We start from the raw sequence: 130,438 nt of genomic DNA, 5'->3' as shown, positions 1-130,438 counted from the left end.
CTTAAAAACGCTCCAGACCGACCTAAAGTCGATGAAAATCAGAGCCGTTTTTCATTGGTTTTGGAGCAGCAGTGGGGAGAAAAACGAATGACATTATATGTTTTCAACTCGTCATAAATATTTTTCTGAAAGACACACATACACCAAAGTTGGCATAGTTGGAGTCGAAGGATGGCTGACGCTCACGGTGAAAGAATTTTTTGAATAACTCATACGGTTTTTGCTCAGCAGTCGTTTGTTCGGAGGACATTTTAAGCACCAGAAAGCTGGGTGAGAGGGACCTGCTGCAGCTAGCTCAATTAAAAGATCAGGTGTGAGAAAACGTTTTGTCTTTTTCTTTCTCTTCCCATTCAGGTTGTAGATGACCTACAGCCATGAAAGTTACTCCAATTGAAGACAAGATATAGCTGTCGCTTAGATAAAAATAATTTTTCAGATATCATTTATGGTTTTTACTCAGCAGTCGTTTGTTCGGAGGGGTGCTTTAGCAGCTTAAAGGTGAGTGAGAGTGTGATTCTGCAGTTAAAACAAAGGGAGGAGCAGGTGGGATTAGCCATTTTGTTTGTGCTTCGTTTTGGGTTGTGAAAGACCTACAGACATGAAAGTTACCCCAGTCTGAGACAAAGGATAGATGTTGCTTTCACTGAAAGAATTTCTCAAATACCTTTTACGGTTTTTTCTCAGCAGTCGTTTGTTTGGAGGGTAAGCACCTGGAAGCTAGCTGACAGTTAGCTTCTGCAGCAGCCTGCTGCAGTGAAGCAGGCTGTCGTTTTTTTTAAGATAAAACATTTTGTTCTTGCCTCACGGCCACATATTTGGAGCTACAGTCACCATTTTTGGTCAGTTTGTAGGCTGAAACCTCTGGACTCACACAATGTCTTCGGAATTACGGTAGGATTAATACTTTTCCTTAAAAACCCTCCAGACCGACCTAAAGTCGATGACAATCAGAGCATTTTTCCATTGGTTTTGGAGCAGCAGTGGGGAGAAAAACGAATGACATTATGTGTTTTCAACTCGTCATAAATATTGTTCTGAATGACACACATACACCAAAGTTGGCATAGTTGGAGTCGAAGGATTGCTGATGCTCACGGTGAAGAAATTTTTTGAATAACTCATACGGTTTTTGCTCAGCAGTCGTTTGTTCGGAGCTGTTCCTCCCATTCAAAAAAGCCTGAGAGCGAAGGAACGATAGTGCTGCGCTTTTCTCTCTGTCACTGACAGGCTCGTTAAGCGTTGTCAAGGTAACCGTGCTTCAAAGAGATTTTACCTCTGCTGTTTTAAACAGCACATATTAATCTAATGGAGGGTGAAAGCACTGATTTAACATTGGGAAATGGATACTATATGACTGCTGTCCATGACACTTCCCTTGCCACTCAACACTGATAGACTTTCAAAATAAGACTCCAGGGACCCTACAAAATAAAAGCCTCTATATTTTTTACATATATTTATTGCCCTATATGGCTCAACATTATGACCCAAACTCAACCCCATTTTAGAGAATAGACTCTAGGAGACTGTTTAAAACACACCCTATGGCAAATTTCAAAATAAAAGCCTCCCATTTCCTCTTCATCTACTGCCCTAATAACATGGAAAAAAGAGTGATTTAACGATTGGAAAGTCATCAACTATCATTGCTGGGTCTGAACATTTTCTCTAAACACAACTGCTGTTGGACTTTCAAAATAAGACTCCAGGGACCCTACAAAATAAAAGCCTCTAGATTATACTAATGCAATAATTGATGCAAATGGCTCAACATTATGACCCAAACTCTTCCAGGTTGTTTTTATTAGACTCTAGTGACCTTTTCAAAACACACCCCAGAGCAAATTTCACAATAAAAGTCTCCCATTTACTCTGTAATACAGCAGCTATTCACCTAATAACATGGAAAACCAGTGATTTAACATTTGGAAATGGATTCTATATCACTGCTGGGCATGACCCATCTTTTGATGCACACCCCATGTTTAAGACTTTCAAAATAACACTACAGGGACTCTACAGAAAAAAAAGCCTCTTCCTTATAAAACACTCTTTACATTCTGGAATTTTGGGGTTTTTTATAGCCATTTTTTTAAATTTTTTTAATTGGAAATTACTATTTTTCCCCCTTTTTTTTTCTAAACCCCCCCCCCCCCCGCCCCCCCCCCAAACCCTCCCTTTTTTTCCAAATTTTTTTCTTAAAAAAGGCATTTTGCGGGCGGACCCCGGGCCTTTGGGTTTAAAATTTAAACATGCAATGGCTTTTAAAAAAGGGGGGCCCGGAGCCCCCCAAAAGGTTTTTTTTAAACACACTGCAAGGGGGCTTTTTAAAAGGGAAGGCAGAGCCCCCCAATGGGAATTTAAACCTGAAATTTGGCTCTGGGAAAGGCGGGCGGGCCCGCCTTTGGGTTTTTTTTTCATCGTTTAAAGGGCCCCTAGCAGGCGGGCGGGGGCCCGGGCCAAAACCTGCGCTTTCCCCCATGGGGTTTCAATATGGACAACCATTTTACCCTTGTTCTTTCTTATTTTGGCACGTCTTTTTCCCCAATTTTTCAGCAAAAATTGGCACACAGCTCTCTTTGCCCATGACCTAGCCATCTTTCCTTCCCTCAGCAGCCCTCAAAGGCGCAAGCAGTTGGTCTGGGGAGCCCCAATGTCACTTGCCAGGGCCGTATTGGCCCAGTTACCCAGACGGGCAGTGGGGGGCCCCCCTCAAAATTTCTTTAGAAATTTTCTAGTTATAGATAGATGTAATTGTAAACTGTAATGTAATTTGTAATGTAATCTTTTGCCACTGTCTTGGCCAGGACTCCCTTGAAAAGGAGATTCTTAATCTCAATGGGACTTTTCCTGGTTAAATAAAGGCATAAATAAAAATAAAAAAAAGGAGCTCGACTTCAGAAGAGATCATCTCCCAGTTGAAAGAGCTTCAGGGGTTCAGTGGTGTGTGGAGTCTGACACTCTGAAGTTTAGAATCATTATTCAAGAAGAGGAGCTCTTTAATTGGTGACTTCAATATATGATCCACTTGGGATTCTATCACCAATAATCCTTTCTGTGAAGCAGACTCTGCAAGAGCTATGCAGAACAAAGCATGCTTGGGATGAGAACATGCCAGAGACTCTTTCTTTGCAATGGGAAAAGTGGATGACAACATTGCAACACTCAGCAGGGATTCAGGTGAACAGTTGTTTGAAACCAGATAGCTTTTGTCAGACCATATCAGCGCATTTCCACCTCTTTGCAGACGCTAGTGAGAAGGGATATGGTACAGTCACCTACTTGGTCTCCAGAAACAAAGAAAACCAGCTACACGGTGCCTTTGTTTTTGGAAAAGCAAGGGTCATGCCACTAAAACCAGTTACCATTCCTTGTCTTGAGCTCACAGCTGCTGTTGTAGCAGCAAGAATGGACATGGTTATAAGAGAAGAACTTGATCTTATCCTGGAAGATTTTGTCTTGTGGACTGACAGCACTTCAGTTCTTTAGTATCTAAAAAAAATCAGAAATCACTATACTTCAAGAAGGAAAAACGGATGCCAAAGGGTAGCAGTGCTTATCAGCTGTCACCTGTCCTGCACAATGGCATGTGCAGAGTTGGTGGCAGGTTTGAATAAATTTGCAGAGAAAACCTCGAACATCCTACAATCTTAACCCAAGATATGTACTTCAAGTCTCTTATTCTCACATCAGTGCATGAAGATCTTGGACACAGCGGCAGAAATCATGTTATATCAAAAGTACGACAGCAGTACTGGGTATGAAGAGCACATTCGGCCATCCGGACGATTCTGTCAAGATGTGTGAGCTGCAGATGGCAGCATGGAAAACCAGGAGGTCAGATCATGGCAGACTTACCCAGTGAAAGGCTGGTTCCTGATGAACCACCGTTTACAAATGTTGGAATGGACTATTATGGTTCTTTTGCAATTAAAAGAGGTCAGACCATGATAAAGAAATATGGTGCAGTTTTCACCTGTTTAGCAATGAGAGCTGCTATTGAATTAGCAGGTTCTGTGGACACAAGCTCCTGTATTCATGCATTGTGCAGATTCATTGCTCGCAGAGGGCAGGTCAAGCTGATCCGCTCTGACACAAAACAAACCTAGTGAGTGCAGAGTGTGAACTGGGAGAAGCATTGCAAGATTTGAATGATACAAAGATTCAAAACACCTTGGCAGCAAAAGGCATCCCTTGGTCGTTCAATCCCCCAGCAACATCACATTTTGGTGGGATTTGGGAGCCGCAGATATGGACAATAAGGAAGGTCCTCAACTCAGTTCTGAAGCAGCAAACGGTTGATAAGGAAGGGCTGCAAACATTGCTTTGTGAGGTTGAAGCTATTTTGAATAGCCGTCCCATTACAAAGGTATCCAATGATCTAAATGACTGGGATGCTTTAATGTCAAATCACCTGCTGTTGATGAAAGCCAAAACCCCATTATCACCAGGCATCTTTGACCAAAATGAAAATTACTCAAGATGCAGGTGGAGGCAAATTCAGCACCTGAGTGACTTATTTTTGCAACGCCGGATGAAGGAATATCTGCTGGCTTTACAACAGAAGCAGAAATGTTGTTGTCCACAACATAATATCGTTGAAGGTGATATTGTCCTCATCATTGATGACACAGCCCCTAACAATTCATAGATTTTGAGTTGGGTCATCGAAATAGTAAAGGACAGCATCGGAGATGTTAGTCAGGCAAAGGTGAAGACAAGCACAAGTTTTCTTCTTCAACCTATTTCTAGCATGCTGCTTGAGGCTGACATTTAGCTATTTTCACATGTCAACATAAAGACAGCGGTAAAGGCTTGTCTCCATTGGTCAGTCAAGTGCTAGGACCTCTGACTTCCCTTTTTTTATTTTTATTTTTTGCAGATATAAGTTGGAAAGATGTCCATGAAGCTGAATTTATTATATGGACTTTGCTTTACTTGTTCTTTAAGAAATTGTAATTATATGGCTCTAAAGACATTTGAAATAATTGTTTTGTTGTTCACAAGAACAATTATGGGCCAGGGTGTTATAGCCATATAGAAATTATGTTTATTCTCTACATTACATCTGATTATAATTTAGTTATTAAAATATACAGTTTATTTTATTGATCATTTGTTTATATTTTGTGGTTATGTTATGTCACTTAATTGGGTCCCTTTTAATGTCCTGTGTTGAAGTTAAGGTTTTGCTTTAGGGGTGCGCATGGCAGCGCTTTAGAAGTTTTAATAGAGCAGGACGAGCAAATGTTTTCTGACCGTTAAGGTTATTTGTAAGTTCGACTGTCATTACGGATTTATTAGATGTCACAGACCATCTCTTTCTTTTTCTTTTTCTTTTTTTGGAAAACACTGAATTTCGTAAACTGAAGTGGATTTTTTTGTTTTGCTTTGCTTCAGTTCTTAAGAAAAATAAATTTAGCCACTAAAAAGAGGATATGTTGATAAAACTAAGATGTGCATGCACCAGCCTGTTATGTCTGCTTCGACCGTGTTCCCCTTTCCTACTTCCTCTATTTTATATTGTTTTTTGGAACGTTTTTCTATCAGTGAATACCGTATCTGATATTCTGAAAATATGCACATAGAGGAAGCCAACTTCTGGGACTATAGTATTGAGTTTCCTCCTACTTTTGGAACTTTTTTGATGCCACAATGGAGGATCCCTTTGTCCTCGATTGCTGCAACCATCGGTTGTCATGGGAAATGCTTAAGATTACTCGTAAGCAATAAGACAGAGGAGATTGCAGCTTTAACCCGCTTCCTGGGGAGGTACAGAGACTTGAGTATCATGTGCTTCTCGGAGACGTGTTTAGATGGTTTTGTCCTGGACAAAGTGGTTTCCCTGGACGGCGTTAAAGTCATCCACGCAGACAGGACTTTAGTGGAGAGTGGAAAATAGAGAGGAGCAGGGCTGGCAATGTTTGTGAATGAGAGATGGTGCAAAGTGGCTCATGTTTACGCAAAGGAACAGATATGCTCTCCGGAGGTGAAGCTACTCACGGTGAGCATGAGACCGTACTATCTTTCAAGAGAGTTTGGGAGTTTTTAGCGTACTCTGTGTTTACATCCCCCTCTCCACAGACATCACTGCTGCGTGCGAGCGGATCCACTGCGCAGTCACCAGGCATCAGACACAGCACCCCCACCCTCTCCTGCTAAAAACTGGAGACTTCAATCGAGCCTTCCTCCGTTCCGCCCTTCCTATGCTCACCCGCTATATCACATGCAAAACAAGGGACAATAAAACCTTGCCCCTTTTTTATGCAAGCTTTAAAGATGCCTACACCTCTGCCCCCCACTAGGACGCTCAGATCATAAAATTGTCTACCTGCTCCCCCACGACATACCAGTGGTGAGAATGACAATAGTGCAGAAGAGGTCAGTGAAAGTTTGGTCAGATGAGGCCACTGAGAAACTAAGATATTGTTTCAGAACCACAGATTGGAGCATGTTCCAAAGCTTTCATGGTGATTACATCAACAGCCTGACTGACTGTATCACTGTCTACATGACCTTCTGTGTGTAAAGCATGGTGCCCACATGATGACTACAGAGCTTCCCTAAAAACCATCCCTGTTTAACTCCTGAGCTGAAAGTCCTTCCAAACCAGAAAAAAGGGCTTTATGCTCAGGGGACAGAAGAGCAGCATAGAGCTCAGTAAGAGCTCCAGTGGGGGATCAGGGCGGCAAAGAAAGACTATCAGAGGAAAATAGAGAAACAGCTCGCACAAAACAATGTCAGAGATGTGTGGAGGGATCTCAAGAACATCTCCGGCTTTGGGCAGAGGACCACCCCCAGCAGGGAAGCAGACATTGACACCATATTTGTAGATGAGGTAAACAGATTTTTTATGGTTTGAGCCCCCTGACACCAGCCCCCTCACTGTCCTCAACTATCAACAAGTCTCCAACCCCCAGGCCACCAGAGACCTACCCTCCCTAGCTATATATATATAAATATCCACCCTGTGCAATAACCTTGTATAATAATCCTACTATAAAAAACTTTTTCTCCCTTTGGCACCTTCTTCTTCTGTTTTTGACTATTTCAGGTGATGTAACGAGTACATTTCTCCAATGTGAGATCAATAAATTCAATCAATAAATCAATCAATCAATCAATAAGAGCAGAACATAGAGAGGGTCTACAACAAGAGGTAGCCAAACCCAAAACCTCCCATTACTGTCAGTCAATATGCAAGTTATGTTTATGTAATCAAGTGAATCCAAGAACAACAGGGACCTAAGGTGAATCAATTATCAAAAAAAGATAATTGTTCAACAAGTTTACCACACACCACAAGTGCAACTGGTTTAGTGACCAGGGAAGACTGATTTATTTGATGGCCATCCAAGGCTATTACCTTTTGGGAATCCGGTGATGGAAGAAGCCTTATTTCCAGTTGCCTGGACATTTCACATTGAATGACAAAAGCCAGAGACTGTGGTGATCACCTTTCAACAGTTCAGGGGGTGACAGACATGGCTCCTGACCTAATTGTATGACAGCATGCCTGATTTGTGCTGAGAAATGAAATTGTCCACGCTAGAACACCACTGCCTAAAAAAAGTTTATTAAGAAAAACTGATCTGCAGTGAACAGTGAGGCAGGAACCTCTGCAGGAAGAGAACACAGGTTGGTGACCATGTCAATCTGGCGGTGGATGATTATGAATAGTGGTGCACCCATACCAGTATCGTGCAGGGCCCCGATACAGCACTAAAATGGTGGTATCAGTATTGGCGAGTACCGACAAATTGGGTACCAATACCATTTTGAGAGCCGAAAGTTTATTCAACTATTGTCACCCATTCTAGGTAGGCAGAAAAAAGTTCTACAGACAAAGAAAGGCAGGATAATCCAGAGGGTAAAGCCTAAGCCGGTGTCGAGGAGATGTCAACAGTTCGAATAATCTGGCACTGATGACTGTGCGAAGGCAGGTTCAATAGAGGCCAGAGCAGGTGGAACAGATAAACGGTAATGAGAAACTGGGCAGAGCAAGGCAGCTGAATGAAATTAGTAATTAGGCCAGTCATCAGTGCCAAGATCATGACACCTTATATCCTGCATTTCTACTGCGGTTATAGTGAGACGTAAATCAGTAGGACAAGCGGTGTCCAACTAGCAATGAAGGGAAATTCAGTCCCCTAGGAATGACTTTGTTTGCTCAAAACTATGCTTTAATAATCATAGAGATTTGGCCCCAAAGCTCCAGTGGCACATGGACAGATTATAATGTTCCACCTTAGTTAAATCAATCTCTGTGGACACCTATGATTGGCTCCCTTTACTATTAGGGGTCTTTGACCTGTGGCTTGGTCTGGTAGGGTACTAGGGCTGATTTGGAGCATGTCTGGGACTCTAGAGTCAGGAGGCTTCCCAGGGGAGGGTTGCTTGGAAGGCAATAAGTAGACTTGCTTCTGCAAGGGAAACATTGGGCGCCCTGGGGTGGGCTTCTGGAAGCTGGTCTTTAGGGGTTCTGCCTCATGGGTTACTGGTCTGGCGGTGTCACGGCATGGAGTCTTTCACACTTCTGTTCCTTCCACTACTTGAGGTTGGTCATGTTTTTAATGGGGTTTCTGACTCTCTTTGGGCTCCCTGGCTCCCAGACCTCTGGGAGCCAGGGAGCCCAAAGAGATGACCAGCCACCAGCGGGGACGATGCCATGGCCCAATGAGACTCTGGCACTATGACCTCTGGGATCTGCCCCCCTAAGGACTGGGCCCCCTTGGGTTTTGGCAGCCTCATTTGTCGAGCTCAGAGTGCTCTCCTCTGTCCTTTTTTGCCAGTGATCTGGGGCGCCTCTGGACAATGGGGCTTGTATTACTTATTTTTCTGTCCTGGGTCCTGTAGGACTTGTCAGGGGTGGCCCAAACCTGCTATTAAACATAAATTTCTTCTGAAGAAGCTTTGTGAGTCCTTTATACATACGCATTGTCATGCATACATACCACAGGAGTTTGGTTCCAGGTGTTTACAGATACACACCAATGGAAGCAGACTTCTATGACTTACTGCATATCTTCTGTTTTGTCTATTTTTGCTGTTTTATTTTATTTTCTCTCTTTTCATGTACTCTTTTCTGTCTCGATTGACCTCTCCCTGTCCACTTAGTTCTTATCCTATCTTTCTCACATCCCTTTCCTTCTCTGTTGTATTTGATTTTATTCCCTAAATAATTTTCAATAATATTTAATGTTTTTGTAAACTGAAGCCTCGTGGAAACAGTCATAATGGTCTGCTTGTGAAAACAAAGCTTTTGGGCTATTGGCTAGGTCTGTCACATCTATTCCTAGAGCTATGTTGTTGAAACAGGGCACACACATCAAAAATTTAAATGTTCCACCTTTGTAGAATAACACATTGAAGTGAAATCTGCCATCTACCTGTCCTTGACGTTACGGGCATGTCTCTGACCTATCTAATGGTCTCTAGCTTGTCTATGACGTCTTGGAGAGCAGAAACTGTATTATACCATATCCTTCAACAAATCTCACCACCCGCTTCAACGGCTATATTTAGTCATGACAAACAGGAAGTGGTGGAGAGCCGACAGAAAACCTGGATGTGATATTAACTTACTGCTGCTTCTCTGACTCTGAGGTTTGACCCAAACACATGATAAAAGCTGCGCTTCTTTAGGGAAGTCTGAACAGTACCCTCCCCATAAAGTCGCAGCATCAGCTGTTTAGTGAGTTCAGACTTGATGGGACAGCATTGCAGATGATGCTAACACTAGGATAATCTTGATGTTAACATCAGGAAAAAGGGAGATACTGGGAGGAGGAGCTAGTTTCACTGCAGGACTTTACCTCATCTGTTTGGTGTTGATCTCCATAAAAGGTCAGCTTTGAGTAGAAACATCTTCCTACTGCAGTGAAGTTACTGCAGGGCATGACAATCCTTGAGGTTACAGAGTTACAACACATTGGTTAGTCCCAACCCATCATCATCATCATCATCATCATCATCACGCCCACATAGCAGCAGAAGCTAAGACTAACACTGATGCTTAGGGCATAGTGGGAGGAGCTGTGAGTAGAGATCAGGAGCTTCAACAGTTAAACTGTTTGTCCACAGGTCCAGTAACACATCATCCTAAAAGTTTATCAGCTTTTGTTTGGTTCCTAACATTGTTTCTGAAGTTTTGGTTTGGAATTAAAGATCCACCTCAAAGAAGGATTTGAAACCTATACATCAATCTTTTTACTGTTTTTTTCTTTAGAGGCTTTCTTTAATCTTCTCCCACAGGTTGTTCAGAGTGTTTGCTAGTTTAATGCTCCCCTCCTCCATGAATCAGCCTCACATTTGTTTATCAAACCTTCACATTCAGAATGAAAACAACGGCATACATGGGAGTTAAACAAGTGGCAGAGAAAAATAATGTTTATGTTTTATACTCAATTGTTTTCAAAAAAGGAATGGGGGAATGCACATAAATTATTATTTACACAAATTTAATTAGATGCAACTGTATGTGAGATTTTAGCCTTGGGAAGGTTGATGATACTCAATACTGTAGTATTCAGATAAATTTAAGACATTATTGGCACCTTTAACAGCTGACAGTCGAAAGAGCTGAACTTATAATAGACTTTTCTTTTAATTGTCCTTGGCATGAACATTGAATCAAATCATCGACCTAATCAGGATCCTTGGAAAGCAGATGTTCTCTCCTTCCTCTTTAAAGCAGCAGATAGCTTAACTGTACCGCAATAAAAGCATTTTTCCAACACAAACAAACCATATAAACAGATGAAACACAGTCAAAACATGTGAATAAGGCATAAGTGGAGAGACTAATTAACAAAAACAGTTAAACAACCACAATTAATGCATACTAGGAAATAAAGTAGTGAAAGGGAACCTAAGGTGTTACACATCCTTCTATAAATTGATCTTACACTTCTGTAATCACCCTGATATCTATCAGACAGATTCCTGTTTTACTATTTTCTATTAATCTCTTTAAAATCATGTGCTCAGCATCATAAAATAAGGCGATCACAAATGGACCTCTTGTAGGCATTGCTCAACGTCACAAATGCTCACAGGTTTCCAAGCTTCCCAGCCACAGTTTAAATGGTGTTGTCATGGTGCCTTACAGCGGCATGTACAGTCTTTTTAAAGTGCAGGGTCAGAAAGAAAAAAAAGTGTATATCAATAGTGTTTCCTCACTACTGTAGAGAGCAGCTTAGCACATGTTTTAATCACCTTATCACGCTTTGTGGCTCCAGAGAGAGCACTTTAGCATGCATTTTCAGCATTTGCACCCCACACTGGTGCACGTCACTGGTGCCTTAATAGAGTTACTGCTTAAATTCCTCTCTTTTACCTGGAATATAAAAGCACTATGGTCATTTTTGACTATATGTAGGGGATGCTAGGTTAGGAAGCATCTTTATAGGTCTAACTGATGTTTGTTGGTAAAAAAAAATGGCCTCTCTCTTTCTTTAATTTTTTGATAATGTTACCCCCTACAGAAAAGATTCTAAGCTGGTAAAAACAGTTCATTGTCTTCAGAGAACTGCTCACAGCTTGAACTTCATTTTCAGGTGTTTTCAGATATACATCAGCATGGAAACTTGGAGACAGCTGTATGAAGGTGGCACCACGGATGCTTCTTAAGGGTTATCTAGTTCTAGCTGGTTTTTCCTTAAGGATCTCTATAGAGTGAACTCTGAGAGCACAGCAGGCTGGGGCTGTTACCAGGCAGTTTTGTTTGCACAGAGGAAAGAAAATCTGTAAGCAGAGAAAACAAACCTTAGAGCACAGGTTTCATCATTGCAGAAGAAGTCAAAGAGGGATGCATTAAACTTGAGGATAGAAACATACCTTGAGAAGCAGAGCAGATAGTTTTGACTAAGAGCAGATTAAATATAGATTTATTTATTTATTTCAGACATATAACTATATAATAAAGTCAGTATATGTCCATATAACATAAATTAAAACAGTCTGAAAAAAGGGTGTATTGGCAGAAGCAAGAAGCTGATAATGTCCACCCTCCAAAGCCAATTTATATTGGACTAGAAAGCAAAAGACAAAAAAAGATAACAGATGCCTACCGTTTATAATACATACCAAAGTATGATTTTAGGAAAAATTATTATTCTACAATAATAACATCTTTTTTAGGAAAAAGAAAGAAAAAAAAGGTAGTGCACCCAATATCTTACTGCTCTGAATTACATTCACATGTTTCATAATTTTTTCTATTGTATTATTCTTAAATATTATAAAAAAATATTAAAGGGAAGTGGCGGCCTAGTGGTTAGGGCATAGGACTTTGAATTCTGAGATTGGGAGTTTGATCCCCCACTCCCCCAGACTGCCACTCTGGGTCACGGAGCAAGAACCTTAACCCCACACTGCTCCCCGGGTGCCGCACAATGGCAGCCCACTGCTCCCCAAGGGGATGGGCTAAATGCAAAGAAGTAATTTCCCTCTGGGATTATTAGAGTATAACAAATCAAAATATGTTTTTAAACCTTGTTAATGTACAATCTTTTAGCTCCTGATCTAATTTGTTCCATACATCAACCCTAACAAAAAAAAAATACAATGTTGTTTTACATTTGTTCTTGTTTTTGGTTTTCTGAACATATTATACTTGCTGAGATCATAAGCACTGTCCCGGATCAAAAACAGACTCTCAATATGTACTGGCAACAAATTATTTTTTACTTTTTACATAAATTGAGCGGTCTTAAAGTCAACCAAGTCTTTAAATTGTAAGGTTTTTAAATGTACAAAAGGTTGGTTTGTGTGCTCTCTATAATCTGCTTTATTTACAATTCGAATAACTCTCTTTAATTCTTAGACAATAAATATACAAGGCGTCATATACTCCTATCTGTGAAAACTTCTGTTCTTCAGCTTGCAATGTTTGCATTCAACAATAAAGCATCTTGGATGAGTCCACTGAAAGACTTTGAGTTTCTTACATTGGTTGAAATGTGATGGGTGGGGATGGACAGTGGGGCCATCTGCAGCACCTGCAAATCTAAACGAATCGGCTAAGGAGTCATCTAATCACACCATCTACTAGACACGTCCTTTTTATGATCTCAGGCCATGTCCGACTGGGAGGACAAATCCAGAAAGTTCTACAGGAACTAGATATCCCTTCTATGTATCCCTTTCCTAAGTCAGAAGCTGTGAATTTAGCTTTAAATGAAAACTAAATTCACAGTGGGATGTCTGACCCTCTGGATGCTGCACATCAGTTGTGTACAGAGTGTAATCTGAGACTAGGAGTATTAAGGCTGTTGAGTGAAGCTGTGTTTGACTCGTCCTGAAGGGTTCACTCCAGGATATCTCCTTCCACATGAGCTGAGGTGAAGGCTGCAAGCTGTGAGATCAGAGCGGTCTCCTGTGTTTGTGTTCCGGGTGGGTTTGTTTTCGGATCTGGGTGCTGGGATCCATCTGGGATCAGCTCTTAAAGCTGTTATCTCAACTGTGTGTGAGACTCTTACCATCTGATCCCATGTTATCTCTGAGGAAAACACAGCAAATAAGAAATGGGGCAGTTTTCCACAAAAGAGATGCAGCTTTAGTGTCGTATTATTTATGAAAGACCATACACAAACAAAATAAATAAATAAAAAAGAACCAGCAACATAGAGGGAATTTGTCTGTTTGGGGTTTTTTACTGTTATATTCTTGATAACGTGTCATGAAAAACTGCTGTTTTTTCTCTGTTTGGGAACCACAAGATTAGGAAACAGGTGTTTTGTTCCATCAGAGGCCTCACTGGGGAAACTGGGTAGAAGAGTTGGTACAAAAAAACACAAACATGCGAAGGTCTGAATTATCCATCAGCAGAGAAGAGCCGGTAATAGCTGAACAAAATTTAAAAAAAAGGTATTAATAGTGAAAGTCAAAGTCAGGATCAAAATCCAAAGCGGAGAGGGTCATAGTCTCTGGTTATGTTTGCTGAAGAACTGAAGCTGCAGCGGTATTTGCATCAGACATTTTAGACTCAGGCTGGCCAATTAAATCTGTACAACAGCCGAAATATATCTTAAAGACCTTGACCATTTAAAAAAATAAAACCTCTCATGTTCCTTCAACCAAATAAGTATCTGCTATTTTTTGAAGGTCATAAAAACTGCTTTTTGTGTTATTAATGCAACTAATACAACGAAATGGATAAAGAGATCTTAATTTGGTGGTGGAAGAACAAAAGGGAGAACTCATTTGTATCCAAACCAGTTATGTCACTTTAAATTTCTTTCCATACAATCTTTTTTTTTTTTTTTTTTTTTTTTTTACTGTTTCTGAAATACTGTTTACCACAGATGTTTCTCCCTCATACCTCATCAAAAATAGTTAAGGCTTCTGAGCTATTTTCTATATTTATGCTGCTATAGCCTTAGGCTGCTGGAGGACATGGGGACCATTTTTTTCATCATTCTGCTTCATTCTTGCTTTACTCTAACATTCTGCAGTATTTCTTAGTTCCGTCCCTAACTTTATGTTCTCTCTGATTTTCGTAGCTTCAGGTCATTGATTCCATCCTGGAGAGAAATGTCAACTGGGCTGCGGCCATCAGCTTATAGAAGTTAGAGCTGGACTTGTTTTACAGTGTAGTCCTGTTTCTCTCCTAGACATAGCTATGAGCTCAGCTTCTACTGTGACTAACTGTATAGACTATCTTTCTTTGACATAAAAAAATGGCTGAGCTTGTCTGCTTAAGTGCTTCTTTCTTGGTCAGATCCACCTGCAGAACTAATTAACAGTTGCCTTTTCTATGTCTGCTTCTGTCGCCTTGAACCCCAGCTGGTCTTGTCAGAAGGCTGCTCTCAGTGAGCCTGGTTGTTGGAGGTCTCTTCCTTTTACAAGGGAGTTTTTTTCTCTCCAAACTCGATGCATGAGTGCTCTAATTTATGAAGATTCAATAAAATAATGCAAGCGATTATTATCGTCACAACCTCATCAAAAAGGAGCATGTCCTACAAATGAATGGCTTAATGCAATTACCCAGGTTTCCTAAGTAGAAACTTTTTAACACTGATTGAATGATCTGATTGAATTTTCTCTGTAAAAAGCATTGAGATCACTATTGTTGTGAATTGACACAAAATAAATAAACTAGTTGATGTTTCTTAGTCTGGCTATATGTATTAAATGAATGTATAAAAACAATCTAATTAAGTCACATGACACACAGCAGTATTTGTTGAGTCAGGTTATTAATCTTCCTGGTTCTTCATTTTTTGGGAAACAAAAAACAGGCAGCTGGTGTTTCAGCAGTCTTGTATTAATTCATGTTTGAATAAAAAAAAATCTCTCAACACTTGGCTTCCTTATTAAACCCTTTGCTCTACATTCTGTGGGAACCAAACTGATAAGCAGAATAAATGTGGCAGTTTGGTATTTTCCCAACTAATCCTCTTTTTCTCCTTCCTCTGATCATATCGGAGCATGACAGAGGCTCTCACATGTTCCTGAAGCTCGGTCACATGTTGTCCAGCCTGTCCTCCTTCAGGTGCTTCTGTGAGGCATTCAGGTGCTCACTTGCTTCAGCAACGCAAGCAGCTTCTAAAACATTAAGGCTAAAAAGATTAACCACAATGCCTTCTTTATTTTATTATATAAACAGAAATCTGTCCTATTTCTGTTGAAAAACATTAAAACACTTTTGTTTTACTGTAAAAAAAAAAAAAAAAAAAAATTATCTCATATATTGTAAAATGAAACAAACTATTTTTAAGTGCTATTTTTAATTTTTTAAAATACTAAATCAATTTCTTCGAAACGTTGTTGATTTGATAATATATTATTATATAAGTGGCTTCACAACAATAAAAAAATTATACAGATATGTGTCAATAATGATTATGTGTAGAAAATCAGTGTAATACAATTTTTTTCCCCCTCAAATTTTTGTAAAAAAACCTCCCTGAGCTTCTGCTGCAAAAATAGAATGGGTTCCTAACAGCTTCTGGATCATAAAAAATATAGAAGATACGGCACTGGAGTGTGGATTTAAACATTTATTGGCCAATAAACTAATCCAGTATATCCATAAACCTTGACGATAACACCGTTTCTGGCACAGTAAAAACATCTCATATCAGTTTACAGATAAAACAAGTGTAAAGATGTTAAAACAGCGGAAATAACCTCTTTGTTCATTCAGGCTTCAAAAATATGGAACAGATGTCAGAAAAATCTGCAGGACTAGAGTCTGTTTGGAGCCGAAAATAACCACCATAGAGACCCTGAACATTCATGGACAGGTTTTATATAGAAGCTAGATGAAGGTTCTATCCTAGGGAGATACAGGTAGGAAGTCTTACCTTCTTCAGCCACAGGTCCCAAACATTTTAACTTAAACAAAGTCAGGCCTTGCAAACCAATTTTAATGGACCTCAGATACCCTTCATACCACTAATTAATAACTGGCATCTCCTCCTTTTTATTTACAATATTTATATCCTAAAATGAAAGGAAGGGGTGAGCAATCGATTCATTCTCAAATACTTAAGTTGCTTCCCAATATAAATAATATTTTCTTTGTTAGGAACATTGAAGTGACCATGATAAATAGCTTGCTTTTATCATTATCATTTTAAAATCAACATCATATATACAGTGCTCTAGTTAAGGGGGGAATGAAGGGGGTGGCATCCCTTTCATAAAAAAATCTTTAATATAATCCCCCTTCTTTAATAACCATTCCCCCATACCATCCCCTGTGACATTTTATTACTGAATGTGTAAGATGTGTACTATATATATTAAAAATAATGGCAGTAATATCGCCCTTTCAAAATTTGGCTGGCTGTGGGCTTACGAGTAGCCTGACCAAAGTAAATAAAATAAAGAAGTGTCCAACCATGACTATGAAGCTGATTACAGTGGAAAATTAGTCCCTAATTATGTAGGGGCAGTGATAGCCATGCCAGTCAAGGGAATGACTGCAATTCTACTGTAAGGTGCCTTGGTCAAGGTCAATGACCGACGTACCTGACATGTAACAACCATACCATACGTAGAATATATGAATTTAGGCTATGTATGCTTCCAAAAAAGGAAACACCATCCCCCTTTTTTTTCTCTCAACATATACATACAGTATATATATATATATATATATATATATATATATATATATATATATATATATATATATATATATATATATATATATATATATATATATATATATATATATATATATATATATATCTCAACATCCCTTCTCTGATATCCTAAAACTTGGGCTTTAGTTTGTTGTGTGCCTGAATGTATGAAATATCCAAATCTAAAATAAAAGACCTTCATAATCATAAATAAGTTTTGAAATATTGTTTTTATTTAATCAGAGGATCGTTTAAGTGACTTTTTGCTGCTTGAGCTCAACAAGTTCAGATGCTGACTGAGTAGTCCTAATATAAAACATTCTTTTTCCTTTTGTAGGTTTCTTCCTCAGTCATAAAGGACGTCAGTGTTGGTTGACAGCGATGATTTGCAGCTCACACTCATACATCCTTTGAAGTGGGGGAGTCTCAGATATCCGGTAGTCCGCGAAGGCGCCATAGAGCTCATTCATTGCTGAGCGAAGCGGACAGAACTCAGACACCTCGCCGCAACGAGACGCGTCTAGAAGGGCTTTAAAGTGATCGTTTCGTCCGCAGTAAGTGGATTTAATATATTTGAACCTCGTTTTAGTTGATTTTTAGGGCCTCTCGGAGCTGCCGCAGTCCTCTCCACCCGGCAGGCTGAGGATTCAGCGCTGCAGTTTCCTGGTTTTACCGCCTTTGTGCACACGGCACCGCACTAGACCGGTGCGGAGCGCACAAAACCAACGTGTTTCTGTTTACCTCCAGTGTTTGAACGGCTCTGGGGTGAAACACAGACACGCGTGGACGCTGAACTCGGTGTTTATCTCAGATCCATGGTCAGTTTTGACCAGCCGACCGAAGTCCGGACTGTGAGGCACCATGAGGCCTGATTCCGGGCCGCGGCCACCTGGAACATCCCCTCATTCAGCATCCACCGATGTAACTATGTTTTTTATTCATAGTTTGTTGGTTAAACTGTTAAACTACCGTTTATTTAAAACAATTATTTGATTTATAAACTCCGATTCTCTCTAATTATTAGTATTAATGACTGATTTCACTCTAAAATAATGTATTCAGTCTTTTTGGATTCCAAGCCGAACTCTGTTCTAAAAACCGAACATTTAAAGATATCTTTGTCATAGAGATGGAGGAAGCTGTACTTTTTCATCACGGTATTTATGAGAACCTGTACTTAAATTCGGCTCATCTTCCGCCAAACCACAGAGTCAGAATTTCTCCTGAGCTCGTCTCATCTGCATCGTCCATCTGTCTTCTCCACCAGATTAACTGATGCTCAGAGCTTCCTGCAATGGGATTTAAGGAATAAGTAGTGTTTTTATAGTAATCTTTATCCTTAATTACCCCGACATGTGGCTCTTATTGTGTGATTCGTTCAGTTTATAACCGTCAGATCTGCAACTGCTGTTATATCAGATTATAGCAGCTTTTAATTCAAATAACTATGATTTATCAACACTAACACATTTCTCGAGTCTACATTTCCCACCTGATCGGTGTTGATTTATCTAAAAAAAGCTGCAGAAAAATCCATAATGGGTGTAAATGGAGCACAGCAGAAGCATATAAGTCCCCTTTGTCCTTAGTCAGCCCTGTTTCACTTCCTTCCTCTGAAAAATGTGCTTTTTAAAGGTTACAGGATGATCTTATTGGGGGATTTCTGGCTCTGATATATCTACACAGACTCAGTGACTCTGAAGAGGCTGATGCCCCCACTTCCTATATTTAGGAAATGTTAGAATAACTCAGCAGGTAGTTTCATCATGTGCATACTGTAGTTCAGCTCATCTGACTTGTTTTTCTGCAGAACCATTTTGGTTTGTACAGTCATCTAATAGCAGCCAATCCTGTTGTCTTTACCAATCTGTGGCGGGTTTTCAATGTGATTCATTCAAACTGATCTCCTTAGAACATTTTTGTAATGGTAGATGCAAATTTTATGCATATTTTCTGCAACTTTTTGAGTAGTTTATTATTATTTTTCTCTCCTTTCCTCTGAGCCTTCTATTTCTCTTTCATTTAGACCAACTTCATCTTCTGAATGCAGATCTATTGTTCCACCCCATAGCTGTGTATCGGGGTGGGATTTCATGAAGGGAGTCTGTTGTTATGACTTCCTGCTGTGACCTTTGGATAAGTTAACTTTGTTTTCCTTTCATTTTGCAGAGCATGTGTTCAGGGACAGAGACTGAACTGAAACAAGGCTAACACAAATCTGTTCCCTGCGGTTAAATGATGCAGACTTGATGTTTTGTCTCAGCAGAGATGATGAAGGACCAGATGGGTGCAGCCATCCTGGCTGTGATGTTTTCCTTTGCACTGTGCTGCGTTTGGGCTGCTTCAGAATGCTCCCCGTCCACCACGGAGGCTCCCGGCGGCTCCCGCTCCCTGTCGGCTGCTATCGACACCCAGAGAGCGGAGGAGAGCAGGAGGCAACACCTGGAGGCGCTGTTCCAGAGGTGAGCTGGAAGGGTTGATAATGGGGAAAGAAAGCAAGAACAGGTTGATTATTGCTTTACACGCTGTAGAGAAGTGAAAACATTCGTTTAGCTACTAACTTAACTTAAATTTCTTCTTTTTTTTTGAGATCTTGGATCTCTATGAGACTACCTATTTAAATTAATAATAAATAAAAAAAAACCTGCTCAGCATGTGATAAAGTTCTGCAGAGGCCCACCAAAGAACCATCATTTGATTCAATTGTGTTAGGCCCCGTCCACGCGAAGTCAAAACAAACATGAATGTTGGGCATGCGCAGTAATATTTATACAACAACCAAACCGGAAAACCAGAAAATGGCCCTGCGGGTCCATTTTCGTGGTTCAGTCAAATTCAGGTGCTGAACTATGTTGTCTATATTGCTCTGTTCTTCCTGGAGATATTCCAGAAGAAGATTCTGTTGTAAGCCCGACAGCAGGGTGAGCAGCATGAGCAGCAACCATTCAACACAGTACGGCACCATTGTTGTTGTGATACTGTGTCGCGCATGCGTGTTTAGAGGCGACGCTATGACGCATGCGTGTAAGAAAAAAAATGGGGTTAGAGCGTAAAGATGGAACCACGAAAACGGCGTTTCAGAATCTTCCCACTCTGAAGGCTGAATAAAAAAAAGATTGTTTACAGACCCCCGAAACGCCGGCTTCGTATGGATGAGAGGCTGGTTTGGTGAAAAATTAGTGCGTTTAGGCCAGGGTTTGGCTTCGTGTGGACGGGGCCTTAAACCAGGAAAAGAACTAGAGCCTAGAATTTGGATGGTTGATATTTATTGGTGCTCGATTAATAAACTGAATTGTTTCTATTTACTATCAGAGACCGGCTCAGCTGGGCTCTATCTCGGGTATCCGAGCAGAAGAGGATGTTTTATTTTGTGTTCTTCCTTAGTAGACCAAACATGAACGGGTGGATCGTCTTCCTTTCACCTCATCACATGATGCAACTCTTTGCGTTTGTCGCTTTAACTAAAACACCACCAATTGTCGTTAAGACTGAGCAGAACCATAGTCGTGTTCTTCAAATGGAAAACCCGACCTGAGCAATGGGAGGAGGATTCTGTTCTTCCTCTTGGTGCTTTAACTCTGACTTTTTTTTGGCCCAAACAGATACGGAGAGAACGGCACCATCTCTCTGGAAGGTCTGAAGCGTCTCTTAAGAAGCGTCGGTCTGGATCGGATCAGAAACATCATGGTGAAGCATCAGGAACAAGCAGGCGACCACCATCATCATCATCAATTTGGCCATCATCAACACCACCATCATCATCACCATGTCCATAAAGCTAACCACAGGAACCAGACTGCTAGTCAGAACAGAACTGGGAGTTCTGACCTGCAGCTAATTAAACCCAGTATGGCGGCGGGTCAGGAGGTCAGAACCACAGCTGGAAACGGCGCCGGTGTGTCGGTTAAAACGAAGAAGAGAAGCTTGGATGGAGCGAGTCCACCTGGAGACGGAGGCGCCGCCATGATGGCGCTGAAAGAGGGGTCGGCGGAGACGAATCGAGATGATCATGAACACCACCATGGCGACCACGATCACCACGGCGACCACGATCACCATGACCACCACGATCACCATGACCACCACGATCACCATGACCACCACGATCACCATGGTGACCACGATCACCACGGCGACCACGGCCACCACAGCGACCATGGCGACCACGACCACCATGATGATCACGATGACCATCTGCAGAACCGCAGCATGGACAGTGAAGAGGTACGTCTCCGTCTCCCGATGCTGCCTCTGTTAACAGGGATGGTCTGTGACATTTAATGGTCCCAAAAAATGCAGGAAAACTGGAATCTGTCCTCTGATGGAGACCAGCTGATCTGTGATGATTTTCATTTGACCGTAGGCGCTCCTCTGAGGAATACGTCTAAATCTTTGACCAGTAGACGTCAGTGTTGGTTTGGAGGCAGCTGTGAGGCGCCTCAGTCAGCCGCGCCGCCGCGTCAAACGCTGCTGAATCCAACAGAACTATCTCATCTCCGCAGCCAACCATAACCCTTCCTCTTGTAATGAATTATTCTGATGATTGGTTATTTAAACATTGAGGAAAATATCTGCAGATTAACACCTTAAGTTAATTTGATAAGTTGCATAAAGGCATGATTTATACATTTAGAATGTATAAATGAGTTTTTTAGAAGAAAATCCAGAGTTTATTGCTTTCAGCTCTATAGTAGATCTTGTCATTAGTTAACCCTTTATGGAGCAAAAGAAGAATCTGCAGATAAAAACAAGAAGATCGACATAACGAAAGCTTCAGAGCAGCTCTGCAAGGAATAAAGTTAAAAACATCAAATTTACAAGTTTTTCCAGCTTCAGAAGGCAGATTGTTCTCCAAATAATCTAGAACTCCAATAGTTGCACTGTCTGTGGTGGGTTTTGTAATTTTTCTCAGTTTTTTCATCACAGCTTCTGTCCCTGATATTTGTTGGCAGTTTGTTGGTTTGTTTCTGGGCTGAAAATGCTCCGTGCTTTGATTTCTTTATCTGTCTGTATGTTTTCATGTGAGCTGCCAGTCAGCTGATTCAGGGGAAAGAATTAGTTTTCTATCTTTATCACTAATTTCACCTCCTGTTGACTAAAAAAAAAAAAAATCTTAAACACGTTTTAGGCTTTTCAGGCTGCAGCAGCTGAAGACGTAGACGCCTAAAAGCATTTAGGGATGGATTTTAAATCAAAAACATTAGAATCTGTGATTTCTGCAGGTTTATGTTCAGGTTTTCTTCTGGGAGAACTTGACTGAGGCTCAACATTAGGTTTCAGAACCAGTCTGATTTTCCATGTTTCCTCCTGCAGTGTTTGAACGCCTCAGGTCTGCTCTTCTCCCACGGAATGTCACAAGAAGGGGGCGTCGCCCTCAGAGACTTTGCATACTTGTGCCCCGCCCTGCTAAACCAGATCGACAGTGGGGCGTGCCTCCTGCACGGAGACGTCTCCCAGCATGACCACAAAGGTAAGAACCAGACTCACTGATGCAGAAAGATCCTTCTGATGTTCATCGGCGGCGGCGATGGCCTGCTGAGGAAGCTGTACGAACCTGAAAGCCTTAAAAAGGCGCTGCTGCAGGACCAGTATGCCCGTCACTCTCAGCCGTGGTATCACCCTGATACCACGACTGTTTTCACAATAAACGCCTTTGTGTTTGTTACTCCTGATTAACTGGTTCCCTCCTCTTCATGACTAATCACTTCTTAAGCACTTCCTGCTTCTCAAAATATATATTTTATTGGACAAATATGACTTAATAGATTTATTTTATCTCTTTTTTTTTATTTCAGTTTTCAGTCTAGTATCAACAGCTGCAGGTGAGCTCCTTCTGACATCACCGTTTGGATTGTTTTTATAAAAAATGATGTACAAATTTAGATGGTGCAGAATGATGCAGATGCAAAAAATAAAAAGATTAAGAAAAACAAATTGAAGAAAGTGAGATGAAGGGAAATGAAGCAGGTAATGAAATGAGTGTGAACATTTCCAGTTTAATGTTTAAACGTATCTGTTATTTACTCAGCAGCTAAAGACTCTAAAACCCAAAACAGTACCGTAATTGCTTCGGCTCAGTCATTCCTGCAAGTTAAAAAGCCAATTCATCCCTGTGAGATCGGGTTCTATGACTTCCTCATGAAATGATTGGTTATAGGAACTGCTCACCCCTCTCACTACAACGCCATCCTGCTGCTCAAAACACTCCAACCGCCTCCTCCTCCCCAAGACTCAGCTAAGCACCATGGGCGACCGGACCTTCTGCTCTGCCGCTCCTCGGACCTGAATGCCCTCCCTGATCACCTGAAGGAACCACAGACTACCCAGACTTTTTAAAAAAAAGATTAAAAACATTTATTTTAAGCAGAACGTACGACTTTTAACCTGTATTTTACAACGATGTTAAGTTTTAAATTTTTTGCTTTTACCTTTCTATGAAGATTTTACCTGTAGCATAAAAAAAAAAAAAAAAGTAAAAAAACAATCCACTGGACTTTGTTTCCAAATTCTGAAGATGTTTCCCTTCCCATCCAGGAAGATTTATCAATTCAAAATGTCTGGACTAGAGTTCAGTTCGAGGTTTTATACAGTAACCCAACAAAACTTTGTTTTTGTTTAGAAAACATGCAAATTGAAACAGAGGAAGGGGTCCAGCCTGCAATACCCCTTTGGTCCCCACAGCAATCATCCTCCTCAGTTTGCAGGAGTGACTCATCAACACCTTCCTCTTTAGATACTTTATTATCATCTGCTTGTATGGTTAGCAGAAGGTTAAGCTGTTTTAGAGCTGGATTTCAATTAGAATATCCTCAGGTGTGCTTTGTTTTGATAAGTCTCTTCAAAGTAAAACAAGAGTTTTAGTTGCGCCTATAGTGAATAAAAACCTGATTTTTAGAATATTGATGTTGAGTTTTAAAGGAAGGATGCAGAAATGCTGTGGTCAGAATAAGCTGCTGTATCAGAGGATATTAAAGGAAAGTTGAGTGGAAGGAAAAAGTGTGTTAGTAAATAAGCGGCGGTGGGCTGCAGGATCGAATATGGTGAAGCAAAGCTGCACACACACCAAAGAGAGAAATCCGTTCCTCGTGTCAGCTACGCTTGATCCATAGGTTAAGAAGACAGGTGCAGGGCTGTGGTTCAGTGGTCATAAGTCCTTTTCTATTGACATTTTAAAGAAAATGTTGAGTTTTTATTTTTCGTTTCAGCAGGAAAGTGGAAGAAAAGCCGTTCCTCAAAGAGCCGAGGCAGATCATTGCAGCTTTGTCTCACCGTGACCTACTGTGATGTTTGTTTTTCAGGGCATAAACACCATAAACATTCTCACAATCACCATGGAGATCACAACCACGCCACAAATAACCAGAGCGACAATGCTGCCGGAGACAACAGCAAACACATCGCAACAGGTAGGATCAGTTCAGATTAGGGATGCACGATATTGGGATTTTGGCCGATAACCGATATGCCGATATTTTAAAACTCATGTAGCCGATAACCGATATCAATACTGATGTTAAAGCTGGACAAAAATAAGTAGTCATTGAAAATAGCAGTTTTGTTATTCATTTCTGACACTTTGAAAAATAATATACTCATATTTTCATATGCTGATATCAAATTGATTTTTAAAAATGCGGTATCGATCTATTTTACTTTCAAAATCTCGTGAAATTTCATCGTTCTGTTACAAACTCTCATGATATCTTGCAAATTCTTGTGAGATTTTGTTAGTAAAATAGATCGATATCGCGTCAATATATCAACATATAAAAATATGGCAAAATTTCAATTACATATAGCAATATTTCATTAGTAAAAGAGATTGATATGGTGTTTTTAAATGGCAATATATCAGCATATGAAGATATTGTGATATTTTAATGTATCAATATTTTTCCCTCATCTTTAGAAGTCTTTAAGTCTGTAAAAAAAAAAAAAGTTTTTGAGGAAGAAGTAGTAGTAATTATTTTTTTTTTTAGACTTTAGAAACTCAGAAGCTGATCAAATATCGGGTTAAATATCGGCGGGGTGGCCGATGTCCGATATTCAGATTTAAGGCCGATAGGGGGCCGATTATATCGTGCATCCCTAGTTCAGATCGCTTTATTGGTAGAGATTTTACTGATGGTTATGTCTTTAAATGTCTAAATGTCTTTAATGCGATGATTGCTGATAGAACAGAACTTAGCAGATGTTTCTTTATTCTACCTGCATAATCTAAATTCCTGAACAGTCAATAAAAAAAAATGTTTTTAGTTGCCTCCAATAAACAACTTTTTTCAAATAGAATTAACCAGTCCTCATCAGTTGTATTAATGTAATGTACTATACTTATAACTGTATATAATAACTAAAATCCTGCTAATGGAGAGTGTGTTTTGTTATATTAGTAATAAATTGAATTAAGGGTTAATTTTCGGGGGTTTAGTTTCAGCTAAGCTTTGGTTTGTTGCAGCGTGGGTCGGCGGCTTCGTCTCCATCACCATCATCAGTATGCTGTCGCTGCTCGGCGTCGTCCTCATCCCGCTCATGAACAAAGTTTTCTTCAAGTTCCTCCTCAGCTTCCTGGTGGCCCTGGCTGTGGGGACACTGAGTGGAGACGCCTTCCTGCACCTTATACCTCATGTGAGTCCATGTGGAGGATGGTGACCAGCCACACTTTGGTCGCACTCTCTGGTTTAATTAACCACCTTGATATACAGGGAACATAAAGTCTACCAAGTTGAGTAAATGTCTTTTTTCTAGACATGCCTGATATCTGAGATCTTTTCCAAAATTTTAGACTAATTGTGTCAGAATAACGTTTTTTGTTGTTGTTTGTTTCTACGTGTTTGAAAAAAGTTAGAAAACAATCCACTGGACTTTGCTACCAAGTTTGAAGACATTTTGCTTCTCATCAACGAAGCTTTTTCATTTCAAAAATTTAGAATTTTAATTTTTGAATTGAAAAAAAAATCTTTGAATTTTAAATGGAAAGAGCTTCCTGGATGGGAAGCGAAACATCTTCCAACTTGGAAACAAAGTCCAGGAGATTGTTTTTTAATTGCTGAAAGAAATAAAACATTCATCATAAGAAGTTAGAAAATAAAACATCTCAATTTTCAGCTGTTTTATTTATTTAGCTTTGCAAAGATTGGCAGGATTTTGATTTTGTTTATGTTTTATTAATATGTTATTATATAAAGAAGCCTGGCTTTGCAGGCACCTGATTATATCTTAGGCATTTGACTGTATTGGTAGGTTTTTAGATGAGACCTTATTAATTTTATTCCCCAAATCATTTTCATAAATTTTTTTAAAATTCTTCTCTTCAGTCTCAGGGAAGCCATCACCACCACCACCATGAGGAACCGGGTATGGACCTTGGAGAGCATCACATCCATGAAGAAAACGGGGAAGACCTTGATGGGATGTGGAAAGGCCTGGCTGCTCTGGGAGGCGTCTACTTCATGTTCCTGATTGAACACTTCCTGACGCTGGGAAAAATGTACAAAGACAAGAAGCAGAAGGTTAGAATTAGATAAACGGCTCATTAACTCGAGGTTCGGTCACATGATGTCTGCATAATCTAAGGCAGGACTGGGCGATATGAAGAAAATCTAATATCACCATATATTTGGGCTATGTCACGATACACAATATATATCACAATATGATTAAATCACATTCAAAAACAAAAGAGTGCATAAAATTGCACTGATATACTCATTCAAACCTTTGGTTTCAAATTAAAAACATTTTATTTTAACCAGCTCAAAGCTGTTCATTAATAATACAGCCACATTATGTCTTTCAGTGCCAGTATTAGACCTTTAATAAGATCCAAGCAACAAACCAGGAAACTAAGCAGAAACACACGATACTAAATCCATCCATCCTTTTTCTCTCATGCTGAGAGTCGCGAGGGGTTCCAGCTGTCTATGGCGAGAGGCGGGGTCCAGCCTGGACAGGTCGCCAGTCCATCGCAGGGCAACACAGAGACGAACAGGACAAACAACCATTCACACACACACACCTAAGGAGAATTTAGAGACGCAAATGAACCTAACAGTCATGTTTTGGACTGTGGGAGGAAGCCAGAGTACCCAGAGAGAACCCACACATGCACGGGGAGAATGCAATACTAAATAAAGAGCAAAATAAAAAAGGGCTCTTGAAAAAAGAAATTGACCTAAAATTACAAAAACAAAAGGAAATACTGTCCAAATATTAGTGCGTTATTAGAGCATCTCTAAACTATTTACACTGATCTATACGTGCTGGGAATTTTAAAGGAGCACAAAAAGTGGTAATTTGAGAAAATCGCCAAGTTAACAAAACGCCTGCGAACCTCTGAACAATACCACATCACAGGTATTGAAGGAACTCACAGATGCTATTTATTACGATTTTAGATTCTCTATCTATTAATTTTTGTCTTATATGAGGTTGCTTTTCAAACAACGAAGCCAACGTCGTCGGCTTCACAGCCGAATATGAGAATATTCAAAGCAGAACATTTTAATCGGTGTGCGGGGAGACGGCGGCATGCAGACGTCACAACATTCTTCATTTTGCAGCGGATTACTTTTTAGTAGGGATGGGACGATTTATAAAAACCGTCAGAACCGTTCGGTTCGGTTCGCGTGTGTTTCGTTCGGTTCATGCGCTGCTCCTTTTTCTCATAGGGGAAGCGTTTACGCTCCAGAGCAGAAGGTGGCGGTACTGCGACCAAAGCCAACCACCAGTAGTAAAGAAGAAGAAGAAGCGAAGCAGCTTAGCCGGGTGTAGCAGGGAAAAAAATCAGTTGTTGTGGAGAATTGTATGGGTATGGCAAGTGGGAAAGAACAGGCGTTGGAAGACGCGCCAGCAGCACTTTATAGGTCTGCTGTATGGGACCGCTTTGCATTTAGAGGGACCTACGATGACGGCGGAAAGAAAGTTGTGGATAAAAGTGCAACAGTGTGCAAGCATTGTGCAACACGTTTTGTTTACGCTAACAGCAACATGACCAACATGTCATGCTAACCCCGAAATCCCACATACTCCGTCAGCGCTCCGCCCCGCTGCGCTCCAGACCGGCTGCTCAAAGCAAAGCCTACAGCCTCCACTGTGGCTCCCGTCCGCTCCCCTCTGAGTCCCTTGGAGATGGTAGAGAGCATGCGCGACATGATTAAATTCAAAACAGCAAAACATGCGGAAATGATCCAGGGTTTCCGCGGATCTTTTAAACTAATTAGAATCCATTATTTTTGGGGGGATTTTTTCATTAATTCCATCAATTTTTATGGGATTTCGGTGTAACAATCAACATATACCGAACCGAACCGAAAACCGTGACCAGAAACCGTAAATCGAACCGAACCGTGGACTTTGTGAACCGTTCCACCCCTACTTTTTAGGTGATAGAATAAGTTACTGCTGTCGCCATATTTCACTGTGTGGCGCACAGAAAATAATCCTGTTTGGAGGACAGGTCTATGATGCATTCAAAGTGTGTGGGAAAAATAAAACTCAGTGAAATAGGCTTAATGTCGTCCGACGAATTTGTACTCTATGGTTGCGATTGTCATTTTAAATATCGTGCGTGGGGAAAACCTGACATACATCGAGTATATTTGATATATCACCCGTCCGTAATCTAAGGCTGTTTTTATTACCATCATCTAGACTCTCAATGCCAGTGATAATTGTTAATGCTAATTCATTTCCTGCAGCAGGAGGAGCAAGAAGAAACTTTGACAGTAGAACTGCCATTTAGATGGATTAAATCAAACTTTTATCCATTATCTAATTAAATGATCTTTGTAATTAGGAATCAGTTTACATTTAAAAGAAATACATTAACTTTGTGAAATCATGAAATGTGCTCGTTCAGAGTTTGCCGTTGAACAAGGAGGATTTCTCCTTCTTCTTCCTCTATGAAACCGAACAATATTTTATGTCTACATATCCAGAAGAAATGGGACCAGAATGATAAATCGGATCCGGAGAAGCAGCCCGCTCTGGTGGCCAGCGAGCTGAAGCCAACTGAAGGTGAGAGGCGACAGCAAAAAGAAAAACATCAACTGAGTTCATCTCAAAACTCCAGCCCTGACGCCAACGCTGCAGACGTCTCAGTTTTGTCCCTCCTTGTGTTTTCCGCCTTCAGACGTGGAGACGAACGGCGCCAGCACGTTTGCCGACCACTCCAATGACGTGGCGGAGGAGGAGCAGGTGATGCTGACGCCACAGGTGTCCGTTGTCTCGCCGCAGAGCTACGGCAGACCCTCGGGGGACGCCGCCTACTCGGCGGAGGACTGCGAGAACAAATGCCACTCCCACTTCCATGACACGGTGGGCCAGGCGGACAGCATGCACCACCACCATCATGACTACCACCACATCCTGCATCACCACCATTCCCAGAACCACCACCCACACAGCCACTCCCACTCCTACTCAGAGCAGCACTTCCAGCAGGCCGGCGTGGCCACGCTCGCCTGGATGGTCATCATGGGAGATGGGCTGCACAACTTCAGCGACGGCCTCGCCATCGGTGAGAAGCCACTGCAGATCCGGCTTAAAACCGTCTCAGTTTTGGACACTTCTAATGCAGTTGTTGTGTTTTTGCAGGAGCTGCTTTTACTGAGAGTCTATCCAGCGGCCTCAGTACGTCGGTGGCCGTTTTCTGCCATGAGCTGCCTCATGAGTTGGGTAAGACCTCCATCGTTGCGCTGGTTACCAGGAGAGGCAGCACAGTTTACGGCCTAAATTTAAAGAGGCTTTTCTAATTGTTCCTGAACATAGAAAACTCCCCAAAACATATTTTTTTCATTTTAAAATTCAAATAAAAATGTTACAAATTCGCATTTTTTATTTTATTTTTTTCACAAACGTTTAGCTTGCAGAAAACCTTTCCTAACAGACAGCCGAGCAAAGTCCTATAAAGCAGAATTGATTTTCAGTAAGTTAAGATTAGGGCTGAACAATTTTTTGCCAAAAAACAAAATTGCGATTATTTTAAAACAATAATGCAATTTTATTGCGATTTTTCCTTTGCACTAAGCGGAAGCTTGTAAATGTTTGGCTCTAGGGTTTCAGTGTTTTCCTGACCTGAACGCTTGTCTGTCCAGAGAGTCCATTGTTTCTGAACGTTATTGTAACCTTTGTGTGAAAAAGTTCTTACTACTATTATCATGCATGGACCTCCCCTTCTGTGTGGCAGCAGACCCACTTTAAGTTCATTAGCGCCACCTAAAGGGCTGGAGGGAGAAACTCAGTCTCATACCCTTGTTAGATTTGATATGTACGCGTAATGGTTCCCAGGAATTAGCCAAACTTGACAGCATACTGAAGGGGGGATTCTTGATTCTTTAATTAAGCTATGTTGGAGCAGAGATGCGTGTAAAAACTGCAGTACAGTAGATCTTTAGGGACTGGATTTAGATCAGAGGTCTCTATCTGATCTAAACTGTCTGGCTTCATCCCAAAGATTTCAGTCTGTTGATTTCAAGTTTCACAGTTTGTGATGTTAATATTTATGGATCTGGGATTTGTTTAGTATTTATTTTGATATTATCGTAATTTCCGTACTACAGAGCGCACCTCACAAATAAAAAAAAACAAATAAAAAATGGAAACACGCATGTATAAGCGGGCTTTAAGCTGCTATTACGGTGTCTCCCACCAAACCTGTAGGGGGAGCTCTATATATAGCCCCTGTAGTCGGGACGAGGAAGGAAGGTGGCTAACTCCTGTTAGCTTGTTGGCTCGCAGCTGTAAGAGCTTCAACTGATGGGGCTTCGTCAGCTCTTTATTTCAGCTCTGCAGACGTTTACCCCAGTCTCTTTATTAGTTTAGCAGATTTATTGCAGCAAATAAATGTGAAAATGTGTGAATTCAGGACATTTGTTCTCTGTAGTTCCTGCTGCTTGCTTCTTCTTGTGCTAAATTTCCAATTTTGACTCCCTTCTCTGGCGTTTAGAAAGAGTCAACAGAAAAGCTGCAGCTTCTTATAAGCTGCATGGTTCAAAGAGTGGGGGAAAGTAGCGGCTTATAGTCCGGGAAGTACGGTACATGCTTCATCCTCATCGTGTTTCCTGCGTCGTAAAGTATACAGGAGGTAACGTGGGGCAATCAGCCTCTCACAACCTCCCAATCAGGAATCGTGAGGTCAGGAGAAAATCTAATTAAAATTCAGTCGGCTGTTGTGAGATGTTTGTGAACAAATCCTGCAGTTGAAGCAGAGCTACCAGCCGATTTACCACCTCGAGCACTGCGCATGTGCAAACAAAGGAGTTCTTCTTCCAGTCTTCGAGTCAGACCAGCGCCGTCTCTTGGCGCTCAGTCGAGCGGGTGGTTTTTGGATGTGCAGTGTGGGCATGTAGATCGCATCAGAGCGTCGGGTCGCACAGTGTGAGAACGTACATCGAGAGCTGTGAAGTTTTAAACCCGACGGTTTCGTCGTACAGTCTGAGTTGTAGCTGCGTGCCATGATTGAAAATATCGCACAGTTTATCCCCGGCTTTAGTCTCAGTCTGAACACACAAAGCACTGAGGGTGCCGTGAAACATTTGATTTACTTCCAGGATGCAGTTTAGAGTTTAATGTCAAACACTAGTTCCAGTGTTTCTGACCCAGAGGCAGAGCAGGGATGGTCGTCTGATTAGAGATTTCTGCAGCAGTTTTCTGTCGTCCCTTTATCCATGTGTGGAAACCAATTCCCAGTTGCATTGTTTTATTTTTATTTCTTTTTTTACCTGGCTGAGCCGATTTAAAACGTTTGGCTGCTTTTTATCCTTTATTTAGTCCAGACTTTGGCTTCGAAGGGAAATCAGCTGCTTTATTTTACCTGCAGCTGTGGAAATATTGCGTGAAGTATAAACTCATCTGTGATCTTCAGTCTTCCATCTGTTGATGCAAAGTGACATAGAACAAGCTGAAGGAGTGGAGCTACCTTCATGTTCATAGTTTTATTTTCTCTCCTGAAAGTGTCGGTAGATGAAAATGTTGCTGTTTTCTGTCTGACGATCTCTGTTCTGTTTCCAGGGGACTTTGCGGTGCTCCTGAAGGCGGGCATGACGGTAAAGCAGGCCATCCTTTACAACGCGCTGTCGGCCATGATGGCGTACCTCGGCATGGTGACGGGCATTTTAATCGGACACTACGCTGAAAACATCTGCATGTGGATCTTTGCCCTCACAGCCGGCCTCTTCATGTATGTGGCTCTGGTGGACATGGTGAGTTGGACCCACTGAGGAACGGAACCCAAGGTCATCAGTGGAGGGTTCTTCCTCTGAGAAGCTGCTCAATCAGCTGCTGAGTCAACACAACTGCCTCATGGCGCCCTCTTGTGGCTGACTACTGAGTCTTCCTGCATACTGTTAAAACATATGAGCTCATAAGTCTTTGATATGAATTTATGTAAAAATCAAGAAATTTAATTGATGGGTTTCAGAAGCGTGATTCATGAAGCATTCTACCTGACGACGGCCATATTAAGTAGCGAACACTCAGCTTAGCACTATGGCGCGGCCCTCTGACCAGAACAGATCCTTCTTCTTTAAATCCCTGTTAGCTTAAACTATACAGAGAGAAAATTTGTTCTTGGATTTTTTTCAGCACTTTCCAACTGACAGTCTTATTTCATCTGATATTCGTTCTGCTGATCTTTATGTAAACGGCTAAATGCAACGATAATGTCTGCAGTTAAATCTTTAGATCTTAATATCAAATGCATTTCTTTCAAATCAGTGTAATCTAATCGGTTAATTTTCTGAAGAAAAAAAATTGCACAAGAGATTAAGTCCAGTTGGCAACAGCCTAAGCTAGCTCTCCCGACTTGTTTTGAAATTCAGCTGATAAGAACACTGGAAAGATGGCTACTTGCAGTCTGCGTCCATTCGGCCTTTCTGATCGCTGACGGCCATCTCTGACCATCGTTGATTCTCTTTTGGTTAGAGAAATATATCAGCCGCATTTTTTATTGTCACATCCAACAGACAGACTGCATCTTTTAAGCTTAGGTGACCAGAGCAGGTTTGGTTCGAACATCTGTGAGGTCAGCTCCAAGGCGTCAAGAAGGTAAACGGTTGCACAAGGATCGGTTCGCCTCAAGCTTCACATGATGATCAGATGCACCTCTTCAAGCAGGAGCTTCATCTGATTCATGGGAAGACATCAGCAGAGGAGGATTCTGGGAAGGATTATTAGCCAGTTTCCAAACTGTGAGAAGATAATTGCTTGATGGAGAAAAAAACATTATTCACTAGTGAAAACATTTAGGTGAGCTGCCGATGCCCTGCAGGGTGGATGTTGCAACAGATTCAAAGTTCAGAGCAGAAAATGATCCACCATAATAAACCCAAGAGTTTCACTTCAGGTTCTACAGGCTTCCTCTAGCATTTTAAAGGCTTTGATAGCATAACTGGATCAACTTTCTACCGATGCGCCTAAATCACATTTAACACCACAGTTTACTCATTCTCCTGTTTTCTGTTGTAAACTGCTGCTTATTCAAACGACATTAACTAGTACATGATTAACAGAGTCTTGTTGACATAATAATCCTTGTTTGAAGCCTAGTTCTGCTAGAGAGCAGAAAAAAGGTCCTTAAAGTGCTTCACTGAGCAGAAAAAGAAGTTTAAAACATCTATAGAAATATAAATGATTTAACATCTAATGACTCAGTGTGTTATGGATGATAGTTAGGGTTTTTTTTTTTAATAACTGTTTCTTTATAAAACTACGACTGCAGATGAAAATATTACAGGATATCCTTTTCGGGATTTTCCTTTTTTTGTTTTAGGATCTCGACTGGGAGACTTCCAGAGATGCTCAGTTTTTTTTTTTTCCCTTCAAACTGCTGGTCTGTTGGTCCAAGTTCAGATTTTAATAAATGACGTCATTCCTGCTTTCATCTCTGGCAGTAGAGGTTGGGTTTGTTTCAGTGTCAGAGGTTTGATCGATAACATCTGGGCACCGTGCAGCCGCTGGACCATGACCTCCAGAGTTTCATAAAATCCAAATATGAGGCCATTGATCTGAAAGCTGCAGCTTGGTCCAAACAGACTCTAGTTGTATTCCTTCAGAAAAATGGTTCTCATCACATCATCAGTGTTTGAAATATTTGGTCCTCAAAACCTGGAGTGCAGTAATGAGGCTGTAGACAAGCTTCTGCAAACTAATGAACATAAGCAATTTAAACCATCTCACCTCTAGGGGTCGCCCTTACTCCATCAGGCTCAAACTAACAATATCAGCTCTATAAGCGTTGAGAACAAGAATCTTTATGCTGCTTTAATATTTAGCCTGTCGGACAGAGTCTCACCACATCAGTCCTGAGAAATGAGAGAAGAGAAGACAGCTTGCAGTTTTTTTTATATCCCTTTATATTTACAGATCTAAATTTTTATGTAATGGTAACTCAGCTGCACACTGGAAAAAGGATCCAGAAATTAGTCAGCATTTCTTAAATTAAGTGTATTGTCCCTCAATATAAGTATATAAATAAGATGATTTGCCAATGGAATTAGTATTTTTACTCTTAAAAAAATATAAATTAATAATGTGCCGTTGAAATATACGATGCAATTGTTTTATTATTTTAAATGTAAAATGTCTTTCCATTGTCAAAGTGTCTCATATACTTCCTCAATTCAAGAACAAATGCACTTATTTTAGAAAAAAAATGATTCCTGATTCCTTTTATGTGTAGATGTTTGTCTGCTCATCAAAGGGCTCAGTTTCCTAAACAGCATTCAGTTGTTCAGGTTTGCAGAGTCCTGGACCAGAGCGTTAGCTCTCCTGAACCGAATGTGGGCTCCCATGCATTCAAGTCTTCCCAGAATCACCTGATTATTCCTTCCCTTTGAACATATTTTAATGGTTCCCTAATGTCCAGGAGTTACTTGTTCCCTTCAGGTGGAATGATTCCAGTCTGCTTTGATTTGACCGTCTCTTTCCCCCTTTCCTTCAGGTGGAATGATTCCAGTCTGCTTTGATTTGACCGTCTCTTTCCCCCTTTCCTTCAGGTGGAATGATTCCAGTCTGCTTTGATTTGACCGTCTCTTTCCCCCTTTCCTTCAGGTGGAATGATTCCAGTCTGCTTTGATTTGACCGTCTCTTTCCCCCTTTCCTTCAGGTGGAATGATTCCAGTCTGCTTTGATTTGACCGTCTCTTTCCCCCTTTCCTTCAGGTGGAATGATTCCAGTCTGCTTTGATTTGACCGTCTCTTTCCCCCTTTCCTTCAGGTGGAATGATTCCAGTCTGCTTTGATTTGACCGTCTCTTTCCCCCTTTCCTTCAGGTGGAATGATTCCAGTCTGCTTTGATTTGACCGTCTCTTTCCCCCTTTCCTTCAGGTGCCAGAGATGCTGCACAACAACGCCGGAGACCACGGCTTCAGCCACTGCGGCTTCTTCCTGCTGCAGAACGCCGGCATCCTACTGGGCTTCTGCATCATGCTGCTCATCGCTCTGTTCGAGCATAAAATCCAGCTGGATCTGGGTTACTGATGGGGAACTGTCCCGTTCCTCCTGAAGGCTCTGTCCGTGCTTTTGTTTACATACTCCAGTCATCATAGTGTTTTAGTTTACTTAGTTGTATCGTTTAGATGAAAGGCAACGGCATGCAGGAAGCTGTCTCATGCTGCTGTTAATAGAGATCAGTTCAGATGTTGCTGCTGGAGATGAGGTCTGAATTCGAGGCTTCAGGAGTCGTTCTTTCCTCCAGGTGGAGATTAGATCTCAGCACCAAGTCTGGGAGTTTGTTTTGAGTCAGTTTTTACTATTATCCGTTCCTTGTAGTGGTTCTATCTTTCTTTTTTTGCAAGTTAGTTTAGTTTTTTTTACATACATGCATATCTATTTTTTGTACATTTTAATTAATACAATCGGACCAGTGTTACAAAGGTACAACTTTCTAGACCGCAGTTCCTTCAAATTCTGCTTTTCTGTATAAAATCCTTCAGGAAGCTTGTGGTGCAGCTGGTTAACAGTGAGTCAGGCCCTGATTGGGCTCAAGGATGCTGGTCAAACTGAGTTTAGGTCAATCAACGAAGCTGTTTGTAGCTCAGAAAATGATTTAAATGAAACTTAAAGCGATAGAATTACCAACTCAGATGAGCTACAGAATAAACATCCAGGGTTTACTTTAAGGCAGCAGGAGGTTCCTGCAAAAACTGACGTTGTTTTTAGAGTTCAAATGTTTATTTCCTCTTTAACAAGAGATTTAAATGGAACATCGGGCCAATTTTTACGCCTCCTTTTAATCTCTGTTACTAGAAATCAGTAAAAATGTAAAGACAGTTTAATTCTGCTGCTGCATCCTAAAATATTCTTTTCAAGAGTAACAAAGAAAGTGGTGTTTATTTATTTCGTTCATTAATATGTGTCGAAAATGCTGGTAAAAGTCCCCCCCCCCCCCCCCCCCCCCCAAAAGCATGTTAAGTTGAATGTAAAAACTGAAGTCTTTCCTGAATGGTTGATGTTATTCTTCCAGTTAAAACACTTTAATCATTTAGTCGCTCTGAGTTCTACATGTAGGAGAATTTTGATCTCAAAGCAGGAAGGAAAAACCCAGACTTCAATCACAATCTATTTATCAAACCTTTGCCATCCCAGATATGTTTAATTTATTTTCTTCTCATTGGTTTATTTTTGTGGTTAAATTTATTTAGTTTTTTTTTTTTTGTTTGTTTGGTATTTTTGTTTTGGTAAAATGAAATGCACAGACTTAAATATTTTCAGTCTTTATTATTAAATTATTTGTGTTTTGGAGGAATGCAGACCAGATAAGAAAAGTTCAGCCATTTTGTTTCTATGTTTTCAGACTGATGATGGCAGCTCTTTGAAAACGAAGGGTTTTCCTTGTAATATTTCCTGCTCTTCAGGATAAAGAGCAGCTGAAGAAACAGATTTTCACAGATTTTACTTTGATTGATCCAATTCTTAGGTCAAGGTTTCCTCACAGGTGGTTCAGCTGGACTCCACTGTGGTTCCAACATGTACAGTATTAAATGGGGTGTAAATACTTGGATGTTAAGTTGGTAGATGTATTTGTGATGTTTGCGTAAGTCTGCATTACATTTCTTTTGACACAAACACAACCGGAGCTGGTACTGAAATCTTTGAGAAGTGATTAGAAGATGTGGAAAACTTAAAATAATTAAAGTCCATTAAAGACAATCATGTTTTTGAGGCTTCTTTTTGTTTGTTTAATAAGCTGATGATGTACAGTGTGGCCAATAAGGTAGTCCACTATCCACTGGGAAAGTTGGGCTACTCCTTTCACGTTAGAAGACCAGGCAGGGTGTTTAATGTACTGGAGATCTAACAGAACGTGATCCTCACAAAGTTCCCCGGCTAAGTCAGTTCTGGAGATAAAATTTGTGCCAATCTGATGCCAAGCTGGTAAACTCACGGCAGTGGACCCAATGTAGAGTCCATCTGAATTTGCAACACAACACTTAAACCAGAGTGGAAGTGTGTTGACAGTCACCATGATGAGTGTTGTCTGAATAGGGCTGGCAGTAAGGAAGGAGGTAGGAAGATGAGGAAACATCCTACGTTCCTAAACGCTGCTTAGGGGCTAAATAGCTTTATAATCTTTTATGTGGCAAGAGCTGTTGGCACAGTCTAATGGACTTTAACAAAAATGTCATTTGTGCCAATATAGATATAGGAAATTGGTCCAATATCAGCCAAAACATAAATATCAGAATAAATCAGCTTGCTTTGAAAATCCCAGCTATAAGTAAGCAAATAGAAACACTCTGCTTTTATCCACTTGTTTAAAGTTTCTGTAACCCATTAGTTAATATATAGCTGTGACAGTTGTTTTCATAGCTAATTTTTACTATCGTTCTTTCTGTTTAATATTTTTATTGATGTTTGCATACAAGAATAACAAAGGTTTTTACATGATACATAGGTGTCAGCCTTAAACGTGTGTGTATACGCCTTTGGATGTTAAACAGCGTTCTCAGGAACAGAAAAAATTAACATGACGAATGACTTACCTAAATAATTATAAAAAAAGAAGAGGGGAACAAGGAGAGTGAGAGGAAAAAAACAATGGGGTGTGGGTGAAGGGGGGTTGCATAACTTAAAAAAGTCCATGAACGTCTGGAATAACTAATTTTCTTGACTTTTAAAAGAGACGTAACCTCTTAAATCCACCGTGTACTGGAGGGAGCAGTCATGGATTTCCAATTCAGGAGGTGGCTTTTACTGAGGTGAAAGCTATCACCTGCAATTCTTTAGTAGAATATAAAGCATATCCAAAGAAAGTTGAGTCAAACCTTGAACTGAAGCTTATTCCTGATATTTTGAATTGAAAAGGCTTCCTGGATGGGAAGCAAAACGTCTTAAAAGTTGGAAACAAAGTCCAGGGGATTGTTATTCAGTTTTTTTTTTTTTTGGGATGACTGTGACCTTGATGACTGAGAACCTTCACAAGCAATATAAAGTACAGTCATCCAGAAGACCAAAAATAACATGTAGTGAGATGTGAATAGCATTGAAGTAAACTTGCCAAAAGTTTTAGAGAGCTGGACAGGAGTAAAACATGCGTCAGATTGCAGGATGTGTTTCCACATCTGTCGCAGAGGTCTACCATATCTGGAAAGATGTGTGCCAGCCTAGTCTTCGAATAGTATCATCTAAATACAACTTTAGTCTGTATTAAGGTCAGGCGGGAACATAGAAATTCTGTGAATGGCCTTAAGCGCCGATTCCCACCAGTCTTCATCAAAGACCAACCCCAACTCCCTTGTTTGATGGTTAGATAATGATCATAAGATTGGATAGAACTGTAAACCTTTGAGATTAAAGATCTTTGTGAGGGATTGAATTGAAGGAGCTCACCCTATGGCTGCTTAGTGGGAGGTGAGGAAAGTTGGCAAATAAAGACTGCACAATTCCTCACCTGGAAACAATCTAAAGAGACGGGAAGCTGAAAGGATGAATTCAGCAGCTGGGTCTGCGAAAGAGCAAAAAATCCCTACCCTATAAAATCCTCAAAACTTTTGAGTCCCTAATGCTATAAGGAGAAAGTTGGATCAGTAAATGTAGGAGCATTACATTTAAAATGTTTCCTAAACTTTCCCTATTTTAAGTGTGGCGTTTACCACAGGGTTGCAGGTCAGACCAGAGGGGTTAGCTGCCATCGGGTCGGTCAATAGAGCAAGGAGAGAAACTGAGGAGCATGACTGCCTTTCCAGCTGAAACCAGAGTTCATTAGCTGACTTGGACCAGAGTATAATTTAGGTTAGTAGTAGAATTGACAATTCGGCATTCCATAGAACTTATAATTCTGAAGTATATTTCTTTTAACTCTAGGTGTTTTGCCATTCCACAAAAAAGAAGAAATAACAGAATCTACAATTTAAAAACAAAACTGTATGCCAAAAATATAGGTACACATTGAAAAAGCAATAAAAATTTTGGCAGGGCACTCATCTTGATTGTATTTATTATTTCCAATCAAGGAGAAAGGGAGGGAACCCATTTTTGAAAATCCGTCCTTATCTCGGCTGAAAGAGGAGAAAAATTTTCATAATAAAGAGAATTGAAAGACCTGGGTACGTTAACCCCAAGGTACCTAAATCCAGAAGGACTCAAACTGAACATTAACTTTATTCAATTCAGTTTATTTATATAGCGCCAAATGACAGCACATGTCATCTCAAGGCACCTTACAGTTCAACCAGATCATACAGTCAAATTGATTCAAAGTTTTCTATCTAAGGAAAACCAGTTGATTGCATCGACTCAATGACTCGAAGGCAATCCCTCACACTAAGCATGCTTGTAGCGACAGTTAGGAGGAAAAACTCCCTTTTAACAGGAAGAAACCTCCAGCAGAACCAGGCTCAGTGTGAGCGGCCATCTGCTGAGGCCGACTGGGGTTCAAGGAGACAGAAGCAGAGATACAAAAAGCAGCTGTAAAAGGCGGCCCCGTCCAGGAAACACGCAGCCAGGCAGACGAGCTCCAAGGCAGCTCCCATGTCAGAGGATGAAGAGAGCACATCCAGCCAATCACAGTCAGAGAAACAGGACTACACTGGCAAAAAGGCAGATCTCCAACATCTATAAACAAAGGTATTGATGGAAGCAGCACAGCTGACATTTCTCACCAGGATGGAGTCACAGCCAAACAGGAACAGATGAGGCAAAGCTACTCTGAGAAAAAGCAGAGAGAGCAGAACGTTAAAGATTGAACTAACAGATTCTGCAGATTGGGAGAATAGAGAGAGAATGAAGCAGAGTGATGAAATAGGAGTCCCTATGTCCTCCAGAAGTCTAAGCCTAGTTCATGTTGTATTATTTGATGGCAGGGGTGGGAACATTTGCATTTCTCTTGCAAGTTCTGCGCCATCAATGTATTGCTGGCTGTCCCCAGTCAGAGCAGCACATAGAGTTTGAAACTTCTGAAACAACTCTTTTTCTTCGAAGGTTGGGAAATTAAGGAGCACACCAAGCATTCACTTCTCCAAGATTCCAAAATCTCTCTGCAAGTGAAGAGATGACTACATTACCCATTACCCATCACCTTTGATACTGTCTGTGCATCGAAAATCCAGTGTAACTCTGAGGGAATCTCTTGTTTTCCTCAGCAAGTCGACAGCTACTCCAAGCTGCATGAAAGGTGACTGGATCAGTTTACTGACATGCTGGATTTTGCTGAGAAAATCATACCATATAGCTGTGCAAATGCAAAAGCAAAAGGATACAATCTCCTCAGCTAAAGACTTGGCTTCAACTCGCACCACAGGGTCTGTAGTTTTTATTTGCACAGCCTGATACCTTACTGCCTCAATACTTTGGATCCTGCTTTCCCATCTTGTCTCAGTCCATGATTTCAGGGTGATTTTCACATATATTAAAAGAATATCCCACCTTTGGATGGAGGCTTAGAAGAGCTTGAATAATTTTGTCAAATGCTCAAAGTAGCCAAGGGCATCTGGTGAGGTTTTTGCAGCATCAGCTTCTACCAGATTTAAAGCGTGGACACCACATGGGACATAAAAAGCTTTTTTTTTATCCTTCATTATGGCACTGTTGTCATAGGAATAGCCTCTGCAGTCCTCAAATGGGATGTTAAGTTCCTCTAGCCTTTTCAGGATTAGAGATGACAGATGTTCTCCAGTTAACTGCCCTGCCACCAGAAAGCCTAAGAAATTATCTTTTACTTGAGGAATGTCTTCTTGTGACACTATCCTGACTATGAAAGACAGCTGTTCCTTATTACTTAGATCAGGGGTGCAGTCTAAAATTATGGCCAAGATAAAGTACATGACTGCAACATTCACTTGCCATCCTACTGACTTGCTGCTTCATCACTGGATCAAATCTGGCCAAGAGCATCACCTCTATGAGAAAAAGTCCATTGTCTGGTTTGTTTAGTGCTTCTGAGGAACCCCAAAACCCATGTTTCTTTCAGCTACGGACTGAATTATTTGCCACCAATCGCTGTAGAATGTCATACTACCTTTTTCTCTCAGCTTCAGAGTTTACAATCATCTGGACAAGCCGGCAAGCACTTTGAGAATCACCTTCGATTTCTCCAGGGCCTTCAACACCATCTGCCCGGCTCTACTGGGTTAGAAATTACTGCGATGCAGGTGAAGGCCCCCATCTTGTCTTGGATTGTTGATTACCTGACAGGCACACCACAGTATGTATGCCTACAGAACTATGGAAAACTATAAACTATAAATAGTATTTTGACTGACTAGTACCACCTGGAAAAAAGGTAAGATATTCGTAAATGCAATTAACCTTTTAAGACCTGCTTAATAGATATAATATACCGTATTTTCACGACCATAAGGCGCACCGTACTAAAAGGCGCACTCTCAGTTATGTGTCGCATTTCTGTATTTAACACACACATAAGGCGCACCGGACTATAGGGCGCGTTTTTTATATACAGGTACATGTCCTCTACTACGTTTAAATACCTCTACTGCGTATTTAAAAATACAGCGGGGGCAAAACTAAGTATGACTGTGCTTTATTCATGTATTTATTACAAAGTATTAATCAAACCTGGGAGCTGGCCGTGAGACAGACACATCGCAGATGACAGAGCTGTGATCAATTCTAAATTAAATTAAACTCCTGAAACCTGCCGACGGAATATGTTCGCTTTTATTACCGGTATCCTGGTGCCTGCAGTTTAAATTATTTAGATGAAAAACACCTGCCAGCCGCCGCGGTGAACCCGGAGGCTGCCCGGCCTAGAGGCTGCTGTTGAAGGGATTTCTACTGTCGGTGCACCGCTGGTATGTGGGGTCTGAGCGCCTCCGACAGAAATAGTATAGGCAGGATAATAATCTGGATGAACTGACTGCAATTATTAAGTTTTCAGGTGGACTTTCTCACTTAAAAACATATTAAAACTACTTTATTCCCACTGATCACAGCAAATATAGCTGCAAGATTTAGATTATTTAGATGAAAAAACACCTGCCAGCCACCGCGCTGAAGAGGAGGAGACCCGCCCAGAGGCTGCTGTTGAATTACGTTTTCAGGTAGAAAAATAGAGCCGGAGCAAAACTGAGTATGATTGTGCTTTATTCATGTATTTATTACAAAGTATTAATCAAACCCATCAAAGTCATCATCCTCTGTTTCTGAATTAAACAGCTGCGCTAAATCAGACATGCCAGTTTCCCCTTCTTCGCTGTCAGAGTCACTTTCCGTGCAGCGCGGCTCCTCAGAAATAATGCCTGCTTTTGCGAAAGCTTGAACAACAGAGCCAGCAGACACGTTAGTCCAAGCATCTACAATCCATCCGCAAACGGTGGCGTAACTTGCCCGGCGCTGCCTTCCACTTATCGTGAAACTGTGGTCTCCGTCTGTCATCCATCGCTCCCACGCCGCTCGCAGCCTTACTTTGAACGGCCGGTTCACACCGATGTCGAGCGGTTGAAGTTCCTTTGTCAGACCTCCCGGGATAACAGCGAGCACAGCGTTCATTTGATTCACCTTTTTTTTCACATCGGCTGTGAGATGGGCACGCAGCGATGGTGATGCGTGGAAAAAATTACCTGGTCTCCTCACATACACCTGCCTCAGCCACGCTTTCATCATCTCCTCATCCATCCAGCCTTTTTCATCTGCGTTAATATCATATGTCATCAGAGCGATGTGTCTGTCTCGCTGTCAGCTCCCAGATCAGCTTCTCTGATTGGTTGATGCGGCGCGTCCAGCAGCAAAACTTCAATTTTTCCATCTCGAGCAGCAGCAGCGCGTTGGCAGATGCTTAAACGCTCCCGACGTGCTGCGCCTGCTGCTCAAAACGCGCTGCGGACCTTTTGCTGCGCCTATACGCGCGTCAACCATTGACTTTGCATGTAAACTCGCTGCTTCTGCTGCACCTGCTGGGTCCGGTTCACACCGATGTTGAGCGGTTGAACAGCGAGCACAGCGTTAATTTGTTTCACCATGTTTTTCACATCAGCTGTGAGATGGGCACGCATGGAGTTACATATTAACAGCGATGGTGAGGGGTGGAAAAAAAACACCTGGTCTCTTTACATTCAGCCACTCTTTCATCATCTCCTCAATGAGGTGGTCTCAAAAGTCGCAGTTACAACCCATATAGGGCGCACCGCACCAAAGGGCGCACCGCACATTTTGAGGGGAAAAAAAGACGTTTACGTGCGCCTTATAGTCGTGAAAATACGGTATTAGCTTCACATTAGCCCAAGGGTGGCAGGAATTGGAATGAATTAGGCTCACTGATGTTAAAACTAACCAATAGCGCTAGCTATGTATTGATTAGTATATTATGCTAAAGGCTAAAGCAATTATTAATCATTGTTCTGCAACCGCAAAATAGCATTGTCATCATCTTTAGTGTAACATTACCTCAGACTTAGAGTTAGACAACCATGTATACAAAACAACATTTCCTTTTATACAGCTTTCATTACTTTTCCATTCCTTAAAGTGCTACAGAGATCAAATGTAAACAGTGTGGAAGAAAAAACATGGTGCAACAAAATGAACTGATATGGAAGTTCAGAGCATTAAATATACACTACCATTCAAAAGTTTGGGGTCACATTGAAATGTCCTTATTTTTGAAGGAAAAGCAATGTACTTTTCAATGAAGATAACTTTAAACTAGTCTTAACTTTAAAGAAATAGACTCTATACATTGCTAATGTGGTAAATGACTATTCTAGCTGCAAATGTTTGTTTTTTGGTGCAATATCTATATAGGTGTATAGAGGCCCATTTCCAGCAAGTATCACTCCATTGTTCTAATGGTACAATGTGTTTGCTCATTGGCTCAGAAGGCTAATTGATGATTAGAAAACTCTTGCACAATCATGTTCACACATCTGAAAACAGTTTAGCTCGTTACAGAAGCTACAAAACTGACCTTCCTTTGAGCAGATTGAGTTTCTGGAGCATCACATTTGTGGCGTCAATTGAACGCTCAAAATGGCCAGAAAAAGAGAACTTTCATCTGAAACTCTACAGTCTATTCTTGTTCTTAGAAATGAATGCTATTCCATGCGAGAAATTGCTAAGAAATTGAAGATTTTCTACAACAGTGTATACTGCTCTCTTCAGAGGATAGCACAAACAGGCTCTAACCAGAGTAGAAAAAGAAGTGGGAGGCCGTGTTGCACAACTGAGCAAGAAGATAAGTACAAAAGAGTCTCTAGTTTGAGAAACAGATGCCTCACAGGTCCCCAACTGGCATCTTTATTAAATAGTACCCGCAAAACACCAGTGTCAACATCTACAGTGAAGAGGTGGGTGCGGGATTCTGGGCTTCAGGGCAGAGTGGAAAGAAAAAGCCATATCTGAGACTGGCCAATAAAAGAAAAAGATTAAGATGGGCAAAAGAACACAGACATTGGAAAGAGGAAGACTGGAAAAAAGTGTTGCTGACTGATTAATCCAAGTTTGAGGTGTTTGGATCACAAAGAAGAACGTTTGTGAGACGCAGAACAAATGAAAAGATGCTGGAAGAAAGCCTGATGCCATCTGTTAAGCATAGTGGAGGAAATGTGATGGTCTGGGGTTGCTTTGGTGCTGGTAAGGTGGGAGATTTGTACAGGGTAAAAGGGATTCTGAATAAGGAAGGCTATCACTCCATTTTGCAACGCCATGCCATAACCAGTGGACAGCGCTTGATTGGAGCCAATTCCATCCTACAACAGGACAATGACCCTAAACACATCTCCAAATTGTGCAAGAACTATTTAGAGCAGAAGCAGGCAGCTGGTATTCTATTGGTAATGGTATCATCAATGACCCCTCACACTAGGGTGGACATTTCTTTAGTACCAAAAAGGACATTGTGGGGCATATCAATCAATTACTAAGGTGTACATAAGAATTGGGTAAAGTCACATTTATAGTAAAATTTGTAGTAGTTTAAAGAGGATGCTTGTGTAGCTGAATAAAAAACATATTAAAGAAGTGTAAAAAAATAATTGGTTCCTACATTTGTATTTATTTAATACGTTGTGGTGTTTAAAAAGTGACCACCGAGATGAATCTTTAAAGTGCAGAATACCACAAAGCATAACATGTGTGAACTTAAACGTTAAACAAATCTTTTTAACAAGAAACATTCATAATAAAATAGCCTAATATTTTTTTAAACAACAAAAGAGATTGTAGAAAACACATTCAACTGCTCTAAAAGTATAGGTTTATTTTTAGGAGCCTCAGTCTTTTGGGAACTTATCTTAAGTGTCTGTGTGTGCAGCAGGCCTGTCTTTATGGTCATCCCTTTAGCTATGGACGAATCCCTGAAATCCACTTTCACGTCAGAGTCTACACTTCCGTAGGACTGGTGATGTTTTAAAGTATAGTCCACCTTGCAGCTCTGCACAAGTTATTTTAGCATCCAGGGGCGACAAAACTTAATGTAAAAGCCAACATTGAAGAGTTCGCTGCACGTTTATTACTTTTATGTTAATCCGTATTTGCACGCCGTTCAATTGCAGCTTTTTCTCGACTGCTTACACCCACATCGCATCGACAAAGTGGTAGAAACCATGGAACGAATCTCCACTGCCTTTGGTCATTGTTGTGATTTTATGTTCTTTTCTATTCCCAGCCCGCTGGAAATTTATGTTTCTGATACTTTAAGATGTTTATTGCCCTCCCCTGTAGGGGTGGTAAAATATCTTATTTAATCAGATATTATTTCAGCTGTTATATACTGTTTATGACACACAGTCCTACTAACTGTGTGTTAGAACAATAGATGAAAGATGGATTCGAGCACTAATCCTGGTCAAACAGTTAATTCTGCACATACATGGAATAAATTCACCACAACTTCTGTTCAAAATATAAGAGTTTATTAACAAAAATCATTCAGCTCCAAGTCAAACGTATTTCAGTTTAACACTCTCAACTAAGACTAGTAAAAAAAGTATGATCATGGCATATGGCACAACATCATAAATTCACGCTTTTGTCCATTCTGGGTTAAACGACATCCTGGTTTTGACAAGACGCTAACTTTAATACTTAGCATCAGTAATTCTGATCCTTGTTTACTTTTGTAACCAATGACAAGCAGATCTTTATCTGACACGCCGCCACTCTTAGCCAATCATCTGTTAGATCAGATAGTGAGGCCTTTTTGATGATTGGATATTTTGATGCAGCCCAGCAAAAAAAAAATATATATATATCTGCTCTACAAGTCTAGTGCCTCATAAAGGAGGACAAATACACGTCTGGCTGGATGTGGCGCCGGACACCGGACAGTGCAATGAAAACCTGGACTGTCCGCCCTAAAGCCGGACATCTGGCCACCCTTCCTCACACCCCCACCATGGACAGTTCTCCCTGCTGCGCCCTTTGAAGAGGCATCACACTGATAACACAATCCCACATTCTGCACATTTGCACCATATTTCCATATCAATGTGCTTCTTCCACCATGTTTTTTTCTCCATCATTGCTGCACTCTGTGCATACAAAACGACAATAAAAGCTGTCTAAACCTAGAAATATCTTAGCCAGGGGTGATGCTGAGAAAATACGCCATTCTACTCTGTTATATCATTGATCTGAGTGTACCTTATATATACAGTATATCTCTGTGAAGCCTTTCTTACAACAGCAGATAAAGCAGTAGAAGAGGAAGTTTGTTTCAAACAACAGAACGAAAACATGGCAAGATGGCTACAACAATATATTACATGTTGGAGATTACTTGCCGAACTCTGTCTACTGAATAGGTTTAATAAAAGAGCCTGTTTTGCCAACAACCACAAAAAAAGTGTGATATTACATGCATCCATCAGGGTTGCCATGGGGCCAGTGGCTACTTTATCTGCAGCAGTCTACAGGCAAGTGTCAGGGCGCACCCTGGACAGTTCGCCAGTCTGCTGCAGGGCAACACAGAGACATAAAACCATACACACATAAACTCGTACCCAAGGAAAATTTAGAGACACCAATTAACCTGACAGTTATGGTTTTGGACTTTTGGGGGAAGCTTGAGTACAGTACCTGGAGAGAGCTCACTCATGCACTGGGAGAACATGCAAAATGCATTTAGAAAGAACATAGACTAGGAATCAAACCCATGTCACTCTTGCCACAAAGCAACAGCACTACACAAGGCACAATTGTGCTGCCCCTGATACACTATATTGCCAAAAGTATTTGCTCACCTGCCTTGACTCACATATGAGCTTAAGTGACATCCCGTTCCTAATCCATAGGGTTCAATATGACGTCGGTCCACCCTTTGCAGCTAGAACAGCTTCAACTCTTCTGGGAAGGCTGTCCACAAGGTTTAGGAGTGTGTTTATGGGAATTTTTGACCATTCTTCCAGAAGCGCATTTGTGAGGTCGCACACTGATGTTGGACGAGAAGGCCTGGCTCTCAGTCTCCGCTCTAATTCATCCCAAAGGTGTTCTATCGGGTTGAGGTCAGGACTCTGTGCAGGCCAGTCAAGTTCATCCACACCAGACTCTGTCATCCATGTCTTTATGGACCTTGCTTTGTGCACTGGTGCACAGTCATGTTGGAAGAGGAAGGGGCCAGCTCCAAACTGTTCCCACAAAGTTGGGAGCATGGAATTGTCCAAAATGTCTTGGTATGCTGAAGCATTCAGAGTTCCTTTCACTGGAACTAAGGGGCCAAGCCCAGCTCCTGAAAAACAACCCCACACCATAATCCCCCCTCCACCAAACTTTACACTTGGCACAATGCAGTCAGACAAGTACCGTTCTCCTGGCAACCGCCAAACCCAGACCCGTCCATCAGATTGCCAGATGGAGAAGCGCGATTCGTCACTCCAGAGAACGCGTCTCCACTGCTCTAGAGTCCAGTGGCGGCGTGCTTTACACCACCGCATCCGACGCTTTGCATTGCACTTGGTGATGTATGGCTTGGATGCAGCTGCTCGACCATGGAAACCCATTCCATGAAGCTCTCTGCGCACTGTTCTTGAGCTAATCTGAAGGCCACATGAAGTTTGGAGGTCTGTAGTGATTGACTCTGCAGAAAGTTGGCGACCTCTTCGCACTATGCGCTTCAGCATCCGCTGACCCCGCTCCGTCAGTTTACGTGGCCTACCACTTCGTGGCTGAGTTGCTGTCGTTCCCAAACACTTCCATTTTCTTATAATACAGCTGACAGTTGACTGTGGAATATTTAGGAGCGAGGAAATTTCACGACTGGATTTGTTGCACAGGTGGCATCCTATCACAGTTCCACGCTGGAATTCACTGAGCTCCTGAGAGCGACCCATTCTTTCACAAATGTTTGTAAAAACAGTCTGCATGCCTAGGTGCTTGAATTTATACACCTGTGGCCATGGAAGTGATTGGAACACCTGATTCCAATAATTTGGATGGGTGAGCAAATACTTTTGGCAATATAGTGTATTAAATATACATTAAAATGCAGAGAGATTTCGATGAAAGAAAGAATATTTAAATGCTGTTCTTTACCTCTTTATTAAATATGTATATTCAAAGTAATTTTTCACACGTAAGTGAAAGAATTAAAGCAATCACAATCCATCAAGAAATAGGAACATTATTTTCAAATATCTTAAATCCAATATGGATACATCAGTGATTGGCAGTTTGCTTAGTATTCAGAAATGCATCAAAGAATGATTTATTGAATAAGAAATAAGTAATGTTCATAATATGTAATAATAATTTGAGAAAAGTAACTTCATGATACATTCAAAAGATATAATTAAAACTTACATTAGACCCATTTTCTTAATTATCTGTTACCTGTTCATTAACCCTTGCATATCCGAGTTTTTTTTTTTACCCTAAGGTTGATATCGTGTTAAGAATTTGTGTTGGTTTCAGGTAAATGGTAACGTGGTGTTAACTATGATCCTTTTAATCAACCAAAGGCAGAAACAACCTTTAAATCATATCAGAGTATTATGGACTAAAATAAAAACACCTTCACCATATTTTTATGTGTGTTTGCTATCTTGACAATGAGTCTATTTGAAGGTTTGGAGGCATAAAGTAAAGAGAAGAAGATGCTCTAAAAGGGAAAATGGAGAGTAGGAAACTGAAACCCCACTGGTTGTCATGCTGGAGGGGGTTGTGGTGGTATTGGTGCTGCTGTCATTGACAGTCACAGCAGGAGACAAGAATTGTCCCAGTGTACGAGTCAGGAAGGACTCAAAGCGGTCCAGTTTTTCAAAGACCATCATAGGCTCGGCTCGTTTACTTCTGTTGGAGGTGCTTGGAGGTGTTAGCACAACTACCTGGAACCAAGAGCCATCCTGCTTACACATGAGCGGACCACCAGAGTCAGTCTAAAACAGAGAGAAGATTATTATCTGCTACAGATTCAGACATTAAGACAGACTGAGCAAGGAGGAATGAATCATATAAGAAAATGCAGTAAGTCTAAGTTACCAAGTTTGATGACTAACAGAAAAAAACATTAGGTTTTTTATCCTCACAATCATAAACTTTAGATCTCAAAAGTAAGACCTGTACACCAACAAAAAGGGTTTTGGAATCTAGTTTTCATATTTCAGATTTATCTTCAACAACATTTATTATTTTCTTTCTAGGCTTCTGTCAGCTTCAAGGTCCAACTTTGCTCTTGCATATGTTAAAAACATGTCACTTATCTAACTAAAGTGCATAAGTGTCTCATGCCTGGACCTAGGCAAGGTTGAGCTGAGGTAGGGGGGATTTTCAGAGTGACTAGCCCTATGTAATCAATGATAAGAATTCTTTTTTTTTTTTTATGTAAAATGAATTACTGAAGTAAATGTAAGCTAAAATGATGCATGAAATGTTCAGCAAAATTACACCATAAAAATAATTCAAATGGTGTCCTGTTTGTTATTTATTTTTTATTTTATTGAAATCATGCTAAGTTTAAGGAGGACCAACTCTGCCATATTTTAAAATAAATACAGATATAAATAAATGCTCAATAAATATATAGGCATACAATTAATTGCCCCTAAAGCACAACAGCCAGGGCTAACAGCAGCCCGTCTGCAGCAGCCCTCTCAGCATGTCGGACCACTGGCTATGATGGCGATTTTTTTGTTTTATTTGGGAAAATGTTCATTTGATTTGTGTGTATCTGACTGTGTTCATTATTCTTCCCTGCCTAAATACAAAAATTCAGAATTTATTATCTAGAATTTATTAATACCAGGAGGTGAAAAGCAGCTTCAGACGGGCCAAGCGTGTGGTGACGTCATTAATGCAGTTTTGTTCCAATTTACCCATATTTACGCTGCATGCTCCCGTTCTCCCAGTGTCCATACTTTCCTGTGTTCTTCTCAAGAACATGCTTTGTGAGAACAGGAGTCTGTACTCACACTCTTGTGAATTAAGAAACGGCCAGTGACTTCAGACTCTGCTCTCCTCCTGTAGATTCGACCGATGCAGTAAAATGCTAACCAACCAGAAGTTGACCCTCTAAGACACACCCCTTACTCATTTACATAATGAGGCAGAAATGCAGAAAGAAATGTAAAAACGACACTCAGAAATAAATAGCATGAAAGAAATAAATAGGGAAAATATACAAAGGAAGAATAAAAGAGACAAAAAGTATTATTACTTGCACATAAATAACTACTTTAAAAAATAAGTAATAAATAAATAAGGTTTAAGATTATAATGATGATAAATAAATAAGGTAATTATTACTAAGTTGAATAAATAAAGAAGCTAATTAAAAGAGATCTATTTATGTCTCACTGTATGATATTTTCAGGAATCCAGTTTTTGTAGGTTGTTTTTGTGTTTCCTTTTCTCCTCCACCAGGTGGTGCCCCGTTCTCATTGGGCCTCCCTGCACACCTGCTGCTCGTTGGACCAATGAGTCAGCCAAATTCTGGAATAACCCACACCGACAGGATTCTGGAAAGAACGCCTTTTTCTGGAAACGTGAGTCCCGTTTCATTCTTTGTTTTTGCAAATCGTCGTTCAAGTTTCCCACGGAACCTAAACTAAACTGTGAACTTCCCTTCTCTCTTCCAGTTCTGGTTCACCAGCTCTCTGAGCCACCCTGGATCCAACGCATTGTGCTTTCAATAAACCTGTTAAACTTTTACTCTGGTTCTCTGAGTGGTTTTCTGCATGTGGGTCAGATCCCTTAAGACAACATGACAAATATAATGTCTACCTTTATTTGTTTACTGTATTTTGGGGGGCTATTAATTGTATGCTTATTCATTTATTGAGCATCTTTTTCTGTATTTATTTTTAAATATGGCAGAGTTGGTCCTCAATAAAGTTTGACTGTAAACCCCTAATTCAGCAATATGCAAAACCAAAAAGTGGGTGAGAAATATTGGCATGTGTACCTTCTCCATGGTGAATGATTGTGTGCAGATGCTGTCAGATGATGATGAATCCCCACAATCAAGTACTGTTGTCTCTAATTGCTGCAGAGCTTGTTCATCTAATGGTCAGGAAATAAATAAACTTTCATTACTGGTACACTGTCCTAAGTTGCAATATTCCTGATTTATCATTGTGTAAATATTAACAATGCTCTCAGCCTTTGTGTATTAGTCTCACCTTCTCCTCTTTCAGAGCTCCAGCCAGCAGCCCAACAAGCTGACCCTACTGGGAAAGTTCTTCCATTGTCCAAGCAGATTGGCTGGATGTAGTCGTTCAGGGGGGGTGGGGATGACAGCTTTAGCACTGCGATGTTGCTTCCAGTCAGGTTGCTCATAGTGATATTTATCACATTCAGTGACACCTCAAATTTGTTAGATCCGTTCTGCTTCAGACGACCCAACATGACTGTCCACTCAGAAGCCTCATTCGAGCTGAAGAATAGAAGAAGGACTAAATAAAAGCTAAAAGTGTATTTAAGCATATTTCCAGCTTAAAATTATTATCTAGTTCGAGGCACACGGTGTATCTTTTGGCCACTAGGGGCACTTGACCTGTTAATGCCCTTATTTTGCTCTACTAAACATCTGTCATCTGCGAGAAGACAGGTAGGGCAGATTTAAGATCGTTTATTAAAAAAAGGAAAAATTCAAAAAAACAAAGAAAGAAAACATGTGGAGTTTCTTTAAGGCCTCTGGAAAAGAAGGGAGCATGAGGCACACTGCAACAGAGGGAGTTTAATGGGAGTATGTGTACAATGAGAACAACAGCACTAAAGGCTTACTGCGTGAGACGTGAACGATCCACGGGGGGGATGAGAGGGGCTGAGGAGGTCCATAGGGGGGAAATGCAGGTGGTGGCAGTAGGGAAGGTGGCTACCAAGCGGGAGGAGGCTGGTCGGTAGAAAGTTAGTCGGGGCTGGACCGATTCAGCCTGCGGAGTGGTGGCAAGTGACAGTGACCTGGGCGTCGCGCTGACTAAGCACATGTGTAACGGATGAATCTCTGAGAGGCTGCAGAGCGGACCAGAGGCTGATCGGTTCGGCAGAGATCTGTGACTCGCGGACGGTGTTCGGAAGTAGGATTTAGAGCCAAACAACCACGATTGGCTGACAGGAGAAAAACAACGACTACGCCGGCACAGAAACCACCACAGCACCCTGTCAACATTGAAAATAATAACAGATATATGACTGTATACAAGTCTTAACTTACAAGAAAAGAGAATGGGTTTCAAACCTGGCTTCTTCTTTTAGCCTGTGCCAACGAATAAACTCCTTTTAATGACTGGCTCGTTTTTTCTCAGGCACAATCCCTCTCATGTTTTCTCTCTTAAGCCTCCTCAGAAGGTTTAAACTTTTTTTCTTATCTTAAGCCATAAACAGTTTTAGAGCAGGCAGAAAAATAGTAGAGCAAAAGCTTCAGCTCCATGACCACATAAGAGCCTGCAGCCATAAAGCGATACGTTCTTCCAGGTTATATGACCTGGCTAAAGAAGGTCCGTCATCTCCCAACTTACATAGTCGGTATTTCAAAAGGGGAGCCCCGCTTGTAGCATTGATAGTGTCAAGCGCTGTTAATTGGTCTGAGGAATGATTTACAATAACTCATAGGCATCAAGTCTTTAAGGCCACAAAGTCTGTGATTTGCCTTAAGTTAATATTACTTATGGAAACCTGTCATCCTCAGCTTTAACTTACTCTGAGAAGCAGTCAGCATTGGTCAGCACAGAGTTCTCAGACACTAGCGTCCCTCCACAGACATGCTGGCCATTTCTCTGCAAGCTCGCCATCCATGGCCACTCGCCAGCTGACGTCACTGAAACACCTCCCAAAATACGAGAACCCAGTGGGGCTTGTCCACAGACTACAGCTGTAAGAAAATCGAAAGGAAGGGGGAAATTTTTGACTAATAATTTACAGAGACGCATTTCAGTAAAACACATTAACTTTACAATGCAAAGCGATAATTTCTGCACACAAATGTCACAAGTGGCCATAAAATACCTACTTGCTTTCTGTTTTCTATGGCTACAGTAGTCTCTATTTGATAGTAAACAGGATATAAAGCATTAAGAGATGGAGACGATGAGCGTTTTAAAGCTGACGTTGCAGCAAAAAGGACCCCCATGGGCGTAGGTTTGCATAGGGACCATAGGGACATGTCCCTACCAAAATTTTGAACCAACCTAAATGTCCCTACCAATAATTGGATGTGAGCAACATGTTTATAATTTACAGCAGTAGTTGTTGCAGCACAGGCTTCTTTTTCTCTCACAGCTCCTCTGCCTGGTCTCTCCTGTCCCTTTCATGTAGCAGCGCATGGAACTGTGCTGCGCTGTTTAACTCAACTCTCATTGGTTGGTCTGCCTTAAGTTCCGCCTTCTCTCCCTCTGATTGGCTGTTTCCTAGTCAGCCTGTGCTTGGAGCACAACATTGAAAATTTATTCACACTAGAATGCTGCGGTTACTACAATTAATATTAGGCTACAAAACTAGTCCCAATAAAAAAAATGAATATCATGTACACTAAAAAAACAAAAACCTTTTTTTTTTCTTTTATAAAACGAAATATTCTGAGTCAGCCAGGAGTTCTGAAGACTGCTGGAAAAATGGGCAAATAAAGGCTGTAAGCATCAACATTTCTGATTCTTAGCCACAGCCACCTAAAAAAGAAAATGTGAGGGTTTCTTTTTTACCGATATTTAGTTAATATTACTGTTTTCATTTTTTTGTTTTTATTTTTACAATTTTGATATAATAACTGATCTAAGTGGGTTGCTCTGTGGGGAAAGGCACATTTTACATTTATATTACTGTATGTTTTAAAGTCTCTATTCTCCAGTTAATGATGAATTACATACTAAATTAGTTGACAGTTTTTGAAATAATAAATTAATATGATTCATTTTTTTCAGTCCCAGATGAAATACATGAAATGGGCTACACAGAGTAACTACAGCCCAGATGTTCAACTTTTATAGTGAAGTTAATATTTTAATGAATGTATTATTTTGCTTGATACAGAGAGAGAATAGTAGGTACAAATATTAGAGTGGGGTTTAACTCTGCACAATTCTATATCTTCAAAAGAAAATACTGTATTTACCTTCTCTCTTAGTCGTTCAAATGAAACCATTTTCAAAGTGGAAAACAGTCCTAATTCCACATTCATCAGAGCCGGTGATACTTCAAACATTGATAAACAGCATCTAATGAGTGTAGAGCTTATAACATTGTTATTATGGAGCAAAATGTTTTTCTCTTTTAACAATGAATTCCTCTTATCAGTACGGATGCTCACATTGAGCATAAAAAAGGACATGCATATTGCATAGCACCAATGACACCAGGCCAATAGTGTCCCTACCAAAGTTCAAATCAAACCTACGCCCTTGAGGACCCCATATGTGGATTGTGTATTCTAATTTCTTTTACTCAAATCCCAAGCTTAACAAAATAATTCCTCTTTGCTTTGGATACGCCATCCTGGAAGACATTTACACCAAAGTGAACTACTCAATGACAAACTCTTTGAAGCTTAAACACATTCACATCAGGGTGATTACCAGTAACGGTACATCTTGTAGATAGAACTGTAGTTGGTGGTCCAGCAGTATGTGTTGAGTTTAATATGGTATAAACTTTTCTTAATTAAATTGAGTTTTACTTGTTATCCTTTTTGTATGTGCTTTTGTGTCTGAGCTAAAAAAAAACATTATTACCTTGAAATGTATGAAACTAATATTGAGGCTGGTTCTCATGGCTTGTTTGATATTTTCCCTGCCCTGCCCTTTCTGACAGTCTTGCTGCCCTTAAGATAATCTTAAGGTAGGATGATATTCCAACCCTCTTTGCTTTTGGAGAACTTGTTGTCTGCTTGGAACATTTCAACCAGTCCAATAGCAAATAAGATAAATACAACAAGATGGAAGTTTTGGCCTGATATCTAAGGTTGTGTGGTGCTGTAAAAGCTCAGACAAGGACACAAGCTGCTGAGTTAATTTAATTTATTATTCCTGCCAGAGAAGCAGTCTGGGGTAAAGCGTCTGGCTCAAGGACCCTTAGTGGCCACCTGTGGGGCTCAAACTCAGAACCTCAGAATTCAAAGATCTATGCAAAAACCATAGGCTTTTGATCATTTGTTTTATTAATTATTTATAACTGAATAGCCAAAGGTTCGTTAAAGAAGACTATCAAAATTAAAACAAGTGAAACTAAAATGTTTACATTTGTGGAGTTTTTTTTTTTTTTATCTTAAATGCAAAATATCTATCATTTTTACAATCTTGGTATAATTGCTGGTCTAAGTGTGTTGCTCTGGCAGCTAAAGGCGTGTTTTCAAGTCCCTATACTCCAGTTAAGTATTAATTGATTACCAAATTAGTTAACGGTTATTTCAATAATCGATTAATCACGATGAATCCGATGAATTGTTTTTGTACAAGAGATGTCCCTTCTGGCATCTGTGTTTTACCTAATGACAGCTGTTCCTGTTCCGTGTGTTGTACTTGGAAGGCAACTGTATAACAGACAGTGTTAAATTTATACTGTAATTCGCGGAGTCTCATAGATTTCGAAGATTACCCTACATTTTGAAAACCTTGTTGTAGAAACCAGTAATATCTGTTAGTTACAGATAGACACTCACCAGCTTTAGACAGTAGCTCAAAAGGTACCATTGATTTCTTGCTACCTTAATGCTCCATTATATTCATAACCAGTATTTTAGAATAGAGTTCAACTTTATTGTCATTATATTGCCACTAATACAAAACAACGAAATTCACTCTCTGCATTTAACCCATCCCCTAGGGGTGCAGTGGGATGCCCTTGTGTGGCACTCAGGGAGCAGTCTGGGGTCAAGGGTCTTGCTCAGGGTCAGAGTGGCAGTCCATTGGAGTGTGTGGGTATGGAACTCAGAACCTACGAGACCTAAGCGCAGTGTTCTAACCACTAGGCCGTTATTCCATGTTGTAAACACAGTTTTTTTTTCTTTACACAATTTTTGGAAATAGGTACTTACGTTTAGGTTTAGTTGGTGTTAGTGTTGTTGGTGGGGTTGTACAGGAAAAGCTGAGGTCACTATCAGTCCCTTCAGATGTGAAGGTAATGAAGCCTGGCTGGTTGATGCGGATCAAACTGTTGATCCAGGTCTCATACTGGGATACTCTGGCATAGACTCCTGGGAATTCTGGCCTAGCACACCCAATTCCAAAACTTACAATTCCTGCTTGAATCCAGCGGTCACCCTGTTTGCTCACCATCGGACCTCCTGAATCCCCCTTGAAGATCAGAAACATTTAAGTTTTGATTAAACTGGAACTATTTTCTTCAGACAAAACCAGACAGAAGTAAAAAGATGATCACCTGACAGGAATCCTTCCCTCCCTCCGTTAACCCAGCACACATCATGTTTTCAGTGATCCTGCTCTCCCCATAGTTACACTTGCACTGTCTGTTTCCAACAACCGGCACTGTCACCTCCATCAGATTTTTAGGAGATGGTAGAGGAACTGTAGACAAACATAGAGATTTGATAAAGACATTTTTTTCGACTTTTGGAGGTAAATAGCTGAGTCATTGTAACCACAAAAAAAAAAAAACAAAAAAAAAAACAAGCTGAAATGGGAAGTAACCGGCCTTTCGTTCAGTTTTTATGAAGACACATAATTTTTTTGCCTGACATTAGAGCAATCTGTAGCTAGCCTGCTAATGTTTTGGCACAATGCTTTTCAGACGCAAATCAAAACCTGTTTTTTATTAGTCTTCTGTGTGTAAGGTATTTCACTTGTGGTAAGTGGGCTTATGTAATTAATTTGGACTGAGTTTCAGGACCAAATTGTATTTGCTTGAAGGCAGAAACTGCAATCCCTTCCTTGTCTGATTGTGTGGTGGTTTTTAGAAGACCCAAACCCAGAGATGGAAGCTGAGGTGGTTTCTTGCAGATCTTATGAAAAAACGTAATAATACAAAATACAAACTCCAGAATTGATCAACAACGACAATTCAAGAACCAATAAACAACCCTAGGAGACACAAGGGAAGAATAAACCAAAAGAATGATGTGGATCCAGCAAAGAGTAACTGAACAGGAAGCGTATATATATGGGAGACAGAAACAATGGGAGTGTTGGGATCCTCAGGCTTGCCCACCAGAGGGCGCCGAGGATCCTCTTCTGCTCTCTTTGTTTTTCCCTTAGGTTTGGAGTTACTGTGGGGATCTGGAGATTACCCTCTGTCTCCAGCAGGATGCGCTGTGGGTCTTCTGGAGCTGGAACTTTCCTGCACACCTGTTCCTAATCCCCTCATTAGAAGACCTCTCCTTTATAAGCTCCTGCCTGACCTTGATCCCACGCCGCAGTGTTGATCTTAGTTGGTTAGCTTCCTGAACCTTCTGCTATAGACTGAGTCTTGGTTGTTCCTAGGTTGAGACCAGATTCTAATCTCTCCTTTTCTGTGCCTCTCAGGAATCCTGTCTCCTCGTGAAGCTCTGGATGAGCTTAAACCCCAGTCTCTTCGTGAAAGCTCAGGATGAGCTTAACCTCCTGTCTCCTTGTGAAGCTCCTGTCTCTTCGTGAAAGCTCTGGATGAGCTTAACCTCCTGTCTCCTTGTGAAGCTCCTGTCTCTTCGTGAAAGCTCTGGATGAGCTTAACCTCCTGTCTCCTTGTGAAGCTCTGGGAGAGCACCCTCACCGGAACCCTGTCTCTGGTCTGCAGCTCTGGGAGAGCTGTGTCACAGGAAACCAGTCTCAAGTCAGAAGCTCTTGGAAAGCCCAACCTGCTAACCCGCCCTGTTGAGCCAACCCGAGGATCTCTACGTGGTTTGAACTTGAAGACTTCTTTGAGGAGTTTCCCTAGAGGTTCCCATGTGGACTATCCCCTGTTGTTCTCTGTTATCCAGCCATCCCCCGCTCCTTGCACAGACTCCAGCGAACCAGCCCCAGACCCATTTCAGTCCCAGTGTTAAACTTTGTGATTTTGGACTTTATTAAACATTTTGAACTTTTCCCCTGCCTCCTCCGTGTGTGTTCTGCATCTTGGGCTTGCCTCCGTTAACCCATCATGACAGGGAGGACTAATTAGCTGAGAGGGAGCAGGTGTAACTAGAAGGAGCTAAAGGAAAGGAGACTGGCAAAGGGGGGCAACAGAGAGTAACTTAAATAATTGAACACTTCTTAAAAATAACACAAAATGGGAAAGAAACTAATGATCAAGAAAACACAGAACATAACTAATTATAACCGAGAACTGAAAAAGAAACTGAAAGTCCACAAAGGGCACAATCATGACATTCCCACTCTTCAATGATGGTGTTTTCCTTTTAACAAAGATCAGTTCCTCCTTTTCAAAATCTGAATGTTTTGCTAGTTGAATTTCCGTCATTTGTCCTTGAGATTTTCAATTCGATTCAGTTTATTTATATAGCGCCGCTTCACAACACATGTCATCTCAAGGCACTTTACAGTTCAACCAGATCATACAGTCAAATTGATTCAAAGTTTTCTATCTAAGGAAAATCAGTTGATTGCATCAACTCATTGACTCAAAGGCAATCCCTCACACTAAGAATACTTGTAGCGACACTGGAAGGGAAAAACTTCCTTTTAATTTAATTTCTTACTCAAGATTCAGCTGTACCCTTTCACCTCCTGAATAGGTGTCAAAACGCGTCTCAGAAAAGTTTAGCAATGGTCCGGTTTCCTCTAAGTAAAGCCTGTTTTGTGGTCTTTTGTATACAGTTGGTTTTTAACTCACCTCCACTTCCAATGGTTCCCCAGCCAGTGACCCAGGAGTCAACACCACTGTAAAATGTGCTTTTTGGAGCGGCTAGACAAACTGGAGAGATGTAATCCGTGAAATTTACTGGTTCAGAGAGCCTCAAAAGTGCAATGTCATTGTTATCATTTAGAAAATTGTATTCCGGATGAATATTGATCTGTGATACTATCCGAATGACTTCATTTGGATTGGATCCCTCCTGACTTTGACGACCCAGATATACTGTCACGAAAGATGGTGACATGCTCAGACTGTCAAAAGAGTGGAAGAACAAAAGAAAACAAAAAGTTTTATAAAAAAAAAAACCCCACTGAGATGATAGAGAACTGTGTTCTTTTGTAGATTATCAGTTTCAGCATGATGTTTTCTGGTATAGAGTTGATTTGTAAGTTTTCTGCTCCATTATGTTCAATATGATAAGCAACAAATGTTAGGGGGAGGTATTAATAATTTACATATAAACATCTATTCTCGGCCACAGACTAGTTTCTAAACTCAACTTGTCTGGTATTTGGCTGTTTGTTCTCACCATAGGTTTATCTTTTTTTTGCCTAAATTGAACACTGGTACCAAAATCTAAGGCTGTTTTCTTTAAGATTAGTTGGTATTAATGTGTAACTATCACATGGAGCCTCTACTTCAACACAAAGTTATGAGCTCCTTTCTGGTTCTAAGGTTGTTTTGTTCCTTACCTTTGGACACAGTGAGCAGCGGTCAGCACCCACTGGTCATTAATCAGAGATCCTCCACAGATGTGAGAAGAAAATGTGTGCAGACTGACTTGCCAGGGCCAGCTGCCTGGAGGGGCTGCCTCTCCTCCTACAATCCTGGTGTTAAGTGATGGTCGACCACACACTGAGAAAAAAATTCAGTTAACCCTTGAAACAGCATTATCTATTCAGTGATAGATAAACAACAATGTCCAAGTAGCAGCAGTGAGACTGAACTGGGGCCAGGTTGTGTCAGTATAATAGTCAACAATGGTAAACTCTCTGTACACTAATGTTAAATAGTTTCATATAGCCTTTGCTGTTGATTGTTTCAATGAATCTGTTCTGAAATATATCCAATATATCCACCTGTGGGATTCTACATCACACTGGTGTCCTTAATTCGGAAATGCACTGTACGATATTTAAAATCGTTGAACGCAGCCAAAGCTTAAACTGAGTGACGAAACCGAAGGGTTTAAACGTTCACAGCTTACAATGTTTGTTCTTACACTGTACAACCCAATGTTCTGATGCTTTCTAACTGCTCACACTCCATGTCCAAAAACTACACCCCAGACTCAGCGCTGAGAGATGGCGCTGATCGAACTTGTCAATCTGGAAGAAGAAGAAAAATAACTCTGTTGTTTACACATGCACAATATTAGAGGTCCTGGTAAATCGGCTCGTAGCTCTGCTTCAACGGCAGGATTTGGTCATGAACATCGGTCAACTGAATTTCAAACATGTTTAATTTTCTCCGGACTTTGCGATTCCTGATCGATCTTGAAAGGCTGATCGCCCCTCGTTTCTACAAGACATGAGACGCACGATGAGGCTGAAATATGTTGCGTATTCTAAATCTAAAGAAACAGAACAGGGAGTTTAAGCTGGGTAGATAGAACACTAAATGTGACTGAAGCCATGATGGTTATTTTATTTCTAAACAAAAACTTGAACAAATAAAGTTGATTAAAGGGGAACACCGTTTTTTTTTACATTGGCCCCTTGATTATATGTTATTACATCATGTTCTACTCACCCATATGAGTTTTGTGTCATTTGGAGCTGTTCTGAAGATATTCCGGTAGGTTATATCCAAGTAACGTCTTCCTATCTGTTGGGATCCTCAGGCTTGCCCACCAGAGGGCGCCGAGGATCCTCTTCTGTTCTGTGTATTTTTCCCCTAGGGCTGGAATCTTCCTGCACACCTGTTGCTAATCCTCTCATCAGAAGACCTCTCCTTTATAAGCTTCTGCCTGACCCGCAGTGTTGATCTTAGTTGGTTAGCTTCCTGAGCCTTCTGTTACAGATTGAATCTTGGTTGTCTCTAGTGCGAGATCTGATTCTAATCTCTCCTTTGTCTGTGCCTCACAGGAAACCTGTCTCTGGTCTGAAGCTCAGGAAGAGCTGCCTCACTGGAAACCTGTCTCTGGTCTGAAGCGCAGGAGGAGCTGCCTCACTGGAACCCTGTCTCTGGTCTGAGGCTCTGGGAGAGCTACATCACAGGAACCAGTCTCAAGCCTGAAGCTCTAGGAGAGCTTAACCTGCTAATCTGCCCTGGTGAGCCAACCTGAAGGTTCCTATGTGGAATCACCCTGAAGAATCCTATGTGGATGTTCCCTGTTGTTCTCTGCTAAGAGCTGGAAGCTCAACCTTGAAGAATCCTATGTGGATGTTCCCTGTTGTTCTCTGCAGTGAGCTGGAAGCTCAGATCAAGGCCTGCTATGCTAAGCCTGAAGCTAGATGCTTAGCTTCACATGAACTCTGCTAACCTACATCTCCCGTCCCTGTACAGTTCTCCTGTGAACCTGCTCCCCTGCCTGAACCAGTTCCCGTACCTTATTCATATTTGTGCTTCAATAAACTCTTTTGGACTTTTACCCAGTTTCCCGTGTGTGTTCTGCATTTTGGGCTTAACTCTTTAGTACCCATCATGACACTATCGGCAACAACTTGAAGGCACAAGTCCAGTCATCCACGCGCCGGACTGGAGTTGTGACAGGCAGCCCGGGCCACAGGCAGCTACACTTTACCTCTTCCATTCATTTGGCTAGCTAATCTGAATCATTCAATTAAATTTCAAGACTGAGATCATCTGTGGTAGTAGCACTAGACATCTTCCAGGCATGTAAGTAAAACTAGCAGCAGCTCAGCAGACAGGATGAATGAGTGGTAGCCAGCTCACGCAGATGACATCATACACACTCCGCTTTGTTTAAAAAAATATATAAATATAAAAAATATAACCACAGATGTCTGGAGTACAGTGATTCACCTACATGTTATGAATGCTGGCGTACCATAAAGAATAAATTATGAACAGTTTAGTTTGTGCCTTTAACTCAATGCCCATAGGAAGACGTTACTTGGATTACAAAACCGAATATCTTCAGAACAGCTCCAAATGCCACAAAACTAATATGGGTACATGATGTAATGACGTAAAATCATGTAAAAAAAACGGTGTTCCCCTTTAAATGATTTTCATAATTTTGTTTATTCAAAAGATAATGATATGACCTCCATATCATTAGTCCTTTACACACGCCCAGCATACTGTTTGGAAACTCTAATCAAGTCATAAATCCAGACTCTGCATCGCACTGATAACATCAAACTTGCACTACATGGTGAATTTCCAATATAGAACCCAACTCAGTGTTTCTACTGCATTGTCTACCATATCTATTCATCCATTTTTGCACTGCTCCGGACCTTCCACATCAATACCTTTTCCACCATGTCTCTCCTGAACTGTTTGCATTTTGATCACTGCTGTACTTTATAAATGAAAGTATTCATTTTCATTGGTAAGCTGCTGCTCATTCCCTGTTGGCAAGCGTTATAAATGACATTTAGTTTTGTATACACTGTGTCAACAAAATGCCAATAAAGTTTGTCTAAATCTAAGTCTTGACAATTGTTAACGAACCCTAAAAAAACTGCTTCATATCAGTTTCAGGGGCTACTGACCTTCAGATATATTTATTGTCGAGGTCAGGGCAGGAGTTGTACAGGAAATGTTTAAGACATCCTCTGTGTTGTTAGACACATAAGTGAGAAATCCTGGCTGGTTTCTGGTGATGTGGCTTTTAATCCAGCTCTCAAACTGGGATACTCTGGCATAGACTGTTGGGAATTTGGGCTTAGCACAACCAACAGCGAAATTCACAATTCCAGCCTGAATCCAGCGATCACCCTGTTGGCTCACAAGTGGACCTCCAGAATCTCCCTTTAAGATAATTGGAGGTTATTGGAAAAAACAAGAGCAGAAAATAAGAAAAAATGCTGAAAATACTTAGGACTTACCAAACAAGTTCCCTTTCCTCCTTCACGAAACCCAGCACATATCATGTTGTCAGTAATTGAATCAACATCTGTGTTACTGTAATCACAATTGCACTGGGGAGTTCCCACAATTTTTGCATCGACTTCCAAAAGTTTCCCTGGTGAAGGAAGAGGTTCTAAAAGATACAAAAATAGCTCATTAATAAAAACAAACTACATTGGCTTCCTGACATCCATCCCTTTTATAGGTGTCAAGTACAAATACTTTAATACCTTGCTCTTATAGAAGTTTTGGGTATCAACACTTTAATGCAGTAATTATTTTTTAGATAAATTTTTTTAGGGTCCAGAGACCCCTGAGTCCTTGTTGGTCAACCTGCGGCTCTTTGGATCATTATCTGGAGGAGTACTTAAGCAGTGGACTGTCACTACCTCGAGGCCAGAGTGTTTGCCAGTTTTGCGTAATCTAGCCATGCTTAGATTAGCAGAGCCTAACCTGAGTCTTTGTTTCACTAAGTCAAACTGAGTCTTTGTCTCTCTGGGTCTAACCTTGTTTTTTTGTCTTTGCCTTTGGCAGGACGTCCTCCTGCACTGAATGTTTGGCCCTCTTCCCCTGGAAGGATTGTTTACCGAGTTCACACTGAGCAGGAGAGAAACCTCCATATGTGCTGTTGGATTGTTTACTGAGTTCACACCGAGCAGGGGAGAAACCTCCACATGTACCGTTCAAGTCCCTCACGGAAATCCAAGTGACAGTCCGCTCCAGTGCTCCTCCGGGTCCAAAGAATGTCCACCTGTCGACGCTTCAACATGTTCCCTCTTCTCTGATCAACCCACACAGACTGGATGCTAGTGAGAGAAGAGCCCCCCCCTAACGTGAGTCCTTCACTAGCATTTTCCCTAGTTTCCCAAGATTCCCACGGTTCCTGAACTAACCGTTGATCACCAGCTACCTGAGTTCCAGATCACACTTCCCCTGTACCCTCATCCCAATAAACCTGTTAAACCATTTTTCCTGGTTCTCTGAGTGGTTCTCTCATCTTTGGGTCAGACCTTTAAAACACACCATGACAGCAACTTTGCTGTATATCTGATGTAATGCTATATCTAGGTTTTTGCAGTTGATACAGATTAGCAACAACACAACTCAATTTTAGCTGCAGAGTAGAGCAGTTAGTCGTATAATTGTTTTGCAGCAAAAAGGTTCTGGGTTTGAATCCTTGCCTGAGGTCTCTCTCTGTGAGGTTTTATGGTCTGGGCATTAGTTTTTCTTCACATGCTCTGCTTCCTCCAACAGCCCCAGAAACATTCCTGTCTGCTGCTCACACTGTACGACTAATCGTAGGGTTTTGTCGTACAGTGTGAGCTCACAGCTCACGATTATGTTCGGCCTGACGCTCTGATCCAATCTACCTGCTGACACTATGCAACTAAAAACCATGTCGGACTCAGCTCCGCAGTGAGATGGAGCTGCTCTGTAGCTCTCTATCCTAAAGCCAAACAAATAGAAGGGAGATATAAAGCTCAATATAGTGAACCGCGCTGCCTTGGCAATTTGTGCAATTTTGTGCTGAGGGTCCTAGAAAGGAAGGGCGACAACGTATTTGGAAAAAGAATGTGGCTGAGCAGGCGTGGCTGCTGCGGTCCGTCAATTTTGCAGACGAAGCATTTCCCTCATTGCATCCCTGCAATGCTGCTGTGATTACATCTGAGAGGAAGAATAAAAAGAAGAATCTTTGTTTTTTGCGCAAGCACCCTGAGCGATTTTCCCACGAGGGTTGGGAGAACATCAAACATGTTTGATATTCTCCTGACCTCCCGATTCCTGATCAGGAGGCTGATCGCCGCTCGTAACCCCCTGTACACTACACGACTCTCGAAGCACGTTCAGGCTGAAAGTTGGCCCGATCGAGAAATTCACAAAACTGTGAATTTGCCCCGAAAATCGCACGGTGTATGCTGGGCTTTAGGGAGGAGGCTATTGCTGCTGCTGTTGGTGAGACGTATCGCATTCCCTTCCTGTTTGGATTACTGAGTGTTGTTACTGTCCAGACAATCTCCATCTGAAGTTATTTTTTCTGTGATATCTCTGTATCTAAGTAACTCTAACTGATAGTAAGGAGTAGTTAGGCTAGCGCTAGCTTAGCATCGCCATGGCTTCTCTCTCTCCCTCCCTTGAGCCTTTTCCAACTCTTCCTTCTTCCTCTCCTCTCTCCTGCTCTCTGTGTCAGATGTTCAGTTATTCCTCTGCCTCCTTTAGTGATAATGGGATGTGTAATAAGTGTGGTATTTTTGTAGCTTTGGAGGCGAGGGTGTCAGAGTTAGAATCCAGGCTTCAGGCTGCTGAAAATCCAGGAGTTAAAGTAGGCCCCCCACGTAGCTGTCCTCCAAAAGTGCCTGAGCAGCCAGGCGATTGGGTAACTACGCAGAAAGCGTAGTCGTGGATCTCTGCCCACTGGTCACCAACAACCCGTTCACGTTTCTAACCGGTTTTCACCACTCAGTGACACACCCATTGAGAAGCCTTTCTGGTGATTGGCAGCTTCATAGTCAGAAACGTGGCATTAGAGACACCAGGGACCATAGTCAAATGTTTGCCGGGGGCCAGAATGGACGACATCAAATCCTACCTGAAACTGCTGGCTAAGGATAAGGTTAAATACAGTAAGATTGTTATTCACGCTGGCGGTAATGACACCCGGTTACGCCGATCGGAGGTCACTAAAATTAGTGTTGCTTCGGTGTGTAAGTTTGCCAAATAACTCCAATTGGGGAAAAAGTTAAAACAATTAAATGTGGTCTGTTTAACATAAGTTATCTTTCCTCTAAAAGTCTGCTAGTTAATGACCTGATTTGTGATAATCACATTGATTTATGTTGCCTTACAGAAACCTGGCTGCAGCAAGAGGATTATGTGAGCATAAATGAGGCAACTCCTTCAAGCTATTTAAATTTTCACATACCCAGAACTTCTGGGCGAGGAGGAGGAGTAGCAACAATCTTTCAGTCTGACTTATGTATTAACTCCAGAGGCAGTTAATACTTACAACTCTTTTGAACATTTAACCCTTAATTTCCCTGATCCAAATTGCAAAGCAGGAAAACCTCTTCTTTTTGTAAATTTGTATCGTCCACCAGGTCCTTACTCTGAATTTTTAGATGAGTTTTCAGAGTTCCTTTCTGATTTGGTATTAAATACTCACAGGGTCATCATAGTGGGAGATTTTAACATCCATGCTGCCATTGAAGGATATAGCTTAAGAACCACCTTAAATGCTATCTTAGACACTATTGGCTTTGTTCAAAATATTAATAGTCCCAAACAAACTCATCTTCATACTTTGAATCTTGTGCTGACATATGGCATAGAATGTGAAGAAATAACAGTATTTCCTCACAACCCTGTCCTCTCTGACCACTTTCTAATAACCTTCAGGATTCCTTTAACAGAGTTCTCCTCACCCAAAATTTTAGCAGATCATTATCAGATAGTGTAGTCATAAATTTTAAAGAATCTGTTTCACTTTCTCTCTCCTCTGTGTCGCTGAGTAGTGCTGCAGAGTGCAAAAGCATAGCTTATTCCTCTTCACAGTTTGATAACTTTGTTGATGGGGTTGCTAGTTCTCTGCGTACTGCCTTAGACAATGCAGCTCCTTTGAAAAGAAATAGAAAGCTGGCTCATTGGTTTAATGCAGAGCTGCGCACTTTGAACCAAAATGATAGGAAAGTGGAGAGAAAATATCGCTCCATAGGCCTACGGGAATCCTACCTAGTCTGAAAAAATAGTTTACTGCTTTTTAAGAGGACCCTTTGTAAAGCAAGAGCAGCATACTTCTCCTCATTAATAGAGGAGAATAAGAATAATCCTAGATTTATTTTTAATACAGTTGCCAAACTCACCCAGAGCCATAGCTCTGTTGAACCGTCCATTCCACCTGCTCTTAGCAGCAATGATTTTATGGGATTCTTTATAAATAAGATTAATCTTATTAAAAATAAGATCATTAGCACTTCTCTATCTATGATTGGTTTGTCTCTGAAGGGTGGGGCAGCATCTGAGGTAGTCATGGAATCTGAACCGGGTTTAGATTGCTTTGATCCAGTTGAACTTAGTAAAATTATTGTCTTCATCCAAGCCTTCAACTTGTATGTTAGATCCAGTTCCAACCAGGTTATTTAAGGAGGTATTCCCTTTGATCTCCTCCATTTTAGATTAATGATTAATCTATCTCTTTTACAGGGATATGTACCAAAGGATTTTAAGGTTGCTGTAATGAACCTTTGCTCAAGAAACTGTCTCTTGACCCAGATGACTTGGCCAATTATAGACCTATATCCAATCTTCCTTTCTAGTTGCCAAACAAGTTTGCGATCACTTACACCATGATGAACTTTTTGAAGTGTTTCAGTCTGGCTTTAGAGCTCATCATAGCACTGAAACAGCTCTGGTGAAAGTCACTAATGATATTCTCATGGCCTCAGATAATGGACTTGGCAAAATATTGGTGCAATTGTTGCTGCAATTTAAATCCCACATCAAAGAGGTTTCTAGAATTTCCTTCTTTCATCTGAGGAATATTGCAAAAATTAGAAATCTCCTGTCCAGGGGTGATGCTGAGAAACTAGTCCATGCATTTGTTACTTCAAGGCTGGACTATTGTAATTCTTTACTATCAGGAAGTCCACAAACTGTAGTTAAAAGCCTTTAGCTGATCCAAAATGCTGCAGCCAGAGTTCTGATGAAATTAAAAAGAGAGATCATATCTCTCCTATCCTGGCTTCTCTTCATTGGCTTCCTGTTAAATCAAGAATAGAATTTAAAATCCTCCTTCTCACATATAAAGCCTTAAATGGCCAAGCTCCATCTTATATCAGAGATATGATTGTTCCTTATGTTCTTAAAAGAGCACTTTGCTCTCAATCTGCAGGTTTACTAGTGGTTCCTAGAATTTCTAAAAATAGAATGGGAGGCAGTTCTTTTAGTTATCAAGCTTCTCTCCTGTAGAACCATCTCCCAGTTTTAGTCCGTGAGGCAGACACCCTGTCTACTTTTAAGACTAGGCTTAAACTTTCCTTTTGGATAAAGCTTATAGTTAGAGTGGCTCAGGTTATTCTGCGCTATCTCTATAGTTATGCTGCTATAGGCTTACACTTTTGGAGGACATAGGGACCCCCATTTCATCACTCTGCATCATTCTATCTCTATTTCCCCACTCTGCAGAATCTGTTAGTTCAATCTCTAACGTTATGCTCTCTCTGCTTTTTCTCATAGTAGCTTTGCCTCGTCTGTTCCTGTTTGGCTGTGACGCCATCCTGGAGAGAAACATCAGCTGTGCTGCTGCCATCAACACCCTTGTCTATAGATGCTGGAGACCTGCCTGTTTTCCAGTGTTGTCCTGTTTCTCTGACTGTGACTGGCTGGATGTGCTCTCTTCGTCCTCTGGCATGGGAGTTGGCTCAGAGCTCGTCTGCCTGGCTGTGTGTTTCCTGGACGCGGTCGCCTTTTACAGCTGCTTTTTGTATCTCTGCTTCTGTCTCCTTGAACCCCAGTCGGCTTCAGCAGATGGCCGCTCACACTGAGCCTGGATCTGCTGGAGGTTTCTTCCTGTTAAAAGGGAGGTTTTCCTCTTCACTGTCGCTACAAGTATGCTCAGTGTGAGGGATTGCATTTGAGTCAATGAGTCAATACTATCAACTGGTTTTCCTCAGATATAAAACTTTGAAGCAATTTGACTGTATGATCTGGTTGAACTGTAAAGTGCCTTGAGATGACTTGTGTTTTGAATTAGCGCTATAGAACTAAATAAACTGAATTGAAAATGAATTACATTGCTGGGTCTACCTGATAGTTTGCCACATTGCTAAAGACTTTTGGATGAAGAATGCAGGTGAATTTTTGGAGATTGGTTTTAGATCTTGACTTTTCATCATCTACTGTGCAATAACTATGTGATTCATGCCCTATGAACAGCAGGTCTGTTTTCGACCAACTGCAAACCCAGACAAACCACTGCAACATTAGAGAAAAAGTATTTATTTAATGATAAGGTTTTATTGTAGATCTTTTTTCATAGAGAAAAAGACTTCTGCCCCTTTCCTATCTAAAATAAAAATGTTGGTATTAATAAATTAATGCTTTTTTTGCATATAAATGGTTTAATAACTCACCATGAAATCCAATTTTGCCCCAGCCAGTAACCCAGGCATCTTCCCCGTTGTTAAAGGTGCTGTTGAAGGCTGCCAGGCAGACGGGTGAGATGTAATTGCTGAAAACCACTGGTTCAGACATCTTCAGAAGCGCAATGTCATTGTTAAAACGTGGTTTGTTGTATTCAGGATGAATAATGATCCTTGTTACTGTCCGAGAGACTTCATTTGGGTTAGATCCACTCTGATTCTGACGACCCAGATACACTGTTAGACCAGCAGTGCTGCTAAACCTTTATTGTAGAGCAGAAAAGAGATCACTAAATTACTTGCTTCTTAACTGAAGGTAACACATTACTTCTAGTGCACTTTGATTCAGTTGTTATTGAGATCTGAACACATTTCAGTTAATTTTATGTCTTATTCTGGGGAGAAATTGGGAGTTTTTTTGTTTTATTTTCTATATATTTATTTCATCCTGTTATTAAATTACAGCATGTGCTTTTCTACTTGCGTTTTATCATAATTCCATAGAAGAAAATTTTTTTTTTTTCAAAAGTAGATGTGGCTGGGAACTGAAGAGCTCAATGTGTCCTTGTGGCTTACCATGAGACGCAATGAGCAGCAGTCAGCACCCACTGGTCATTGATCAGAGATCCTCCACAGAAGTGAGAAAATATGTGCAGACTGACCTGCCAGGGCCAGCTGCCTGGAGGAGCTGCTTCTCCTCCAACTATCCTGGTGTTAAGTGATGATTTGCCACATACTAAGAAAAAACAGACCATTCGTTCTGTTATCTGACTGCTTTACAAAGCCACTAGCTACAACAGTAACAGCAGGTTTGACTTACCTGAGAGCTGTGAATCACTGTCTGAAAAATAAAAAAATAATGGTGTTAGATTTATTCTTTATTAGTCATGTGTATTGCTTATCCTTTAGCCAGATTAGATGGGGTGGATTGCCTTCCTTCACATGGTGTATCATATTGTGTGTACAGAGGCCATCTAATGAGGACAGACTTTTTGTCTGTACAATAAGCAAAGGATAATGATACATCCTGGAGCCAGACTGATAAGGGAGTTCTAGGGATTTTTTGTGAAAAAACCCTTAAAAGAGGAAGGCTTTCCCTGTTGCACAACATGTATGCTTATGTTGGCTCTGTTCGAAAACCTAGGACGCATCCTTAGAAGACCGGATTCGAAGGCCGATTACGTCATAGCGCGGCGCCGAGGTCTGGTCGGATTCCAAGAGTCCTCGTTATGCGGCCTTAAAATGCGTCCTTCTTTTTTGCCCGATTTGAAGGACGGGTCCGATGTAAACTCGGTATTCTTGGATATCCCAGGATTCATTGCGAGACCAAGCAAGCTGTGATCAGAGGAAAGGTTACTTGGCGCCGAACAGTGGTGAAAATTGGAAGTTCAGTTTAATATAATACAACTCTGATACATTTACGTATTTGAATCAATGAGTCAATGCAATCAACTGGTTTTCCTTAGATAGAAAACTTTGTATCAATTTGACTGTATGATCTGGTTGAACTGTAAAGTGCCTTGAGATGACATGTGTTGTGAATTTGGCGCTATATAAATAAACTGAATTGAATTGAATTGAATTGAACTCTGTGAATAGTTCTGTCTGAAATGAATGAAAATAGTTGTTTTAATGGTTACTGAGTCAGATATGTGGCGGTAATGTTTGGTTTATCTAAAGGTTTTTATCTGTTACTGTGTAAATGAGTTTGGCTGTAATTTAAGGATAGATTCTAATAGATCTGCAGTGTGGGGACTATAAATCTGATAGGATTTTTATCTTTTTATTGCTGTTTTGCACAATATGCTTAACATCGTATTTTTTGTTGTTGAATATTAGAGATTTTGCAGATATATTTTTTTTATAAATATATTGTTTAGATTTACTTATATCTTTCTACCCCTTTTATAGAATAGAATAGAAAATCCCTTTATTGTCCCACAATGGGAAAATTTACAGCAGCAGAAAGATTATTGAAAATGGTCACACAGACGAGGACCTTAGAAAAATGTATAAGAATAACCTAATAGGGAAGAGTTAAAATATAAACAATACAATACTGTAAAGTGTTTTAACAATATAAAACTGGGGAATAAATAACCAATATGCAGCTATGGACATTTTTACAGGAATGGATATTTGAAAATAGCAGCAACATCAGAGATGTGCAGAATGACAGCAGCAGGTTATTTAACTGACTAAGGTTTCCATCGTTACATCTGATTTTATTTGTTCCTGCTCCCGCTGGTTGGAACATTTATTCCACTCTGGATTCTTGTGAGTGTAGTCTTTGTTCACTTCACAATAAAAAAGAAATAAATAAACAGTTTTGAAAACTTCTGTATTCATTCTTTTCCTGCTTTGTGTGTCAACGTTCACGGTTGCTAAGCAACAGAGCATACGGCAGTAAAACCCGCAGAAGGGTAGACCTGGTCGAATTTACAGCCAAAACTCTTCCGGTCTCCTTATTTTCAAGGACTTCGAAGGATCCAGTCTAGGTAGACCGCGTCCTTGAAGGACCCGTCCTAGGTTTTCCAACAGAGCCGTTGTGTGAGTTTGTTTACTGGCCAGTGTTCATGTTTTGTCTAAAATAATGGTGAATGGAACAGGAACTGAAAAGGGGACACATATGACTGACGGACACCCAGCTGAAGGAAGGTAGCTAACTCTAGCTTATAAAACATCGTTCTAAAGTACCAAGGGATCTCAATGACTCCTGTGTAGCAGTCTGATAAAAGTGCAGTGTGTGCAGCAGAAAAAAAAGATGGATACGTTTTTAATGGTGACATTTAGAATAACGGTGAACTAACAGGGGTTTGCAGGGGGACTCATTGACTGATGGAGCAAGGGCTCCAGATGCTTTAAAGACCTGCTTGGGTTGATTCAGTTACGGTCAACTGAAACTGAAAATTCCGATGTACAAGGAGCTATGAAAACAAATGTGGGTGAAAACTTATTGTGATGTCTAAAATTAAAGGGAGCAAATAAACATGTTGCTCAGATGCTCCACCTATATAAGAGGCTCTCACAAGACCAGAGCAGGGTGTGCTCCAAAAACTACTTAAAGTATAAAAGTATAAAGTAACCTTTAAAAAAAAAACAGCCAGATGCCACTATATGAATTGAAAGCAAATTTTTTTGATTATTTCTAAAATTTCTTTGAGATAGGGCCAAGGATGAGGGAGGTCTTGTTGGTCTCCGTCTCCATCTCCAGATACACTCTCGCCTATGTCCGACCTTTCAGACATTTCAACATCTTTTTCTGAATCCAACATTGTAGCATGGCATAGACAATTCACATTTGCAGTTTGAAGAACACCTGCTTGCTTCTGATTACTTCCTTTAGCTAACCAATGAGTGTTTGCGTTCTATGACTCATCCAATGAGAGTAATGAATAATGTTTGTTTTAAAAATATAAGGGATAGAAAGTACAGATACTTGTGTGAAAATGTAATGAGTAGAAGTATGAAGTAGGCAGAAAAAAAGGAATGGAGTAAGGTATAGATACCTAAAAATTGTACATAAGTACAGTAACAAAGTATTTGTACTTTGTTACTGAGTACACCATGGATGGAAATGCTGGAAAATAAACAATGGACTTTTGTTTGGAGAGACATTGGACACTTTTTTTCTTGAGTCACCAGAAGGATTACACTACATGGTGCACATACACTAATTTTACACCTAAACTTCAGAAGGAGGGATGGTGTGCAGCTGCTGAGATGCAGACATTAAGAGGTGACTGAATGTCCACTACTTCAGATGAGAATAGGCCATTGGCAGTGAGGTGGTAATGGAAGCTCATGGGATCATCGGACAAGACCCGGATGAAAAAGATAAGTGAGCTGACACAGCAGATTTCTTATTCACAATGAAAAATTATGAGCGACTTATTAAACACAGGTTGATACAGATCCATGGATAATGTATATAGTTTACAGGGGTCAACAAAGAGACGTAATAGCTTTGCAAACAACACGGCAGTAGCTAGGTTAGTCAATTTTAAAAATATCAATAGCGATGACATCAGTATAGAGGTAATATACGGAAATAATATGAAGAAACTGTTTGGAACGTTCTGCTAAATATTCTCCATTTCATCAGGGGGGGAGGTAGTCATAAATAAATGAAACAAAGGATGACTTAATGATTTTTCACTATGTTAAAATTTAGACAGGGTTTTTTGATAAATAGTCTCGTCAGTTTGAATTAGCACAAGATTAAATGGGGATACACTGAAACTGGATGGTTGATTGAAAATAAGCAGCAAATGGTGCTTATGGTCCTTCAATATCATGCCCAGGATCTAAACTTCAGCAATTGTAAATGCGAGCTGATTTCAAATTAGCATTACAGAACATATATTTTTAATGATGGGGATGGGTAATCATACATTTTATGCACCAAGCAATGAAAAAACCTGAATTTACTTCACCTGCAGTTGCAATCAATAAATTAGATGGAACTGCAGACTTAACACAATAGTTTATTGGATATAACACATATGGGATGATAGGATCCTGCACAATTTTGGATCTGATCAGAGGTCAAGATATGCAGACTATCTACAACAGACTATTGACTGGTTCTGTGGATGTTAGAACAGCTTTGGGTTTTTGTTTTGTTTTTTTCTTTACTTTCTTTTACTATTCTACATGGGGGAATTTTTTTAATGCAGAATATTTTCAATGGGCTATAGCTGGACACTTTGCATAAAGGAGATTGAGTTAAATTCAGCAGTTTCAGGAACTGTGAACTGCCAAGTTTTGGAAAAGCAGAAACAATTCAAGGTACAATCCTGTGCTCTGAGCAGATGAACATTTAAATGTGATATCCACTTGAAGGGAGGATCCCCTTGTTTGACACTCTGATTCCTCCTGCCTCTGTGTGCTACTGCTGATGAACCTCAATGTCAGGGTTATCAGTAGTGATGCTGCTGCTAAGATGAACAGCAGAGGGCTCAGGACGCAGCCCTGAGGGGAGCCTGTGCATAGGATGATGACATCAGAGGTGTTTTGTCCGACCCGGACTGACTGAGGTCTGTTGGTGAGGAAGTCTAGCAGCCAATTTCGAAGTGTTGTATTGAATCCCAGCTGTTTCAATTTGCCCATCAGATGCTGTGGGTTGATGGTGTTGAAAGCTAAACAGAAGTTCAGGAACAGCATCTGCACATGGGTGTTCTTCTCCTCCAGGTGTGCCAGGCTCAGTTGGAGAGCAGCAGAGATGGCGTCCTCAGTGGAGCGGTTGCGTCAGTTGGCGAACTGGAACGGGTCAAATATGGTAGCAGACTGGAGATGATGTGTTCTTTAACCAGCCTTTCGAAGCAATTCATCATGATTTGAGTCAGTGCGACAGGCTGGTAATCATTTAGTGAGGTGGCCCGAGGCTGCTTTGGGACCGGAATAATGGTGGCAGACTTATAGCATGCTGGCACTATGGATTGGTCCAGGGGGGTGTGATGTCTGTGAGGACACCAGCCAGCTTTATCTGCACACTCCTTATACACTCCCCCAGGTATGTTATCAGGCCCTGGGGCCTTCCTTGGGTTGACTCTCCTTAGAGTTGTCCTCACTTCAGCTACAGCCAGGTTTAGTGGTTCCTCCCCCTGGTGTGGAACAGCTTTCACTGCTGGAGGCTGTTTAGGAACTCAAACCTTCCAAAGAATTTGTTCAGTTCATTTAGGAAGCCAGTGTTTGCTGCATCTACCGGGGGGAGGGTGTGTTGTAGTTCGTGATCATTCGAAAACCTTTCCACATCCTCCTGGTGTTGCCGTCGTTGTGGAAAACCCTAACCCTATCCTGGATGTTCTGGCTTTGGTTCTGCTGTGCTGATCTGATGGCATGGTTTAAGTTCGCACGTGCTGTTCTTAGTGCCTTCTTATCACCAGACTTGAAAGCTGAGTTCCGTACTTTTAGCGATTTCCGAACCTCTCCATTTATCCAGGGTGGTTGGTTGGCCTGGGTGGTGATGTTCTTTTTAATGCTGATGTCCTCAATGTATTTGTTAATGTAGGCTGACAAAGTCATGGCATACTCATCAACATTTAATAAGTTGTCATATGTTGCTGCAGCCATGAAGATGTTCCAGTCAGAGCATTCAAAACAGCTTGGAGTGTCTCCATGGCGCCCTAAGACCACACTCTGATCTCTTTAACTGTCGGTTTAGCCCTGATCAGCTGGGGCTTATATGCAGGTATAAGCATGACTGAGAGATGATCTGATAACCCGAGGTGTGCGCAGGGGGCTGCTCTGAATGCATCTTTGATGTTAGAGTATACCAGGTCTAAAGTATTTTCACCCCAAGTTGCAAAGTCTACATGTTATTAAAAAGAGGGAGAACAGTCTTCAAGTTAGCCTGGTTAAAATCCCCAGCAATGATGAAAACACCCTCTGTATGCAGATTGGAGCTCAGAGATAGCCTGGTATAGAGTCTTCATGGCTTGTTTTGTGTTAGCGCTGGGGGGCACATAAACAGCAGTGATGCTAACCACACTAAACTCTCTGGGCCGATAGAACGATCTGAAGTTAACAGTCAGAAACTCGATGTTTGGAGAGCAGAAGCTGGCAACCGATCTAGCATTTTTACACCAGCTGTTGTTGATGTAAACACACAGCCCACCACCCCAAGCCTTACCGCTTAGTTCTTTGTTCCTATCGGCGCGAGACAGCATGAGCCTCCCATGAGCCCCTCATGAGCCCCTCCAGGTTAATAGCATTGTCCGGTATTGCTGAATGCAGCCATGATTCCTTCAAAATGATGGCGCAGCAGTTACTTGCATATTTTGTGTTACTTTCTAACAGGCGTGAAAGTAAGTTGGAACAGTCCAGTACTGTGTACCAGTAAAAGATTCCCCCCTAATCCACATCCTGTGTCACCTCCCCGCTCCGCTCACGTCGAGCACTTGTGAAGTCATGTTAATCAATGAGAACTGTTCCACATGCACTGCTACTCCTCCGTACTTCACAGTCCATGTAACCCCGAAATCCCACATCCTCCATCACTACGCAAAGCAAAGCCTACAGCAGGCACCCCCAAAGTTGGTCATCGAGGGCGGCTGCCCTGCAGGTTTTAGAGGTTTCCTTGCTTGATTTTAATTGAAAGCTGATTAAGAGACTTTTGCTGAATTGCAATCATCATAATCAGCTGTGATAAAGCAGGGAAACCTCTAAAACCTGCAGGACAGCGGCCCTCAAGGATTGACTTATGGGGATGACTGGCCTACAGCCTCCGCTGTTCCTCCCATCTTGCTCTGCTCCGAATTTCTTGGAGCTCGAGGAGAGCATGCGCTATATTATTATAGGAGCAAAGACATGCAGAAATGAACGCTTCACTTTATGTGACATATAGAAAAATACCCATCATCATCCAGCATATGTGCAGGTTCATCAAATCCAATCACAACAACATCCAAGAGTGCATCTCACAACTTCTTATTGCAGATAAAAAGATGCTGAGTTTGGAAGTAAAGAACAAACCAATTTTGTATGATCCTAGTAATCCCTATTTTAAAGACATGCAATGAAAAGAAATGTTTGGGCAGGAACATGTGGGTGACGGGTGCTGATGATGAGTTTTAATTATGTCATAATAAATTAAGCATTCATTTCCAAATGTTATGCTCCTACAACTTTAATAATAATAATAATAATAACGTGCATGCTCTCCTCGAGCTCCAGGGAAGTCGGAGCAGAGCAGGACAGGAGGAAACGTGGAGGCTGTAGGCTTTGCTTTGCACAGGAGGTCTGGAGCGCAGCATGGAAGAACGGTTACGGAGGATGTGGAATTTCGGTGTTGGTACGCAGTTACGGGAAGAGCTGCTGGCTATTTTGTGTGTGCTTGTTGACACAAAACAGCACACATTTACCAACTTGTTGAGAAGAATGTGCCATTGTTAAGTCTCACACACTCATTAAGTACCTGTCTGAAGCACAATCAACTCTGGCAAACTCTGCTCTGCCAACTCTTCTCAGTAATCCATCTTTGCGCTCCGCATGCTCAGACCCTTATCTAAACCTGAGCTCCACCCTGATCCACTCAGCAGCTAATTGCACGGCCGACTCTGCCCTTACTACTTAATAAACTATATGTGGCTGATAAACACCATTGCCAAGCAGTGCTCATTTCGTCAACTAGGACGATGACGAAAGTATTTTGTCAATGCCCCTTTTTCCCTTGAAGATGACGAGATGATAACGCACAAAAATTGACTCCAGAAAATAAAAATATGACTAAAATAGACTAAATTTACGCACCATGGACGAATGGAAGTTAAGAAATGTAATTGTTTATCATGAATTTGTAATTGGTAATATAAGTGTTTGTTGAGCTTCATAGAAGATTACGTGTTGTTGTCCTGTTTGTCCCTACATGGCGCATGTCCCACAGTGCTTCGCGCCGCTCAGTCACTACTAGCAGAGTAGTCACTGCGTGGGGCTCCTACACCCCTGTAAGGTTTGTTTGAGGAGCTTGGCAAAAACAATCGTTTAAATTTCTTCCTCCCAACTAGATTCCTGACACAGTGAAACCACAGCCAAATCAGAGGTTGGGGAAGGAAGGGAAGTCTGTTTGAGGATGAAGACTTTGTGGATATGATGAAACAAGCCAACAAAAGGTTCAATGTGTACAGTGTAATATATGTTAAAAAGAAAATCAGTGTGTCAAGTTCTATTCCTACAGTGTTATATAAATAAAATAGAGAAAAAGAGAAGCAGTTTGTGTGAAGATTTTTTATTCTGTACAGTGTGATATATATGTTAAATAAAGCAGTGTGTGGAGAAGTTGCATTATTTACAGTGTTGACAAAAATGACTAAATATGAATAAGACTAAAATAGATTTTTTTGTCATTGTGACTAAGACTAAGACTAAATTTAAAAAAAGCTGATAAAATTAACGCTGATGCCAAGAGCAAAGGGCTTTTTTCTAGCTTTGGGAATGTTATTTCTTCCAGATCACAAGATATGATGCAAAACCTTATCGTATTTCTTCCATATAACCAGAATAAATATTAAGTTGGTTACTGTTTATTCTGTGATAAAGACCCAGATGAAAAGGCACGTAGAATGTCTTTGACTATGTCTCTCTCATAGTTCCTGCTTCTTTCTATTGAAAAAAGTTGTTAATGTTTTCCTTTTTTGTCATGTTTTCTATCTGACCGAGAAAACGTGTCTAACAGGAAAACATTCCATATATTCTTAATTATACAAAGGTCATTTTAGTCTCCTGCAGGTGGATTCAATGAGCAGAATATATCGTATTTTAAAACATGTAAAGTGGGTAGATTATCGCTTATAAGTTTACACCAGTTTAGTATCGAAAAATTCCTGTTCAGATGGCTCTCTTTTCCAACAGCAACTTTGGTTGGTTCTATTTATACAGATGAAAATTAACTACACCTACATTCATAATATAATATAATCAAACTAGATTAGAGAAAAAAAATTACAAATGAAAAAAACATTGTAGCAAACCATGGCAGAAGACAGCTTCAGTTAATTTTCTTTATCTGCAGGTATTCTTACCTTTCATCAGCAGAGCCAGTAAGGCCGCCACACAGATCAGATGTTTGAAGGCCATGACTGTTAGTTTCTTCCAGCCCTAAGGTGCAGGTTTAAATAGCCTGCATACAGCTTGTTATTACGCCCACAGAGCATCCTGCTCTGCTACATTCCAACTCCTAAACTAAACTCGACTGTTTATGAATTGGTTTGTAGTTTAAGACAAACAGGTTGTTAACATGATATTTATTAACATACAGCAGGTGAAATAAGGTTTGCAAAGGTCTTGAGAAAGCTCTTTACTTTTACCCATTGTGAGATCTATCTTGTGTGATACCAGACAGCTTTTTATAGGCCATCCTTGTACCTATTTGCTGTGCCATTTCACTTTATTACAAATAAATTAATTTCTGGACATCTATGGTTTGATTTCTTTGTGTAGTGCATGGATTGTTACCGATATCTGGTGAAAATGTGTCAGTAGCAACTCTAGAAATATCTTTACTGAGAAAAATTGTGGAGTGTTCAATAATTATTTTACCCACTGTATTAAAAATGTTACTGTATAAGATAAAATTATTAAGTAACCTTTTGCTTTCTGCAACATTTCTTTGTTTCAAAAAATATATGTAGATATTTTTAACTTTGAGCACAACAATTCTCCTAATTTAATACAAATGAATCAAATTGCCTTTAAATCCACTGATTGATTCTAATAACATACATTTTTATGTCATCAAATTGTATTTCAGGAGGTGGTTAATCATTTCAAGTTTTTTCTATTTGCCACAACAGGCAGTGACCTTTTAAATGTTCATAGCTTGGTTCAGCAGTATCAGTTTTATTTGAATAGTTATCTTTAGTTTTAATCATACTCTGCCTTTGGACAGTTTTTATTTCTGCGTTCTCATTTCTCTCTGAGGTTTGCTATAGCCCCCTGGCTAAAGTGTAGTTTGCCTCAATCAGAATGTGAATGTGTGTAAATAGATGACTCACTGCTGTGTAGAGAACTTAGGAGCCCACTGACTTGAAAAGGTGCTATATAAGTGCTGCTCATTTACCTATAGATGCATAGAAATAATAAAGGCTTGGGATGTTCATCATCTCTGAAAACAATGAGCTACTCCTGTAAGAGATAATACAGTTCATGACTACCCACTTTTAAACAAAGTTTATATTTTCATATAAAGCATGGTGTCAGCAGTATTAATTTTAACTGAATAGTTATTTTTCATTTAATACATGCTGCATCGTTAGACAGGATCCAGCAGCACCCTCACATTTCTTCACATTCCTTGAATGCTTGAGATGTTCAGCATCTTTGAAAACAATGAGCTATTCCTGTAAGACATGCTATGTTTTAATGTACAGAATGCTCATGTTTGGGAAGGAACTATGTGCAAAAAAAACACTGACACACATATACCAATGTGGGAATTATACTAGTTGGAAAACATCCAGAGAGAAACAGCAGGAAAACAGGTTTGACTGTTTACAAAGAACAATAAACATAAAAAATATGAACAATGGAAGTGGTAGAAAAACAAATGGTTTTCTTTTACCCCCACCTTAAACAGCAAAAAACATTAAACCAACAACCCCTCTCTTCAAATCAGGTTAGTCATTAGTCATTTTAGATTTAGGTGTTATTGTGAGACCATCTGTCAGTCCTGTGTGTTACCCCAACAGCTGGAGATCACGCCTACACCCCGACAGTTTTATAAGGTTTTATAAGGTCAGATTCTGCTGGTGGATACACGGTTTTTAAACAGTATACATCCTTGATCAAAGACTTAAAACCAAGGAGAAAGCCACAAACATCAAAGGCTTAAGACAATCATTTGAATATGTGCCAATATGTGCCATAATATGTTTTGTTAGGTGTTCACACTTGCATGAACCCCTGAGGGCAAAGTTAAAAAGCCTTTGTCTTTTGACAAGGCAGGACTGTCTGCAGAATTAAACATTTCTCAACACTACCTTACCAACAAGATTATCCTGAATCTGTTGGGAGCTGGAGAAATACCAACTTTCTCCAGCAGAGTCCGCCCTGGATCCTCTCAGCTGAGCTGTCTGCGCTCCTGCTGCTGATCATCTCATCTGGAGGACCAGACTACATAAACTGTCTTCAGACATTGCCTCGACGCCGCAGTGTCTTAATCAGTTGGTTAGCACCTAAGCCATAGATCCTCTGAGAACCTAGTTACTTCTGAGTCCTGTTTTGGGTTCTAACCCTTTTGTCTCTGCTTCCAGGTTACCTGTTTTTCTCCGTGAAGCTCTGGAAGAGCTTAACCTGCCGAAGAGACTCACTCTCTGGATTTCCTAGCAGCTCTGGATACTGAGCTGGAAACTCAAGCCAAGGTCAAACTCGTTTCAAGAAGTAAGACGCTGAAACAGCTTACGGACTCTGCAGAACCAAATCATCTCCGGACCCAACTGTTCCGCTCCCAAAGCCCCTTCTACGTTCTTCAAGGTACAAACCTGAACACAACAAAGATCAATCCCAACCAAGCCTTCGCTAACAGAACTGTCTCTCTCACAGACTCCAGTGAACCAGTCCCAGACCAGAACCAGTCAACTGTCCTCATTATTATTAATGCTTGTGCAAACAATAAACTTGTTAAAACTTTCCCTCTGAGTCGATAGTGTTCTGCATCTTGGGCCTCTCTGTTTACCCATCATGACAGAACACTGCGGCCAGAAAACAAGGCCCAGCAGACCACCTTCGCCGTCGTTTGGAAGAACAAGATGTCCAAATACAAGGACAAACTCAGACCCTCCGTGAGTTGTACCGTTTGGTTGAAACGCATAATCATATGCTCCAAAGTTACGCTAATTATGTGAGTAGTGCTAACACCGCTCCAGCAACCCAACCATTTCCGGGTCCAGTTCCTCCTCCGAGGTCACCGGCCGTGACGTCATCCGAATTTCGCCCAAGTCTCCCAGAAAAGTTTTCTGGTAACGTCAATGATTGCAAGGGATTTTTATTTCAATGTCGACTCATTTTCCAGAACTCTCCTGGCAGTTTTCCCACGGACCACAAGAAAATAACCTTCATTCTTTCTCAGTTAACAGGAAGAGCTCTGGCCTGGGCTCAAGCCAGATTTGCCTCAGATGAAAGCCTTGATTGTCGTTATACAGATTTCATTTCAGAGTTTTCCCAAGTTTTCAACCAGGACACCCATCAAACCCTTGATTCACGAGCTCTTTTTCATCTTAAACAGGGAAATTCTTCAGTGGCTGAGTTTTCCATAAACTTCCGGGTTAAAGCGGCTGCTTCCGGATGGAACCAGGGTGCCTTAAAAGGAGCTTATTTTGAGGCTCTAAACGAATATATTAAAGATGAGTTGGCTACCCTTGATGAACCGGCTACACTCGAGGAATTGATTCAGCTAACCATTAAGCTGGACAATCGGATTCGGGCTAGAAACAGCCTTAGGCACAGGAATTTGGGGTTAATTTCTTCTGTCCCCGCCTCAAATAATGTGACTGTTGTTTCTGCTCCGACAGAACAATTATCCAGACCAAGGCTTAAGAGCCAGCCTCTCCCTATGCCTGTTCAGGCTACTCATTCTGGAGATACTGAAATGGAGCCTATGAAGGTTGGACACACTAGGCTGACTCCAGAGGAAAGACAAAGGAGATTTCTGGGCAAACTTTGCATTTATTGCAGTGAGAGTGGACACTTCATCGCTTCATGCCCAGCAAAATCAAAAGCCGGGGCCCGTCAGAGGTTTTGAGGAGTCTGACGGGCCACGACGAAACAGAAAATCCTCCTCGTCTTATGCTTCCTGCCACGCTGTTTGTTTCAGACCAGAGCCTCTCTTTCTCAGCTTTCATTGACTCTGGATGTGAACGAAACTTGATTGATTCTAATCTCGTCCAACAGCTTCAAATTGCTACAGTTCCGTTAACCCAGCCTCTCAGGGTCTCTGCGATCGATGGGAAGAAACTTCATCAAGTCACCCACCAAACTCAACCTCTTGAGCTTCTGATCTCAGGTAACCATCGATAGACCATAACCTTCTTTGTTTTTTCATCTGCATGTTCCCCTCTGGTGCTGGGTTTTGAATGGCTGGAGAAGCATAATCCCCATATAAATTGGACTGATCGTCATGTGGAGTCCTGGTCCACATTGTGTCATGAGACATGCCTCCGTTCTGCAGCTCCCGCTGTGGGGTCCCCTAGAGGTGGGGGGGAGATGGACGTCCCTGACCTTTCTTCGGTACCTCCTGATTACCATGATTTGGCTCCTGTTTTCAGTAAGGTCAGTGCTTCGTCCCTTCGACCACACAGACCATACGACTGTGCCATCGAGCTGTTACCCGGGGCTCCGTTACCCAGCAGTAGACTCTATAACATTTCCAAACCAGAACTTGAGACGATGGAAAAATACATTAACGAGTCGCTAGCTGCAGGAATAATTCGTCCATCTTCATCCCCGTTGGGCGCAGGATTTTTCTTTGTTGGAAAGAAGGATGGTTCTTTAAGACCCTGTATCGATTATAGAGGCCTGAACCAAATTACAATCAAAAATAAATATCCTCTTCCTCTGCTCGCCTCAGCCTTTGAGCCCGTTCAAGGAGCTACCGTTTTCACTAAGCTCGATTTAAGAAATGCCTATCATCTCCTTAGGATACGTGAAGGGGATGAGTGGAAGACGGCATTTAAGACTCCCTTGGGCCAGTTCGAGTATTTGGTCATGCCTTTTGGATTAACTAATGCTCCTGCATGTTTTCAGGCTCTAGTGAACGATGTTCTCAGAGACTTTCTAAATGTATTCGTGTTCGTCTACATAGACGACATTCTAATCTACTCCAAGGATCTTTCTGAGCATAAGAGACATGTCCGCCTGGTTCTTCAGAGACTGCTGGAGAACAAACTTTTTGTAAAAGCTGAGAAATGTGAGTTTCACCAGTCTTCGGTTACCTTTTTGGGGTTTGTGCTCGAGGGCGGGCAGGTTAAGCCTTCTGAAGAAAAAATAAGAGCAGTTTTGGAGTGGCCCTTTTCCGGAGAACCGCAAACAGTTACAAAGATTTTGGGGTTTCGCTAATTTCTACCGGAGATTTATTAGAAATTACAGCCAAACCGCCCTCCCATTAACTGCCTTGACATCATCCAAGAGAGTTTTCCAATGGTCCTCCGAGGCACAATTTGCTTTTGACAAACTCAAAACCTTGTTTTCCAGAGCTCCAGTGCTGATCCAACCAGATCCATCAAAACAATTCATCCTTGAGGTTGACGCTTCTGACTCCGGCGTGGGGGCAGTCTTGTCCCAAAAACCCGACTCAGATCAACGAATCCACCCCTGTGCCTTCTTCTCATGTAAGCTCTCTCCCGCAGAACATAACTACGACGTTGGTGACCGAGAACTTTTGGCTATCAAGTTAGCCCTGGAGGAGTGGAGACACTGGCTAGAAGGAGCTGAGCATCCAGTTCTAGTGTGGACTGATCATAAAAATCTCGCCTACATTCAGTCCGCAAAACAAGCGACTCCTCGACAGTCAAGGTGGTCTCTCTTCTTTTCACGCTTTAACCTCATTATCTCCTACAGACCAGGATCAAAGAACATCAAACCCGATTCTCTCTCTCGTCTCTACGCTGTGGATCAATCCGAGTCACCTCAACCTGTCCTCCCTGCCTCATGTACTGTTGGAATGGTCACCTGGGAGATCTCAGATTTAATCAACGCTGCTCTGGCCACGGAACCTGATCCAGGTAATGGTCCACCTAATCGAACCTATGTTCCCTCGTCTGTCAGGTCTCGTCTCATCCAATGGATGCATTCCGCAAAATTCTCCACTCATCCGGGGGTAAGCCGAACAGTTTCTCTGATCTCAAGACATTTTTGGTGGCCCACTCTTCATCGAGATGTTAAGGAATACGTGTCGGCCTGCTCCACCTGTGCACGGAACAAGGCCTCACATCAACCACCCTCTGGTTTGCTGCAACCTCTCCCTGTGCCCACACGTCCATGGTCCCACATTGCTATTGATTTCGTCACTGAGTCTCGAGGTATGTCCACAATTTTTACAGTCCGGAGGGCTACGGTCCGGAGGACCGACAGTGGGTTCCTGGTTCCTATATCCTCGATCCTTCACTCATCGAGGAGTATGAGTGCTCCCTCCCATCAACTTCTTCCGCACCGCCAAGAGGAGGTCGTTGAGGGGGGGGTACTGTTGGGAGCTGGAGAAATACCAACTTTCTCCAGCAGAGTCCGCCCTGGATCCTCTCAGCTGAGCTGTCTGCACACCTGCTGCTGATCATCTCATCTGGAGGACCAGACTACATAAGCTGTCTTCAGACCTTGCCTCGACGCCGCAGTGTCTTAATCAGTTGGTTAGCACCTAAGCCATAGATCCTCTGAGAACCTAGTTACTTCTGAGTCCTGTTTTGGGTTCTAACCCTTTTGTCTCTGCTTCAAGGTTACCTGTTTTTCTCCGTGAAGCTCTGGAAGAGCTTAACCTGCCGAGCCTGCCCTCCAAGCCAAACCTGAAGACTCACTCTCTGGATTTCCTAGCAGCTCTGGATACTGAGCTGGAAACTCAAGCCAAGGTCAAACTCGTTTCAAGAAGTAAGACGCTGAAACAGCTTACGGACTCTGCAGAACCAAATCATCTCCGGACCCAACTGTTCCGCTCCCAAAGCCCCTTCTACGTTCTTCAAGGTACAAACCTGAACACAACAAAGATCAATCCCAACCAAGCCTAACAGAACTGTCTCTCTCACAGACTCCAGTGAACCAGTCCCAGACCAGAACCAGTCAACTGTCCTCATTATTATTCATGCTTGTGCAAACAATAAACTTGTTAAAACTTTCCCTCTGAGTCGTCAGTGTTCTGCATCTTGGGCCTCTCTGTTTACCCATCATGACAAAATCCAAATAAGTCAAGAGAAAAAAAGATCCTAAAACTTCACACTTGGTGACATTTTGAAAGACTTTCCAAAACAAAAATCAGCCAGAGGCCTAACTTAAAGTAAGGTCTTAAGTTACTGAAGACTAGTTAGCAGTTTTCTTATCTTCAGTCTGGAGAGACAGTAGTGGCTATACAGGTGAGAGCATATAGTGTTAATCTTGCAAAATCATGAAATATATCATACAATTACAGAGGAGACACTGACTGGAAAACTTTAAAGATAACACAATTCTGACACCAAAACATCTTAGTTTTGATGAGAAACGAAACAATTTCTTGCAGAAAGGAAGCTAAAGTGAGTCTCTCACAAACAACAAACAGAGAATAAACTCAAAAAGTATTTCTGAGCATCGCGGTACAACAGGGTCATAAAACATCTAGATTTCAAGCAGACATCTAGCTGTTAAAATCTAAGATTTTCATCTGACTGGATTTTATCCAAGCCCTCATTCTTTACATTACTTAGCTAATGCTTGTCAACAAGAATGTTTTAAATAAAGTAGGGCATTGCTTATGACCTGTTGGTTTCAGTCAAAGCACAATCACATTTCGCAACCTGAAAGTTTTTAAACATATTTTTATTTTGAACAAACAATTCATTTCAAAGGCTGAGAATTTCAGAACACTGTAAGCATTTTCCAATTTTTGATCAGTTACTGAAAAGTTACCCTTTGAAATGATTTTCAACTGCTCTAATAGCCTATTGTGCAGTGACAATTAAGCTATTTAGATGAGAAAATCTAACATTTATTGGTTGCATTATTATGACACATAGCTGTATGTTGTTGTATATAAAATTGAAGATAAAGTAGAAATTATCAATAAGCTCTTTGCATATAATATAACCCTGGGTTTCAAAAAAATCAATAAAGCCTTTGATTTTTCATTTAATACATGCTGCATCATTGGACAGGATCCAGCAGTACTCTCACATTTCTTCACATTCCTTGAATACTTGAGATGTTCATCATCTTTGAAAACAATGAACTATTCCTGTAAGACATACTATGTTTTAATGCACAGAATGCTCATGTGTGGGAAGGAACTATGTGCAAAAAAAACACTGACACACATATACCAGTGTAGGAATTATACTAGTTGGAAAACATCCAGAGAGAAACAGCAGGAAAACAGGTTTGACTGTTTACAAAGAACAATAAACATAAAAAAATATGAACAATGGAAGTGGTAAAAAAAACATATGGTTTTCTTTTACCCCCACCTTAAACAGTAAAACATTAAACCAACAACCCCTCTCTTCAAATCAGGTTCCTTATTAATCTTTCACCACAGTAAACAGCTTCTGCTTGAAACTTTTCTCTTTTGTAGAAGCCAGGACCGGATTAGGAGTAATGCGTCCGGGGGACCCATAGAACTGATCCTGGCCGCTGTTATGGCCACTTGACTGAAGAAGAAATACTTAAAAAAAGATTTAATGATGATATGTGCCGGAACAGTCATAGTGACTGATAGGTCCCTTGGACCCTTTTATATATTTATTTTTCTTTAAAGGTCTGTTTTAATAGGATTTGAAAAAATAGGTAATAGCTTCATTGTGATGGAGATAGGATCACATTTTTCATCTGCTGAAACGTATTATGAACCCAATCAAAAAAAAATGCTCAGATTTATCAGTTTTATTTAAGTTTTGATATTTATTTGAATAAAAGCAATATTTCTTCATTAAAAATGTAAATAGGTAATGATCCTGAATTATGAATATACCTGATTGACCTAATATTCCAAAGAATAGCTTTTTTATGTTTGAAGATTTTTATTTTGCTTTTTTGTTGCTTTGTTTGATGGTAAGGCATTTTTCTTTCTTTTAAGTAGATATATATTTTACCATGAAAGTAAATATATATATTTTTTACATTTTTATTAGATCTAATTTTCATACCAAAAATAAACCATCTATTTTCAGTTGGAACAGCATAAAATTTAAATAAAAGAGGTAACGTGGAAATTTCAGTTCATTCAGGTTCTGCGAGGCTTTCTAAATATAAATGATAAACTATTAGTATGTTTTTGTTACATGCTCCTCAGTGCCCCTATGAAACCACAATGCCCCTCAGGCAATGTAGTCTAGAACCACGGCTGGTTTTTCTAGGACCCGCCTCCCTTCAAGTGCTTCCTCTCTTGTTTAAGTAGATCTCATTTGCTCTAGTTTTTTGTACCATCTCTTACAAGAGAGGACAAAAGACAACAGGTGTGTGACACAACTGATAAATCCATTGTGAGGTTGTCGCTGCTGCAGCCAGCTGGGGTCCTTCCTGTTGGGCTAAGGGTAGCCTCCTCCAGCTTAGTTTTCACGTCACCTTCTGGAACGTCATCTGCCTCTTTTTCCTCCCTCCGTTTGAGGACATAAATCCCCTGACACCAATGTTCCCTCCAAGCTGCACACTTGCTCACTGCTGACATTTTTAGCACACAAGAAAACCTATGTAGTGCATAAAATAAAATCCAACATAAACTGCAATTTGATTAGACCAGAAATGTTATTTGTTTCCTGCAGTATTTTGAATCCCTATATCAGTCGTTCACTCATTTTCCAACTTAAAATCCACAACGAATTAAGAACAGCTAATCTTTATTTATTTTATTTTTTTTGTTGACATACCAAATACATTTTGAATAATTTTTTACAAATGTTCACTCTTGCCTGCCCTCAAGCTCTTGTCTTTCCTTTTGCAGCTTTTCAGTTTTTTTTTTGCTTGGTCTCCTGTATGCATGGGTTTTTTCAGGTACTCTAGCTTTTCCTTGCAAAAATATGACTTCTTGGTTTATTAGTCATTTTAGATTTAGGTGTTATTGTGAGACCATCTGTCAGTCCTGTGTGTTACCCCAACAGCTGGAGATCACGCCTACACCCCGACAGTTTTATAAGAATACTGATTTTATAAGGATACCAGTCAGATTCTGCTGATGGATACACGGTTTTTATACAGTATACACCCCTGATCAAAGACTTAAAACCAAGGAGAAAGCCACAAACATCAAAGGCTTAAGACAATCATTTGAATATGTGCCAATATGTGCCATAATATGTTTTGTTAGGCGTTCACACTTGCATGAACCCCTGAGGGCAAAGGTAAAAGGCCTTTCTAACTTTTGACAAGGCAGGATTGTTTATCTGCAGAATTAAACATTTCCCAACACTACCTTACCAACAAGATTATCCTGAATCCAAATAAGTCCAAGAGAAAAAAGATCCTAAAATGTCCCACTTGGTGACATTTTGAAAGAGTGTTAAAAAAAAAAAAAAAATAACAGCCAGAGGCCTAACTTAAAGGAAGGTCTTTAGTTACTGAAGACTAGTTAGCAGTTTTCTTATCTTCAGTCTGGAGAGACAGTAGTGGCTATACAGGTGAGAGCATATAGTGTTAATCTTACAAAGTCATTAAATGAATCACACAATTACAGAGGAGACACTGACTGGAAAACTTTAAAGATAACACAATTCTGACACCAAAACATTTTAGTTTTGATGAGAAACGAAACAATTTCTTGCAGAAAGGTAGCTAAAGTTAGTCTCTCAAAAACAACAAACAGAGACTAAACTCAAAAAGTATTTCTGAGCATTGCGGTACAACAGGGTCATAAAACATCTAGATTTCAAGCAGACATCTAGATGTTAAAATCTAAGATTTTCATCTGACTGGATTTTATCCAAGCCCTCATTCTTTACATTACTTAGCTAATCCTTGTCAACCGGAATGTTTTAAATAAACTAGCGCATTGGTTATGACCTGTTGGGTTCAGTCAAAGCACAATCACATTTGGCAACCTGAAAGTTTTTAAACATATTTTTATTTTGAACAAACAATTCATTTCAAAGGCTGAGAATTTCAGAACACTGTAAGCATTTTCCAATTTTTCATCTGTTACTGAAAAGTTACCCTTTGAAATTATTTTCAACTGCTCTAATAGCCTATTGTGCAGTGACAATTAATCTATTCAGATGAGAAAATCTAACATTTATTGGTTGCATTATTATGACACATAGCTGTATGTTGTTGGTATAAAATTGAAGATAAACTAGAAATTATCAATAAGCTCTGATATAACCCTGGCTTTCAAAAAAATCAATAAAGGAGACCAACTGATTTCAGGACATCAAGAACTAAACTTTGCTAAAAAAATAAACAGCATTGTCCCATTTGATTACTTTTTGTAGATGTGTAGGTATTTAAACATCGGGCCTATCTGGATTATTGTGTATTATGTGAGCGAAGCGCCATCCCCTGGTCAGACCCTGTAATTCAGTGAAAGGGGGGAGTCAGAGTAAACCAATGCATGCCCAGGAGAAGGAGGGGTTCACTCCAGTGGCTGGAAGTTGGAGGGGATTTTGCTGGGAGTTGCAGGGAAGTCTGCTGCTATCCGGCTGGTGTTTCACTGGGAAGGGCCATTTTGAATGGTTGCTACTGTACGCCTGTAGCTGGCATGTCAGTTCCAAGAGACACTGGTTATTTGTTCTTATTTCATCAAAAGAAATAACAATCAGCGAGCTCTATGCAAGATCCAGCTAGTATTGAAATAACCTTAAATAAAAAAAACTGTGGGTAGAAAGTTCAGAAAGGAGCTTCAGCACTGTGTTGCTGCTTAGACCTCTTCCAACCGTAAGGGTAAGACATGCATTCAGATGACACTTTGACTTGGTTATTCTTTGTCATTACACAAAATGTGGAGTGTTTGGGTCTGTCTGAATTCCTCAAACTAGAGATTCACAAGTAGCATTCCTATATTTATACGTTATATCAGAGAGATGGAAAGTTTTTTTTTTTTAAATGCCGTGTCATGTTGGTGAACTCATGATAACATCTACTTCAAATGTTGACATGTTTTTGACTCCATTTCAGATCAAATGATTTTTACTTCTGTAATAATGCAATCAGCAGGTGACACAGCATTTAGAGTGCTTGGGATTTATCTGCCAGGTCTTGGCTTTAACTGGTCCTTTAATTCCACTGATACTTTAATACTCCTTGATACTTTTGTGAAAGAACAAGCACTGGAAGTTGTAGCCTTGTATATAATTATCAGGGCATACAGATGCATGGCTGAGTGTCAAACAAAATCAGCAAGAATTTTCCAAAGTGCTTAAGCAGTCATCATTCATTGTTCAGTTTTGTCATTTCATCAATGGCTGTTTGAATGTTACTGCAAAGGTAAATGTTTTGACATATTTGCAATTGGCATGAATAGATGCTCTCTTAGGCACAGGTGGACTGCATCAGGTTTACGAGGATCATTCAGGCATTCATCTAAAGTTAACGCTTTTCGAATCTGATGTAGCGCATTCGTAGGTAGGTGGGGAAAATATGAGAGAAAGTTACAATAAGAATGTGTCGTATGAGACCCATTGTTTTTTCAGTGTCAGCTAATGGCTGAACAATAAAGGAGCATTCTACAAAACATTTTACATGTGTCACTACTGGGGATGCTGCTTTAAGCAAGGTGTTCTGTTATCACTCTATGGCTCATCAATCTCCCTGTTTGATGATAATGTTTATATCAGAAATAGGGTCAATTTCTTTCCTCAAGCGGGTGAAGGTCTATTCTCAGTCTCAGACACTAGTAACTGCAGTGCAGATCCATGTGCACAACATGTGAAGAGTACTCCTTGTTCTCCAAACAGTTGCTGGAAGAAGTTAGAAACCTGTGAATCCATCTTCTGATTTATTTCCGGCTGATAAATTATGCTGTGACACATACGAATCACTTGGTCCAGATTCCAAAACCTTGGACTAAATACAGCTGGTTTGTTTGCTTGGTATTATATTTTATCAGAGGATTTTCATTCCTCACTACACGTTTCTAATCGTTAGGAGCCTGATTAGAAACGTGGAATCAGAATCAGAAATACTTTAATAATCCCAAAGGGAAATTACCAAGGCTGACAGCTAAGCACAGAGACTTAGATCACTTTTACGTAATTATATGTGCCAAGTTTCCTTGCAAGGTATTGTTAAGGAAGAAAATATTCTAAAATAGTTAACTTTGGAAAAAGGTTGGCTTTCTCTCTTCCTTTTGGATCCCGGGCCCTCCCGGCGAGCTGCGTGTGGCCACAAGGAAATCCAGCAATGCGTGTTGACGTCACAGAATTACAGAGTTTAATCCAATATAAGACAATGCATAAACTTACACCAGAAACTGCAGAACAATGGAGACATACATTCAATTACCTGACATAAATGGAGAGAAGGAAAGAAAGCAAAGACGTACAAAGACATCTTTGGAGAGTTGCAAGAGCAAATCTGATTTGTTACTTCTATGTAGAAAGTTTTATCCTCTTGTATTTAATTTATTCAAATAAGGCTGGCTTTTGCTCCTCCAACCAGGAGCTATCTCTGACACTCAGAGAAACTTAGAGCTTCCCCTAATTTACGGCCTGGCATCCAGGAATTCTAAGGTCATCTGGCTAACATAAGATAAGATTTCACAAAATAGCTGTGGAATGCGGGGCCTCTTCCTACCATAAATTCTCAGGAACAAACTTAAATTCAGTATTTTGGTTCAAGGAAAGGTTATCTTCACAAACCCAATTTTGCTCTTCTGCACCATCTCACCCCAAAAGATTGAATCCTGCCTTAAACCAAAAATAACACATAGAATCAACAGAACATGAGATACAATTCCTTTTTCTCCGTATGAAACATAATATTCCATCCTAAGTATACAAGCTAACACATTCAATTAGCCCATTTAGCATAGATCCTGAGCAATTTTCTAATACTAAACAAAACATTTTCATTCAAACAATTTCCATTTGATTCTGATATTGTCACAGATAGTACAATTTTCAAATACATTCATCATCTACTAAACTAGTTAATTCTAAAATTAGATAATACAATTTTCATTTAAAAAACATGCTATTAGTAATTAGAAAAATGTCTTAAAAACTAAATGTTAGTGTTTTAACATTCTACATTGTATTCAGTTTCACACCATCCCAGATGTTAATTCTGGAAGACTTTTGATCTTCTGTAAACCAAGCAGACCTCTCTCCTCGAGGCTCAAATGATGTTCGCCCCCAGGAGATACTCATTTTTTGGCCTCCTGTACTTTGAATACTTACCCATCAATAGTTTAGTTTTAAATCATTAACACAACCTTGTTCAAAATTAAGAAATATGGTCAAAATGAGAGTGTTCAACATACCTTTTACACATGCCATAAGATTAACTGTATTAAAAACTAAAAATAGTCATTTTTCTTTAACAGTATATAAGGACGTTTTTATTCAATTAGTAGACCTGGCTGCAAGCCAAGACTGTTCCTGATGACACTGATGGTTTTGTTTCCAATGACACTGGTAGATCTGTTTCTGATAATAGTTTCGTTTCTGATGCCTCTGCTGACACTTATCTTCCCAGCACAGACACACCTGACGGACTGGTAATTCATTTGTACCATTCTTCATCAGATGTAATGATCCATGTTTAAACCGGTTTTGCAGAAAAGGACAAGAACAATTGGTTTTAATGGAAGAATGGAAGTTACTGGAAGAAGCAAAAACAACACAGACTGAATTGCATGTTCCACTGGTTGTACAAAGCTTTTTACCTGCTCTGCACCTCTGTGGTATGAAACAGACTGTCTAGAATTTGCAAAGAGCTTTTCAACTTGAAATGCTCTTTGGCTACAGCAACACTAGCACTCCCCCTTTTTACTCTTCTTTCAGGTACAGTAATAAAATTTGTCTGACCAAAATAAATTACACCTTTTTAGTACAGATGCCTCCATCTTGTTCCTCCACTTTAAATCACAATCAGAATCAAGTTTATTGCCAAGTAACAATGTTATATCCTGGGCTAATGCATGCTCCTGCGTGCCACCGCAACAGTCAGGTAGCCTACTTGTATACTGGTAGGACTTGCCATTCTTGTGGACACTCAGGACAATTTATGAAATCTCCATACAGAACACAGTTTTTATTTTTCCCTGACATAGGGGAGTCCAACTAATCCTAGAGACCCACTGTACTGCAGGTTTTAGATGTGCTGCACCCCCTCCTCTGTAACCATCTCAGGGGGGCTCCTAATCACCAATTTATTTAAATAAGCGATGTGAAGGTAAGGAATTAAACCTAAAAACAGGACAGTGGGTCCTGAGGAAAGAGTTTTAGAACCACCACTATAAGGGTTCCTCAGGGAGTTTCAAATAGCTGACAGTTTCAATAAAATTTTCCTCACTCCTAATGAAAATGTTGACCACATTATTTATGTACATTTTACATACCCTCGAAAGCATGACGAGAAATGCAGGAGATGAATTTGCTAACCAACTTTCTGCTTCTTTTTGTGCCTTGGCAGAGTAGATTGCCTTTAGATATGTTATGAACAGAGGAAGGTGGGGTTTGTGCAATATTTGACTCACTTTCCTGTATCTCTATCCCTTAAAACAGGCCATAAAACATATATCCTGCATATATACGAGGGGCATTTAGTATTCCCCTGACCCTCTTCCAGTTGTTTGATCTAGTTGAAATTTTGCATGTACAAATATTTATATCACTATAGATTAAGCACATTACAGCAACACATAAAGTCTGAAATGGAGCCTGTTGCTGTAACTTGCTTAATCTTTAGTGATATAAATATTTGCATGTACAAATATTTATATCACTATAGATTAAGCACATTACAGCAACACACAAAGTCTGAAATGGAGCCTGTTGTTGTAATGTGCTTAATCTTTAGTGATATAAATATTTGCATGTACAAATATTTATATCACTATAGATTAAGCACATTACAGCAACACATAAAGTCTGAAATGGAGCCTGTTGTTGTAATGTGCTTAATCTTTAGTGATATAAATATTTGCATGTGCAAATATTTATATCACTAAAGATTAAGCACATTACAGCAACACACAAAGTCTGAAATGGAGCCTGTTGAATGTTTAAATGTTTTACAAGGTCATAAGATAGGGTATCATCATCATAAGTTACTTTCATTTAATCAAATATCTCTCGCATTGTGTGTCCTTTAATACAAAAACCATATCACTTTCATCAACAGGCTTATTTTCTGAGTTGACAGTTTAAAAACACATGCAAATCAGAAACCAAAATCATTTCAGAGCTGTAAGTTTGTAATTGCCACCTAAGCTATACAGATATAAAAAATGGATGATTATTAATATGATAAAAATTATGAAATATAATGATTTGCACTTTGAGATTTTTCTTTAATGTAAAGGGCAATACAAATTAAATGTATTGCAAATTTCATGCAAAATTTCTGGTACATCAAACAACTGGAAGTGGGTCAGGGGTATTACATTATATATATATATATATATATATATATATATATATATATATATATATATATATATATATATATATATATATATATATATATATATATATATATATATATATTATGACAGTCTTACAGGAGATACTACTTTAGTTTTTAAGTTTGTTTTTTTTCATTAGTAGGATACTAAGTAGGAGGTTTTTTTTTTTAACTGGTCACACTAGGATCATACACTTCAGTGACTATACCCTTACAAACCATGAATGATGATTTTTCACACATAAGACCAACAACAGAAAATTAGATTTCACAGTTCTTGTATTTGAAAACAAAAATAGCCATCAAACAATAAACACAACCCCCTTCCCCACAATATAAATGTCAATTTTTCCTCCAAGGTAGACAGGCTCCAACATAAAATGCCCCACAGCAAGAGAGATCGGATAAGGAAAATATTGCATAGAGACTCAGAATGTAGTTTCTTTTTTTTTTTAAGACCCATGAGAGTCCACGCAGCAGAACAGAGGTAAAAGAGTGAAAGCATGAGGGATTAAACAGCCTCGGATAATTGAATTACGCAACAGTAGTAGCAGTGGTTGTTTCTGAAATGCTGTCTGCAAGGAAAACTGACATTTTACCATCAGGTAAGTGCATGAGGTGAAGGGGCATAATCAAAGCCTGCCTTGAGCTGTCAACATACAGGAGGGTTAAGAAAAAACAACGCTGGCAACAGAGGTAGGTAGGTAGGTAGGTAGGTAGGTAGGTAGGTAGGTAGGTAGGTAGGTAGGTAGGTAGGTAGGTAGGTAGGTAGGTAGGTAGGTAGGTAGGTAGGTAGGTAGGTAGGTAGGTAGGTAGGTAGGTAGGTAGGTAGGTAGGTAGATGATAGATTCTGCTGGAAAAGACTGAAAATAATTTGACCAAAGGGACATATTAAATCAAGGCTAGTCAGCTAAGAAGCATTTTATCTTCTAATTAGTCAGTGGGCCTATATATAAAGCAACTGGTGGTAATGGTAAAGGCCTGTGAACTACTGAACCAACTTGATACAACTGGCCAAAACTAGACACCATGCTAGAATGACTTAATGCAGTTTAGAGTTGTGACATCTGCTGGATTGCTGTGAGAACTACATCTAAACAGGTATCCTAATGTCCACATTAAATTATGCCAGAAGTAGTTTAATCCATAATAAGGGTGTTGCTAAAGATGATATGAAGAACTTAAAATAAATATGGGTGCTGGGAAGTCCACTCTCATCAAAGGGATGATCAATCACATTCTAGGTGTGAAATGGGAAGACTCATATCGGTTTAAATTGGTGGATGAAGATGACATGAAATCCCAAGCTCACAGTCAGACATCTGAGGTGGTTGTGTACAAACTAAACCACAGGGAGGGATTTGAGGTTCCCTTCTCTCTGACCATTATAGACAAACCGGGCTTTGGAGACACCAGAGGCATAGACAGAGACAGGGAGATCACAGAGCAGCTGCATAACCTCTTTTCTGATAAGGATGGCGTCAGTGAAATTAATGCCGTGTGTTTTGTAGCTCAGGCGGCTTTAGCCCGTCTCACATCAACACAGAAATACGTCTTTGACTCCATCCTGTCAATCTTTGGTAAAGATGTGGCAGAAAACATCAGGGTCCTAGTGACGTTTGCAGATGGTCAGAAGCCACCAGTTCTATCTGGTATAACAGAATCAGGCGTCCCGTGTCCTAAAAGTAAAGATGGCCTGCCTGTTCACTTCAAGTTCAACAACTCTGCTCTGTTTGCTGACAATACAACCTCTGAAGCAGATGCTCAAAGTGAGGATGATGAAGAAAACTTTAATCAGATGTTTTGGAACATGGAAACGAAAAGCATGAAAAGGTTTTTTGCTGCTCTGAATCAGATAGAAACCAAAAGTTTGATTCTGACAAATGAGGTCCTGATAGAAAGAAAAGAGCTGGAGATTTCAGTTGAGAATCTGCAGGTTCAGGTTAACCTTGGTTTGGCCAAAATGGAGATGATCAGGGAGACAAGACACAAAATTAAAGACCACGAAGCAGACATAAGTAGGAATCAAAACTTTGAGGTAACCATACCCGTGAAAAGATATAAAAAGGTTAATATCTCTGGTTCTGGGAACTGCAGCACCAACTGTATGAACTGTAATGTAACCTGTCATTCTCCTTGTACGATGAGTTCTGACAGAAAACGATGTTTTGTGATGGACAGGAGTGAAAAATGTACCACGTGTCCAATGAAATGCCACTACACACAACATTTGTATGAAGAGTACATCTGGAAATTAGCTGATGATTTCGAAACGCAGACAGTGAAAGAGATGTTGGAAAACTACAACAAAGCCACTGGAGAGAAGATGACTGTTGAAGGTCTGCTGTCGGAACTAAAGGCTGAATACAATCTCATGCAGAAAGAAGTAGAAAAATTTATTGAAAAGTCAGCAACGTGTCTGAACAGACTGAAAGAGATAGCCCTGAAGCCCAATCCTCTCTCCACTCCAGAGTACATTGAGATGCTCATTGAAGGAGAGAAACAGGAGGCCAAACCAGGCTGGAAGCAACGGGTCGATTCACTGATGAAAATGAAGGATAAAGCAGAGTTCATGGCTAAAGTGGAGAAAGGAGAAAAACGTCTTCTTCAACAAGTGTCGCTTGACGTGACGTCTTAATTCAACAAACACGCCAGTACAGCCAGTAGAGTCCAACTACAGCTTGGATAACTTTGTTAATTATTCTGTCTGAAAACAGCATTGAAATTCTGTATTTAATCTTCCAACCTCAGTGTTGTATAACCACATTTTATGAAGCCAGAATTAACTTCAACAAAGAAATTTGTTTTGAATAAAAATATGCAAAATGTCTCATACTGAATGCCTAATTCTTATATTTGCATTAAACTATTTTTCTGATAATTAGAGATAACATGATAAAAGACATACGAGAATTTTTTAATGTCTTCAGCTGGAGGCATCAACAATCCCCTGGATGAAAAACTGCCAGACAAAGAGAGCACAGTTTGTTAGACTGAAGGGTCAGCTCTCTAATCAAGTGGCCAGCAACACAGGAGCACCACGGGGAACGGTACTCTCTCCATTCCTTTCTACTCTGTACTCTCTGACTTCCAGTACCAGACAGATTCCTGTCATCTGCAGAAATACTCAGATGACACTGTAGTCATTGTGTGATTTAAAGATGGACAAGAAACTGATTACAGAGAGCTGTCAAACCGCTTTGTGGCATGGTGTGGAAACAATCATCTGTACCTGAATGTCAACAAAGGGATAAAAGGGAGATGATTGTAGATTTCAGGAGAAACAGGAACAAGTTGAAACCTACTAACATCATAGGAGAAGAAGTAGAGGTTGTTGAGGAGTATAAATACCTTGGTGTTTACCTGGACAACAAACTAGACTGCAGATACAACGGTTAAGGCGTCTAGAAGAAGGGACAGAGCAGACCAGACTATACCTTCTAAGGATGCATAGGTCCTTCAACATTTGCAGTAAGATGCTGCATATCTTCTATAGGTCTGTTCTGGAGAGTTTAATCTCTTCTTCCATCCAACAGTATTAGAGCTAATGACAGGAACCTCGAACAGGAACAAGAAACTAAATAACCTACTTTCTGAGCATTCCTGCTTGCTCTACTTGTAGTCACTGGCTTTTAGACATTATGTCATCTTTCTGTTTCTCTGTTCAATAGGAAACTCATAAATTTAATCCTAACTGTCTTCTTCTTATTCGGTACAATTGTTTGCATAGATCACTTTTTTATAACTCCATTTGTTTTTTCTAGCTAGCCTTTCATTTACACTGTTATGATGTTCTATCAAGGTGCTATATGATCAGAGGATCTATGGTTTTTTTTGATCAATTATATGCAGAAGCAGCTTATAAAATATTTCTTGAATTTCAATGTGAAGTTTAGCACTCAATGAATTTAAACAATTGTTGCAGTCTTTTTTTTTTTTTTTACTTTATCTCCCCCTAGTGTTTGTTGATGATTTCTTACTTGAGTGAGGTGAACATTTAGTTTAAACCTTATATTGATTCTTAAAGATATTTTTACAACAAATGGAAGTAAATAGAATAATATTGTTCTTTTCTATCCTTGATGCAATATGTACAAACCGTTTTTTGTGTCACATGATTCCCTTTTTTAACTCCTGTTGTATGATAGAAGCAGCTCAGTTTTTATTGACTGAACTAAATTAAGAAGTTAAATAAACATCTTTAAGACATATAACCGAGAAATGTTTTTTGTTTTAAACTGGGTGTTTGTAGCACTCTGGAACAGAGTTTTCATGTTCTGTGTATGTGTGAGTTCTCTCTGGGTACTCAGGCATCCTACCATAGTCCAAAAAAACTGATTGATTGGTGGTTGTAAATAGCTTTGGAAATGTTAAGGTAAAATAGCCTTGGCTGGATTCGGCACGTTGTACAAGGAGTTGTATTTTTTTTTTGTTATTGCTAGGATGAAAAAATAAGTTGTATAAAAATAAATGCTTATATCAACTATTAAAATATGATACAAGAGCCTCTAAAAAAAAGAGAAAAATCTAAATTCATGTAGTCTGGAAAATTGTGGAATTTTATTTAGGATTTTTTCAGACCTCCTTCAGCACAAAAACTATTATATTCAGATATATTGGACTTTTGGGTAATATTGATTTACTTTTTGTTCATGCATTCATTCATTCATTCATTCATTCATTCATTCATTCATTCATTCATTCATTCATTTATATTAGTGCTGTCAATCGATTAAATTTTTTTAATCGCGATTAATCGCATCAATGCCTGAGTTAACTCGCGATTAATCGCATTTTAATCGCACATTTTTTTCCTGATTGAAAATCATTTAAATACTCTCGATGACATACAAAAAAAATACATACAGGCTAGGTTTGTGCCAATGTTCTTTTTTTTAAATGAAAACAGGTCACAGATACTGATTTATGCCAAAAATAACAAATATGTAGCCAAAAAAAAGGCCCTGAAAACAGGCTGATGTAAAAGACAGTCTTTACAGTTAATACAGTCTTTTGAACAAAGACAAGCATTTTACCCTACTGCTATAAAATGTAGTAGAGTTAACATTAGATGTTAATTAACCAAGGTAATAATGAACAATTTTCAATCAATACATCAAAATCAATAGACCGACATCACTAGACGGAGGTAGTCTATGCTCTAGAAAGTTACTTTTCAGCCTCTTAACAAAAATGAGAACACACACCCACCCACACACAGACACACACACACACACACACACACACACACACACACACGATACCGACCTGTTGCGTACACAGATGGCAAGAGTGCCGTAGCAGATCCCATTTCACCTCAGTAATCTGTTTTCTCAGCGTATTTCAGGTTGCTACTAGTTACCAGACACTCAACTTGTTTGTTGGTGGTGGGGCTTAAAGAAAAGGCACTAGCGTCACCCAGTGTATGAGCGTCTTTTTTCCTTGAGGAGCTCCGCTCTAGAAGCCTATGAGAAATGCATAGACTGGGGGAAAATTACGGTGGCCTGGAAGTGCAAACCAACAATACAAAATCTGCTGCAGCGGGATGTACTTGGAAAATTGTACCATAAAACCACATAGCGTTAATCTCACGTTAAAAAAATTATCGCCGTTAAAATGGCCTCGCGTTAACGCGATAATAACGCGATAATTTTGACAGCACTAATATATATATATATATATATATATATATATATATATATATATATATATATATATATATATATATATATATATATATATATATATATATATCAAATCAAATAGACTCAAATAGACATGGTGTATATTGATCAAATTCTGACAGTTTGACCTCTGGTCTGGCCATCCTCTGTTAACAGATTACATTTAGCTTCTGTTGTGATTTTATCTTCTTTTCAATTCCCAGCCAGTTGGGAATTTATATTTCTGATAGTTTAAGATGTTTATTGCCCTCCCATTAGGGGGGGTAAACTATCTTATTAAATCAGACATTGCTTCGGCTGTTATCAGTATATACAGTTTATGACACATAGCCCTACTAGCTGTGTGTCAGAACAATTCAATTCAATTTACTGTATTTATATAGCACCAATTCACAACACAAGTCATCTCAAGGCACTTTATAGTTCAACCAGATCAACAGTCAAATTGTTTCAAAGTTTTCTATCTAAGGAAAACCAGTTGATTGCATTGACTCATTGACTTAAAGGCAATCCCTCACACTAAGCATGCTTGTAGTGACAGTGGAGTGGAAAAACTCCCTTTGAACAGGAAAAAACCTCCAGCAGAACCAGGGTCAGTGTGAGCGTGCATCATCTCCTGAGGCCGACTGGGGTTCAAGGAGACAGGAGCAGACATACAGAAAGAACTGAAGAGATACTCAATCAGTTCCACAGGCAACCCTGTCCAGGAAACACCAAGCTCGAACATCCATAAACAAAGGTCTTGATGGCAGCATTGCAGCTGATATTTCTCTCCAGTATGGTGTCACAGCCAAACAGGAACATATCAGATGAAGCTACTATGAGCAAAAGCAAAGAAAGCATAATATAAGTGACTGGAGTAACAAATTCATAAGAATGTAAGAAAAGAGAGAAGGAAGCAGAATGATGGAAAAGAGGTCCCTTTGTCATCCAGCAGTCTAAGCCTATAGCAGCATAACTATAGAGCTAGCTCAGGATAACCTGAGCCACTCTAACTATAAGCTTGGATATAAACTGCTTGGAATAAAGCTGTCTATGATTTATGGGTTTCTTCTGTAGCTGCAAACATAACAACATTTTTGGTATTCTGTTTTTTATGTGCTGCAAATCTTAAAGGTTGCATGTGCTGTCACCCTATTTTGCTGGATTTACAGATTGTCTAACAAATTAAATGGAATTTAATTTCGTATATTATTATTGTACACGGCAGAACAAAAAAGGTTCCAAAATATTTTTGAATCCAATTAGTAGAAATCCTACAATCCATAACCTGATTATGTGCATATCTTTGATTTCCTCGACCAGGAATCTCTATCATGCTCAGCACCGTATGTCTAGTTGGGGGAAGGGGGCTCTCCTTTGGCTAACCTCATGGTGAAGAAAATGTGATCAATGATGCTGACAGACCAACTGACTAGATCCATATTTGGAAATTAAGAGAGGCTCCACAAAGCAACAACGCAAGACAGATAAGGTAAGCTAAATAAGGTAAGGACTGGATGAGTTGCTCCACAAATATTGATATTAATCTCAGTCAGACAAAAACTTGTTTTAGAGTTAAAAGATAACCTTAAACCTAAGTTCATCATAGATTAGGATAGACTGTTGGTGCATTATTTAGTGATTCTCCAAAATAAGAGGAGGTTGATGTATCGATAGGGCGACACTGCCCTCTGGTGAATAGAAATGGTTGTGTTAAAGCTGCAAATAAAAATATCATTCATGTCAGAAATCAGGATTGAAAATCTTAAAATTTAAAGAATTCAAAATGTATGATTTAAAAATTATAACAACAAAATTTGAAAGATCAGAAAGTTTTTTAAAAGTGTTTGTTGCATCTCATCATCATCATCATCATGGCAGCTGTCTGAAAGTCTGTACATACAAAATACAGAGATACAAAAAGCAACTGTAAAAGGCGTCCCCATCCAGGAAACACACAGCCAGGCAGACAAGCTCCGAGCCAGCTACCATGTCAGAGGATGAAGAGAGCACATCCAGCCAGTCACAGTCAGAGAAACAGGACTACACTGGAAAACAGGCCGATCTCCAGCATTTATAAACAAGGGTGTTGATGGAAGCAGCACAGCTGCTATTTCTCTCCAGGATGGTGTCACAGCCAAACAAGAAAGATGAGGCAAAGCTACTATGAGAAAAGGCAGTGAGAGCATAACGTTAGAAATAGAACTAACAGATTCTTCAAATTGGGAGAATAGAGACATAATGAAGGAGAATGATGAAATGGGGGTCCCTATGTCCTCCAGACGTCTAAGCCTATAGCAGCATAACTATAGAGATAGCTCAGGATAACCTGAGCCACTCTAACTATAAGCTTTATCAAAAAGGAAAGTTTTAAGTCTTGCCTTAAAAGTAGACAGGGTGTCTGCCTCACAGACTAAAACTGGTAGTTGGTTCCACAGGAGAGGAGCCTGATAACTAAAAGATCTACCTCCCATTCTATTTTTTAGAAATTCTAGGAACCACTAGTAAACCTGCAGGTTGAGAGCAAAGTGCTCTGTTAGGAACATAAGGAACAATCAGATCTCTGATATAAGATGGAGCTTGGCCATTTAAGGCTTTATATGTGAGAAGGAGGATTTTAAATTCTATTCTTGATTTAACAGGAAGCCAATGAAGAGAAGCCAGGATAGGAGAGATATGATCTCTCTTTTTCATTTTCATCAGAACTCTGGCTGCAGCATTTTGGATCAGCTGAAGGCTTTTAACTACAGTTTGTGGACTTCCTGATAGTAAAGAATTACAATAGTCCAGCCTTGAAGTAACAAATGCATGGACTAGTTTATCAGCATCACCCCTGGAAATGATATTTCCAATTTTTGTAATATTCCTCAGATGAAAGAAGGAAATTCTAGAAACCTCTTTGATATGGGATTTAAATGACAGGTCCTGATCAAAAATAACACCAAGATTTTTTTACTTTATTATCTGAAATCAGTTTAATCCCATCCAAATGAAGCTACTGGCTAATCAGCTTCTTTTTCAGAGACTCTGGTCCAAAGACTATAACTTCTGTTTTGTCTGCAATCAGAAGGAGAAAGTTAAGAGTCATCCAGGTTTTTATGTCTTCAAGACATGCCTGTAATCTATGTAATGGGTTAGCTTCATCTGGATTTATAGACAGATATAGCTGGGTATCATCAGCATAACAGTGGAAATTAATCCCATGCTGTCTAATAATTCTACCGATTGGGAGCATGTATAAAGTAAAGAGAATTGATCCTAGCACTGATCCCTGTGGTACTCCACAGGTAACCTTTGAGCATGAGGAAGATTTGTGATTAACGTGAACAAACTGAAATCGATCAGATAGATAAGATTTAAACCAGTCTAATGTTGTCCCTTTAATTCCAACAAAATATTCAAGTCTTTCTAAAAGAATATTATAGTCAACAAAATATCATTGGCAACCTTCACCAGAGCTGTTTCAGTACTATCATGAGCTCTAAAGCCAGACTGAAACTCTTCAAAAAGTTCATTATGGTGTAAGTCACGCACACTTGTTTGGCAACTACTTTCTCGAGAATTTTAGATATGAAAGGAAGATTGGATATAGGTCTATAATTGACCAAGTCATCTGGGTCAAGAGACGGTTTCTTAAGGAGAGGTTTAGTTACAGCAACCATAAAAGCCTTTGGTACATATCCCTGTAACAGAGATAGATTAATCACATCTAAAATGAAGGAAATGTGGCTACTACGGTAAATTTAATAGAAAAAACTCAATTTCACTCGCACCTCCGCCATACTTTTGTGTTGTCATCTGAGAAGAAAAAGAAGAATACTTCTTTGCACGTGCCCACTGAGCGATTTGCCCACGACCACCTTACGACAGCCAACTAAATTTCAAACTTATTTGATTTTCTTTCGACCTCACGATTCCTGATTGGGAGGTGGTCTCGAGAGGCTGATCACCCCTCATTACCCCATGTATACTACATGACGCACGATCAGGTTTAAAGTATGTCCGGCTTTAATATGATTATCATAAAATAGTCTGTGTAGCAGACCGTGTGAAAACCTGGGTGATGAGAACATTAAAAAAATGTTTTAAAAAGTCTTCAATGAAAGTGTGTTTGAGCAATACAATACACCTGGTCATTTTAAAACAAGAAAAACGCAACCACAACACAACCAATCACAGAGCTCTCTTATATAAGCCAATCACAAGAAAGTAGTCTAGGTAGGATGGCTATTTGCTCCGCTCCGGTGTTCTGTCAGCTCAGCATACCCTTTGTGATATATATTACATAGAGTTTCCTAAGTCTCTGCTCTCCTTACATCCAATCTCGCTGTTTTATTTCGTGATTTAGGCAGTTTGTTGTTGTAGTTTCCACAAAAAACAACAAAGAAATAATTAACTTGGTTCGTTACACACATAAGGTTTAAGAACATTGTATGTCCGTCAGATGAGGATCTTATAAAAAAAAATTGTCATTTTTTCACAGAGAAATTATTTTCAGATTACACATAAAGAGATTAATTAATTCCGTGGGGAAAAAGGAATTACTTTGGAGTTAGCCATTCTATGGGACTGACAACCACTAATAGCGATTATGAGTGTGCATGAGTATTACTAAGGGTATGCTGTCCTGACAGGGTATTCTGAGCTGACAGAACACCGGCCAGGTAAAGATCCGCAATTGCAATCGCAGTAAAGAACGTTGAGAAGATCCAGTTTGTCAAATTGAAATATAGTAACGATAGATCGATAAGAGCGTTTAATTTAAATATTGGATCCAGACTATCGGTACTTTAACATACAAGGAAGCAGATTTCTCATCTCGATCAAAATATTTATTTTATAAAGAGAGGCTTAAAAGTTTAATCAAATCCAGTCACAACAACTTCCAAGAGCGCCTCTCACAACTTCAAAAGAACCTTCTTAACGCAGGCATGGATGAAGAGATGCTAAGTTTGGAGGTACACTGAAAAAAATACTGCAAACGCTTTAGGCATTCACTTAATCATATTTAGTTACTTTAACACAATTGTTTTATGTCCTACCCTGCTAACTGTCATGATTTTATGCAAAGATCTGACGCACATGCAGAAAACCAAACAGAGAGACCAGGGGAAGGTTTAACAGCTTTATTGAGAACTGGTAGAGATGGGTCCAGTGCTGCTCTGAACACTGGTGAACCGGGACTGAAAAGTGAAGGGGAAGTTCCTGTGGTTGTTTCAGGCTCAGTGGGAAATTTGAGCTTCGATTTGCACAAGGGAATTAAGGCAACAGGACTCACGTTTCCAGAAAAGGTGTTGATCTCTGAATCCAGTAGGTGTGGGTTGTTCCAGTTAATGACTTGCTCGTTGGAGGGCGGACAGGGTTTACCCAGGTTGAGGTATTTCCTTGAGGAACGGAGGAACTGACTGCCACTGAGATTTCCAATGGTACTTGAATGTTTTTTTGTGAAGATGTATCCCCTGCTCAGTGTAAAGCTCAAACAATCCTTTGTGGAAAAGTAGATCCAAACCTCCAGTTTGAATCCCCAGCTCAGTTGAAGATCAGACGATCCTTCCAGGGGGAGAAGGTCCAAAACATCCAATATGCAGGATGACTTCCTGCCGAGAGGCAAAGACAAAAACACAAGGTTAAGACTCAGATTGACAAAAACTCAGTTTGACTCAGCAAAACTCAGCTTGGCTAGAGTACACAAAACTGGAAAACACTCTGGCGTTGAGGTAGTGGCAGTCAGTAGCCTAAGAGTCCTCTGGTAATGAGGCAACCATCCGCAGGTGTGGGAGAGGGCCAACAAGAACCAGGCGCCACCTGGTGGTGGAGGGAAAACACACAAAAACACAAACAACACAAACTGGATTCCTAAAACTAACATGAAACAATTATGTTAAAGTAACTAAATATGATTAAGTGAATGCCAAAAATGGTAGGGAACAAACAATTTTTTTAGGATTATTCCTATTACAAAGACCCACAGGAAAAAAATGTATTGGGGCAGAAAAATGTGATTGAAGCTGATGGTGAGTTTTAACGTTTCATATTAAATTAAGCGTTCATTATCACATGTTGATCTCTATGAATAAAATAATAATATCTTGCATGCTCTCCTCAAGCTCCAAGGAAGTCAGAGCAGAGCAAGACAGCTTTGCTTTGCGCAGGCGGTCTGCCTATTCACAGCATTTGCATATAACAATGTAAAAAGGTACAAGAGCATCCAGTTCCTAGAATCCACTACTGTTAGTCACTCCCAGTATCTCAAAAAACAGGTGGGGAGGTAGAGCCTTCAGTTACTGGGCTTCATAACTGTGGATCTAGCTCTTTCTATGGGTCACAGAGCCAGATATTTCATCACATCCAGGCTTAAAACGTTTTTGTATGACAAAGCCTATTTAATTGAGACGGTTCAATTAGCTCTTGACCATTTTATAACAATGCAGCCACCCCCTCTTTTGCTTCCCCAGATGTTTCTCCAATTTTGTATACTAGTTAATTGTAAGAATGAATAAACACATTAGAAAAACTTTAAATAAAAATAGAAACTCACCGTTAATCAAATATCTATGATTTGGCCAACATGAAGGTGGAATTCCACAGTTTCTGGGTTTCATGCTACAATCAGAGCAGAACTGCGACAGAGCTTTTTCAATGAAATCCCCAGAGAAGAAACCTTCATCCTTCAATTCTCCTAGAGCAGTGATCCACTGTTCGATTCCGCCTTTTCTCATCACTCCCCACTAGCTCTCAATTCAGTACCTGCCCCTCTGACATAACTTGTCTTTGTCATGATCTGGCCTGTTGCTCTCCCTTAATTAGTCATTCCTTTCACCTGTCGTTTTCCCTCCCTGCCTCAATTATAATTTATTCCCCTCACCTGTTTCCTCTGGTTTATATTCAGTTCAGCCTGAGCATCCAGTGCCAGATCATTACTTGTCTTTCTGTTAGTCTGTGAATTTGGCGCTATATAAATAAACTGAATTGAATTTAATTGAATAGTCTGTCTGTTCAGTTTTATTCCTTGGTTCATGTCCTGGATCCTGCCGGCCAGTGGAAAGAGGTTTTTTTGTTTGTCTCGTCTCCTGATCGTCCACTGTTCCTCCCTCGCAAAGTCCTCCGGATTTTTGGCTCTATATGTGGGGAGGTTCGGTTTTTATCCAAGTAAGCCTGGCTCCAGGGAGGAGACCAGTTTAAAGGTCCTGCATCAAGTTCTGATTCCGCGTCCTGTCTCGGCTACCCTCTGCCACTGAACCTGCCTGTCTGCACCTGATCCTGTCTGCTCCTGTGCGTGACCACTTGGTCACGCTTTTGGACTCTGAACCCGCCTGGGAGCTTGTGGATGCATGGAAGTCTGGATCCTGCCACCTGTTCTGTTCCTGCCTGATCTGGATCCTGCCTGTTGTGTCTGTTCCTGTCTGTTCTGGATCCCCTGACCAGGATCGGCTTCCAGAATGACCTCTTGGACTGCAGCACTTGGGGACATTCTTGGTCTGGACTGTTAAACCGGGTAAGTGACCAACTCAGTTGATCTGTCAGATGATCGTGGTCACTTACCTGCGTTTCTCCCACTACAGAGTGTCTGAGATTGGGCGGTTTAAGGCTAAACCCACATGCAGAACACAACGGAGGCTGAGTAAAAAGTTTAACAGAGTTTATTGAATAAAGATTGCACACAAAGGCAGGAACGGGTTCAGGCACTGGTCCGGGTTGGGTTCACTGATGTCTGCAGAGATGGACAGTTTGATTAGCCAGGCAGTCAGATGTTTAATTGAGTCTTTGGATAATTCAGAGTCTACCTTGAAGAAGTCCAGGCTGAACTTGTGAGAGAGGGAACCGTTGGGTCCAGAGACTGTTGGTTCAGCAGAGTGCACAAGCAGCAGCAGCGTCTAGCTTCTGACTTTGAATGGCAGACCTTGATCAGAGTTTCCAGCTCTTCTCTGAGAGCAGCAGGAGAAATCCAGATTGGAATCTTCTGGTTTGGCTCACCAGGGCTAGCAGGCAGGTTAAGCTCATCCAGAGCTTCAGACTTGAGACAGGTTTCCTGTGAGCAAAGACAGAGGCAGGTTAGAATCTAGTTTCTCTCTTGAGATAACAAAGATTCAGTCAGGTAACAGAGGCTCAGGTTTGCTAACCAAACTAGGTCAAACACTGCGGCGTTGAAGGAAGGTCTGGCAGCTGCTTATGAAGGGAAGGTCTCCTGATGGGCTGACGAGCTCCAGGTGTGCTGGAGGGCTCCAGCCCAGGAGATCCACAGCGCACCCTGCTGGAGACAGGTGGCAGATCTCCAGTTCCCAACAGGGAGAACTTGCAAAATAGCAGGGGGTTGAAATACTTATTTTCTTCACTCTATGTGTATATGTATATGGGTATATAATAATGAACACTGTTCATTGAAGGTGTTCACAGAGGGAATGCACATGCTAGATTGGTAATGCAAAGGGTTTGTTGCATAAGGGGTTAATATTGCCAGTTTCCCATTTTAATAAAAGAAACTACCAACGGTATTCAAATATGTTGTTCACATTTTCTCTTACCAGTGGTGAGTCTAACATAGTAGTAAAATTGCAAATCTTTTGAAAAGTAAGCTTGTATGAGCGATGGAAAAAGGCCTTTGAGTCAAAGAGTCGATGCAATAAGTTGGTTTTCCAACACCTAATAGGTGGAAATAGTGGAAAACTCTATCTTATTCCAAAATAATTAAATATTTAACCTTGGATTTTAATTTGTGGGGGAAATTGTTAATAGCTGAATTAAAGGTATATCTTAATATTAGAGTATTTCCATGTGTATCATCATAATGTTGTTTCAAGATCTGTTTTTTCATTTATTGTTTGAATTATTGATTGTTCTTCTAATTCCTGCTCTCTATGTTCCATATTTTAAAATAGCTTGCTTGTTTTAACATTTTTAAAGCCATCTTCTTATGTCGACTCCTATGTCTCGACTCTGTCTGCTCACTCAGCTGCTGTTCTGGTATGAATAAAGTGGTTATTTTCTGTTCTATTCTATTCTATTCTATTCTATTCTATTCTATTCTATTCTATTCTATTCTATTCTATTCTATTCTATTCTATTCCCACACAGATCTTTTCTGTGTGGTCGTGGTAAATAGAAGAACATCTTTTATATCACTGTTTATTATAGTTAACTGATTTTCTATATATTGTTCTTCTCTTCCACAAGTCATACTGTATGACCTCAAGTAATTTAGGCATCCATAGGGATAAATTGTACACAAATTATCCAAACTTGGACGGGTTAGAAGAGCATACAATAAAAAAAGATCTATCTCAATGGTCATTGACAATATTTTGGAGTTCTTTGAAAATATTAATTCCACAGAGGACATGGGACCTGTTCCTTTACGAGTTTTAATACAGATAAAAATAAGTGAACAGATGTAAGGAAACATTGAATAAGTTAAGAAAGTCATGGTGAAAAAAATCCAGACACGTGTGGAACAAGTATTTTAGGAGTTTGAAATGTTTGTTACGAAACCCACTCAACAACATACTAAAGACAAAACTCATGTACTATCACTTAATCATTCTTAAATAACCATAATTTCCTTGTTAGCAGACAATTATTTGTAACAGTTTATTGTACTGTTAACTGCTTCATAACAAAACTGAACAATAGACACTGCAGCAGTCCATCTCATTTCTTTGGCCTGATTGTGGTCGAATAACTTTCTTTATTGAATCTGGTGAAGAGAGCTGTGTGGCAAACAAAAAATGTGGAGGAACATGTCTTTATCTGCATTGAAAGCATGAGATGTGAATTTTATCATAAATATATAATAAATTTATATGGTTAAATACTTAGTGTGGATTTAATAATACATTTAAGAAAAGGAGAAATGCCTCATTGGTGATCTCACATGGAAGAAAACACTATGAAATTTTCTTACTATAGTAACAGTTCAAAAGCTGCAGTAACAGTTTACATGTATTTGTTCATTTGAAATAGGAAATGTACATCTGAATTCTAATTTCTTTATATTTTCTGGGGTACTGTATTATAAATCTAAATGAACTCAATATAAATGGTCACTCAGTTACAAATGTAACTATTATACTTTAATTTGTGTTTAATTCAGAATATAAACTTAACAGGTTGTAGATTTTACATCCTACCCTACTTTTTTGAAAAATTGGGTTGGTTTTTATTAGAAAGCACAAACATTTTGAGGAAGTTATTTCAAGCATGCTAAACACAGATACAGATCAGATCATTTTTGAGTTTCCCTATCATTAAGCAAATGTATGTTCTTCCTGGTCTGGTTGCTGAGCCACATACCTGTGTTTTCACAGAAGTCAGAAGTATAATTTAAAGAAAAGCAAAGTGCTGCACAAAAAAATAAAAAAAAAACACCATACAAGAGTTGAACACATAAAGATTTATCCACAAACTGAAACCAGATTCCTCAACTAAAACTTTCTACCTAATTGTCTAATTTAGATGCTGGTGCAATAATGTATCCTAAAAAGTTGTCTCTTTTGACAGGAATGTTTATTTTTTTACTGAAACAAACACTAAAAATACCCAAACCTCATCTGAGGTCATCACTGTGGAGACAGAAGGTACTTTGCTGTGCTGAGGGGGAGTTCAACCCCCAATAGTTTATACCAATAAATATAATCCATTCAGTAACTTCATCCTGATTTACAAAATATATGCATTAATAATTAGCTTTTTGATTTTCTTACTTTGTTTTCATATTGTAGCAAAAAAAAAATCACTCTTTATTATCTAGTATGTAACCCCAAGCACTTATCTGATCTGACAATGGCCTTTATGAAAAAGAAACTAAAGATGCTACATGTACACATGTGGCAGAAGTTCAAGCTCACACAAAATTATTTTATTCTGGAGGAGTCAAGCGTTTCAGTTCATCCATAGACTGTTCAAAGAGCTCTGCCAACTCATTAATAATGCTTACCTTCTGGCACAAAGCTAAAAAGCGGGTATGGTTGATAAAAATAGCTGCAATGTCAACATGAGTGGGAGACAGGTGCTGGGATCTAAAAGAAGTAGGATTTGCGAGTCCTGTTTCAGGATCAGAAGTTTTTCCACATTTGGACGCAATGAATCCATTAAAAAGCCCAGATATAATTTGTAAAATGCAATAACAAACAAGCATTCAATAAAATGGAAGAAAATAAAGTAAATAAATTCAGAATATCAAGAGAAGCCTTGCATCTATAAATCCATTGTTGGCAAATCTGTTCAACATTACAAAGCACCTAAACTATTATTCTATTTGCTATGATGCTGGACAGGATAAGTAAAAAAACAGTGATCCACCTTAAGCTTTCCAAAATTTTAGGAGTAATGAGAATATTAAGTGAGCCTATAAGAGAATCTAAAGCAGAACAGATGGTATTTGACTGTGCATAAAATATTTTATCTATTATTTTGCACTGTATTTGTTTAACATACACTATATTGCCAAAAGTATTTGCTCACCCATCCAAATTATTGGAATCAGGTGTTCCAATCACTTCCATGGCCACAGGTGTATAAATTCAAGCACCTAGGCATGCAGACTGTTTTTACAAACATTTGTGAAAGAATGGGTCGCTCTCAGGAGCTCAGTGAATTCCAGCGTGGAACTGTGATAGGATGCCACCTGTGCAACAAATCCAGTCGTGAAATTTCCTCGCTCCTAAATATTCCACAGTCAACTGTCAGCTGTATTATAAGAAAATGGAAGTGTTTGGGAACGACAGCAACTCAGCCACGAAGTGGTAGGCCACGTAAACTGACGGAGCGGGGTCAGCGGATGCTGACGCGCATAGTGCGAAGAGGTCGCCAACTTTCTGCAGAGTCAATCACTACAGACCTCCAAACTTCATGTGGCCCTCAGATTAGCTCAAGAACAGTGCGCAGAGAGCTTCATGGAATGGGTTTCCATGGTCGAGCAGCTGCATCCAAGCCATACATCACCAAGTGCAATGCAAAGCGTCGGATGCGGTGGTGTAAAGCATGCCGCCACTGGACTCTAGAGCAGTGGAGACGCGTTCTCTGGAGTGACGAATCGCGCTTCTCCATCTGGCAATCTGATGGACGGGTCTGGGTTTGGCGGTTGCCAGGAGAACGGTACTTGTCTGACTGCATTGTGCCAAGTGTAAAGTTTGGTGGAGGGGGGATTATGGTGTGAGGTTGTTTTTCAGGAGCTGGGCTTGGCCCCTTAGTTCCAGTGAAAGGAACTCTGAATGCTTCAGCATACCAAGACATTTTGGACAATTCCATGCTCCCAACTTTGTGGGAACAGTTTGGAGCTGGCCCCTTCCTCTTCCAACATGACTGTGCACCAGTGCACAAAGCAAGGTCCATAAAGACATGGATGACAGAGTCTGGTGTGGATGAACTTGACTGGCCTGCACAGAGTCCTGACCTCAACCCGATAGAATACCTTTGGGATGAATTAGAGCGGAGACTGAGAGCCAGGCCTTCTCGTCCAACATCAGTGTGCGACCTCACAAATGCGCTTCTGGAAGAATGGTCAAAAATTCCCATAAACACACTCCTAAACCTTGTGGACAGCCTTCCCAGAAGAGTTGAAGCTGTTCTAGCTGCAAAGGGTGGACCGACGTCATATTGAACCCTATGGATTAGGAACGGGATGTCACTTAAGCTCATATGTGAGTCAAGGCAGGTGAGCAAATACTTTTGGCAATATAGTGTATATTGAACATAGTTTATGAGTTAAAAAAGCAAATTTCTAATATACAAGTAAAAGTGTTTGCTTCTACAACCAGATTTTTTTATTAATTGTAAATGAATAGTTTGGCTTTTGCTATAAATATTTGAAATAAACATAAAACTATCTAAAAAATCAGTGCATAATTTTTTTTTTTAAATGTAAAAACATTTACATTAAAGTAATAACTGACCAAGGCAGATAAGTGGTACAAATGTCCAAGTAGATTGTAATGATAATTTACTTTAAACTGGGGCTTTTTTTTTATAAACATAAACCTAAAGCAGGGCTATCCAAGTCCAGTACTCGAGAGCAACCTAGCAACTTTTTCATGCATCCTCTTTTTTATGCAAATATGAAGGACGTCATATTTTTGCCACATCACTAAAGTAAGACCGCAATCTTATTTTTCTCTGATCAGATTATAAGAAATGTTATAAGAGACAGCCTGCATTAAAAAGAACTGTAAGAAGATAGTTACAGGAAAGTGAAGAAGCCCTGCAAGGTTATTTTGAGGATACAGACTGAAATGCACTGTCAGTCACATGGAGAGGACATCAATGCAATGACTAAGTGTGTGACTGACCACATCAATTTATTTCCCTCCCAGAACAGTGAGATGCTTCCCAAATAATACACCACTGATCAGAAGTGATCTTAAGAGTTTGCTCAAAAAGAAAAAACAAGCCTGTAAGAAGGAAGACAGGGAACTAATGAGGAGTAGGCTATACAGAAGGAACTTAAGATCAAGTCAAGAGAACCCAAGGAGGCATACAGGAAAAGACTGGAAAACAATATCAGAGATGTGAGGTCAGGAATGGAGAAGATCACAGGCTTCAAGCAGAAGGATGATCAGACAGACGGAAGTCTGGACAGAGCAAAACAACTAATATGTTCTTAAACAGGTTCAGTTCAGGAAGAAGCTCAGCACCTTTCTCTCCTGCCCACAGTCACATGGACATTCTACCCTCCTCTGCCATTGACTCTCCTGCTTCTATTAGTTTAGTATCAGCCAAATCAAAATATGTTTTTTCTCCTGCCACCTTTCCCCTCTATATCTCTAGAAGTCATGTAAAGGGACAACTGGAGAGACTGAATGTGTTGCCCCAGAGTCCTGGAGGCCTGTCGGGGCAGCTATATGGATTATACAGCACCTCTTCGATCTTAGTCTGACCCTGGAGACAGTTCCGGTGATGTGGAAGACGTCCTGCTTTTTTCCAGTGCAAAGGCAGAAAGCAGTGATAGGACCATGTTCTGCATTTAGCACAATTCAGCCTTACTTACTTTGTGAGAAACTTCAGAAGACTCAGTTGGAGGCAACAACAATCGCCTGGATCAAAAACTACCTGACATCCAGTCCACAGTTTGTAAGACTGAAGGTTAAGTAGTCAGCAGCACAGGAGCACCGCAGTGGACGCTACTCTCTCCATTTCTTTTTTTCTCTACAACTCTGACCTCCAGTACCAGAGTCCTGTCATCTGCAGAAATACCAACTTTTTATAAAGATTGATATGAAGCTGAGTACAGATGGCTGTCGAGCTGCTTTGTGGGATGGTGTGGAAACAATCATCTGACCCTGAATATCAACAAAACAAGGGAGATGATTGTAGATTTCAAAAGAAACAGGAACGAGTTCAAACCTATTAACATCATGGGAGAAGAAGTGGATGTGTTGGAGGACTATGAATACCTTGGTGTTTACTTGGACAACAACCTAGACTGAAGACATAACTGTGAAGCCATCTACAAAATGGGACAGAGCAGATTGTACTTCGTAAGGAAGCTTAGGTTCTTCGGCATTTGCAGCAAGATGCTACATATCTTCTATAAGTCCTTTGTGGAGAGTGTGATCTCTTCTTCCATCATCTGTTGGGGTAACAGTATTAGAGCTAATGACTTAAATTAAGCTAATTAAGAATGCTGGCTCTGTTCTAGGAACTCCTCCAGAACCTCAGGAGATTATTTCACAAAGAATAATTCTCCATAAAGGGAAGAAAATTATGGACAACAATTCATCCCCTAATATTTTTAATCAACTTAAACATTGACAACTTTTATTGAGAAACAAATGTACATCCTTCAGACAGTAAATGAGCTGCAGCTTAGCAGTGAAATGAAAACTTTCATTTGATAAAGTGCAGCAGAAATCAAATAGCATTTTGCTTCAAAGTGCACAGCTCTGCATTAAACCAAGGAGCCAGCATTCTGTTTTTAATGTTTTTCATTTTCAAAGGGGCTGCATGGCCTAAGGCAGTTAACAGAGAACTAGCAACTTCATCAACAAAATCATCAACATGTTAAGGGGAATAAACTAAGCTTTTGCACTCTGCAGCATTGCTAAACAACACTGAGAAGAGAGAAAGTGAAACGGAATCTTTACAATTTATTACTGCACTATCTGATAATGATCTACTAAAGTGAAACCTTCTTTTGGGGAGGATAACTCTGTTAAAGTAATCCTGAAGGTTATTAAAAAGTTGTCAGAGAGGACAGGGTTGTGTTATTTCTTCACATTCTATGCCATACGTCAGCACAAGATCCAAAGTGTGAAGATGAGAATGTGTGGGACTATTCACATTTTGAACAAAGCCAAGATAGCATTAAAGGCTGCTCTTAAGCTATCGCCTTCAATGTCAGCACAGATGTTAAAATCTCCCACTATGATGACCCTGTCAGTATTTAATACAAAATCAGAAAGAAACTCTAAAAATTCAGAGTAAGGACCTGGTGGACGATACAAAGTTACAAAAAATGAGGTTTTCTTGCTTTTCAATTTGGATGAGGGAAACTAAGGGTTAAATGGTAAAAAGAGTAAGTATTAACTGCCTTTGGAGTAATGAGTAAGTCAGACTGAAAGATTGTTGCTACTCCTCCTCCTTGCCCAGAACTTCTGGGTATTTTAACATTTAAATAACTAGAAGAAGTTGCCTCATTTATGCCTACATAATGTTCTTGCTGCAGCCAAGTTTCTGTAAGGCAAATCAATGTGATTATCACAAATCAAGACATTAACTAGCAGACCTTTTGAGAAAAGAGATCTTATGTTAAATAAACCACATTTAATCGTTTTGAATTTTTCCCCAATTGGAGGTATCTTAATTCCCTTTGGGAATCTTTGCTAATTTATTAGATTTTGGTCGTAGGCAAGACACTGTCTGGATGGAGTAAAGAGTGAGTAACAGTAGAGAAGCTGCAGAGATGTGTGTTAAACTACGACTCTGCTTCCTGGTCTGCACCCTGGATTGTCAGAATTTTGGAGGACTAATAAATGTGGTCAGATTCCTAGAAAGAAGCGCTGCACCATCCAAAGTGGGATGGATGGATGGGAAAGTTTAGTGAAACCCCTTAAAAGCCTTATAGTGCATTTAACATAGAAAAATGGCAAAGACTTCAACCCCCCGACCTTTGGCTCAAAATTACTTGCTACTTGTTACTTGTCACTTTGAGATTACTGAAAGAAGATTAATGAATGTTTCACTTGCTTTGGGAATGGACAGGTTTTACACGTTTTTTCCTCAAATTGAATAAAGTCCAGTACAGGTCTGGTGGTTTTGGTTTCATTTTGACTAATAGTCGATGTCGATCTATGTAAACAGGAAGCAAACATTTTTTGACAGCAAACACTCAGTATAAAAAGTACAGAGGAAGCAAAAGTCAAAGTTTGAAAGGCTAGCATTAAAAATGCTCATAAAGCCAGAGTTGTTTCAACCAAATTTGTCGAGTCTTTTGTCAGAATATGCATCCACCTTCTATTTAAAATTTTAAATTTAAATATCTAAAGGAAATACATATTACTTTTGATCTCTTAAAAATCAAACCTGAAATCCTTTTTCTGTCTTTTTTACAAGTACGTTTTTTAGGAAAAAGCATAAAAATGTATTCTAGCCCTAACAGAGCAGTTTTATTCTAAAACTATATTCTCATCTTCTTCTCCTAATGTTGATTCAGTTCTAAGAGGTAGATCTGAAGGAGAAACAAGTTCAGTTCTCCAGAAATTGTGACACCAAGAGGATGAATAGAAGAACCAGTGGAATAATAACAGCACTATATCTTATCGCTGGCCATTTTAATGAATTTCATTATTATTACACTAAAAGACTGATATCTACAAGAGAAACATGTACTCAATTTCTGGAAAAACCAAAATGTGCTCATGTGTACTCAAATGAGCCAACGTGTGAATCAGCAATCTTTACATCCAAGGGTATTTACCCTTAATTTAAATTGGTAAATGAGGTAGTTTGCCAATGGAATAAGTATTTTTACTCTTAAAATAAGATAATAACATAATTAGATAATATGCACTTGAAATAAGACAATGCAATTGTTTTTTCGTATTTTAAATGTAAATTGTCTTGTTGCATTGGCAAAATGTCTCTTTTACCTCTTCAATCTAAGAACAAATACACATACAGTATTTTAGGAAAAAATGACTTTTCTAACTTCTAATTTTTCTAAATTTTTCCAGTGTATCTGCTTTTCCTTTTTAATTTGAGAAATGAAATGTTAAAAAGGATGCAGTTTTTATGCACCCAGAAAGAGTAACAGTGAAATTAGGCTACTAAATCAGAGAAGTTTTAGTTTTATTGTTCTGTTTTCCCCCTGCTATTTTATTCTCCTTTCTTCCCACTAGCTCCTGGTGACTACAATGGTGTTAGCCATAGGTGCTATTGAGTTTATTGTTCTTTGTCTGCCGTTTAGCATGTTTGAATATATGTTTGACGTCATGTTTGAGTCATGTTTGTACTGAGGTAAAAGAAAGTTTAGTCAAATATTTCATTTTTAATTTCAGCTGTGACCAGCTCTTCATCTCTCTCTGTGGTATCACAGATATACTGAATAATAAAGGAGTGACATTTACTAGCTGGAACACACGAGGTGGAAACAAGATGCTGAGAAGAGATAAAATTATAAACCAACTTGAATCTTTGCACTCAGATATAATCTTCCTGCTCTGCTTGGTCTGCTAAGTGCTCTGCTTGGGAGACCTGCCAAAGTACATAGAAAGTTCTGCATATGTTTGTCTTTTATCTCAAAGAAGCTTTAAGCTTCTGATTGCTGGCTAGCTGATTGCTCATCATTAAAACTTGCATTTAATATCTGCAATAGGGTTTATTTACATTCATCTACTGATATTTTAGAGGACACTTTAAATTTATTAAATATTTATACCTGAACATTCCTCAGAGACTCTTGAACTGACTTTTTACTTATGCTTTTTCTATTTAATGTCTGCATAGGTATTATATATAATAATACTGTAATAGGAATTATTAGCTAATAACACTACTATTGTATTTAAACCCATGGTGTTTTGTAGTTAATTTATTCGATTAACGATTTTTTTTCACTCAGGCCACAATCTCTCTTCCTTCAGTAACATCTGAAGGAACACAGACAGATTTCTTTGGTTGGCAATTAATACCTCTCTTGATAGCCATAGTCTAAATCAGTAAATTGGTGGAGTCAACTGGATTTTAAACAGCCAGTCCAGGAGCCCAATCTTTTTGGTAAAAGAACCCTAGTCAGTAAGCAAATTACAGATATAATCATTTAACCAATCATTTAACTAATAATCAATTATTTGATGTACCCACTATTTTGAGTGACCTCTTAATTAATTATAACTTCCAGTTCTAGTTTAAACTTGCCAAACAAAGATGAGGAAGTAATAGATTACTTTACAAAGGTATGTGTCTTGAGTGTTTTCCCCTTTGCTAAGCAAATGTACTTCCTGGTGCAGCTGCTGAACCACATTCTAGTGTTTTCTAAGAAGTCAAAGACATGATTTCAACCATTTAAAAAAAAGAGCAGAATCGTTCTGGTTGGTTTGGTTGTCTTGAACTACTGATCTGTCCTGAACAACACAGTCTTTTCAGGATGGTTGAAAATAAAAACTGCTCCCTGCATTATCAACCGCAATGGTTGTTTCTTGCCGCTTCTGCGTAGCAAGAAGCAGAATAGTGACATTTGTTGAGTATTATTGTCATTAAAGGAATAGTACATCCAAAACATGATTAGCCTTCATTTTCTACTCACCCCCATGCTGAACAACACTCTGGAGTACTTTTTTGATATCTCAAATGCATCTGGAGATCTGGGAGGCTTCTTGCTGTCTGCTGACATTCAAATAATGGAGGTCTATGGTGCCCGAGGCAGAAAGGTCCATAAAAGTCCACAAAAAACGTGTCAATATTCCTCCATACTGCTCGTCCAATGTATTCCAAGTGTCCTGAGTGGGTAGCATCCAGAACTTACCCGAAACGAAGTCATTTAGAATGTTTTTAGAGCATAAACAGTAGTGTATAGGATTTCCTGAAAGCGCGCGCCTGCGCGTTCACGACGCTACGAAAGCCGGCAGACCAAACCAGATGAAAGTGCGCATTCAGCGTCTGCTCTGCCGATAATGCAAGCGTAGAAGAAGAAATGTGCTGTTTACCTGTGCAAAGAAAGAAACAACGAAAGAAAAATGTCTGAGGACTTCAGTGTTGAGGAAGAGCATGAGTTCTTTGCTGAGCTGAATGCGCACTTTCATCTGGTTTGGTCTGCCGCGGTTTCCGTAGCGTGCCGTTTCTCACACAGGTGCATTTAAAAAGATCAGATACATATTGGATTCAGGACCACATACACTATATTGCCAAAAGTATTTGCTCACCTGCCTTGACTCACATATGAGCTTAAGTGACATCCCGTTCCTAATCCATAGGGTTCAATATGACGTCGGTCCACCCTTTGCAGCTAGAACAGCTTCAACTCTTCTGGGAAGGCTGTCCACAAGGTTTAGGAGTGTGTTTATGGGAATTTTTGACCATTCTTCCAGAAGCGCATTTGTGAGGTCGCACACTGATGTTGGACGAGAAGGCCTGGCTCTCAGTCTCCGCTCTAATTCATCCCAAAGGTGTTCTATCGGGTTGAGGTCAGGACTCTGTGCAGGCCAGTCAAGTTCATCCACACCAGACTCTGTCATCCATGTCTTTATGGACCTTGCTTTGTGCACTGGTGCACAGTCATGTTGGAAGAGGAAGGGGCCAGCTCCAAACTGTTCCCACAAAGTTGGGAGCATGGAATTGTCCAAAATGACTTGGTATGCTGAAGCATTCAGAGTTCCTTTCACTGGAACTAAGGGGCCAAGCCCAGCTCCTGAAAAACAACCCCACACCATAATCCCCCCTCCACCAAACTTTACACTTGGCACAATGCAGTCAGACAAGTACCGTTCTCCTGGCAACCGCCAAACCCAGACCCGTCCATCAGATTGCCAGATGGAGAAGCGCGATTCGTCACTCCAGAGAACGCGTCTCCACTGCTCTAGAGTCCAGTGGCGGCGTGCTTTACACCACCGCATCCAACGCTTTGCATTGCACTTGGTGATGTATGGCTTGGATGCAGCTGCTCGACCATGGAAACCCATTCCATGAAGCTCTCTGCGCACTGTTCTTGAGCTAATCTGAAGGCCACATGAAGTTTGGAGGTCTGTAGTGATTGACTCTGCAGAAAGTTGGCGACCTCTTCGCACTATGCGCGTCAGCATCCGCTGACCCCGCTCCGTCAGTTTACGTGGCCTACCACTTCGTGGCTGAGTTGCTGTCGTTCCCAAACACTTCCATTTTCTTATAATACAGCTGACAGTTGACTGTGGAATATTTAGGAGCGAGGAAATTTCACGACTGGATTTGTTGCACAGGTGGCATCCTATCACAGTTCCACGCTGGAATTCACTGAGCTCCTGAGAGCGACCCATTCTTTCACAAATGTTTGTAAAAACAGTCTGCATGCCTAGGTGCTTGAATTTATACACCTGTGGCCATGGAAGTGATTGGAACACCTGATTCCAATAATTTGGATGGGTGAGCAAATACTTTTGGCAATATAGTGTAGCTAAATGTCTTGTGTCGCATTGGAAAAAATCTGATCTGTGTAATTCAGACTGTGATAAGAAGATCAGATACAGGTCACATATGGGCATGTATTGGGTCACTTCAGGTTGCTTTATGAACACAACCTAAAAGTTGCAGGACATCGGCCCTCAAGGATTAGAGTTTGACACCATTGCTCTGAAGCTTAATCAACCCTAGCTTTTACTGTACAAGCCTGATCCCTGTTAAAAATATGTTTTATCCTGAGAAAAACTAAAATTACTTTGGAGCTGTCCACTGCAGAGTCTGAGAAGTTTGGATTAAAGATAAATTAAACTGCATGCTCATCTGATGTTCTACCTAAAAGGAAGTCCACAAATGTTTCACTTTCTTTGGGTAAGTACAGGTTCTACATGTTCCTTAATAAAGTTGAAACCAGAGCCAGTATAGGCATGATGATTTTTGTTTCATTTTGAGTAAAAGTAGGAGTGTGTTTATAAATCTCTCTATATAAACAGAAGCAACTCCAAACGAACACAGAGCTTCTCCTCATTTACTCCTAAAGAAGACTGAGAGGTAAGTTGTTGGAAAAGTATACATCTGTTTATTTATACATGATGAACATGACTGCCTTGGATGTGTCTTTAACTGCTTACCTGCACTAACTAACTGGGCCATTAGCAATAGAACCTGAGTAAAAGCTGAGGAGGTAATTTCGCCCATTGTTTCTGGCTTTTCGAACCTGGAATATATCTAAAAGTCCCCAATGACAGCTTATAACTCTGAGTTACCACATGTCATTAAGTTTGCTTTGCAAGTTTTGTTTCTCTAAACGAATTCCATCCAAACTGTGACTAATGTTGACTCTTTTTTTTTTTTGACACAGTTTACTACAACTCAGCACTCTCTAAACCTGAACAACAGACTGTGAAAAACTGTCAGGTAAGGTTTGCACCATTTTTTTTTTTTTTTTTTATCCCAGTGTTTTTGAATCCTGGCCCTCAAATGCCACTGTTCTGCAAAATTTAGATGTCTCCTTGGTGCAACACACCTAACTTATACAAAAGGGATATTTAACAACTTCTGCAACTTCAGCACTTGATAGCTTTTGAGGAGCTTATGCAATCGTTTCAATCAGGTGATGCAACAGAGAAACATCTAAAATATACAGAGCAGTAGTACTTATTTATGCAACTCCCCTTCTTTTAAATCCATTAATCAGTTGCTGGCAGAGTAATATGATGAGTTGGAATTCAGCAGCAGTATCCTCTAAACTTTAGAGGACACAGCTGACGTAACGGCTGACAAATCTTGCCTCTAGAGTCTAAAGGCAAGATTTGTCTGCCGTTACGCCATAGCACCGTAGCATCGTGGCCTGTTTGGTTTGGAAGACCCCTCATCATGCGGCTGACAAATGCAGTCTTCTTTTTGTCAGTTTTGAAGGACAGGTTCGGTCAGTGTATCCTACGTAGTCTTGGGTATCAACTTTATTGCAAGTCCAAGCAAGCCTGCTGCTCTGTGCTCAGAGGAAAAAGGGATATGGCGCTTGAAGCTTTCTCTCTCCGGTTCTTTTTTCCTGAAAAGAGATCACTCTAGACAAAGTCTTTAAATAACACTTCATTACTTATATGTATTAAATAACCAGGAGACATGACAACAGATTTTGATAGAAATTGTAACCTTACTCAAATCAGAGAAGTTGCTTAGAGTTTCTTCTCAGGAAGTGGCCCCCGATTAACAGTTGAAGAGATATTTTATACAATCCCAGTCTGCCATATCATCACATTTTACATCAAACAAGTTAGCAGATGAGGAGACATCCATGGCTCCAGCCTTATCAAAATATTACACTTTATTCCTAGCTGAAGGACACATACACAATGAAGATTATAACTGTATAAGAGGAACTGTCTTAATTAGAAAAACTATTGTGGAAAACATCAGTTCCCACACGCAACAGGCAGCTAATATTAAGGTGTAATAAACTCACACTTCATCAATGATAATTATCCTAACTGTGGCAAACAGTGGTGAATATTCTAATATAATACAAGTATGTGAATAGTTCCATCTAAAATTTATCAAAATATATTTATATTTTTAAATGGATATTAAGTCAGATATGTGTTGGGTAATGTTTGATTTATTGAAAGGTTTTATCTAAGCACATTTTCCAATATATCTGCTATAAATCTGATCTTCGCAAAACAGCCCTACTGCTGCTGGAGCTCCTTAAAGTGTAATATGCACACAGAATAGTAGAGAAGTTTGGCATCCATTCTTTGCCTGCTCTGTGTGTAAACTGTCACAGTTGCTAGGCGACAGAGTGTACATCCAGTGAAAGCTGGAGAAGGCTAGACCTGTTTGAATCCATAGCCAAACTCTTCTGGCTTCCCTATTTACAGACCTTCAATGACCCCGTCGGTCTACCTGGAATCAAACACCCCGATAGTCTCTCCACAGACTGAATGTTATTTCCTGCTCCAATCAACAAGCATGTTGCTTAAAACTCTAAGTGTGTCTTTGGCAGTTGAGTTTCTCACTTTTCACTTTCTCTCTTTTTTCTGGTTCATCCTTTGTTGTTGAAGCTCAGTTTCATTTCCTTAGTAAAGTGCTTTGTTTAAATGCATTGAGGTTCTTCATTCATACATGTCTTTTATGTACATTTTGTATAATCTACTACTCTATGTTTAGATCTTGGTGATTTTCTTTTTTTTCTTTTTTCCACCCTATATGTGTATATATTTTATCTCTTTTTTATTTTTATCTTTTATTTTTATTATCTTGTGTTGTTGGATGTGTGTATGTGTTAGTGGAGCGTGTAACAAAAGTAATTTCCCTCTGGGATTATTAAAGTATTTCTGATTCTGAAGCATTCTGCCTTAATTCTTCTCACCTGTTCCTCACCTGGATGCTCTTACTTGGTTCAACATTGTCCCATTAAGAGTTTTGATTGCTTCAGGCTCAGACTTTTACCATAAAGTTGTCATGGGATATAATCAGACCTGCACTGATTCAAAGCCAGCAGCTCAACGATTGGCTGATGTTGTTAAAGAAAAAAGCACTCTGCTGCCATCACAAATTGGCTGTCCCCCACTTTACAAAATCCCACTGGAAGAAAAACAAATGGAAATTGAAGGTTGCAAAAGTTTCAGTTTTGGAAAGAAGTCCAGCAATTGTAACCGAAACATTATGGTTTCCGCAGGTGCTGGAAAGTCTACCGTCATCAATGCAATGATAAACTATGTTCTGGGTGTTAGATGGGAAGACTCGTTTCGGCTTAAGTTAGTGGACGAAGGTCGGCCAAAATCACAACTTCAAAGTCAGACTTCAGAAATCACAGTGTACAAACTTTACCATCAGGAGGGTTTTAGAGTGAATTACTCACTCACTATTGTTGACACTCCAGGCTTTGGAGGCACTGGAGGCGTAGACAGAGACAAGGAGGTAACAGAGCAGCTGCGTAACCTCTTCTCTAATGAGAAAGGTGTTGGTGAAATTGATGCTGTCTGTTTTGTAGTTCAGGCTGCTTTAACTGAACTGACATCGACTCAAAGGTACGTGTTTGATTCAGCCCTCTCAGTCTTTGGAAAAGATGTGGCAGAAAACATCAGGATTCTGGTGACATTCGCAGACGAGCAGCAGCAACCCGTTCTAGATGCCATCAAACAGTCCGGTGTCCCATGTCCTAAAACCAAAGATGGGTTACCCGTTCACTTCAAATTTGATAACTCAGTTCTGTTTGCTGTGAACAAATCCTCAGTGGTAAGACGTATGATGGGACTGAATGAAGACAGAACCTTTGAGTTTTGGAACATGGGAACAAAGAGTATGGCCAGTTTCTTTGAAAGTATACGTCACATCAGAACCATAAGATTGACTATGACTAAAGAGGTTCTGGAAGAAAGAAAGCATTTGGAAGATATAGTTGAGGATCTGCAGTACCAGGTTAAACTTGGCTTAGCCAAGCTTGAGAAAATAAGGATGACAAAGGAAAAACTTCAGGAGCATGAAGCAGAGATCAGGCAGAACGAGAACTTTGAGTTTCATGTCAAAGTGACAAAACACGAGAAAGAGGATATTTCTCAAACTGGGAGGTACATCACCAACTGTATGCAGTGTAATGTTACCTGTCACTTCCCTTGCAACATAAAAGATGATGCAGATAAAAAAGGATGTGACGCAATGGGGCAGGATGGATACTGTAAACAATGTCCAGGGAAATGTTTTTGGAGCGTGCATTCTAACCAGAAGTTCAAATGGATTTATTCAGAAATGATTGAAAAGAGAACAGTGAATGAGCTGAAAGAAAAATATGAGAAAGCCTGTGGGCAAAAGCTGACTCTGGAAGAGCTGATGAGAAACCTGATATCTGATTACGAATGTAAGCAGGATGATGTAGTTAAACTGATGTCAGAGGCGGCAAAGTGTCTGAACAGGCTGAAGGAAATAGCCCTGAACCCTAATCCCCTTACCACTCCAGAATACATCCACATGCTCATGAAAGGAGAGGAACAGGAGGCCAAACCAGGCTGGAAGGAAAGACTTCAGTCTCTGGAGAAAATGAAAGAAAAGGCAGAAATCATTGCTAAAGTAGAAAAGGGAGAGGGACTCTTAGCTCTACAGTAATCTACCTATGAATTTGGGTTATATTATTCTGTGTTTAATTATAATTTTATTGTATTTTTGGGGTGTTCTGTCTTGAACTTCTGGATATAATGGGTGAAAATTTTTCTGTTTAGTGGAGGCTGGAGCGCTCAGAATGCTTTTCTAGTTTTTTGTTTTTTTCTTATATATCCTGTCACCACAGAACCGCTGTGGTGTAAAACTTCAACTCTTTGACTTTGTAAAGGGCAACCTAAGTTTGGATCCTAATAGTTTTTTTTGTGTAAAATAGATAGATAATAATTTGATTTTATATTTACCTGGTTTCTGGCTTGGCATGGAAATATATTTTTTCTTCTACTTGTGTTACTTTGTTGTACTTTAACCTTATACCAGGTTATTTTTATGTCGAAACACTCGTCATGTTTTCACTAGATGGTAAAATGTATGGATTTAATCGAACTTTGATCTTTATTTTAGTCAAACATCTTCTCCTCATAACTCCATTTTGTTAAATTTGTTTAGTAATTCCTTTTAAAAATAAAAATAAAATGTTCTGTCATTGTGTGTTAGGGGTAGGCAAAGGGGAATTTCATTGAATTGTTTCTTTGTTTTGTTTTTTTGGGGTGGTTTTTGTTTTGCTGTGTATGTGACAATAAATTTCCTGACTCATGAATTAAAGGCGAAGCATAAGTTGTTACCTCTAACTGCATTCAGTTTTTTTTTAAGTCATAAAATACAATTTTCGAAATATTTTCTGTGATTGCTCCTTTTATTATCTTAAAACTTCTTGAATGTTATTAAATCAGGTTACTTTTTAAGATGAAATTCTCTTTTTAATGATATTGACTAAACTTTGCTCAGAGGTTACCTGTTTATTTGTGCAATTAAACATCTTGAAGGAATTTCTAGTGCATAATGGGAACCTTAATGCACCATACTCTATCCAGAACGCTGCATAAAGGAGATCAATTTATCAGCAATCTGTAGTGTTAAGCTTCACCTCTGCTTCATTGTGAAGTGCGATCGCATGATTTATACAGGAAATGTTTTAGGATTCCCAAAGATGGAACAGCAGATTCACATCGAAGGATCTGGGAGGGTCATGATCTTCTTAATATTGGGAAACAATCACATCACCCACTATATAATATCATTAGACGAAATTTGAAATGATTATCTCTAAAAGACAAATCATAACGGTTTCAACTGCACAATCCTGCCCTAACTTAGCACTAACCATTCAATCTACTTGCCAAGCTTTTTCATGTGTTTGGGGTGTCAGCTTCAAGCAGCTCAAGTTCTTCTTATTTGATGAGGCAGCCTGTGTGAAAACAATTCAGTTTATCTATATAGCGCCATTTCACATACTCCGTGACTCAAAACCAATCCCTCACACTAAGCATCCATGTAGCGACAGTGAAGAGGAAAAACCCCCTTTTAACAGGAAGAAACCTCCAGCAGAACCAGGCTCAGTGTGAGCGGCCATCTGCTGAGGCCCACTGGGGTTCAAGGAGACAGAAGCAGACATAGAAAAACAAGCAGAGATACAAAAAGAAACTGTCAACCAGCTCCAAAGGTGGACCCATCCAGGAAAAACTCCAGGGGGGGTCTCCTCGCAGGGCTCCTGCGGATCTGGGATTATTGTGGTCTGGAAGTCAAAGTTTTCTCTCTGCTTGGACACAGATCAGGAAAAAAAAACTGGTTCAAAACTTGAACATTATTCCTTACAGCAGGAAATCCTAATAGTCTGGTAAAGAAGAGCTTTCTACTCCATTTACAGAAACTGCAGTGCATTGCCCACTGCTTAATCATTGTTCTGGTTTTACTAAATAGGTTGCACCAAATAAAATCAGGAGTTACTTTTCTCATTAAGTTTATCTATTGGAAGCAAACAGCAGATATCTTTACAAACTATAATTTGTCTCTCTTCACATCAACAGCAGAGGGAGACAAAGAAAAGGTTTATATTAACTGTGTCAGAGCAGAGGAATAAGTGTTGGGAATGATCTTCAATAGTGAAAATTTTAGTCAGTCAGATAAAAGCATTGTTTAAATCTAAAGTATTCAAAACATCGCTCAGTTTACACAAATGTAACACTGTTTTAGTCAGCCTCTAGTCTAAAGCCCACTAAGCAAAACATAGATTCTTTTGGGTGTCTCTGTTTTATAGTCCAAACACATCTTGTTTATTTAAATAATCAGGGGTCATATTTATCAAGCATCTTAGCGTTATTATTAAGATCGATCTTAAAAGTGATCTCATGAGCAAAAAAATGATAAGTTAAATTATTTATCAAGAGTCTTGCTCACACTTTTAGCTGTGTCCAATTGTCCACCCTAACCCCTAACCCTTCAATACCCATCTGGAGCAGGGACTATATAGAGGACTTCATAGTGAACTCAGTAAACGAAACGCCGAGACAGATGATCACTACTTTTCACTCCATGTTGATCACCTGTGGCTCCCCACATGGTGCCTGCAACATCTTTGTTCTTTTTTCGCCCCAAAACCAGTCCCATAATTTTTGACAAGGAGAGCTCTTGCAAAGCATTCTGCGATATATCTGCTCATTTAGTGACCATTAATGAACACTACTTTTCATTGTGCATAATGGGAAGTTTTGAGTCCACTACTTTTTCATCCAGACACCCATATAAAATGATAATAATGGCCCCAACCCCTATACAGAGCACTATATAGGGGTTAGGGAGGGTGTTCGGACACAGCTTAAGTGTGATTTTCAGAGCGGGTTACAACAGCACCTGCTGGATGATGTTACTTCTAAGTCTATTGAATTGACCAACTCCTGAATGAAGCTGTTCTCTGCTCTGGAGAGCAGCTTCAGTGAAAGACTGATACACCCTCGCTGTATAAAGGAGAGATTCCGCAGATCCTTTCTTCCCGCTGCTGTCAGACTGTACAACCAACAATGCTAGCTCCGTATCAACCATATGTCCACCATCACTTTACCTGTTATTATTGCATATCTATTGTATACATCACTCATACCTATTTAAATCTGCAATAATTTAATACAATCAATCATTTGCACAGAACTTTACTGTTGTCACTTTATACCAGTGTTGCCTTGTCTGTCTGTATATACTTAATGTGTGTATATATATATATATATATATATATATATATATATTTTTATACTTTGTATTCTTCTTCTTCTTTTTTCCTACTGTACTGTGATGCAACGCTGCAATTTCCGCACTGTGGGACAAATAAAGGATTATCTTATCTTATCTTATCTTATCTTATCTTATCTTATCTTTATTGAAAGATGTGATGGTTCAGCGTAATCTCCAGAATTGCACAACCTTAATATTGCAATAAATCTCATAGACCCATTGAAAACACCTAAATACATAAAAAATAAGAAAATCTCTCAATATCGGTAAAAAGTTCCATATTTTCCTATGAGACGCTTTTTCCAGACCTGTTGATGTGCATTGGCAAAAGTGTAGCGGCATTTACACAGTGTGTGTGCGTGTCATGTTGGGTTCAAGGCGTCTAACCCACATGCAGGCAACTCCTTCAAACTATTTAAATTTTCACATACCCAGAAGTTCTGGGCGAGGAGGAGGAATAGCAACAATCTTCCAGTGTGACTTACTGATTACTCCCAAAACCGTTAATACCTACAACTCTTTTGAACAATTAACCCTTAATTTCCCTGATCCAAATTTCAAGGCAAGAAAACCTCTTCTTTTTGTGACTTTGTATCGTCCACCAGGTCCTTACTCTGAATTTTTAGATGAGTTTTCAGAGTTCCTTTCTGATTTGGTATTAAATACTGACAGGGTCATCATAGTGGGAGATTTTAACATCCATGCTGACATTGAAGGCGATAGCTTAAGAGCAGCCTTTAATGCTATCTTAGACACTATTGGCTTTGTTCAAAATGTAAATAGTCCCACACATTCTCATCTTCATACTTTGGATCTTGTGCTGACATACGGCATAGAATGTGAAGAAATAACAGTATTTCCTCACAACCCTG

General features: G+C 40.0%; 3 protein-coding genes across 4 annotated transcripts; 2 read left to right on the top strand and 1 right to left on the bottom strand.

The window, feature by feature from the left end:
- Positions 1-17,494: 17,494 nt before the first annotated feature.
- LOC119795171 (zinc transporter ZIP6-like) lies at positions 17,495-21,161 on the top strand (the record flags this gene model as incomplete). Its single annotated transcript, XM_038303025.1, has 3 exons — positions 17,495-17,650; positions 19,363-19,558; positions 20,699-21,161. Coding segments are annotated over exons 2-3 (657 nt in total), but the record flags the coding sequence as incomplete, so codon positions are not given.
- Positions 21,162-21,184: 23 nt separating this feature from the next.
- LOC119795175 (zinc transporter ZIP6-like) lies at positions 21,185-36,482 on the top strand. Of its 2 annotated transcripts, none has more exons than XM_038303031.1 (10): positions 21,185-21,320; positions 22,410-22,566; positions 24,395-24,502; positions 25,552-25,721; positions 26,411-26,605; positions 29,033-29,111; positions 29,227-29,613; positions 29,691-29,771; positions 32,106-32,296; positions 35,420-36,482. In XM_038303031.1, the coding sequence occupies exons 1-10, from the start codon at positions 21,306-21,308 to the stop codon at positions 35,570-35,572; spliced, it is 1,536 nt and encodes a 511-aa protein (XP_038158959.1). In that variant the 5' UTR covers positions 21,185-21,305; the 3' UTR covers positions 35,573-36,482. The 2 variants fall into 2 exon arrangements, with proteins under 2 accessions (XP_038158959.1, XP_038158960.1); XM_038303032.1 differs by having other exon boundaries at positions 29,036-29,111; positions 35,420-35,572.
- A 12,526-nt stretch (positions 36,483-49,008) lies between these two features.
- On the bottom strand, positions 49,009-79,455 carry LOC119795169 (transmembrane protease serine 9-like). Its single transcript, XM_038303024.1, has 14 exons — positions 79,401-79,455; positions 70,700-70,720; positions 70,456-70,615; positions 69,871-70,142; positions 63,724-63,878; positions 63,388-63,646; positions 60,394-60,556; positions 59,678-59,952; positions 57,290-57,435; positions 56,946-57,204; positions 53,621-53,792; positions 52,102-52,355; positions 51,885-51,982; positions 49,009-49,860 (listed from the first exon to the last, which is right to left on the bottom strand). The coding sequence occupies exons 1-14, from the start codon at positions 79,453-79,455 to the stop codon at positions 49,540-49,542; spliced, it is 2,610 nt and encodes an 869-aa protein (XP_038158952.1). The 3' UTR covers positions 49,009-49,539.
- Between the last annotated feature and the right edge of the window lie 50,983 nt (positions 79,456-130,438).

Source organism: Cyprinodon tularosa, unplaced genomic scaffold (assembly GCF_016077235.1).
Source record: "Cyprinodon tularosa strain WSP-4 unplaced genomic scaffold, ASM1607723v1 ctg501, whole genome shotgun sequence".
Classification (NCBI taxonomy): Eukaryota; Metazoa; Chordata; class Actinopteri; order Cyprinodontiformes; family Cyprinodontidae; genus Cyprinodon; species Cyprinodon tularosa.
This window is presented reverse-complemented; position numbering and strand designations above follow the sequence as displayed.

Bases quoted from the DNA above. Each gene is read 5' to 3' on its own strand.
- LOC119795175 (XM_038303031.1), top strand. The intron at 24,503-25,551 runs GTAGGATCAGTT...GGTTTGTTGCAG, and splicing joins CAGCAAACACATCGCAACAG to CGTGGGTCGGCGGCTTCGTC. The intron at 29,614-29,690 runs GTGAGAAGCCAC...GTGTTTTTGCAG, and splicing joins CAGCGACGGCCTCGCCATCG to GAGCTGCTTTTACTGAGAGT.
- LOC119795169 (XM_038303024.1), bottom strand. From the start codon at position 79,455: ATGGCCTTCAAACATCTGATCTGTGTGGCGGCCTTACTGGCTCTGCTG. The intron at 63,647-63,723 runs GTAAGTCCTAAG...ATTATCTTAAAG, and splicing joins GAGGAAAGGGAACTTGTTTG to GGAGATTCTGGAGGTCCACT. The intron at 49,861-51,884 runs GTACACATGCCA...TCTCTGTTTTAG, and splicing joins AATCATTCACCATGGAGAAG to ACTGACTCTGGTGGTCCGCT.